Source organism: Larimichthys crocea, chromosome VIII, assembly GCF_000972845.2.
Source record: "Larimichthys crocea isolate SSNF chromosome VIII, L_crocea_2.0, whole genome shotgun sequence".
NCBI classification, from domain to species: domain Eukaryota; kingdom Metazoa; phylum Chordata; class Actinopteri; family Sciaenidae; genus Larimichthys; species Larimichthys crocea.
In genome coordinates, this window is record NC_040018.1 from 668735 (window position 1) to 774303 (window position 105569).

General features: G+C 39.4%; 5 protein-coding genes across 8 annotated transcripts in view; 1 reads left to right on the forward strand and 4 right to left on the reverse strand.

Annotated features, from left to right (window-relative positions):
• ly75 (lymphocyte antigen 75) overlaps positions 1 to 16215 on the reverse strand; it is a 23341-nt gene extending 7126 nt beyond the window's left edge. The window contains exons 1-21 of the mRNA XM_010729936.3: positions 16113 to 16215; positions 14245 to 14616; positions 12527 to 12700; positions 12091 to 12252; positions 10442 to 10561; positions 9653 to 9796; positions 8632 to 8826; positions 8289 to 8449; positions 7955 to 8062; positions 7524 to 7612; positions 7168 to 7337; positions 5971 to 6170; positions 5064 to 5206; positions 4577 to 4655; positions 4291 to 4362; positions 3812 to 3935; positions 3529 to 3564; positions 3250 to 3419; positions 2010 to 2077; positions 1829 to 1905; positions 607 to 743 (exon numbers count right to left, since the gene is read on the reverse strand). Coding sequence (XP_010728238.2) covers positions 607 to 743; positions 1829 to 1905; positions 2010 to 2077; positions 3250 to 3419; positions 3529 to 3564; positions 3812 to 3935; positions 4291 to 4362; positions 4577 to 4655; positions 5064 to 5206; positions 5971 to 6170; positions 7168 to 7337; positions 7524 to 7612; positions 7955 to 8062; positions 8289 to 8449; positions 8632 to 8826; positions 9653 to 9796; positions 10442 to 10561; positions 12091 to 12252; positions 12527 to 12700; positions 14245 to 14616; positions 16113 to 16215 — 2904 coding nt within the window. The remainder of the gene's footprint in view (positions 1 to 606; positions 744 to 1828; positions 1906 to 2009; positions 2078 to 3249; positions 3420 to 3528; positions 3565 to 3811; positions 3936 to 4290; positions 4363 to 4576; positions 4656 to 5063; positions 5207 to 5970; positions 6171 to 7167; positions 7338 to 7523; positions 7613 to 7954; positions 8063 to 8288; positions 8450 to 8631; positions 8827 to 9652; positions 9797 to 10441; positions 10562 to 12090; positions 12253 to 12526; positions 12701 to 14244; positions 14617 to 16112) is intronic.
• Positions 16216 to 19298: 3083 nt separating this feature from the next.
• pla2r1 (phospholipase A2 receptor 1) lies at positions 19299 to 42691 on the reverse strand. Its single transcript, XM_019262328.2, has 30 exons — positions 42294 to 42691; positions 40591 to 40974; positions 40295 to 40468; positions 39953 to 40117; positions 39660 to 39773; positions 38720 to 38869; positions 38214 to 38408; positions 37954 to 38117; positions 37574 to 37678; positions 35132 to 35244; positions 34841 to 35010; positions 34492 to 34700; positions 33778 to 33923; positions 32353 to 32437; positions 32133 to 32268; positions 31992 to 32027; positions 31151 to 31311; positions 29823 to 29887; positions 28053 to 28153; positions 27824 to 27960; positions 27080 to 27197; positions 26814 to 26953; positions 25861 to 26002; positions 24134 to 24366; positions 22401 to 22581; positions 22166 to 22300; positions 20948 to 21070; positions 20682 to 20858; positions 20093 to 20128; positions 19299 to 19953 (listed from the first exon to the last, which is right to left on the reverse strand). The coding sequence occupies exons 1-30, from the start codon at positions 42436 to 42438 to the stop codon at positions 19736 to 19738; spliced, it is 4458 nt and encodes a 1485-aa protein (XP_019117873.2). The 5' UTR covers positions 42439 to 42691; the 3' UTR covers positions 19299 to 19735.
• Positions 42692 to 44839: 2148 nt separating this feature from the next.
• On the reverse strand, positions 44840 to 57107 carry itgb6 (integrin, beta 6). Of its 3 annotated transcripts, none has more exons than XM_019262309.2 (16): positions 56909 to 57107; positions 54442 to 54511; positions 54010 to 54089; positions 53659 to 53857; positions 53310 to 53556; positions 53047 to 53212; positions 52768 to 52929; positions 52536 to 52631; positions 52157 to 52246; positions 50789 to 50923; positions 49233 to 49650; positions 48928 to 49150; positions 48344 to 48438; positions 46614 to 46730; positions 46359 to 46525; positions 44840 to 45751 (listed from the first exon to the last, which is right to left on the reverse strand). In XM_019262309.2, exons 2-16 carry the CDS (start codon positions 54494 to 54496, stop codon positions 45659 to 45661), a joined length of 2343 nt encoding a protein of 780 aa, XP_019117854.1. In that variant the 5' UTR covers positions 54497 to 54511; positions 56909 to 57107; the 3' UTR covers positions 44840 to 45658. The 3 variants fall into 3 exon arrangements, with proteins under 3 accessions (XP_019117854.1, XP_010728237.1, XP_019117855.1); XM_010729935.3 differs by lacking the exon at positions 56909 to 57107 and adding an exon at positions 55807 to 55825; XM_019262310.2 differs by lacking the exon at positions 56909 to 57107 and adding an exon at positions 54645 to 54662.
• Positions 57108 to 61250: 4143 nt separating this feature from the next.
• rbms1a (RNA binding motif, single stranded interacting protein 1a) lies at positions 61251 to 76565 on the reverse strand. 2 transcript variants are annotated; one of them, XM_010729932.3, is made up of 14 exons: positions 76010 to 76565; positions 73809 to 73969; positions 72047 to 72105; positions 70967 to 71058; positions 69690 to 69847; positions 68971 to 69050; positions 68754 to 68854; positions 68465 to 68514; positions 68287 to 68377; positions 66673 to 66723; positions 65694 to 65795; positions 64671 to 64739; positions 64365 to 64439; positions 61251 to 63378 (listed from the first exon to the last, which is right to left on the reverse strand). In XM_010729932.3, the coding sequence occupies exons 1-13, from the start codon at positions 76058 to 76060 to the stop codon at positions 64371 to 64373; spliced, it is 1134 nt and encodes a 377-aa protein (XP_010728234.1). In that variant the 5' UTR covers positions 76061 to 76565; the 3' UTR covers positions 61251 to 63378; positions 64365 to 64370. The 2 variants fall into 2 exon arrangements, with proteins under 2 accessions (XP_010728234.1, XP_010728236.1); XM_010729934.3 differs by having other exon boundaries at positions 73809 to 73951; positions 76010 to 76561.
• A 4458-nt stretch (positions 76566 to 81023) lies between these two features.
• On the forward strand, positions 81024 to 85610 carry psmd14 (proteasome 26S subunit, non-ATPase 14). Its single transcript, XM_010729931.3, has 11 exons — positions 81024 to 81151; positions 81899 to 81954; positions 83272 to 83343; positions 83451 to 83570; positions 83707 to 83777; positions 83867 to 84017; positions 84162 to 84269; positions 84472 to 84546; positions 84638 to 84763; positions 85149 to 85211; positions 85431 to 85610. The coding sequence occupies exons 2-11, from the start codon at positions 81907 to 81909 to the stop codon at positions 85527 to 85529; spliced, it is 933 nt and encodes a 310-aa protein (XP_010728233.1). The 5' UTR covers positions 81024 to 81151; positions 81899 to 81906; the 3' UTR covers positions 85530 to 85610.
• Positions 85611 to 105569: the final 19959 nt, after the last annotated feature.

Consider the following 105569-nt stretch of genomic DNA (forward strand, 5'->3'; position numbering starts at 1 on the left):
GAAAGTTTTCATGTGAATTAACGGGAATAAACTGAGAATTTACTAAACTAAACTTAAATATAGTTGGGGAAAATATATTTTTTAGCATAATCTTGACTAACACAACCAGATATCATGCAAGTACACTTGAATATCTGCTATTCCTCAATCACGTGCACATAGCACACTGCTTACTGCAGGCCACGCCTACATACACAGACCCTGGACCAGACTTTGGAGCCCAGAGCACGAGACTATTGTAGCCACACATTTGAGCCTGTGGACTACATAGAACGAAGCAGGTTTTAAGTATGATATTTTATGATATTATGGGTCAAATATATTTGATGTATGGTATTAATGTTTAACTTGCAAAAAGCACATGAACAATTATTCATACAGTAGATAGCTGGCTGATAAGTTAGATGTTAAACAAGCTGTAGCTAGAATCATTTCATTGACATGATTATCATGATTCTCAGATTTGGAATAATTCCAAAAATGCTCCTGCTTAACTTCCCATAGAACGGTTCTGGAAGTTTACCAGAATTTTGATTTGCAACCCTAAACAGAAGTGAAACTATTTCAAAGCGTCATGCAGTGTTTAAAAGTGTTGAGGGATCAGACCTTATTTCTGAAGGACAGAGACCCATTGCCACACGGCAGTCCTCCAGGCTGAGGCTCCAGAGGGTTTATCTCCACTGATGTGACGTTGTGTTTCTGACACACAAAGGGCAATCGTTCCAAGCAACTGCGCTCATGCTCTGTGTAAATATGACAGTGATGTGTGTATTAGTAAAACAGGCTGTCTATTATGAATCAAATCAAGTGACGTGCATCAGAGCTTCTTTTTTTATGTTGCTATGTTGTTTTATGTTTATGTTTATGTTTTATGTATGCTTTAGAAAAAGGATGCAAAGCATTCAAATATTACATTTTCTAATATTATATTAAATAATAAGTTAAACTAAATTTTAAAAAGACAGTTGTACATGTAGTTTTTAAGCTCCTGAAAACTTGGTTGAATATCTTAAATCTTTTTCTAGAAGATTAAATATTTTTACAAAAATCAGAACAATCAGAGTCAAAAGGTTGGAAATATCATCCTCAGCTATCGCTCTACAAATTCATCCTAAATCTGTCATCAGATTTGAATAAAAGTGTAAATGTCTTTTTTTTCCAGACACATCCACTTCAAACCAGTAGAGTGTGAGGAAAGACCCAAATACACAGAAGTCAGAACTGCTCTAACTGGCAGAACATTTAGTTTTCATGTCTCTCATAGCAGAAAGCTCATTATTCGGAGCAGTTATTTTCATTTTATGTATTAGACCTTCTGGAAGCTATTTGTCTGCTTTGTACGTTGGCTGAACCAAGAGTTCATCTTGGTCGAAAAAAATAAGAAATAAAACATTTGACTGCTCATACAAAGTATATCCCAGATTTCCAAAACTGCACAATACTGATATTTCACTATTAAATTAAGTATCAGTATATAATTTAAAACGTATTCATAATGATCCCCTTCTTATTCTCATTTACTGATTAAGTTTGACTGAGTTAGAAGTTATAAAGATTTTATTTTTTTGGCCTTTTCAAGCTTTATTGAACAGAGACAGCTGAAGGGTGACAGGAATGTGGGGAGAGAGAGAGAGAGATGGGGCTGCAGGTCAGATTTGAACCCTGGGCTGTTGTGGCAAGCCTGAGCCTTCGTGCATGGGGCTCTACGAACTGAGCTAACCGACGCCCCGACTGAGTCAGAAGTTGTTTTCTGTCCAACAATATGGTGAATTAAAAAAATATCCGTAATCATACTCAGCTGTGTAGAAACATTATGATGTTTACTCACCTGGAAAGAAGTTTTCAGGACTGATGGAGGTGCATCTGCCCAGGAAAAGTGAATGATAAAAGTAGATCTGGGTGTACCTAGAACATACATTATTTAAGTCAACCTCAACGTACATACAGATCATAAACATCTGTTTGATGTACAACATGAACAGTGTATTTTTGTGACTGTATTGGCTTACGTCATGGGGAATATCTGGCTGGGGTTTCTCAAATCGATCCACCAGTTTTGCTTTGGAGAACTTGATATCTGTACAAAAAACATGCAAGCTTTAGTATCACGTAATAAGAGGAATGTGTAATCAGCTTAATTACCTCTTCCCTTAAACAGACAGTATGAAATACAGTAATCATAAGGACAGCTATTTTTTCCAGGCAAAGAACAACACACACAAGAGAGAAAAACACTGAGATTAGGGAGCTAAATACAAGGTTAAATACCCAAAATAACATCATGTATGTTAAATGTTTGCCTGTACTAGATGTATGTGTAAGGGCTCTCCTGTGATTTAGTACTGCACTTGCATACATTTGGAGGACTCCAAAGAACACAGTGGCCGAAAGTGATGCAGCCAAGGAGGAGATGTACTTCTCATTTTTAGATAAATGAATTTGGTGGCGACTTTCAGTAAACTGTGAAGTAAGCGCCACTAAAGCTTTTACGTAAATGATGTTTTTTGTTTTGTTAAGCGATTGGCTTGGAGGCAAATATTTCTTCTGCTTTAGCTTGACTGCTTCCAGCTGTATTCTCAAGCAAAAAACTGTCAGCTTCCCATGACCAGAGGATTGAGGAAAGAACTGTGAAAGTCATTCGGCTTTACAAATCATCTGCGGATGCCAATGAGGAGAAAAACAAAAGAAAACAAGATGCCAAAGAGAGAAAAAGACAGGGGGTGATTTCCAGTTCACTCCAGTTTGAGGCATTTGACCTTTGAGTTAACCGACTATTTGTTAAACCCCACCCTCAAACAGCGATCATCCGATAATTGCTTAGCAATCGAGCTAGGCATGGCAGGCCTGCTATCTAGAGTAATTGGGGAATGAGAGGAATCAAAAAACAAGCGCAAAAGTGTAAGGAGTGGAATAAGCAGTGAAGCCACAGAAGTGCATATATTTACCTGGTACTGCTTTAAAACGAATTGGCTAGAAACATTAAAAAAGTCATCTGGAGACAGTTTTTACCCAGCTCAAGGAGTAGCATTAGTTTGATAGGTACATGGTGCTGATAACATTTTCAGTCGTGATTTTAGCTGACAAAATCAACAAATGAGAAACCTCCTTTTGGCTACCTTTGTCTGAAATCAAGGACTCACTGTTTTAGAATTCCTGAGAGTGCCACCGTTATCACTGTGACTCCTACAAGCAGGTGCAGCAACAAAAAGTACCAGAGCACAAAAATGTGATCAACTCTTTGTCACGTACATTTTTTAAGTACTGGTGAACCTGTCCAGCAGCGGTTAAGCTAAGCGGTGAAGCCAGTTTGCTGCCATTCGATTTGCAATAGTCCTTGGCCTCCTCAAAAGAAAGCTTAGGCTCATCAACGAACCAAAACTCTGCCCCATCTACAAAGATCGATGTCTCATGGTGCCCAACTGAAATACACAACAAGAATTTTATACAGTGTCAGCAGGCATATTACATCAAGACAAGACATGTGCAAAGATGAAATTATTCTTTTTGTAGGTGCCGATGGGTCATTACCGGGATTATACCAGTCTGGGTTCTTCGGTGTCTTTCCTGTTGAAGCATAAACAAAGAATGATTTAAAAACACACAAAGAACAAAGAACATGTTCCAGTAGATGTATGTATAAGCCCCATAAAGTAGTGAAGTACATGAAGTACTGTGTGTGACATTACAAATCTTTTTAATTAAGCAGTCGAGCGATGAGAGATGTTTGCACTTCACAAACAAAACCCAACATTTGCTTTGTGCGCACGCACACACACACACTACACAGTAATATTTATATATGTAGACTTACCGCGGGGTATTTGGCAGGCCCACTCTAGCCTGGCGTCACAGTGAAATGGCGTGGAGAAGAAAGGAGTGGGGGGTAAGTCGTGGAGCAGAAACACAAACAGGTGTTTCAAGGTGCTCTTCATTGTCTAGTGAGGGCACAGATTGTTTGCACAAATATCACAGAAATGTACATGAAAAAGTGGTTTCATACCTGTGACACTGTTTCTCTTTTAATCAGTAACTGAGGCAGACTAAATGAGAGCAAAGGTCAGAGTCTGAAGCAGTAGTAAGAGTGAATCATCTGGCAGTGGCACACCCTTTTGTGTGGAATACAGGAGTCAAACAAACAAAACGAAATCATCATCACAGCCAGTTTGATGTATGATAAGTGACCTCCTAATGTCAAAAAAAGAGGAACCACTGTACTGACCAGCAAAGAAAGACACTTTATTCACTTCTGCCTTAACGGTCTATTTATTGGTAGAAATCCACTATGCCCACCTTGAATGCAGCACAATCCCGACTGTATTCATCATCCTCATGGAAATCATGGTGTAAAACATCCACAGATACCTGTCGTGAAAACATTTAATAAACAGACTTCAGCCCTCAGATGTAAATGCAGTACAAGTGTCTAAAAGGGGCAGTTTAAGATGCAGGCTTATATGCTTTGGTTAATCCTGCACAGAATTTTGAAACAAAATCAAAAAGATATCTCACGATAGATACCATATGTCTTCTTAAAACGTGTTTGGGAGGGGTTTAGAGTTCAGAGGTTTATACTCACAGGCTGCCCATTGCTCCACTGCCAGGAGCGATCGGCCGGGTTTCTCCTATTCAGGCCGACCCAGAAGTACCGATTATCACTGCAGCAAGAACACAGGCACAAACCAACATCATTCATGGCACTTAACTAATCTTCTTTCAACTAGAAAAGGTGATAACATTTATTCTAAGCATCTTTAAAAAGGATGTGGATATCTTATTCTTAGAACAGTTTAAACTCAAGTCAGGAGATGGTACGTGTTTATTTTAAGGTTTGAGTGAAGTGCTGAATCTTTATGTGAACGATACAAGGAGGTTAAATTTTGAGTTATGCGTCTGTGAAGACAAACCGGCATGTGTCTTGATTAAGCCAGTCTAATGTGAGGTGATTGTCACACATAATAACCCCACACTCTGCTGCATGAAGTACGTTTAAAGGTGATGTGTTCGTGTGAGAATGTTACAAAAAAGACAAATACAGTAATGCTTCAAGGGAAGAAAATGTATACCTGATGGTTTCTCTCATGATGGTGTGCAGGGCTCTCATCTCAACAATATTTGTGAAGCTGGGCAGGCTGGCTCCCAGAGCCCGACAGAACCTCTCAGCCTCCTCCCACGAGCGCTTCCTGCTCACCCTTTCGCTGTGAAACACCTGACGCGGTGAAAGGACAGTTTACAACAGCTAATAAAACAGTAAAGTAACAGACTGGACTACTGGAGTGTAAATAAAGCCAGTTTAGCTGCCGTCAGAGACAAAGTGACAACCTGCACAATAAAAAGCTTTGCCGCAACCTGGTGACTAGTTGGAGAATTTTATTCAATCAATGGTCAGTTCAGTCAGTGGTGAGAAGGTGTCCAGGAGTCTAAGATGTCTTATGTTGAGAGGTTTATAGAAGCTTGGTCAAGGAAAATATGCTCATCATGACATGAAGCCTCAATTTTGAAGAGGCCATCCTCTCTCTGGCTCGTCTATATGCCCTCAGGATAGTGCCACGTCTACTCTAGGTCCATAAAGTTACGTATTTGTCAATTGGTCATTAGTCAAACAAGCAAATATGTTAACCTTTAGTGGTCTGACTTCGACTCTGTGGAGGTTTCTATGTTGTGTACCTATCTGTCATATCGAAGTTGAGACTGACCTATCCTCTGACCTCGGTTACCATAGTAATGATCAAAATGGCTCCTGTTTTCCTAAACACAAACATACAGCTGTCCCTCCGTATGTGGCATGCTAGGATAGAAAAATCTCTCATTACCTACCACTTCTTTCTAACTCTACTAACGTTTAAGTCTTCAGCTTCAACTGACACAAAGTGTAAAATAGAAGCAGTTCCCCTTTAACTCCTATTATAACCATTATCACCCACAAGTGTTTACATGACCGCATTGTTAAAAGACACAATCTCTCAAACAGACCTTGTAGCAGTATTTGATGTTTGGCTTGGACGTCCATCCAATAGGACAGGTTGCGTTGGGGTTCGGCTCTGGTTCTGGTTCTGGAGGTGGACCGAGGTCTTTTCTACAAATGGTGCCGGCCTTAAAAGTGGTACAGTTCTTCACTTCCCACTTGCCTATGGGTTTTGCAGTGGAAATAACTGCACAAGCTCCATCCAGATCTGAAATACACGTGTAGATGAAACACAAAAGGAGTCAAATTTATTGTGTGAACCATGTTTTATTAAAATGTTTGACTTCGAGATGAACAATCTGCAGTATTATTTATTTTTCCGCTCATTAAATGTAGGCCTGTTGTCCTGGTAAACAGAATGCTTTGAACACAGACATTAGATAACATTCAGGGTCAGTTTACTGAGTGAGTTTACTCAGCATTGCACATCAACAATCTACATCTATACTTTTTTAGTTCCATTTATACTATGGCCTCCATAAACTCATCATGCCTGATTTGTGTTTGTTAAACATGTAACTGTGGCTGTAACACATGTATCAGTAAAGTATGTTATCCATCTATCCATTACTAGTGTATGTGAAACAGTAAATGGTTAAAAGTAACTAGAACCTGGACCTTGTTTTCCCACGTTTTTGTGTCAAAGTGACTAATGGGGACAACAAGTTTTAAGTGAGAGCATAGCAGCCTGCAGCCAGGACAAGGACAATGTAATCTTTATAAGAAAATTGCACACCGTCCATTAAAAGTGTGTGTTTTTGCCACAAACCAGCTCAGATTGTGTGAAGAGGAAGTGTCTGACAACAACAACCCTTGATAGAGATTATATGTTTTCAGTTCCTTTAACTTGATCTGTTGTGTGTCTTTCCAGGTCTCACTCAAAGAGAGGACTCATTCTGAAATCTCTACAGAGGTAAGGCGACTTGTTGGAGTAAGTCAATGGTGGGAACCAGGTTCAAAAATACAGAAGTTACCCATTATGACTTTTTATGCATTATTAAGTTAGTAAATCTGAATCTCCACACTAGGAGAAAGCACCATACTCTGACAAGAGAGGTTAAGAATTTAAATTCAACACATTATAATACTATACTACACTATAAGTTAAACACAAGTCGCTTGTGCCATGGCTAGTTCTCCCATCTCACGCTATTCCTGCATTAAATACTAAGGGAAGCAGCAGAAGCAGCATGGTTTTTACTTACTTGGTTCAAACCAGCCCCAGTTGGTGTATGTAACCACACCTGAGGACCCATCTTGGCTCAGCCACTGGTACTCCCTTGTGTTCTTAATGTCCTGCAGCCCTATCCAAAAATACTGAGGCTCCTTGCTGATATGCTCTCTGAGCAGACGACTGATAAAGGCCTGCTCGAATCTGAAAAGAACAGTCAAAATATAAGAGACTTTTTCCTGCACAAATGTGGAAAGGACAGTTAAAATTAGTAGTAGTACACACGTGATGAATGATGAGTTATAAATGTGCCTTAGAAACAGAGGACCTAAATATGTGGGATGCAACCGATAAGCAAGCAACAGGGTCAGCAGCTGAACAGACTCCTACCTGTTTCGTATAGTGACGTTACAGCGATCTTTGAAGGATACTTGTTTGGTGTTCACTTGAAAGCAGGAGTTACCGTGTCTCCTCCAACCCTGCGGGATTGACAGCAATAAGACTTAAGCTACATTCAAGCAACTGCATGATAGCAAGTAATCTAAACAAAATAAACACATTTCATGATTATTGCATGAAGGTCATGCTCAAGATGTCCAAATGTGGAAGGACAGATATCGCTTGCAAACATGGACATTAACACATGAACAAAAAAAAAACAAATAACAGTGCAATCCTGTGCATGTAGTCTTTGAGTCTAGATCTAAATGACATGATATGATGAGCAGATACTCAGTCAGTTATCAACAATCTTCTAAAAAGATCATGCAAAGTACAGCAGGCTTCCTTAAAAAAAATCTAGTTGTTTAGGAAATACTTGCATCTTTATATGGACATCCGTCCTGTGTCACCGATTCCTGGACCTTTCCTTTCTTCTGACACATAAAAGGTAGCATGTGTGAGCAGTCCGAAAACCTCCAAGCATGAGACTGTGGAGAACGGACACAGGTTTGATTTTGCAAGCCGCATATAAACAAACTCAGTACAGTAGACCATAAGAAGACAAAGGCAGAGCCTGGGCAGTACACACACACACACACACACACACACACACACACACACACACACACACACACACACAGGCCTAACACAAAAGGACTGGATACAATGGGAGGGTTTGTACACACACACATCCACAATTACACACACACACACCTCTCCAGTGTAAGAGACACAGCTGATTTCCTGAGTGGGCCTGGATGGTTGGTTTATGCCCCAGTAGGTGAAGGTGACGGGCGCTTGGTCAATCCACTTGAGGACGGTGGTATTTATGCCGAAACCTTGCAGACCGATCCACACATCCAAAAACTTGTTATCTATTGGAGCGTGACACACAAAAGAACATCACTTTATGATTTATTTGAAATCCACAGAAAAATTCTTCAAAGAAACCAAATCACATTAAAACAATCGTGAACATTCACATCAAAGAAAAGTGACTTGTTTAGGACCGCCTCAATAAATAAATAAATATAAGAAATCTTAAAATGAGATTTACCGGCATGGAAATTAGTGCTGATCATCTCTTTGATGTCGATGGAGTGAAGGCTGGCCAGAGAGCCTCCCTCTGTGTTGTTACAGTGCTTTATGGCATCTGTAAAGGTTTGAGGTTTGTCCTTCACTAACTTGTAACACCAGCCGTTCCACGGGACCCAACCTTCCGCACACACCGTTTCTTTATATGCAAAAGGCTCTGTGGAGAAGGAGTAAGACAGAGAGAAGATGTGAGGTCAGGCCAATATTATTCTATATATCCCAAAATCAATTTTAGCTCAAAGGAGCTTCATAATCTGTCCAACAGGGAAAAGGAGAGCACCAGAGGAGAGAACAACAATAATATATATACATATAAAGGAAGCATCTAATGTACATGTGCATGTGTGTGTGTGAACTGCTTTTAGAAACCAGAAAGAGGAAGCTAAAGTACAGTATTCATGTCAATTCATCTGTCCAGGTGCTACGGGCTGATAGTGAAGCAGCCCTGTTAGGAGCCATGCAACAGCATAGCTGTACTGAAATATCTCAACACCTATTACATCTGTAAATCAGCATCATAGCCTTGTCACTGTGAGCTTGTAAGCATGTGGACCTTAGCATTATGCTCAAAGCACTTGTGTACTAAAAGGCTAGCGTGTCTTGTGATTATAAATCCTGTTTTCATTTGAACAGAGGAAGCCAAAGTTAAAAAAAAAAAAAAAATTAAATCTAATTGCGAGCAGCTGTACAATAAATGAATAAAAAAACAGTTACAGGCACATCTTGGATCTAAATCAGGATCTGTCAGATCACCAGGAAGAACAATAACAAGCAGCAAAGCTGACAGAGGGAAGACAAAGATAGTTAAAGACGAGGGCAGGGAAATAAATATCCGTAAATAAAAAAGATAAAAAGGTGACATCACTCAAAAGCAGGCCTATACAAAGGGCTAAAACGCTGTAAATAAATGTATTAGTCTTAAGTAAACTTCACTTCCCACTTGGAGTTATGAGAGCAGAAAGTGAAGGCAGCGGTTAACCTACCTGGTGCTGCTGCTGTGTGGGAGGCATTGACACTCTTCTTGCAGATGTACGGCAGTCGTTTGTTGCACGACTCAGATTCATAGTTGCGTTTAGAGTTCAGTACTCCACAGTCTGTCTCGATAATCATGGAGAAGGATGGCATTCCTGTCAAACACATTCCCACACACACAAACAATCAATCAATAAATAAATAAATAAATCACATAGTGGCTGTGACAGCAGAGCAGAGGAGAGGCATATAGCATCTTTCTATTTTCAGAAACAAAGAGGTGAAATTAAAGAAATGTTTAATGTTGCAGCAACACGTCAACACAGCGCTGCTTATAGCAACACTGACATGCTGCAAATTGTGGCAACAACAAAGAGCTCATATCAGTAGCAGGCCAGATGGCTGCAGTACCCTTAATGTTCAGACTGCAGTGTCAGAAGACCACCAAAAGAATAAAACAGCAAACATATTACAATAGCTAGAAGCTTTTATAAAGCCCTCCATTCAGCCATATTAATGGGTTATTCAGCAACACTAACAATCCCAATGCCACACTGTGTCCAAAAACCAGGCACAATGAGCTTCTTTTCAACACTGGCCTCATTGTTTCTCTGACTGACACCAAGTCTTAGTTTATAGAAAGGCAGCGACAGCAGATCACAAAAGGATGCAGGTTTTCTTGCACTATCAACAGCAGGTGTTATAAGCAACCGTGCAACAAGTGTACTGTGGTTGTGCAGAGTGGCTCAGAAGTGAGGCATAGATCACTAAGTAAGAAAAGAAAAAAAATAAATCATCACCCGTTTCCCAGCGCAGGACGGAGAGAGGGGATCCATCAGACCACTGCCAGCCCTGAGAAGTGTCTAATTGGTGGAGGCCGATCCACATCCTCTCAGGCATTCTGTCGAGGCCTTCCAAAACTGCACAGAGCGACAACAGAGCATTAAAAAAAAAGAAATGATGAGCCTAAGATGAGACAACAAGATCATTTCAAGACAATAAAACACAAACACAGGGATGCACAATAAAATACTAAGAAGGACAGAGAGGGGGAAGAGTAGGAGAACCATACTGACAGCGGTTGATTGAGTTAAAGGGAACTACTGCAGCTCGAGTCAGACTTGTGATGTGGTTTTTAACTTCCCAAATCTTAAAGTGTCTTTCACAAATGTAAAGCTGCTATTGCAGAGTCTGCACTCTCAAATAACATCAATAGGAGACATATTCTAGATGCTATCTATGTCACATTCTCAAGACACAACGGATGATACCACACACAGAGGATACCATGCAAAGTCCAGATTTTAAACACAAGGCAGAGCTGCTGTTGTGTTTTTAATATTTCTAGTCAATCAAGTGCATATGATCCACAGACCTCAGAGAAGGAATAAAATGCATGCTGAGCCAACAAGACTGTTTAGTTTACTTTGAAATATTTCCTGTGCTTCAAATCTATTTTAATTTTATTTGATGTCATTTTTAAAATCTTATTATAAGTCATTCCAATTTATTTGCATATATAAAACACTTTGACTTTGCCTCTGTTTGAAATGTGTTGTATAAATAAATCTGCAATGCCGCAAACTTGTCCTAATTGTTTTAAGTTTCCTCTTTATAATAATACATCAGAGACACGAAAGTTTTAAATTGACAGCACAGTGAGCGAGACTCTACAAAGAAAGAAAGAAAAACAAAAAGGAGAAGAAGAAGGAGAAGAAGAAGTAGTCATGTGGCACCTTGTGTGACAAATTTATGGTCATTACCAACAAAACCGAAACATATGAGTCAGGTTATTCTAAGTGACATAGAAGTATAAATGAGTCTATGTCTTCACTCGTACAAACAGATGGCTCTTTGTCATTCTAGCTTCACTTTTTTTCTTCTCTTTTACTTTCACACAAAGAACAAGTGGAAACAAATAAGTCTGAAGAAGTGAAACAATAAAGAAAGTCATTACATGGAACCATTTTGAACTTCTACTAGACATAAATGAGACAAAACATTTTTTAATGACTGTTCTTTGCGTGACTGATTAAATAAGGAAGATATTTACCAACGATAATCAGTTTGTTAAAGATAATTTGTAATATTCCTATCAATACATTTCTTAAATCACTACATTTTGTGCATTGTTTGGACATGAAAAAAAATCATAAATATTTTGACTTTGCTTTGCACTTAAAATATTTAAAATATGATTTTTAAATTTCCGCACGGGTCATTTTAAAATGCTCAGTTGTCAATAGTTTTGTAGCCTGCCAACTTTATTACCTGTGCAGTTTTTAAGTGGAAATGTGTGACGCATTCCTCTCATATCAAAGCATTTGATTGTGCTGAATCCGTCGTGTCCAACACGAATGACTTTGAATTTTGTTTTTGTTTTTGCCGTTTTCTGCTCAAAGGTGGAAAAGGAATTAAAAACAGATGATGAAGAAGAAATCGCTCTTACAGGTCATGGAGTGGAGATCGTCTGGCCCAGAAATACTCAGGAGATCAGCTCCCTGACTACGACATGAATCCAAAGCTTCCTGCCAGGACACTGCGGCACTGGAAACAAACTCATAGCAGAAATCCCCTTCCGGCCCGGCAAACAGAGTCTGGCATCCCTCCTCTGCAAAGTCAAAGAGACGAGTGTAAGTATCTATGTGCGTCACTCAGTTTTGTTAATGAAGTATGGAATTTAGTGATTAATTACAAAGAGAAACAAGCTTTGCACACATCAGCTTCTACATTTTATGTCATTAATATCATGATTGTGTCAACCATGCAACATAAATGGAGACAAAAGTAGATTATTTTACAGTAATGCTGTCTCCATAATTAATGTATTGCGGAGTAAAAGGGCCAAAACTCCTGAAACATGATCATATAAAAGCTCTACATGCCAGGAATTAGACAGTGTCCCATCTTTCTGTCTTGGTCATAGTCCGATGTGGTGCCACACCAGGACAGTCCAGGGAAATCTGCATCCGGGAGGCATCCATGATACCAGCTGCCATTGTACTTGAAAGGGAACTCACAGGGAGCGCCGGCAGAGTTCCCACTGGTGGAGTGAACGACTGCAAAGAAAGGAGAGGAGAGTCTCTGGTAATTGTGTCAACCAGAAAATATGTCAGGACAGTGATTTCTGTATGTCTCGCTGCGTACAACAAACCACTTCTTCTTCTTCTTCTCAAGACACACAAACACATGCCTAGAAGATAAGTTCACTAAGATTAACCAAGGTCAGACGGAAATCATATCTTTGGAAACATTGTTGGACAAAAATGTGTTTATTTCTGGACAACAAAACCACAGAGACAGAAGACAATTTGGGCATAGTAAGTCGATTTATTATCTATTTACCTAGTTCCTGTTTTTTCTGTCCTTAGACCTTCGAGTTTAAATGACGAAACACTACATTTAACGCTGAACGTAGGTGTCTACATACTGTGGGCACCTTACCCAAAACTTGCATCATCATGCTACCTGTACGCATGTCATTGCGAACAAGAAGAAATAAGATTCTGTAATGAAGAAGTAACAAGTGAGTGAAACCGCCTTGGTGCTGAAAATCTGATAACAGAAGATGTGACGATGTGAGTTTGTTGTTTCAAAGACAGAAAGAGAAATTAAATATCGTGTAACCGTTTCAGTTCAGACAGACGTGAACCTTGAATCTAAGATCGCTACAAAAAACAAGAGGCATTCACACGCGAGTGCCTCTTCATGTCAGCCTAGATCCTCTCCATTTTAAGTTTTGATTATGTATGTTGTGAAGACTGATATTAAACCACTCACACACTTATTTTCTGGGTCATCAAAATAAGCGGTGAGTTAAAAACGGTGACACCTGCAAGTTCAACAGTCTCAGACGTAAGTTTCATATCTTGGCAACAATTCCTCATGAAATAACAAATTATTTGTGTCAGAAAGATTTGTTTTTTTGAATGAGAGTCACTCAAATAATGCTACTGTATGTCTTACAAACGACAATAAACAAGAAGCCAACAAGTCTCACCACAGTTATTAGAAAAAAATTGGTCAGTCACACTTTCTCTGCCTACTTTCATGGATAGTTCAGAGTGCGATACACCAAAAACAAATTAATTCCTGACAGGTGGGGGTGTTTTCATTTGATTTTAAAGTGTGTGTACGTGCAGTCAACAATGCCTATGAAACAAAACTGAAAGCAAGCTTTTGCACTGCACCGTGCAAACCCACTTCACTTGAAGAATCATAAAGCACTCTCCAAGGAATTCCCCAAAAAGAGAAGAGGTACTTTCTGGATCCGAGATGCCTTTTTAAATATTAAAGTCTTGATCTTGTCTTAACCGTGTTGTAACCTAGCATAAAGGAGTAATAATTGATAGGAATGAAGATAATCAAGTAGCCGGTTTATGTTTTAAATGTACCAGAACCTGTTTGCCCAGAGGAGGTAACATATCATGAGGCTGTAAAGTACATTCATTTCAGGAAGTTAACTTTCTGCTACAGTTTATGTATTACACTTAACACTTTCATTTCCTGACTGATAATTCCCCCAGAGCTCCGTAGCAGACAGCTTGAAGTACACCATGTAAGCATTTTCTCCATCATATAAGATAAAGGCAGCCACACTCACCATGATATGACCTCTGGCAGATGTTGTCCTGGGATCCTTCTCGTAGCCAGTTATCAAGAGTGTCGCGTTTGGCTACAACTTTGCCATCGCTGACCACCAGGCCCATCTCGTAAACGGTGTAAACAGCTCCTTCCAGGCAACGCCACCATAGCAGAATGTTGGAGCCACAGTCGACCAGGGCCAAGGACTTGCTGCGCACGTCCAACGCCAAGCAGAGGGACGTGGCCACGTGGAAGAGCCGGTGACCCGAACCCCACTTCCACAGATTGGACCTGTTGTCCGCGCCGCATGAGGTGAGACTCAAGTCTGATGAAGTCCCCGTGCCCAGGCACTCCCCCGTACTCACGTGCTTGATGGTGAAAGCATCCTTGTCTGTGGTGATGGGACAGACACAGAAAGAAAACTTTTTTTTAAGGCCATATATGCAAAATCCTTGACCAAACAAAGCAGCTCCAAGCACTTGAAACTCACAGTAACAATTCAGCACACTTGAGATAATTTCCTCTGCTCTGTGGGAGGTTTTAACAACCATGCGGGGAGTCTACATTCTTACTACAAGAAAACACAACCCTGAGGGACAAAACCAACGCTGGTAAAAGACTGTTTTCAGATTTCCTGGACTTGCCTTTGAATTCTTTTATATCAGCAAGAGATAATAGAAGCGGGCCACTCGTTGTCACATCACGCCTGTGCAAAACCCCTGATTAATATCTCTTTAAAACATTAACAAGAAAGAAAGCCATTTAACAGGAAATGGCTGCAGGTCCAACAAAAGACTAACCACTAACTACATTTGTAAATCACCATAACTGTGTGGAGAAACCAGCGGTAAAACAGTGGGGAAAGTATTACAAAGTACAATATAAATAAGATAAAATAAGATTAAGACTTCACATGAGGGAAATCCACTTGTGACAGCAGCTTACAATACACAAGGTGGATACAGAAATACTCATACTATATTATATATATATATAAGACATATAGAAAAATGAAGATATACTTGCAACAGAAAAAAATTAAAAGAAAACAGCAAATAGTAATACAATGAAATAAAAAGGTCAGAGACATTTGACATTTGATTTGTATAATGCACATATATATCTACATATAGCAGTAAATATGATTAACATGGGGAATTAAGTTGAAACTTTATTAGAGAAATTAATTTTTTTTTAAAACCCTCACACCTAAAGGTTGTTTTATTGGGCTGATTCCAACATTTTCTTTAGACTTATTTTTTGAAATTTGACATTTTTTTTAGGCCAACAACATAAAAATATAAATAAAGTGTGGAGAAGTCTTTGAAACGACATTAACATGGGTAATACATGTAAGTTACCCAGCTTCTCTGGAGGAAAATATGAAGCAAACAGATAAAAATCAGCTGGCATGCATACAGCGCCTACGCACATAGGCTTACTAAAATAGAAAACAATATCATGTTTCAGCTGCACCGTATAGCACTGCAGCCGCTCAGGCTCGTTTCATAAACAATAGCTCTGCATAATACGAGTGCAGATGTAAAACATGACAGACGTGAAGGGGAGGGAGGGATGAGTATGCAATTTGTTTGACCTGTCAGAATATGGTGTGGCATCACACTGGCTGGCTGGCTGGGGGATGGGGACGATGCCAAACTAACTAAGTTAGTAAAAGCTGGTTTAGTATCTGCCTCCACTTGTTGTAGTCTAACAGGTTTGTAGCTATTGTCCTCGCATTCATGTCGCGCTTTTGTTGACGGAGAAGTTATTACAACCAAAACGAGTCGAGTGTGAATTCTTTTTGAAATAAATAAATAAGTAAAATAAATAAATAAAATAAGTCAAAGAGAAAGTGCGGTTAGCTTTTATGAGGTTGGTACTTACCAAAATTTGTAACTTCAACCGGTGAGCAAGTCCCCAAGAAAACAGTTGACCGCAACACAGTCAACAAACAAAGGCAAAGTGTCGCTCCGGATATTTTCAGCATGGTCACGGCAGAGTCTCTTTGTCGGATTCATAAAGAATCTGCCGTCCGTGGGGTGTTGAGCTGTGAATATAGGCCGCTCAATAAGTCAACTCTGAAGCGAAAGCGAGCAGATAACTGAAGCTAAACTCAGCTCCAACTGTCACTGACGTTTCCACGCAGTCCCGCGCCCACCAACCGACAAGCTGGCGCGAGGCACGACGACGGTCAGCACATCCGGTTTGACCTAACAAAAAAGTCCATCATTAAGCGACATTACTGTTCAATAAAACAAGTTAATAAATAAATCATTTTAAAAATTACTGTACATGGAAACGATAAAATAAGTTAATAAAATAATTTGAAAAATTACTTGATAAAAATACAAAATATTACCATACATGAAAAGGATAAAATAAAATAATAACAAAAAGAAATACATGATAAAAACACAAAATATTATTGTACACGAAAAGGATAAAATAAGTACATTAATATATATATATATAATATATATAGATATATATATAGAGAAATACTGTATATGTATTACTGTAAAATAAAATAATAATAATAAAAAAATACATGATAAAAATACTAAATATTACTATCTCAAAAAAACACAGAATACAATTCAGAGTCCAAATCATGATCTACAAAGTAAAAAGAAAAAAAAGAAAAAAGGCAGATATTAAGTAAAAATTCAAAATTCAAAAACTAAAACATACTTACAGCTAACTAACAAAATTATAACAAACCAGGTCAAACAAATTATGGTGCACTAAGTCCAAACAATTACATATTCATGTGACATGATTATGACATACTACATCAAATTTAAGACATACTTGAAGTGGTGAAGTAAATTACGAGACACAATTTGAAAGCTTCAGACAAAGAAACTTTGACTCTTCTTGTTATTTTCCTGTTTATCACTGTTTTTCAACTTGAACTTCTTCCTCTATGAGTAATTTATTGTAGCTTGTCACTTTCTGTAATGTATGTAGACTGAGAGGTATGCAATATTTTGGGTGCTTTATTCTATCATTCCAATTTTTTAGGACTTTGTATCAATTTGTTCTCATTGTTTTCAGCTTGCGTTTTTATTAGTGCTTATTTTAATACACCAATGCATTAGGCTCCAGTCAAAAACACCCAATTCCATCATTGCAGTTTTCATAGATGGAACTATTTACTGAGTTTCTTAGACACTACTGGTGTGATGGGGCAGTTTTCCCATGCGCTCTGTCTCTTTCCATTTAAGACAATATGCACACTAAATATAATTTTCCTCACAATAATAACTGATAAAGATATTGTGTCCTTTAACTAGGCGAAAGAGCTAGTGAGCCCCATTTTCCTTTCCTATTTCAGTGAGCGTTTCTTGAGAAACAGGAATGTTTGGGTGATTGTGAAATAGTCAGTACAGAGGATAGAGACAGATTGAAAACAGTGGAGGAAAACTGTAACTGGCAGGGCCTGTTGATGAGGCCAGAAAGGCATGCTGCTCTCACCTTTTTGATAAGTTAATTCATCATAATTAGTAGCTCCTTCATCATATAAAGGTAGTGAACATGGAGGGTTTGTTTTTTCTTTTCCATCTACCCTCATCCCTCTTATAATCTCTCCTATGGCAATGGATGACATCATTATATCCCCAGGGACAGTTTGGCCACTGGGACTAGTTTAGTCTTATTTGGCACCACAGTATCAAGGACTACTATAGGGCACAATTCATTAAACCAAAACCTGGCTGCAGATCAAACATGTGAGAATTCACAGTATGAGTTCAGCCCAAACACAAGATCCAAGGGTGTGCCCACGGTTAGGTGTGTGCTGCACAAGGTTAAATGGTTTTGCAGTGTTGGGAAATTCAGTGACTGATGATGATGATCTGTCTAATTCAGTGGAATTAGACAGATCATCTAAATGAGCGTTAAAATCTCCAACAACAAATGATGTGTCACATATGAGTATGACAGATAAAAGCAGGTTGGATATCTCTGTTTCTACAACACCCCTTTATGTTGTTATGTTGGTAGGATGCTGACGCCTCCCTCTTTAAATCCAGAATGTGTGCCTGGGTATATTTCATAACCATATATTAAAAACCACAACCTTTCTATAATACCCTACATGAGGCAATAAAAAAGAATTAGGTCTGTCTGAACAGCACATTTTTCATGTGATGCTTTAATTCTGAAGGCGTAATCACTCGTCTTCCGGTTGTGCCCTTGTATTTTCTTCCTCTTTACAATGGTTCCCTCCCTTCACATTCCCAAACGGCCCGGAAATTTTCTCCAAATTAACCTCCACACGCCCACTCGGTTGTTTCCGTCAGACCAGAGCGCACGCTTGTTGTGGTTTTCATGCACCAACTTCCTGATTTGTTCAAAAGGAGGAGTAGATCCAAATTGTTATGCAAGGGACCAAAACTGCAAACAACTGACCTTTAAGTGGATATAGATAGTGCTCAGTTAAAAAGTATTGTGATATGAATTCTTTGATCTCAGTTATTTTATGAGGATGTTCCAGGAGGAAAGGGCACATTATAGTCATAATCAGCAGAGGGAGTGTACAAAAAGTGGAAGTAATCGATGGACTGAAAAGGGGAACAGGGGATTTTCTTCGATTCCTCTGTTATTCACACAGCAAGACTCAGTTATGAAACTGCAATTGTTAGGCCTGACTTGAATTTATTAAAAACACAAAGAAAATTGTGCAAAATACATCTAATAATTAGCCTTTCCACCAGCAGACAAAAGTGAACAAATCCAATTATCAGTTATAGCCTTACACATTTTCTGTTAGTTGTGAACATACAAAAAAACCTCTGGTATTAATATACAGCATGTATACTTAAAAAAATAAACTAAAAATACAAAAGTAATACTGACAAAATTGCTGTACCACATGTGCAGCTCTGACAGCTCCTGAATTCTGAATGAAATATACAAAATTACATCACAAATATCATAGGTAACTGACAGGTAGACCAAGATTTTCCTTCACCTGTTCCAGTCTTATTGAGTAAAAATCTTTATTATCCAAATTTTTTCCCATATATATATTATATATATATATATATATATATATATATATATATATTTTTTTTTTACCAATTGAATAAATCGTAATACTGAATGATTGCAAGTGTTCAGTACCTCTTTTAACAAGTTCAAAGCTCTCTAGCATCCCTTCAGTTCTTCAACATTCTCATTCATGTGGACTTTGTTAGTCTAGAAATTCAAATGAGGGCTCTTCAGTGTCGACACAAGAAACATCATCACAAATATTTGTCTCGTTGAAAGGATTTCAACACATGAAAACTGTAGAGAGCAACAGGGAATCCTTCAAATACATTCTCAAATCGAAGAAAGACATTTTTTGCCGTCATCATCTCACCACTGTCCTGAGGAGTCAGCGTCACAGCTTTACAGTGTCATGTGGCATTCATACGTGATGGTGAAATGGTGAGAGACAGACACAGAACTGGGAGGAACAACAGAGAACTTAAAACAACAAGAAAAGGAGTCACTGAGTGCTATTCTCCTGAGTGAGCCTCCAAGTCTGTGATCAGCACGTTTCCATCCGACTCCGTAGCCTGTGAGCTGGTTTGTCTGTAATAAGCACTACCAAGAGTGGGAAGCCTCTGAAAACGCGAAGCGTTCCTCTTGTACATGAACCACATTGCTCCTGCCAGCAGGGCAAAGACAAGTACAGCCACCAGCACTGCAGCTGCGATGACACCATGATATACACCTGAAAGACACAACATGATTCGCTTCTGTGTATCATGCATCATATCATCAGGTAGCCTAGAGCAACATGCTCATGCTTTGGGCACACATAAAGATACATGCAATCAAGTGTAAATCACTGCAATTAAAGTGCACTTTACCGTTTATTGGAGCCACTTCCACTTCAGTCCCTACATCTGCAAAACAAGACACAGTGAAGTTTAATGTTTAGTCTCTGCTGCACATGTACAAATGTAGCTGTGCTGTTGAAGAATCTGCCAGGCAGTAAAATGTTTTTTAAACCTGCAATAACTTTTTTTTGTCCCATTTGTGGCAGCGGAAACAAGTTGTGAACACCACACTGACCCATAAACACCCTTTAGTTTGTTATTTCTAACTAAAGGGTGTTTACTTACATTTTGAATTAATTGCAGTTGTATTTCTCAACACTTGGCCTCAGTCCATTTTTCACTTTTGGTCTCCATTAAGGGAAATATCTGGCTCTTCTACGTTCATCAGCTAGTTGCTAACTGTGTCTGCTGTCCTCTTCTGGTTAAGTAGCATGCAGCTTGTGCAGAACTGCTTCTTTGTTAACTTATATTTCTGATTTCAACACCAGTGGCATTGTTATCTGGTTAAAAAGGTACAGATTTTGTGGACTCAGAGCTGGAGAAAGCTAACAGATATTCCAGTATTGTTGTATGTGTTTAACCAATCACTGGCAAACCATGGCCCCCCGATTCAACTTACTTGTGATAGTTTTGCAGATGAAGCCGAGCCGCTCGGTGCACTGTGACAGGTACCACAAACCATCCACCACCCTGGTATTAACACAGGTATCTGCAGTCAGCAGCTTGGTGTCCGGGGCTTTGCTGGGCCAGTTGGTGTATTCCATAGCTGAGCCATCCACCCAAGCCAGAGAATCAGCTAAAACCAGAGAGAGAGAGAGCATCTATTTAATGAAATTGGATCACAGGGGATCATCTGATGGATACGGGAGAGTGATAGATTCTTACTGTCAAAGTTGAAGTACATCCCCAACCACACTGTATGGTGATGGAACCCTGACGACCACAGCTGCTCCAGAACAAAACGATTCTCGGTCTCGCTCTCAATGGTCAGGACATCCGAGGTGTTGACTAGAAAGTGACAAGAGCACAACAAAACTCATAACCACTGTGCGGTTTTTAAATGAATAGCCATTTTAGGCCAAAACAAATGTATTCACTTCCTTATTTCTTTATTTATTTTAGCATGTTTTTACAGTAAACAGAGACTGGAAAGAGGGCAAAGAGGTAGCCTGGCTCTGCTGTCACCGTGAGATTCCAGGAAGTGAATCTCTCAGTCAAAGACAGTCAGGCACATAACTACAACTATACTTTACATCTCAATGTTTGTACAAATTATACAAATATTATTTTTTTTAGAGTTTTAGAGGGTTTTCTCCAGGTACTTCCTCCCACAGGCCAAAGACGTGCACTTAACAAGTTAACTGGTGACTCTAAATTGCGTGCGAATGTGTGAATGTGAGTGTGAATGGTTGTTTGTCTCTATGTGCTCTGCGATAAGTCCAGGGTGTACCGTGCCTCTCACCCAGAGTCAGCTGGGATAGGCTCCAGCCCCACCGTGACCCTGATGGGGATAAGCTGAATGGATGGATGGTTGTTAAATGGACTGTACTTTTTTAGTACCTTTCTAGTCTTCTGACTACTGGAGGCACTTTTACACTACATATCTCATTCACACGCACATTCATACACTGATGGTGCCAGCTGCTTATCAGTTTGGGAGCTAGTCATTCACACAATGATGGCACAGCCTTCAGAAGCAATTTGGGGTTCGGTATCTTGCCCAAGGACACTTCGTCATGCAGACTGGAGGAGCCGGGGATCGAACTACATGCTCTCCCTTCTGAGCCACAGACTCTACAGACATGAGAGTAGTACTGTTCCTTTCATCTAACTAACTCTTTACAAGAGAGTGAATCAGCTTATGTTTTACTTTTCCAAATATATATTTAGATTAAGCTGAGGTTTACTGTTTGTATCTTTTTCAAAAGTGTCACTTCTAACTATGAGCTCACTCTGTGCTTTTCAGAGCAGCTCCTCCATTTAACCTGTAGGGGGAGCAGGTAATCCATCCTGCTGTGAAGATTAAGTTTCAATTTTCACAGCACTGAAATTACACAGATAATGACTCTACAGCAGGTAATAAATAACTAAAATAACACCCACCTTTCTGCCTGCAGTGCTCTCTGGACTCTTCAAATGTGAGTTTCTCCACCACAGGTTCAAAGTTGTAACAGCCTTGTCCAAATTTCACCCACGTGGATGGACACACCAGCTCGTATGATATAAATGGTTTAATGCCTGTGAGAAAGAGCAAGAGAAAGGCAGAAAATGTTGTGTATTTTCACGCATTACGAGCAACAGAAACAGCTTTTTCAGGTTTTACTGAAGTAGCACTGACCCGCTGGGGAAACATGGCACAGGGCTCCTGGGAGCGGAGTTTCGCAGTCTGCTCTTCGCCAGCCTCCGTTCACATCCATGTACACACACTCTCCATTCACAATGTCTTCATCGTCATCGGCTGCGTCCCAGTGTGTGTACACTGTGTCACTGCCGTCTGACCACTGGTAATTGATGCCACTCTGTAAGGAAGCACAGAGCGTCTGTCAAAAATGTGGTGGCACTCTGTCAGAAACATTGAACAGGACTTATTTAACATGCAAGCTATCGTATATCACCTTCTTGTATAATACCTGGAGGTTGGTTCTATCTAATCACTGGTACTGGGTGTCAGCCATACGTTGGACTATGTATTTGGTTGTTTTTACTGTGTAAAGTATGTTTCATTTGCCATAATTAAGTTTAAGATAAAGAAAATCTTCTTGCCAACTCACTCAAATTTACAAGTTCCTGTATTATGCCTACTCCACTACTTTATCCTAGGTCTGACCTCTTAACTATGAAACAAAATGCCTAATAGAGATGCATATTTTGGAAGGAAATTCCAGCTACTGATCACCAAAACACACACACAGTGATGTAATGATCAAGAAAGCAGTCATAACAGTTATTAAACCATGACAAAACATCCATATTTGTTAGTACTGAACTATGGTGGTTGCTATATTCATGAGTACAGTCAAAATAACAGATTTACTTTGGGTGGTTCATGAGAACATGATCAGGCAAGAGAGGCAGAGAGAGAACCAGTTCATTCACTTCCTATGTGCACTTCCCTCCATGACTAAGACATTCCATGGGAACTCAGTGATACTTGAGTCCAAATGTCTCTGACTATCTGCTGGGAAAGCACATGTCTGTAGATAGAATACCTCTATTTGGGCAAAGAGCCAGGAGAAACACACTAGAGGCATGTGAGACAACTGTATCTAGCCATCAGCGGGCATTTATGTAAAACAAATTAAACAAAACACGTTAGGTATTCATTTTAAAGAATCTTTAAGGACCTTTTTTTGTAATATTTTATGCTTTAGACATGTCGGTAACTAATTTTTCCTTATTAGGGTTTAGTTTCAGGGTGTTTTGCTCTAACTATAAGCTTTCAAAAATTTGAAATCTTGTCACAGTCTTGCATCATGGTACAGCAAAGCAACATGGGAGATAATCTGAGATACTCAATTAGTGTTTTTTTCTTTGGAGCCCTCCCCAATCTGTTCTGTTCTTCAATAAAACCAAAATTAAAGTGAGATATTGGTGTAGTTTCTTCTTTTTCTTGTTACTGCTGAGTCACCAGCACTTTCATGTTTCATTCATAAAATAGTGACGCTGCTAGAAATCTGCTCGCTGACCCGATAAAACTGGAACGGGGGGAGTGTGTGTATATTGGGGAATGATGGTCACACTTGCCAGTTTTGTGATGCTGATGACATGCCGGCATGCGCAAGCTATGATTTTGGTAAAGAAAAAAAAAATTTGAACTAAAAATGCATCTTATGCATGCAGCAGTGTATTGTCTGCAACTCATGCTCATTTACCAGGATTACTTTTGGAAAAAGGTGCTTATTTGCTTTCTTGCCAAGAGTTAGATGAGAATATCACTTTTAAAATATGAAGCTACAGACAGTAAATGGTTAGATTTCCCAAAAAAGCAGACAAACACACACCTTTTAGACACAGACATATAGTAGACATACACAGTGCAGAGTTATACATATTGCATGGGAGGATACATACATCTTGACTATACAGTCCAATCCAGTGGGGAACTGCCAATCTATTGACAAGGACAGTAAGGAAAGCCTGGTGGTAGGCATCTGTAACGCTCACTAGGTCAGAATCATTCTCTGTGCACATATGCATCGCGTCGTACCAGCTCATGTTGCCAGACACAACCTTGTAGGTGTGGCTCCTGTACTCAATATTATCAGGGAGGTGGCGACAGGAGTGAGCGGGTGGTTTGGATACATCTGAAAACAAGAAAACAGGGTGTGGGAGGAAGGTAAGATAATGGTACAATGGAATGATTACTTCAGGGACATATGCAATTAATAGATGTTTAGCTGTCACGCACATCAATTAAAGGAACAGTTCAACATTTTGTGTTTGTTCCCTTTCTCGTGAAGAGTTGGAAAATTGATACCACTATCATGAGTAGAGACTTCTGTTAATTTTTGTTGTTGTTGTACCTGACAGGCTAGCTGCTTGCTCCTGTTTCCAGTCTTTATGCACAGTTAAACCTTTTCCTTGCTCTAGCTTCATTTTTACCAATAGATATAAAAGTGGAGTCAATCTTCTCACCTAACTCTTGGAAAGAAATCGAGTAAGTGCAAAGTTTGTCTCTGCGTCTGGGTGAAAGCAAACAAAGAAAGTAGCCACCTGGAATAGCCATTATGACTAACATGCATGGGAATCCACTGTACATGTGGGCCAATACAATATGGAGTCACAATGCACCTCAAGCACTCGGCCACCAGGGTGCCCCTAAAGTTTGCTTTGTAGCACCTGCAGCCACACAGTTTAATCAGTGATGCTAAAGGTGACCCCACAGCACTCAACCCAAATCAATGCAGCACAGTTAGAATGTTAAACTTCTGTAAAGACAAGATTTTCAAAGGGGTGTGAATTACTCTTTCATGTGTTATGGTGTTTTCTATTTTGTTATTTATAATGTTTAATTATATGTTTAATATTTTGAGTTTTGTTCATCTTTAATATTTATTTGGTCCAGTATCACAATATGTGACTGTCAGTGACTGCTTTTTAATTTTTAAATTCATTTTGAGTCACCAGTTTATACTACAAAACATATACCATTATCATTATTTCCTCAGCCTTCAAAATTTAAGAACTTTTTTGGGAGTTTGCACACTAAAGCAATGAAAAGTATGTCAGAGGGAGACTTCAGAGAAGAAAAAAAAGAATGGAGATTTGCTAGAATAAAACAAAAAAGAATATCAGAGAAATCTGGCTGCAAAGACCTTACATATTTAATGCACTTGGTCCAGAATTTAATTAACATATTTTTTCTGAAGATGAAGAGAAATAGTAATCCTTATCATATAAATTCATAAATGTCATATACTATATCTATCTACTTTCCTTGCCTCAAAGTCAAATTTTCCTAAAAAATAATGGGGAAAATTGCAGATCAGTGTTGTTGAGTGTGCATTTTAGTGCTCTCTGGAACTCAGCCCAGAAAAAGGTCTTTTCATCGGACACTCTCACAATATTTGCCAGTGACTGGATTCCTGAAACACTTATTGTCTGCAACATTTGGCATCCCCTCTAGCAAAATGTGCTTTCTGCTTCAGTGTAAAGGGGGGCTAGATTATAAGTGTATGAGAGACGTCTGACAGCAACACAAAGAAAGACAAGACGTGCTGAAAATGACTCAGAGGGGTAATGAAAGACAGGTGGTGACAGGATAAAACCAAAAGATAGAGAAACTGAGGGAATCTTACCTTGAGGTTTTTGACAAACAAAGCCATACGCACTCTCGCTACACCTCTCAAAATACCACTTCCCTGTCAGGTGGAAGTTGTGGTTGTTGGACAGAACCATGCACAACTGCTCATTAGCAAATCTACTGACCCACTCGTCGTCCTGGGGGGGGATCATAAAATAAATATCAATGCACACAAACCCATTCACAATAACACATTTATGAATGTGTTCACACATCCCGAGACTGAATTGCACTTGGTGTGTTTTCACAACTTTGTTTGCACTATACCAATCACCAGCAACTGGTCAACAATTCTTTATCATTCTTGTTATTGTTGGGTGTTCAGGGGTCCACAAGTCTACCAGACTACAGTATTCAGACAAGAAAAACAAAACAACCTGATCTAATGCAATTAAAAGCTTAAACTTCTGTTGTGTATACAGCAAACAGTGAGATGAAGCTAAAGACTAAGCTAGAAAGTAAAAACCTGATCAGAAGAAATTCAGTTTTGTGAAATGGCACAATTTTGGATGCATCCGTGAGTCATGATGCAGTGTTTTGTTTCTGGTTGCGATGGAAAAGCCACAGCACTGATGATTACTTCTCTGCCTGGATTTCCATAGTTTCCATAGTTCCATAGAAAATGAAGTAATTCATACAATTGTATGTGTGTGTAGTGTTAAAAACACACTTTGAACCAATGTTCACTATCACAGACTCTCAAACTCCTCCATCTGGCATAGACGCCACTGAATATAGAGATCTGGAACTTGTCTTGGCTCGCCCAAGTCATTAAAAAAAACCCAAAAAAACTGTAATTTTCTGCTTTTGTATGTGATAATATGACTTCCCTGTGGACTTGTGTGAGACACATATTCATACAGACAAGCAGATATAATCAAAAAAGACAACAAAGTCATGTTTCTGACAGCAGTGTAGGTCAACCTGAATCATCTCACAGGAGCTTACATTGAGAAAGCTCCTCGGTGAAACTGGAGACCAGTTGGTGTAGCTGACTTTTTTCCCACTGGTCCATGTATCAGGGTCTTCATCCCAGAGACCAATCCACACTCCAACAGAACTTCCCTGGAGCAACATGGTGATGTATGCTGCAGAAGAAAATACAGTTTAAAGAATGTGTTTCTTTCTAACATGCCAAAACAAAAAGTCTTCTTGCCTGACGGAGTTTGTACAGAAAATGTACAATAGCATAGTGTGGTTCACTTTGCCTCTACCTTGTTCAATTTCGTCTTCTATTGCGATGAGTGAGCCTTCGAATGAGGAGCAGATGGACTGGGCATCATTCCAACTCTTTCCATCCTTTGGACTGTTAGGGAGGTGAAGCAGAAGACACTGCCAACACACACACACATAAACCCACACAAAACATGAATATCACACTGTTAAATGCAAATTATTATTCCCCAATCACCACCAGGACTCTTGTTTGTAGAGGACAGGATTCAAAGCCTGAGCACATAGTCGTCTTTGATAAACACAGAAGGACGCAATTTCATGTTATTGGTTATTCAAGAAAAATGGAAATGTTTGGCAGGTGATTTTATGCATTGCCAAAGCTCTGGGATTAAATCAGGAGGAAAATTAGGTAACATTACACAAGGCATTAACTTCTTCACTGTTCATATCCTATGAAGTTTAGCTTAAAAGGTACTTAGTAAAAGGTACACTAGTTTAAGACATCAACCGTAATCTACAGTACAAAGTTTGAGTATGGCCCATCTCTCTCTTGTCATGATGTTTCAGCTCATAGACCTCAAATGATTATTGAATCGCTGTTAGTGGCTGACAGTTGGGGGATGTGATAGGTGTTGCTGCCCACAAACTCATTTTGTTATTTAGGTGACTAAGCTGACTTTGAATATTAGTTATTGAATTTTTTCCACAATATATTAAGGTCTCGTTTCACCAAGAGTGTGCGAGTATGTATGTGTGTGCATGTTCAAAGCGTGTGTCTGAACCTTGTGTCCAAAGTACAGCCATTTCTCCGGACATCCTCCGATGTAGCAAGGCTCCCTGGGAGTCTCCACCACCGACACAGTCTTCCTCTTGCAAACGTAGCCGTGGAGATCACTACACTTGTTTGTCGACCACTTCCCTGCAGAATAACAGGAAAACATCAACACATGCATTCTAGCATGTGCAATCATACATGCATTAGTGTGTGTTTTTACATGTGCATGTGTTTACCTGACGAGGAGGACATGGTGACACACAACCTTTTTCTTGGGCCAATTATCGCAGTCCCCTCTGCCCAATTCTGAAACTCTACCTCCGTCTTGTCGCTCCAGCTGCAAATAAACACACAAACACATTTAACAAACGTCCCTAGCTGATGTCCTCTTCTTAATAAACCTGTCAGGAGGTTTTCATGAACCCAATTAATGCTGGTATGATCCCCTCCAGCTTCAAACACACCTCCAGTTTCAGGACCTGGTCTTCCCTTCAACACTTTCTGCTTAAATACAAGCTTTACAGTAGCTCAGGTAATCAGTGGTATAATTAGCTTATTCAGTTCAGCTACAAACTGACTTGTAACATCCAGTCACTTTATTTATTTTAATAAACTGTCTCACTATTACTCGACTTCACCTCCAATACTTCTCTGACTGTGACTAAGCTTTTGTATCAGTCAAATTACGCTCCGAAAAGTCTAACAGAATTTCCTGAAAATTGGCAAAAGAAAACATATATTTTCATCCACTACTGTCAGGCAAAATTAGCAGCTGGCTGCAGGAGAAGAGGGTGCAGCAAGCGAGCAGCAGTTAAACCTTAAACATGCTGCAAACATGGCATGAATTATGGTGTTTGCTTCATGTCATCAATTTGAGATACATTAGTCTCCTCTTCGCTTCTCACAGATCTGATATTTTCATCGACACTTTTCCATTCTCTACGGTAACAGAACGATGAGAGGATGTTTAAGTTACATGCTTCATTTACATCATGATTCATTTGCAACGTTTTCATTCCTCTTTGTCACATTTTACTTTATTAACTGATAAAACATCCTTTTTCACCTCAGCCAAGCATAAAGAAACTTTTTTGAGATCTTAAATTTTCTATTGTTTCCCCTATTTCTTATGCACAAATAGAACATTTGCATAAAAAGTGGAGGTGGATGCAAACACTTATTGTTGTCCTGTTAAGCTCTGGTGCTTATATACAGTATTTTTGTTTCACTTCTGCACCCACATAAATTAGAGGAATTAATTCTCCCAGCAGAATCCTCGTTACTGCTCAGAGCGCTCCCACAAAGAGCAGAGCATTTCTCACTAAATCTCCATAATCATTTGTAATAAAAAAGTTTCTTGTCAAATGTCTCAAACTCATAATCTGTGGATCTCAGACACTTGTTGTAAACAACTCTGAGACTAGACTGGAATAAGTGCAACTTCTTTTTACATAACAGCTGTTTGCAGTAACACATACTGTATGTAGGTGTTCTATCTGTCTCACAACATTAGCCTCTATTTGATTTTAGCAGGTACTGTAAGTGTAAGAGCAACTCAGTCAGTTGAGGTTTGATTTAAATTGTTTGTTTGCTTAGACAGGTTGGTATTTTTTTATATTTCTTTCTTCATTTGGCAACACCTGCAGTTTATCCTTTGTAGCTGGGCTCTATTTTTTATTATACTGTATCTATACAGTTTGTTGCAACAATTTGCTTCAGCAACATGCAAGCTATGATTTGTAACATGAGATTATTTCTCTTGCTTATTTTGATGTTCCACAGGTGAAAACACAGTACCTGTAAACCCCGTATGAGCCCCCAAAAAGCCCTGTACTGACTCACTCAAATTTGTCTTCACTTTGCGGGTGGTTGCCACCGTTTGCAATCTGCAGCCAGGCAGTTCTTTTGTGAAACGGACCCCTTGGGTTGCAACAACATCAACATGTGTCGACTAACAGAATCAGTGGCAGGAACAGGAAATGTTTAACAAACTTCAAAACACACACCTGACATCCTCTCCAGGCTGCCCAATGGACAGGCCGATCCACCAGTCGGTCGGGCCAAGGGAGAGCTGAGGAGGCACAGTGAGAGCAACAGAGATGAAAATGAGCTTCACTTCTACCGTCCTCCCCATCCCTATCCAGTCCAATCCAATCATGAGCTTCTCTTTCTTACAGGAGCAGCCATTCTGGGGCTTGGCCTCCTTGGCCCACGTGTTTGGGCTCCTCCATCGCCTTGTTTTGTTACCCTCTATCCCCTCACAAGCTTTAAACTCCACAAGAGCCTCATTTAGTGCGGTAAAAAAACAGCCTTTTTCTTGCTCCCTGTGTGCAGGAGCAGTTGAACAGTTGTTGTCAGGGCTGGCCGCTGGCATAAGTGAGCTATGCAGATGCTTTAGGTCCCCAACTGCTAGGGAGGGGTCCATACATTAACTCAGACTCGCTCTTCACTTTGTACAGTGCTAAGTTTACTGATTCATGCATTGACCGTGAGAGCCACGCAATTTGCCCTTTTCATATGCTCTCACAGCACACGACCATTAACCTATAGATTAATTTGTCGTTTTCCTCCTGATAGTCTGAAGAATTCACTGCTGCACGATGTTGCTCGTCTGTCTGTGTGTGTCCTGTCAGCAGTGTTGAGCTGCGACATTATCGATTAGAAATTCGATTCTGCTTGCATCACAGACCTGTGTTGTCATTTTGAGACTCGGTTTGAAACGTTTTGTCAACATGTGAGAACATGTATGACACGGATAATCTCCTGTTGTGTGCTACATGTGTGAAATAATGAGTCAGTCGCTGTAAGTTACTATGGTAACGGAGACACCCTAAAACTTTATGATGATTCTCAATAAAATCCTCAATGTAGCCTGATTGTTCCTCAATGATATAATCCCAAAAAAAAAGGTTAAGCCCTAAAGCTCCACCTTCATGAAAATATGGAATTATGTATGTTAAATTGTCCTGTGTGCAAATCATCATTATAGTTATCCTCACTCTCATTTATTAGACAGGACCTCTGGCTAATACTCATTTGGCTGCAAAAGTGTCAGGCGATTAAGCGTCTTTGTAGCCTTCACTAAATATTCAGTTAACACGTGACCACAGCACTCTGTTCTCTCTCTTCTATTACTAGGCTGATTTTCTAGTTTAATAACATCTAGTTTGTTTTCTGGACAAAATGATCCTGCAGGATCTACAGTGTGTGAACAACTGTATTAATGTGTAGCAAGCTGTCATAACCTCAAAGTGATCATAAAAAACATATAAGCTATATGGCCACCTGACAATACACAGTACATGACAGTACATGAGCAATGGCAGTAACAAACCCGTCGCAATCGCTCCTTGATGAAGTGCATCTCCTCTTTGGAGTGAATGGACAGCAGGTAGGCTCCCATCATCTGACAGGCCAGAGAGACAGCGTCCCAGTCAAAGGGCTGTTTCGCCAGCAGGTACTCAGCTCCGCGGTAAAACACCCAGGGCTCACTCTCTGTGGGGGGGCAAGGAGGACAATTATACAGAGGGCCGCATACATTTTCAAGAAATACCAATTTAAATATATTGATGGGTACATACATTGAATGAAGACACTGATTGCTGACTGACTTAAGCTGTTACACGTCTAATAATCTGGCTAACCTACAGTAGAAACATAGAAATATGGAAACATGGAAGAGTTTTTTTCACTGTTACATTAGATTATTCTGAGAACACTGAATGTGATGTAATAAATGTAATTGTTTTACCTGGGTAACCACTTTTTGCAAAATGACAGGAGGCCAGTTAATAAACAAACATTAATATAATTTATCAGATAAAATATTAAACATTAGGTTTATTGATGTGGCAGAATAAGACAACTCGTAACAAGACAAGTTTGTAATACTACTAATTAGTAATTGCCACTATGCAGGAACACTGCGCTCAAGCTTGCAAGTTTTGACTCATGATAATACCTGATACTAGCAACCTCCAATAAAGCAATTTGGCAAATTAAACATACTGGTTTAGGGAAAGGGAAATGTATCTGGTTTTTTTTCATTAAATTGGTTATTTTCATTGTTTCAATGTTTTGCTGTCCTCGCCAGGAGGCAAGTCCAGCTTCTGTGCACTGATCTACAGTATCAGTGCATGCCAGAAGCAATGAAGTAAATACAAAATTTGACTTACGCTCAGTGTACCAATATGGTTTTTTCAGTTCATCACCTGCAATATAAAGAGAAATAAAGAAAGAGTTTAGTAAGTAATGCAGTACTGATGTGTGTATGTGCAGTATATCCAGGGGGAGAGTAATGGTGCGAGGGTGCTCGCCTCTGTACAGTTTGCAGATCCACTCGTGTTTGGTGTCACAGGGCTGCGGCATGATAGTGTCAGTCAGATCACTGTACACAGCACAGTCCCTCCTGTCATCCTCCTCGTTCTTATCATCTATGAAGGACGACAACACCTGCGCAAAAGCAGACACCATCCTCTAATTATTACCTTGTTAGAACAAAGCATGTGGACACGGTGAACATCTTCAATTACTCACAGGAGTACCATCAGACCACTCCCAGCCACCAGGATTATCAGGGTCTCTCTTATTTAAACCAATCCAGAACCAGCGACCCTCTGTTCTACAAGAGAGGAGCAGAACAAAAGTCTTTTTAACATTTGAACTGAAAGTATTTAATCACACTGATGCAAAAAACAAAAACAAACATGTGGAGCACCCCAGGGTTCAATTCTAAGACCTCTTACCTTCCTCGTACTGTACCCTCGGTTATGTCATATACAGACATGATGTAGCATTTCATACATATTACGTATACGTATTGTCGTCATTGTGTTAAGATGTAATTTTTTATTCTTGAAAGTTGTCCTTGGAACTGCGTATAACACTGACAGCAACAAAAAACAGAGAGAGATTCCTTGTATGTGTACACATACTTGGCCTCTAATTCAGATTCTGATAAAAGCCTATCATCAATCATAATCGTTATGATCTGTCCTGTCTGAGTAGATGCCAAGCAGATGTGAAAGACTGGATGCAAAAATGTGATTCACTAGCAGTGAGTAACAGGCTACGTGTACAGTTCAAGCCATGTCTTATGCTAAAAATGTTATGTATTTTGTTGAGTTGTGTACTTGCATTATTCCTAATGTTTCTCACCATGTTCAAACTCAGAGGAATAAGTAATTTTGTTTTTATTTGGTGGCCTGTCGACTTCACATCATATCCTCTTTACCACCTCTAGTTGCTAAAACCTCTGGGGAAACAGGTGATATGCCCCGAGAGTGGGAAAGGAATTTAGCGACTGTGACAAAACATAACATGAATTAAAGTGTAATAAATTATCTCACCCACGAACATGATTTCTGCATGTCACATAGATTTACATCAGCAATGGTGGTTATGCAACAGTGTATCTTCCATGTTCCCACGCTAGTTCACAACATCATCAAACTACTTTTAATGTTTTTGTTTTGGTGTAAAGAAAATTACACACTATACGTTAAGGCCTGTTCATTGTCAGACACTAGATTATATTTCATAGCTGCTTTCATAAAACCAACCTGTGTGCTGCCTGAGGTCTTCAGACAAGAACCGACTGGCTGGTCCTGTCTCTAGATTTAAGACTAGATTGGTTCATGGCTTTGCTATCAGGGCACCTAAGCTCTAGGGTGATTAGCCTGAAGAGCTATTTTATTTTAAATCACTTCTTGAAACTTATTTTATACTTGACTTATGCTTTATTCACCGCACAATTTAGATTTTTAAGTTATGTTTGTTTTTTTGTAATCACCTATAGGCGGATTATGAAACAATCCCAAACCACATATTATCTTCATAATCCAAAAAATAAATTCTCACTGCTCTATGAACATAAAACACCAAAACATAACACCACAACTGATGCATTTACCAGTTCTCATAACATTCCTGCACTGACAAGGCCCAGAGGGCTGTACCAACCCTTCAAATATGGTACTGAGGAGCTGCTTAACAAACACCTGCTCCTCATAGTGGTGGAAACTGGCCAGCTGAGCCCCGAGGGCCTGGCAGAAGAAGTCTGCTTCCACCCACGAGCGCTTCATCAAGACTTTCTCATCGTGGAACACCTAGAAGAGCAAAACTTGCTGTCAGCTGAGGGTTACAGGTTAAATGGAGAACAAACATGCATCACATCTATAGAAACAGTTTCTTTCTGTATATTTTTAGATATATTCTGTGCATTTATTAATCATTTCACAATCACAATAAATCAACAGTTCAATTATAAATCCTTATATATACAGAGAGAAGAACACTAAAATGCCATGCAGTAAATGCATTTTTAATGAACCTTACAATGTAAATTAAACTATTTTCTCAATTAAAAATGATTTTTTTTTTAGCTTTTTCTGTGCCAGTAGTTTTTGCGGCTTTAGTACTATCACCCCACTGACTATAGAGCTGAAATAATAATACTTGATTAATTACTAGTCGATAGACAGATAATTAATCAGCTACATTAATCTTTATGTAAAAGTAAATTGACTATCTAGGTTTGATTGGACAAAACATCTGGGCTCTGGGAACTTGTGAGGGTCATTTTAGAGACCAAACCAATCTATACTGTCCAGTGCATGCTGGCATGCTGGGGTAGGTTAAAAATAATTGTTTTCTTTTGCTTTATGTTTGACATACCTTAAAACAGTACATCAGCCCAGAGTGTGATTCCCACCCCGGAGGACAGGGGGCATAGGCATCAATGTGGTGCTCTGGCAACTGGACCTCGTGATAACTGCTGATGCTCTGCTTACACACTGACAAGGCCTTGTGGGACTTGCAGTCTTTCACCTCCCAGCGACCCAAAGCATGGCCACCTGACATAGCAACACAGCTACCGGCAGTGACTAATGAGAGGAATAGCAAAGGAATAGATGAAGGAGATGGAAGGAAAAAAAGATTCATGTAAAACCAAATACCCAGATGAACATAATCATAGTATGTTATTCGTAATTAAAAAAACAAAACATATACAACATCTGGCTACCTGGCTGATGTTTGTTCCAGTTACTGAAGGTGAGAGGGACAGAGAAGCCATTTTTATGAGACCAGCTGTACACTCCCATCTCGCCCTCATCCACGAGATCAATCCAGTAATACATGCTACTGTTGGCTCCACTCTCACTCAGCAAACTGTTGACGAAGGCCTGCTCAAACCTGCCAGCATGAGAAGAGGAGAGGCGAGGCGAGGAGAGAGGCTACAATGTTACCACAAATATTTAAAGGTATAGCTTTTCATAATAAGTCAACACAACAAATCATTTGCTCAATAAAACACCTGTTTTCCAATTGAAGAAGATGGGCCTTGCAGTAATATCCTTGCGTTGCATCATAAAAGTTGTGTTCGTGGCTAGTCACTGTGTAGCAGGAGTGACCGTGTCGCTTCCAGCCCTGCAACATCAACAACAACAAATCCACCAATCAAACTCAATTTAGGTTCTATTCAAACCTGCAGCTTTTTTCTACATTGCACAAGACTAAAGAATTATAAAATATAGTACTTTAGCAGAAGACCTGAAACATCTAAACGCACACATAATAAGAAAAATTAGTTACAGGAGTAACATTCAGCAGAGAGACAGAGTTTGTGATACAGAGGGTGAGATGTGGAGTAGGACTGGGTATCAAACATCAATACTTTTTTTAGACTTTTTTGGTACTGATCAAAATGTGTCTGTGTCTGTTTATATTTCTTGAGCTAACGTTTCCTTTTGGAATCAGCGTTGAAAGAAAAGTACTCAAACCTGCCCAGTCCAAATCTGAGTGAAGGTTGTTCTATTTGTGAGTGTATGTGTGTCCGATTATAAGGACGTTTGTGTGTTAGGTTGTGTGGTTTGGTGTTTTGACAAGTGGTGTCAATTTGCCCCCTCCCCCTTTTCAACCCTATATCCACGTCTACCCCCTCATCCTCCCTATACTTGGTGACCAGAGGCCTACACTAAAACTTACGTGAAGATAAAACTAATAAAATGTTCTCATTTTCTCAACAAGATTACACTTACAGGAAACTTTTCACATTGTTGCATGCATTACTTGATTGTACAAGACCGAAAATAAAGAGACTAAAGTTAAAAATATAGTTTTGTTTGCTTAGATCTTGGCAGGAATCATCAGGGACTGCTCGAGTGTGTCCACTGATATTGTGCCTGCAGGGCCATTTCTGGCCTCACGATCCTGGGTACGAAGTAGCCCGATGACTCAGGAGTCTGATATTCTTGTAAACAGAGTCAGGGAGCAACATGAATGCCAGACAATACGTCAGCAGTGGAGTGAATCAGCTCATTGTGCTTCTGAAGGGAAAACTTGCTCAGAAGTTGAACTGCAGCAGGCGTGTGGCTCCGCCTGGTGCACGTCCTGATCTGTATGGGGCTATTGTAATACTGGACAGCACATAATCTGCCTCACAAAGTTAAAAATAAGTCACTTCAATTTCAGTCGGAAATAGAAAAAGAATCTATTCTTCCTAAGCAGAGTGTGGTCAAAGCATTACAAGGTCATTTAACCAAGTCAACAAATCAGACTTTCTTGCAAATGATTCGGTTACGTGAGAAATGACGAGGGCATTTATCACCGAACTTTTAAGACACAACTGACAGCAGCACTATTCTTTTACAGGCAGTCTTTTACAAATAAACAAAAGTTCCAAGTTTTATTGATTTTTGCTAACTTTCTCTTTTATTTGATGGTATCAATCTCTCAAGGCCAAACACAAAAGTGTACTACTAAGGTGGTTAATGTCTGCAAAATAACTGGCACTGTATGGGATGTTTACAACACTGTATATGTTATATAACATTACAATGTTATATAAGAAGGCAGAATCCATCCAGGCTTATTGTTTCCATCTTTCCATCAATATTTTGCATTTCTGCCAACTTGTTCCCTCCTCATACTTCCACTAGCTCAACTACTAGATTCAAACTCTCCATTATACCCTCTGACATCTTTTCTTATTTTCACTGTATATTTTTCGTGCGTCCTGTTGTATTCATGTGCTCTGTGTTTTATGCATGCTAAATGTTATCTTTGCTTTCCTATGAACACCAAAATCTGTTTCTAACAGGGCGCTCAGGGTTCCAACTCTTTCCTAAAGTTAATTTTCCAGGACTTTTCCAGGACTTTGATGAGATTGTGATTGATGAGATCACACCATAAACTAATATTTTCCTCTCCGTCTCATCTCTGGCTGTCAGATTTAAACATATAATTCCCGACTTTCTGTTACTCACTCCTGTAATTTGTTAAATGCTTTGTTTTAGTATTATTATATGTATTTTTAAAATATTATAGCATTATATTTATTTTGTTTCATTTGGAAAGCCCTTAATGGTCTGTGCTTGCAGTACTATGCAAATCAATTTCATCAGTATCATATTATAAATTAACACCCATAATTGAATAACCTGAACACCAATAACATAAATAGTAACCTACAATGTTTTTAAAGAGACTAATCACAGCCACTACTGAGTCATTACTTCAAAGGTTTTGCAGAGCTCTGTTAGTCAGCGTAGCAGTTCATTCTTAGCATAAATAAGAGAATGTTGAATTAATCTTCCAGGACATTTAACTTTTTCTCTCATTTTCCATGTTTCCATGTTTTCCGGGACATGTGGTAACCCCGCCGCTGCATGACAGTGTTTCCTTGTCTCGCTCCAAGACACTTCAGCCACTAAGTACATGTTGACCTGGATGTATGTGTGTTCATTCATGTTCCTACCTCGGGACAACCCTCGTCCCAGGTTCCGAGGTGACGATTCTGGCTTTCTTTTCTACACACAGCAGGCAGTCGCTCATCACATGACACTAAAAGCCAGTTACCTTCCTGTGAAAGAGGTAAACATTTTAGTCTCACAAGGGAAGCACCAGATAGCACGGTTAAACGTTTTAGAGATGACATTCAAAAATTGAAAATCTTTGGGTTTTGAACTGTTTGTTGGAACAATATGAGACATTTGAAGAAAACCTTAGGATCTAGAAAACCAAACGGTTAATCAAGAAAATAACAGACGGGTGACTTAATGATGAACAAATTTGAATTTGCTCACTTAAAACGCTAGAGATTCATGCAAAAGGAAGCATCAACAATGGGTATCCCACCTTCTTGTCTACTTTCACACAGAGTTTTTCATCTGTCAGGTTGTTGGGGGGGTGATACTGGTGCCAGAGGGTGAGAGTTACTGGTGAGCCTTCGGACCACTCTACAGTCGGTGACGATGCCTGTTTCCAAAGACCGATCCACACCTCCATACTCTCCCCAGAAACTGCACACACCATTGCATTAGTACAAAAAAAACAGTATTTAGTATCCCCATGGTATGTCCACAGAGCATGCATCTGTGTTGCACGATACTCCTTACAGTTAGCTAGTAGGTTGAGTAGATTTTCCACCTCAGACAGAGAGTGGATGCTGGTGAGGTTTGCTCCCTGAGATTCGCAGGCCTGAGAAGACTCCTCCCAGCTTCCTGCTTCAGTTTCTGACATCAGCCTGTAGCAGAAACCATTATGAGGCCACCAGCCATTAGCACACTCTGTATGGATATATTGCCAGTTCTCTGTAAGTGGAAGAAGAATCGTGAGAGGAGAGGAGGAGAAATGAGAACATGACAGACCAGAATAACAAACAGATTCACAGCAGACATTGTTTTGGTCTAGCCTCCAACAGTGCAATAGAGAGGAAGGTCAAAAGTTCACTCTCCAGGTGCAGTTCAGCTGTGGAGGCCAAGAGCTACATGAGCTTTAAAAAAAAAAAAACTCATACATTTTGTACTGACTCATAATTCATCCCTCCCACAGATTAGGACACTTCTGAGGATGTAGGGAAATATGTCAGGTGTTCATCTGAAGTGTGTGCACACGTTCTCACCTAGTGGCTCGGCTCTCCGGGTGTTGTTAGGCATCTTCTTACAGATGTAAGGCAGAGCAGACTCGCAGGAGAGACTCTGCCAGTGACCCTCGTAGGCTGAGTTGTACACACCACACTGTCTGTTGTCTTGTAGCGGGCTGGCAGGCAGAGCTGATGAGAACACAGTGATGGGAGAACTTTAGTCTGAAGGCCACCTTTACTTCCCGCTTGTATACGATCCCACAAGCACCAAACAAGTTATTATGATTTGTTTCAAATCGATATTGAGCATTATTATGTGTATATTTTTCTCATCTGATGTTCTTAAACCTCAGTGCTAACCGTTCCCTTAATACCCTTAAATACAGCATATATATAAATATATTTTACAGTCTAAGATTGTAAATTTTTGTATAATAATAACTTTATTTATATAGCACCTTTACATAGACCCAACAAATTGACAGTATCAAAGAAAATAAAATAAGCTAAGTCAACTTAAATAATCTTTTATACTTTAATTTCATAAAAAAAGATTTACATCAAAAAATAATTTACTTCTGTTACTTCAATTCCCTATGAACCTGTAATAAGGATAATGATGATGATGTATAATAAGCAATCTTAGGTTGAATGATGCAAAATATTGGCATGTTAAACTGATTAAATGTTTTCTTGGCTGTCTATAATTTTGGCAATATTTTAAATTTACCAAAGCAACTTGATTCATTTGGATCCGTGAAGTCGTAGGATTCCTATTCTGGGCAGAATACGCTTAACAATACAAATGCCAGCACATACATTGAAAAAATAGTATGGTGAGGTGATTGAGGTGATTGAGATCTAATTTCTTCTTGTGTTAAAAAAGCTATATCAAATATGCAATCGTTGTGCTCTGTATTACTAAAGGAGCTATTGTCAAGCATACTCAGAGCTCATGGAGTAAACAAATAATCAGTACCTGTGGTGAAATTGACCAATGTCAAAGGTGCTCCATCGGACCACTGCCACCCCCGCCCATCCTTCAGGTGGTTCAGCCCAATCCAGACCATCGCTCCAACACTTGCAAGTCGATCTGCACAACATATAAAACTATGAGTCTGTACAGGACAGCAAATAGTGAGAAATAAATACAGAGTGATAAAGAGGAAGACAAACACATCAGATGTTGTATATAGTCTGGTTACAGGACATGGTGGATGTTTCATTCAGCAGCTTTATGATCCCTCTTTGTGTTTTCTACCAGATGCGTACCTCTGATGTACCTGTGCTCTGCCAGGCTGGTAATGCTGAGCAGATTTCCACCTTGAGCTTGGCAGGTTGACATCGCTTGACTCCAGGTTAGTATGGTGTACAGGTTGAACTGGTAACACGCCTGCAGCTCCTGGTTTGACTCCCAGAAAGGTTCACAACTGGAATCTGTGAATAAAGGCACACATTTAAAAAAGCAGTAGGAAACTTAGAAGGAAGTGAGGTGTAATGAGTCGGTACGCACGTGGCTCCAGGTGCGGGCAGTGTGTAGAGTGTTTTATGACAGACCTCGCTTTGTGCAGGGGGAAACAGGAGGTGTCCACATGTCTGTGTGTCCATTTTTACCTTGCACCGGACAGAAGCCCCATCTTTCGGCCTCATCATAACGAGTGCTGGTGGCACACCACAGAAGATGGTCCTCACGCCCCTCTGTCGTGCATTCATAGTACCATTTGTTGTTGTATCTAAAGGGAAAAGCACAGGGCATGCCATGCGCATTCCCCAACAAAGTATGGATATCTGCAAATAAAACACACAGATCAGGTTAGAGAGTAACTAAGATGACTGCTAACGTGTCAAATCTCACCAAAGTGCTGTTAGATTATAAATAAGAAGACATGTAAGATATTTTAGGTATTTACCTTCATATGGATATGAGCAGGGCGTCTCTTTAAGGGTGTTGAACCTTCTCCATTCAGTATAAGAGTTTCGCTTTACCACCACCAAACGTCCGGTCACAGCCACCTTCCACTGGGACGCCCCGTATAGCATGTATCCTTTGCAGCGCCACCACAGCACAGGGACGGACATGTCACACTCGAACATGCCGAGGGGCTGCGTAGTGTCCGAGATGTTGAGGCCCAGACACTTGCTGGTGCCAACATTAAAGAGGCGATGTCGGGAGACCCACTTCCACAGCATGCGACGCGTAGGCCGCTCGCAGTCGTCCAGCACCGGGTTGGAGCGGTCCACTGTGATGCAGCGATTCAGTGGCTCACTCTGCTGCAGGATGAACAGACCCTTATCTGGAAAGAGATGGATGGGAGAACAAGGAGGAAGAAGAGAAGTGAAGAGGTGAGACACATGAGGAAGTAAGTAATTTCCCATGTGAGAAATCTCGTGTGAGTGTTTCTCCACCAAAATGGAGCAAGCTAGATCCCGAGGGAACATTCTGTCATCCAAAACAAATAACTGTCTTTATGCAACTTGATACTGATGAAAACAACTGGAGGAATCATCTTGTCCTCCTTGTCACTATTGCATACCGGAGACATTAAAAAGTGTGTGTATTACTTGATCTAAATTCAATGTTCACATTGTCTTTGTTGAATTTACAAAGTTGCAAAGATTGTTTTAAAGAGGCGTTAGTGTTGCACATTCAGCCTGAACTGGGCTTGAAGGTTTATGTGAAGAAAACTGTATATGTGGGTGTATTTCCACTGTCTGCCTTCCTGCCATCCTTCCTCTGTGTTTACACAAGCATGGACTACACTAATATACTCATTGTGGTAGGAAAAGACAGTGTTTAAATCTAATCTCTTTGTATGAAAGTTTGTCTCAGCTCTGTGATGAACTGGCAAATGTAGGGTGTACCCTGCCTTTCGTCTAATGTATGGATTAAATAATCTTTATTTGATTAATATAAAGTCATTGTTTTAGTGTATATATAAAAAAAAATTGTTGACGTTTTCAGCATCAGGTACCATTTTTCTGCAAACAGATCATTTACAATCATGTTGAACAGCTGGAAATGAGCCATTTTCTATTGAAAATCAGCAAATTCTCACTTATAAGAAGCTAGAAGCAGTTCATGTTTGACATTATCCCTCCATAAACTAATTGATTTTTTTAAAAATATCCCATGTTGAACAGACTGATCTGCTGTTTTTCCTCATGCAGTTTAACTTAGCATAATGTTTCTTTTCAATAAAGAATTCATGTAGGGGGATGCAAACCATGTGTCATGTTTCTCTCTGTTAAAATGAAGTTGCACAGAGTGGAAAAGTTTTCATTCAGCTTTTGGACAGATAATAATAATATTTTTTTTTTTTAAAAAGTGGTAATGTGAGCTGGAGCAGTGGGGCTCAAACTGTGGTCCAGAGGCCACTGAGGGGAGGGGGACTTGAAAATAGTTTAGGTGGGTGCAAAGGAAACTGGGGAATAATTTAACTTAAGTCACCATCTCAATCAACACAATGAGAACATGTTGTAATGATTACTCAGCTCTCCCAACACACACACACACACACACTGCGCAGTACAGTTAATATAATTATCCACCATGTTAAAGACTAAATCCTACCAAAGAAACAACTCATTTTGCTGCACGACCACATGAACTTACTGTAATAGTCCATGAGCTGGTTTTTCTCCAGGACCTCATCGTCCTCTTCGGTGACACACAAGCAGCTTTTCGCCAACAACACTGTTGCACAAATAGTCGCCACGACAGCCACAGAGTCGATGAAACGCAACAACTGTATTAACATTTCGACGGCGGGATGCAATGTTGAAGCGCCAATGTCCGCACATACCGAGGCTCCTGGTCACAGAGAGTATTTTGGGCTCGTTGTTTTTTTTCCCCTCATAGAAAACTTTGACCGACTGAAGTTTTTCAGCGGGGGACCAGCGACGTCACGTCTGACGGAGGAGCTGCTGCTGCTCTCCGGGGCTGGAGGCTGCATTCCTGCCGCTCTGCTCCGGGCTGTTTTCACTGGGTCACAGCCACGAAAGCCTGATTCAGACTGCACAAAAGGCCTTCAGTAAACAAACAACACGACACACACATATGAATAATGTACTCACACTACACGTTTTTACTGTTTACTTCACTACCTTTGACAAACCGTGTACTACAGGCTACTTTACAAATGAACAGTGGTGGAAGTACTCAGAAATACCACAGTGTGTACAAGTATTCTAATAGTCATGCATTGCAAATTTAAAGACTAAATCTTAAACTAAATCTACTTATTCACGTACTTAAGTACCACAACTACTCACCACGCATTATAAACTTTGTATACTAATCCATTTTTCCATCTTGTTTAAATCTATTACATTTTATTTGTTGATAATATTTTAATATAAAAATGGACGCTAGATGAGTAAAAAGTACAATACTTAGCTCTGAACTGTAGGGCAGTGCAGTACTTGAGTAAATGTACTCAGTTACTTTCCATCACTACAAATCAATACATGATGATGATATAAAATATGATGCACAAACTGCTCAGCAGTATATAAAATAATTACAGTTAACTCCACTTCGACCAGCTATAGGCTACTTTACAAATTAACAGTGGTGGAAGAAGTACTCAGAAGTAGAAATACCACAGTGTGTACAAGTAATAGTAATGCATACAAGTAAAATACAAAGAAAATCTACTTAAAGTAGAAAAGGTATGCATTACCTAGAAATGCCTATTTCAAAATAATATATAATATTTGATTATATTATTAGAATTATTAATCCATTGCAGGGTGGGGATAATTTAACACCTCTCTGTCTTGTTTAAATCTAATACATTTTATTTATTGATAACAAATGCTATCAGATGAATGTAGTTGAGCAAAAAGTACAGTACTTGAATAAATGTATTTAGTTACTTACCATCACTGCAAATCAATATATGATGATGATATAAAATATGATGTACAAACTGCTCAGCAGTATATAAAATAATTACAATTAGTTCCACCTTGACGAATAAAAGAACGAAATAATAAACTTATACGTTAAAAAACAAAACAGTTCCGTAATATATTAGAGACAGTGTTGGAAGAAGTATTCAGATATTTTACTTGAGTAAAAAGTAAAAATACTGTGGTCTATAAATACTCCCATGTTCATATCATTATAACATATTATTTAATTCAGTTTTATCACAACTAAATTCACATAGGAGCACGTAAGTACTGTAGTTCATCAACGTAGGGCCGATTTGAGATATTTTACTTCTTGGGGTTGACTACTGCATCCTATATAAAATCTTAATCGGTGACTAGTATCTACACCTGTCTGATAAATGGAGCAAAAACTATTGTCTAATTTCCTCTAAATAAATGTAAAGTTGCATAAAATGGAAAAGTAAAGTACCTGTTGTTGCATTCCACCACCGATTACAGCATAACAGGGTCAATACAGGACTTTTACTTGTAATGGAGTATTTTTAGAATCAGAATTGGCCAGGTATGTGTACACATACAAGGAATTTGACTCTGGTTTCACATAGCTCTCAGTGTACATACACAGATACAGATATAAATACAGCTAACAACAAGAACAACAATGTGGTGTTTCTACTTTTAAAGTATTACGGCAGCATTTTAGTGTTGCACTTGCATAAAGTCGGGTAATACACAAGAGACAGGTTAAAACACTTTTAGCTGCCTAAGCTGATCGAGCTCCAAAAACACTGGATCCTACAATTTTCCATCATGCAACTAAATATCATCTTTCATTGCACACCACTGCCCCATAAATAAACTCATCTTTTAAACTCTACAGCCAAATCTGTGAAAATCCTCATGATGTCAGGGATTCTTCAGATTTAGGAGGCACAGAAGACATTAAACAACTGTTTTGTACTTTTGGTGGTGTGCCCCTCCACCACTGTTAGATGGAACTGGACTACAATCATATTTTTCCTCATATGATAATTTGATGCATCACAACTTTATTTAGTGCATGAGAGCACAACAATGATGGTGTTAGAACTAGATCTCTTCTACAAGATGTTATAATGCAGGTCCAAGCTGATCTTGTGCTTTAGTGGTGCAAATTTCCAGTCAGATTGATGACACACGGTGAATCTGTCTGGTTGGTAATCTAGCCTTGAGTGGAGTAAGAGAACGTGTAAACACTGCACAAATAAAAATGCAAGAATCTCAAAATAGTATGCACTTTACTTTTCCACCACTGGCCTGGAAAGAGGGAATAAAAGGATCACTGTCTTGGACAGAATCTACCGTCCCACTGTAAACCAAATGAACATTAAATTGAATTTATTGCGACAAATCTAATCAATATCTGTCAGGGGATTTGAAAACTATGTTGCAACACAGCGTTCACCTTGCATGCTTAAAGTACCATTTCACAATATGTCACAATTCAACTTTATTTATGTGCCATGCCACTAAAAAAAAACCTCATTTATCAACAACAAAGGCTCAGCCTTGCTTGACAATAAAACAACAAACAAATACAATATTTAAAAAACAAACATAATAATCATCCACCTGCATATTTACACTCATTAGAATAAAACAAAACAAAAAATCTTTTCAGTAGTAGATCACTCTTAGACTCTTAGTGTAGACTCCTCCTTCCCAAGCTGCATGTTACAGTAGACAAAAATGTGTTTAAGTTTGTAGAGTCATGCAACAGGAAAGTGCAGTGTTTAACAGTACTTTGGCAGTGCACTTTTACAGCAGCAAATTCATCACGTAGTGTTCGTCCGTTCACAGTGTCGTCTACTGTGTTACAACATCTCTGGATCAACGCAGAGATTCGTACAAAAACAATTTATAGTACATTTTCTTTCTCCATCTTCTCTTACTCTCTGTCTCTCTCTCTCGCTCTCACACACACACACACACAAACACACACACACACACACACACACACACACACACACACACACAGTCGCACACACACACACATTTAAGTACACTCAGATGTTGCTTTGCATTTTCTCCAGTTCATCATCAGTAGTGGTCCAGTGTAATAACCTTCTCTGTGTTCTTATAAGTTACATTTTTGAATGTAGATGTTGAGCTTTTGAATAGAGGGTTGGTCCCCTGAAGAAAGACAAAGAAGAAACACATGAAGCGATCACAATCACTTTGGATTAACAAGATGGACTAACACATCCTGTAAATATTATTAACAGTGCATTACGGCTGGGATGTTATATATTCTTGTTTCAAAGACCATGAAAAGAACAAAACCAACAATGTGGCTGTCTGTGGCTTGTAGTCCTAAGCCCATTCATTCCACACTGTACATCTTTAGGATCACAAATATGAGATCTACATGGTATTATATAAGTGTGAGATGTGCCTGGAGAGTTGACACTGCCTGAGGTGAAAAGCCTGATTGTCACAGTTTGTGCCAAATTTACACTTCTGACGTGTGATTTACACGTCATCAGTATCTCTGATGTCATCATGAATAAACGTCCAGAACCTGTCTGAAAATCACCACATTTTAAAAGTTTTTTTAAGTAACCTGTTGATATTTGTCAGTACATGCATGGGTAAATTGCAAACAAGAACTGCTAATCAACAGTACTTTTATTGTCAATTTCAAAGTTGTATCCCACAACTAATGGCAACATCATACTTCCTGTTTACATCTCCTCAAGGCATGATGGGAAATGCATTTCCAAAACAGACAGTGACTTACCGACTGCCATTTTGCTTTTGACCTCTCAGCCTCAAACTTGGCCACCTCTTTACGGTCGTGGACTGACACCAGGACCTTCCACACGCCCAGCAGGATCAGGCCGATACACACAACAGAAAGAGAGACCCCCAGAATAATCATGGGGATGTTAGGAGGCTCTGGGCATCCTGGGACAGGACATGAGAGATGAGATGAGACTCACACTTCAAAACTTCCTTTTGTTTTATCAGTTTTTGGCGTTGTTGTAAGAATTACCGTATATCTGGAGATCGTAGGCAGTGGTCCCCATCTCACTTCCTACCACATTAAATGAGATCCAGCACTCATTCTCCGTCATCAGCTTGCATTGCATAGACAGGCTGTTGTCATAATCTAAGAATAAATGAGAACATGTATATCCATAAAGAAGGCATCGTATATCATCTTTCCTTTCGACATTGTGCTGAGGATGTAAAAGGATATACTCGCCTCTGTTGTGCTGTCAGTGTGATTTCCATATCAAAGGCTACAATCTGGTGTGTATGCATGTGTGTGTGAGGACCATGCCATTGTATTTCACATTCGAAGCCTGAAAATCCTCTGTGATAATCAGATATACCTCTCAGCTTGCACAAGCATAGCAGGTTTAAAATAATCTCTTCTATAAAGGAAGACGAGGTCCTTTGGCTATTCACATGCACTACAATAGCTCTGCCTGTACGACAAGGTAAATAATATGTTCCCCATTGTCCAGTGCTGCCTGAATGGACATGGATGGTGTTGTATTAGAGACGAGGGGGTGCAGGCTTCAGAGAGTCGATACAGGTCAGCATTCCTCTAAGTCTCTGACCCATGGGCAAACTTGGCCCTATGTTGATACCTCTATCAAAAACAGTGAACAAACTCCAGCAACAACAAGCACTTACAGCACGGGAAAGGTCATCGTGTGCAGGCCGGTGCACATGGAGTTATGATCCATTGTATAGTGTAATTTTGTAGAGAAGCTCATTTAAATTCATGCCACTGACCGTTTTTTCAAATCATATTAGAAATTGTATCCTTCAACATATCCACTTATTTTATTTAATGCTCATGCAATATGAATACCAACCTGCAAAGACTTGAAACCTCCCAGAGATCCTGTTTCCTTCGAAAGGAAGATTTTGTGACTTTTTTTCGCTGTCAGTGTTTTATCATGTCAAGGACTGTTTTGAAAATTCTTCCTTGTTAATCTTTTCCAAGAAACCCTGACATCCACATATTTAGCTGCCAAAAAGCCATGCATTCCTCAGCTACTGTATGTTATCGAAACAACAAATCAGGATAAGAAGCAATAAGCAAACGTGGACATCTTTTCTTTGGTTACAGATTCTGAAGGTTCCCATCAGAATTTTCAAAACAGTTCCCGCCCCAAAACCGCATTAGAAGTTACATGAAGGGAACAAAATATTCCCTGTGATACATGGGCCATCTGAAGCAAGTTTCAAGTATCAGCCCGTTGATTTTCACCCTGTACCAACATGAGCTGTAATATGTGGCTGCTTTGCAAGGAATAAATAGATTAGAGTAATATAAAGTGCGTTCTTTTTGCATAATCACCTGTTGTTGTTGTTTTTCATGCACAACTTAATGATGAGAATATTTTATTAATTATTTCAAAATCAACCACATAAAGTCTAATTAACTAATTACTAACTATTAACTAATTAAGTACTATTGTTAATAGTATAGTAACAATAGTATACATATATATATATATTACACCACACACACCCACACACACACACAATATATATATATTTATATATATTTATATATATTATATCTATATATATATATTATATATATATATAACATATATCTATATTATATATATTATATATATCTATCTATTATATATATCTATATATATATATAAATAAATGTTGCGTATTTAATACTTTTTGAGGAAGATCATCATATTATTTAAATCAGTGCTAGAACAGGTAGACAGGAGAGTCCTTTACCTGCTGTTGTGTTGATGGAAATTTTAGGGACACTGCACTTTTGATCACACAGCTCGGCATCGTCCTTATCTTCCAGATGGCACTCTACACAGGTTCTGGTGGTGAAACAAGTGCAAAAACAAAAGGTCCGGTTTTCTTTAGAGGTGATACATTACCTCTTGGGAAGCTAAAGTTTAATGAGCCTTCAATCACTGAAACAGTGAGCACAAAGAAATCACAGTGTTGGTCACTTATCACAGTTTTCCCAAGGCTTCACTCACTCTCTATCACCCGTCTCCCCTATAACAGTGGTATCAAATGGCACTAGCCCTGACAGCTGCTTTACAATGGAGAAAGGAAATCTCTTAGTGCTATGTTGGGGACATTAGTTGTCTTTTGATGTCACATGGAAGGTGTAGACACATGTGAACAAGGGGACCAGAACCTGATATGCCTGTACTCAAAAGAACAGACAGATCATGTGGCGTAAGTAGACAACATCTTATATCTTTCAGGTAAAGACACAACAATTACAGGGGCAAAGCCGACAAAAACCTCTACATTACATCCGTATTCAACGACTGATGCCATGAATGCGCTCTCACCTTGCAGAACTACAGGCGTCACCACATGTTGGGCACTTCTCACACTTGTCCCCAGATGCTCCAGGTACAGAGCAGACACACTGGCCACACTCACATCTCCCCCGGCCGCTGCACAGTGCGTCATCCTCTGACATGCAAGTTTCGGTGCTGGTGCTGCAGTTACAATACTCCCCCGTCCAGCCACTTTCACATTGACACTCCCCGCAGTCGCACACTCCGTGGCCTACAAACACAAAGTCAGTAAAGCAACAGGCTCAACACAAAAACACGTGAATAATTCATGACATTCATATGTGATCACTCACCTCCGCAGAGCTCCCCACGGAATCGAACACAGGAGTAATTGTCACATTCGCAGTAACGTCCATAGATGCGTCCAAAGCTCGATTCATGACATGCACATTGTCCACAGTAGCACTGCCCCTGACCACTGCATATCTCAGACTCATTGTTTGCAAGACAATTAGCCAACAAAGCGCTTTCCTCATTGCACTCACACCCTGCTCCCAGGAACCCTGGCTGACACACACATACACCACACTGGAAAGCCCCTTGGCCTTCAATACACTGGCTGCTGTTTGCTTCAGGAGGCTGCCGGCAGTCACACGAGCAAAGAGACTCCAGTTCCACCTCCAAACTGTCCTGTAAGCCCACCGGTTTTAGGGAAAAGCGCCGGACTCCTGGTAGGCATCCTGGGAGAGCCACAGTCACGTTGAACACTACCTGAGGAGCAAAAAAGACGTCCCATGAGAAGACTAAAACTGATACTGCTTATTCCTCACATTGTCAGTGAGGCACACTATTGCACTGGGTGTGATGTTATTATTCATTTTTCATTCATCAATCCCACATACACAACCCTGCTGCCATAAATAAATCACTGAAAAACTAAATGTGTATTAAGCTGTTAGTTCCCAACACAAGCTCTACTTACTTCTCTTTAAGTATCATTTGCTAAAAACTTAAACGCCTGGCTGCTTTAGGAAATTATTTTAAAATGTATTTTGTCTATAATGTATCAGAAAATCTGAATTTCCAACAGCCTGGCATGATGTCATTGCCTCTTGTTGAGATGTTCAGTTTATTATCACATACGACAAAAAAAGTAGCAAATAATCAAATTTGAGGAGTTGGAGATACAGAATATTTGACATTTCATACATGACAAATAACTAAATTGATAAATGTATTATTAAAATAGCACATACAGTTTAATGTGTCTCATTTCAATGAGAATAAAACTGAACTATTAATTTCAGGTGCAAAGGCTCAGAGGGAGAAAACAAATTTGTATTCACTATTTATGCCTAGCCAACACTTAAAACTGAACATGAAGGCTTACAACATGTGGAGATTTTCATTAAATTAGCTTTTTCATATCATCTAAAAAAACATCAGTCAAGTGCAACCATTTCTCTCTCTGAGATACAGTGAATACTGTAATGCAGTCCTATCTGGTCGACCCAAACAAGCCAGGCAGAACAGATTCAGTACTCTGCTCGACTAAGACCAGACGAAGATCACACATCTTTTATCAGTTGCCTGTAAGTCTTTGTGTTAAGTTGTTGTACATGGTCTTGTTTATGTATAAACCATGAAGGCGTCTGTCATAAAACTTTTTGTTCATCTTAAGTGCGCGACGAAAACCTTTTGAGCAGCTGATTTCTCTGAGGAAGTGTTGATATCTTTAGATATAACCTGAAAGCTTGACTATAAACCTGGTCTTTATTTAGACTTCTTTAATTGTTTTACTGTTTTATTTTTATTTTTTGGGTGTCCAATTATTTAAACTTTCCCTACCTTTACACTTTCGCTATACAAATCAGGAGAAATAGCTATTTAGAGAAAAAAAACAACTGACCGTCTCTCCAGGTTTAATGTTGGAGCAGCGTTTTAGATCAGGGAGGACAGTCCCATTTGGGCAAATGGCTGTAAAAGACATCTGCAGCTCTTCTGTGTCTCCAAGGACCTCCAGTTCGATCTCTGAACGCAGTTCCTGGAAAACAGTACACAAATATATCAGCACTTATGGAAATGCAATTGGCAGCACAGATCCTAGTACTGAACAAAAAATAACAAAAATCACCAAGACTCAACTATCAAATCAACACACTGACTTCTATTATCAAGACATGGGATTTCCAGGGATTTAAGTGGAGCTACACTTTCACCCTGCGCCGACCTGTAGCGTGCTGAAACTCTTTGAAACCTCCAATCTAGTTCTCTCTTTTTTGGGTGAGTCATCATCCCAGGTGTGCTGGGCTGTACAAAAGCACCTGAGGAAAGAGTGGCAGCTAACCTCAGCTGGAGGAAAGACTATGTTTGACTGACTAATGAACTCTGACGGACTGTCTGGGTGCTAACAGAGAGTTAACTGTGTGTTTCCTGTAGACCTGTAATTGTACTGTGCCTTCAGCGTTGCTAAGGAGGAGAAAACAGGGGGGTGTTTATGGTATACACCCAATTTGAAGATGGATTAAAGTAAAGTAGGTAAAGCACACTCAAAAGACTTAAAATGGGTTAACAATAAACATTAATCCAAAATTGGAAGTAAGTATAAATACTAATCATCTGTCTTTTTTCACTAAATATGTTTTTTATCTCCCTTAAGAACCACAACTATATATAATCAGGGTGATAACAAGGCCTCCTCTCTGCAGTGTGATTAACGTGGCAGAGACTAAAAGTTGCTGTCAGCGACGTAACCGATGAAGTAATTAAAGGAACTCGCCACCGCTCACCGCTGCCAGGGGGGATTTAAAAAAGGACACGGAGTGCAACACGGTAGACAGGCAGAGAAAGATAAAGACAGAGAGAGAGAGAGAGTGGAGAAGAAAGAGCAAGTCAGAGTCAGATGGGCGAGGAGATCAAACAGCTGGGGCAAGCAGAGACTTGCTGTCAAACACGCTGCTGCAAAGCACCGGGCGGTAGAGGAAAAAACTCAATAGAAAGAATGAACCAAGAAGAGCAGAGAAGGCAGAGGTACTGCCTATTGATTGTGCAAAGGGTTAATCCGTGAATGCTTTATGTCAACAGGTGCTTTTATTGAAACTCTGACTCAAGCTTAAAGCATTTGATTTGATTAAATCAAATCGAACACAGTGTTACTGCTTGTATAATAGCAGGTGTTCTCTGTCTTTATTCCTTATTACCAGTGCCTGCACACACACACACACACACACAGAGAGAGCCTACCCGCACATCCAGATCACCAAGACTGTTTATTTACTTTGTATGCTGTTACAATCAGTTCCAGGATGTTCCGCGAATCTGTCGCCAAGACTCCAACCGTGGCGCCAGGTATGAGATCTGCATATTTCTGTGAGGAGAAGAGAAAAAAAAAAGAAGCACGGATAGATAGAAAGCAAAGTCACTGTTACAATGTGGGCAGATTTGGCTCATAGTCCTGGAAGCAAAGAAAAGTACGCAAAAAGAATGGGGAAGAGAAGAGGGCTAGTTCTAACAGGTTCAATGAGAATGCAGCTCTATGAATAAATATGCAAACCTCAGTAAACATTGTGCTCACACAAATACTTGCATTTTTCAGCTCTATAGTTTGGTGCGGTACTGACAAGGAAATAAATGCGTTCATAGAGAGAAGCTGCTACCTCATAGTTGCGCCTCTGTTGTTCTGTCACAGCAAATATCAACAAGATATTGTTCTCCACCACTTTATCAATCAGCTGACCAAGAGTTGGATACTCCTGAAAAACAAATGGTGGAATATGAATAGTGAATGTGCTATAAGTCATCAGTGATACACTATGGATGACCCTAAAATGACTCATGAAATAAAACTCATCATGCTGAGGTCATAGAGGGAGGAAAATAAGAACGTACCAGCACCGTGGACATCGAATATTCATTATTGATGTCCAGATGACACTTCCCATCGTTGGGTATCACAATTCCAGCCATCTTACTGTCCATCCCAAAGTGTGAGTCAGCATCACTGACAAACACCAGCAAACGCATCGAGTCATTCCTCCAGCCAATCTTATCCTATCAGGAGACACATTACAATGCGTGACAGAGGATAAATCAACTGACTAATCAAACAATGAAGTTAACAAGAACCACATCTAACTAACATTTTAAATTTTAAAAACTAAGTCTCACCTCACAAACAGCTGCCTGCATGATGGCGTCAAAGCCACACTCCGGTATATCGATATTTGCAGATACACGCTGCATTGCGATTATCTCGTTAAATTTGTCAGTGTTGCTCGTCAGAGACAAGACGTGTTTATATCCAAAAGTTGGCAGGCAGGTTGAGCCTACCTCGCTGCAACACAGCAGAAGTGAAAAACAAAGATTTAGAAAAACAAGATTCCCTGAGACACCACATGACAAATAGTCATGTTTTCATGTGTATTGCTTACCTGCAAGGGTTGGCAAGCTCTTCTTCTGTAATCTTGATAAATGGCAGGATGGGTTTTTCCACAAAAGAGCCAAAGCCCATTCGGAATTTACTGGTTAGGTTGGCCATCTCTTTAGACAGAGTGGAGCCTAGATCTTTGATCTTCACCAGATCGTCGGTCATGGATGCTGACAGGTCCATCAGGTAGTAGATGTCCACAGGATAGTCCTCTGTGTGTTGAATCTTGACCTGAAAAGTCACCTGACTACCTGTGCAAAAATAAAATAAAATAAAGAAATCAACACATCTGAAAATGATCGAACCACCTCTGGTGGCAAATCATCAAATCAAAATGTGTGCACGCTGTTTACCAGGTCTCAGCTTGAGTGCCATTTTCTGTGGGGAGATCTGAGTGCTGTTAACGTTGCCCGTCTTCTTCCCGAGTGGGTGATCCTGCAGGATTTGGCCTTTGGAAACAGGGAACTCCAAATGACCCCTGGCACATCCTTTTTCTAGTAAGATATCCAGTGTGTCACATCTTTCGCTGACTGAAAACCAATCTGTGAAATTCTGAGAGATGAAGAAATAAGACACATGTTGTGCTCTTTGCAGATGCAAGATTGAGATTGTTTTATAGTACGCCATAAAATGATATTGTTGAATGCACTGTGGTCATCTGCTTACATGCTGTGGTGTCATACATGCAAACCCTGGCTGCTTACCTCCTGTGTGCACCAGGCACAGTGAGAACTGAGCTGCAGACACTTGTCACAAGTCAGAGCGCTGCCAGCTGAACATGATCCTGCAGTACACATGAGCACAGTGCACAGTTAGAGTCAGCATCGACCTACAAAAATTAAAGGTCTCTCTCCAGGGGAGAGATCTGAATTTCAAAGAGCGTGTTCAATTTTTTGACCTGATAAAATAAAAAATAAATATTTAATTTAGGATTTGATCCATTTATTAGCATGTTTTAACTGTTATGATGAAGTGTACTTCAAAATAATACAATAGGATTTCACAATAAAACACATTAACCAGTCATAAAATACAAACATAACATTTATGGTCTGCTCTTGAGTAACTGTTGCTCTTTGTTTGCACTTTATAAACGTGTTGCCCTTGATTTTTTAAAGCCGAACAGTCCTGCTTACCCTCCACGGTGTTGATCCAGTACCGAAGAATCAGGCTCAGCAGTAGAAGCCCCATTAGTCCGTGAGGTTACTGGTTATGAGGAAACAGAAGAAGAATATTTCAAGTTGTCTCATATTTACAGGAATTAATCATATCCCGCTTCATGCCTCCTGTCCTCAACCGGAGAAGACGAGAGAGGAGAGTGTTGCCTGTGCCGCACTACCTGGATAGAGGAGGAGAAGGAGGGGGAGGAGGAGGAGGAAGAGGTGAAGGGCTGCCTTTACCTGCGCTGCCTTTTATGTTCACTTCCGTCCAGGTGAGAAAGTGAGGCGGGCGGGCGCGCAGACAAACCAAACCCAACACATGACATGCTGACAACACTAGCTTTTAGGGACCATCTCTATTTTATGCCAATTCTTCTCCACAACATTTCAGGGAGGTAATATTGCACTTTTTTTTTTTAAAGGTCCCATATTTCCATTGTTACAATGTTTAATTTGAAGTTGCAATATCCATAAAAAAGCATATATTTAAGTAAAAACCCATCTCAGTGTACTTTTACACCTCTTACCTCTGGAGTTATAACAAGTACAAAGCATGTTGTGTTTCCTTTTGTCTCATTAATATTAACGAGCCTCTCTTCTGATTGGCTTTCTGACTGAGGCATGGCTAGAACAGCAACAAAGGACTGTAGCCATGGCTGAGGATGGTGACAATATACACATGTCACTGTGTGAGTAATCCATTGTCTCTTCAGTTTTTTTGTTTGTTGTTCCCACTTTGTGATTCCTGCTCAGTCATTTGCCAAAAAAAAAAGCCCAAAAATGTAATAAAAGTTCAAAGTTTTGACTTATGGTCTTTTCATTGTATAGATATCGCAATCATTATCATTTGGCCAATATAATCATGTAGTGTAAATCTGATATCATTACAGCCCCACATCACAACCTTACAGAAGTCCTGAAGGCTTGTTAAGAGGCAGCTTCTGAATACAAGCAGTGTGTATTTATCTGTGGATTTGGCATTTTGATACCATAACAGCATTCATATAGTACCTAGACACACTTATTAATCAAAAAAGACCCAATATAGGACATTTAAACAGCTGTAGTAAGTTTATGGATTAAGATTTTACATTGAAAACAAATATTGTTTCATTCATTCTTCCCCTCCGTCCAGAGATCACAAAATAAACAGGCCTGATAAACAAGAAACTAAATTAAAGTGGAGACCACGGTCAAGTAGACACAACATATTCAATATAAATCCCTCATTTGTATAACTTCATAACTACATTCTTTTAATAGTGTTGTATTCTCTGTAAAGCACCTTGTGACTGTGGATTCAAGATGTGCTAAAGATATAAAGTATATTTGCTTACTTACAAGATTGTTGCGGTGCCCACATTGCTTGTTTGTACCCTCACGTTGATCTAATCGGAATTGAATCACACCGAAGCTAGACTCTTATAACCGTTGAACTATGATCGAAGAGGAATAATAAAGTACAGACAAGCCACACCATGAGCAAATACAGCCTGTATACCTTTATTACCCAGACACTGTAGCTGAACAAATGTTAATCTTTAACGGCACAAGAACATGAATCATTGTCTTTGGTCCCACAAGAATTTTATGTCTTTAAAATTGACTCAGACAAAAACCTACCATGCAAGCCTATCACAAGATATGAAATATGAGCATGAGTGTGTGCATGTGTGTCTATGATATGAGGGGGAGGGAGGGTGGGGCTGTGTAGGTGTTGAACCATTGACAGCTGCAGTGCAAATATCCTTGCTTGTCCCAACTCACAGGAATCTCACAATTCGTCACCACACCCCTCTGGATCTGGGTGAGTCCCATCTGTCACCCCAACCTCCACTCCTCCTCTCTCTTCTTCTCCCTCTTCCTTGCCTTATGAACACCCCCCCTGTCTCTCCTCAGCTCTCTGTGTTTTGATCCACCTTATCCAGTAGCCTTCTTGAAGTGTCGCCCTGTGAAATTGCCATTACATTTATACCTCCTTTGGCTCTCATCTTCTGTCCGCCAGTCTACCTGTGATTTGCCTCTCTTTCATCTGCTCCTTCACACACTTTGTCTCTCCACATCCTTATCTTTACATTTCTCCGGAAATATCTCAGTATGATGCAATCAAACAGCCTTTTTTTGAAATGTCTTCTCACATCTTGTATGCGAGTATGATCAAGTGTATTAGCTATTTAAGGTGTAACAGTTGCATCATAATGTTATTTATATTTCAGCCTAAATCTAAAATCTGTCACCTTTCAGTTCAGGTTCAGGGAAATTCTCACAACGAATATGACAGCAGAGTTTGAGGCATATCATGACATGATTTTTAAAGACTATCAGACTCATCAAAATTCATAAATTCATAAATTATTCCCCCACCTATCTCTCTCTCAGCACTACATTATTTACTATGCATAGAAATGGAGGTATACATTAACCCTGCAATAAACCAACTCACCTTCAGGGGCGTCCTCTGATAACATGCTGTCCTGTCTCAGTCTGTCTTCCTTGTCATCAAGTGAAAAATGGAAAGGAAGGGAAAAGCATCAGTCCAGCACATTCAGTCTTATTGTATCCAGGCAGTCATCAGAGTAACAGTAAACCTATTGTAACGGCGCCCTTTATGAAGCATGGCGCTCGGGTGACCCTGCTGCCCATGCTCCTTGGCTCATGTGTGCTTTTGTGTGTGTGTGTGTGTGTGTGTGTGTGTGTGTCTGAAAGTGGGTGAGTGTGTGTGCATTCATACTGGGGTCATGTGTGGGTGTTTGTACAGGCTCCAGCTTGCCCATGTGTGTGTGCGTGTGTGTGTGTGCAGGGGGAGGCTGTGACGATACTGAGTGACAGTAACAACTGCTGGCTGTGAGACCTCCACAGGAGCCAGCTTCTTTATTAAGAGATGACCTGACTGATGTGCTAGTGTTGCACTCTAGAGGCTAAAGCTGGTGCAAACTGCAGCAAAACACTCAAAGCAATGGTCTTTGTGATTAGTTTGGTCTGTGTGTGTGTGGGCACATGTTTGCTCAAATTCAATTACTTCCTGCAATGAGCCAAGAGGAGTGCCAGTGTAATACAGCCTCCTTCTTACAGTGGTATGGCTGGAATGCAGGTACACAGGCATGTGTGAGGGAAACAAAATAATAGAGCATAGACCTATGCTATAAGAGAATTGAAGATCCACAGACATAGCCCCAAAATCCAAAATCTTAAATCTCAGAGGGCTTTACAAGTTGTACAACATGCAACACTCTGCACTTAGACCCCGACTAAGTCATGCTAGTGGCTCTAGCATCAGCATGCTAAACTACCCATGATGATATTTAATAGTTTTCATGTGGTTTGGAGTGTTAAACTAAACTTTCACAGGTATTTGATCATAAACCACAAAAAGCCAGGAGACTGAAGTTATTATAATTCATCCTCTGGGGACTATGACTGTATATATCAAAAATATAACAACAATTCACCCAGTTGTGATATTTAAAAAAAAACCTACAAAGTTAACCTCATGGTGGTGCTACAGGTGAATCAAAGGATCAACCAAAATCAGTTGAAAATATCCTCTGGGAGGCTTGAATATCTGTTCCAAATTTCATAAGAAACCATCAAATATTTTTTGAGCTATTTCACTAAAAGCCAAAAAACATCAACTGTAAGATGAAACATCAGGGGTTCACAGAGATTTAAAATTCCTCCTTGGGGAACATGAACGTCTGTATAATATTTCATAGTTGTTAAGATATTGGACTGACTGACAGGCTGATGTTGCCATCCCTAATAAACACTCTTTAATTAAATAAACACAAAACTTCAGGAAGAGAGGGAGTTTCCATTTTTATGCAGCATGTAACAGTGTTGCAGAAACTGTACAGTACGTACAGGGAAACATTCACTGGAAAAAGTTGCCATCTTTTGAGAACCATGAGTCAGCTTTGCAGAAGCTGGGAAAGAAAAACAGCTTTGTGACATTTTCCAGACAATCTAATTTATATAATTTACCAAGTAGGAGAATCTTCTCAACCCAAGAAAAAACATGCAATCCTTTATATTAAAAAAATGGACAATTACGACATCTGGAGAAACTTATTGCGAACTCTGAATATACAGGAAGAATATAAGTACACATAATGAAAAGATAAACATGTTAGAAGCAGCTTACCTGTAGTTTGAATCGTGACTGTGCATGGACTTCTAGATAGACAGTATTTTTAAGTGATTGAACATGAGGAACAGTGTATATTACAATGGTAGAATAACAGGAACAACAAATACTTTTGTTCTGCAAATGTGGTTGTTTAATGTTTTGTTAAATATCAGCGGCTGCTGTGTTTGTGATGTAGTGTTGTATTTAATTACATCTGAAAAGGCAATAATTAGTATAATCTGTAAATATAAGATAATTTGTAAAGGCCTTATTGAGGAGAGTATAGTATATATATTACAAATATGAAAGTATATTCATTTTTTAAATGGTTATAACCAGAATAATATTTAAAGAGTTAAAGAGTTTGTAACTTCAGCTGCAGTTGGACTTTAAAATAGTGTTATTCTAACACAAATTACTTCCACTTGAGTGATTTTTCAGTCACGTAACAGCATTTCTACTTGACATGCTAAGACTCAGATTACAGCAATACTATACACTGGTTAACCACATGGCTCTTGCAGTGACAAGCTGAATGTTCAGACGTATCCTGGCATGAGCTGATGCTAATTTTTGCACATAAAAAAGGTTATCATAACAAAGCAGTGCCTTGAAGTTAAAAGATAAGGTTGCACCTCAAAGTTTTCTTCTAAACTTTAATAAACATCAAAAACAAACATTTTGATTCATAGTGATTCTTCATCGGGCTCAGTTCAGATCAGAAATTGTATTGTTTAGGTCAGAAGTTGTATTTAGCAGTGGTGGGGGAAGCATTCAAATCATTTACTTATATTAATACCACACTGTAAGAAGATAAAAACTGCAGCATTTTACCATTGAGGCTGGTTGAGGTGGAGCTCTGTTGTGTGTGGGACTGCAACACAGATGGTCATTTTCATTATGGATGCTGTTAATCTGCTGATTATTTTCTCACAATGATTGTCAGAATACGAGCCAAAGTGACACTTTTACAATGCTTGTTTTGTCCAAACCACAACATTCTGTTGTTATTATTTCTTATTCAAATAATACCTTCATACTCTGTAGTTTGATTTATAAGAAAACATGTTTGCATTTATAAAGTAACTAGTAACTAAAGCTATCAGATAATTGTAGTTAAGTAAAAAAGAAAAACAAATTTCTCTTTGAGATCTTGTGCAGTAGAAGTAGAAAGTAACATAAAATGAAAACTAAAAGTAAAATAGGGAACAAGTACCTCATATGTGTACATACTGTGAGTGCAGTATTTGCAGTAAATGTATGTAGGAGATAACAAAACATGGTGGAAGCACAAGATGGTTCATCGATTAATGAGTCGACAGAAATGTAATCAGCAGCTTAGATTATGAAACTATAAACTGAATATCTTTAGGTTTTGGACAAGACATCTGAAGATGCTATAATACACACCACACAAAGAATCAAGAAGATTATCCACAGTTCGAATAAATTATGAAAGAAATCCAAGTTTGCAGACCTACGCTGCATATGAAATTGCAGTATTTTGTCGATTTGAACATCCTTTTTATATTCTTTAACGTACCTAAAAACAAGTGGAAATTATAGTGTTTAAATCAACGAGCACTAACAGTCTGAATCTTTAGGAAGCATCACCATGTGTTGAATTGCTGACGTGTATCACACTAAATGAATGATACTGGATACTGAAGCAGGCCTCCCCTCTTAATGTCAGTGCCCCGAGTCTGACCTTGGGCTTCCTCAAGGGATCAGTGCCATGTGTCCCCTCAGCTGTGGAGAATTAAAAGAGAGACATGAAGCGGATGAGAGGAAAGAGGGAGAGACTCTACTTGGCATGTATCTTATGTTCAAAGCCTTGATGCCCTTACAATAGGCACTTGATTGACACGTGTGTGTGCATGGGTTATATGGGATATGTATGTATATTCCTGGAGTTGGGCTTGGATGGGCGATGTGTTGTGGGGGGTGATAGAGGGTGTGATGACTAATCTTGCATCCCGGTGGTTTTGATCCCGTTGACTGGCAAGAGATGGGGGAATGGTGCCTTTATGTCTCTGGGATCAGCTGCTTTAAGTCTGAGCTTAAGAAGGGAGATCCGGTATAAGAGTGAAAATATAAAGGCTGTGTGCCTGAAATAGTGCAAGAAAGGGCTGGGGAATGAGCACACACACGTGTTACTCATTTGATCTGCCATAAGCTGCATACATAAGATCAAACATAGTCATACAAAAAGCTTAAAAACTTAGTTTTGGTTACAAATATGACAGGGCAATTTTGACTCACAGCACCCTCTGCTGCTAGATAATCAGTACAGCCCAATTATGACAGTTTAAAAGGTATTTTTTGTAAACTCATTTGGAGGATTTGAGGGTGTTGGTCCTGCTATTAATATTTGATTTATATCTTTTTGTTTGGGCTTAAAGAAAATTTGTATTTTGGAAATTGTATTATCTGTCACTTTTGGAGCTTGACCCAAAGAAAACCTGTGCTGCATTGAATCTGTCTCTTGGAGTAACCACTCTTACTTCACCTGTGGTGGTAATGAATTGGTGTGGGGCTCCGACACAGTGGGGAAGTATTGGTTTGATGCATTATTGTTATTTTTATGGGATAATATAGTAAAAAAATATTAGCAGGAAAACATAGAAGTAAAAAGATAATTAAAGAAACAGGAGTCGAGTCTGAGAAAAGAGCCTTTTATTCAGCATTGTTTTTATTCCAATGTTTTCAAAGGAGAGAGCAAGAAGAAGATTGATTGAGAATCAGTTGAAGGTGACAGGGGAAAGCAATGAGGATAACATGTACAAGATTTTTTTTTGTTTGTTTGTTTTTGTTTTGTTTTGTTCATTTTTTTATTTTTTTTTACATTTTTTTCCCCAGCGACAAATGTTCAGAATTAGAAAATACACTCCGTAAAAGCCTGGTTATATTTTCCAACGGTGAACATTTACTGCTACAGTACTTATTGATCAGGCAAAAGAACCACGATCATACAGCTTTGACCATTTTTCTCGTAGTAGTGTAGAGTCCTTACACTAGAAATCAGTTTAAAGATAAAAAAAAGAAAAAAAGAAAAAAGCAAAGCAAACAATAAAACTCACTTATTCTTCACTTTTGGCCCTGAATGTATATAATTTACACATCTTATTCTGAACAAACCAACCTTTGAAACACAAAGTCAGTCATGTGACTTCAACTCTTATGAAACACTGCTGTTTTCAAAGTATTTCATACATGATTGTTGCATTTTTTTTTCTTTTTTTTCTCCACTCATCCAAATCTTTTGGCATGTACACTATTACGCTGCTGTAGAACCATTATGACTAAAATTTTGGATAAATCCTAGCGTTATTTTTGGAGCGCTTTAAAGTAGCAGTGTAAACCCAAGAGAGTGACTTTAAGTCTTTTTTAACATAAAAGAGGAAAGGTAAGGGAAAGTGGTGAGTCATCTACGTTCTGTCTAGAAGGGCAAAGGCATAAAAATGCACCAAGTAAATGCATGAAGCTTGCATTCATTTGTTTCAAACACATTGTAAACCAACTTTTTTTTTTCTTTTTTTTTTTTGGAGAAGCTAGTAGTAGTTGAATCTCTAAAATGGAGCCTCACAACTAGACAACACTCATCATGTTGAGGAAAAAGAAACAGAGGCAATGACAAATAAAGATGAAGCAAAGCACAATGTTTCTTTGCAGATCAGGAAGAGAAACGGTGCGTGTGGGAGACAAACGGAAGAAGAAGTCCTATTTAGCCAGCTCCTGAGCGTGGCTTTTTTTTTCTGCTTTGTCCACTCTGGTGAAAAAGGGGGCTTTACCTGCAAACCCCAGCACAACACCAGCAGACTCCAGCAGAACCATGAGGTAGATCACAGGTCAAACTGACCACAAGAGAAAAAAAAACCCTCCTAAAAGATGTCCATTGGGTGTAAAACTTGTAATTTCATAAAAGTACGTCTCTTTTTCATGTCATGTCTTGAAGTATTTTTCTTTAAAAAAAAAAAAAAAGGAAAGAGGGAAAATAAGGATTTACCTTGCTCTGAGTTTGTCACCGTTCTTTTTTTCTCTAGTATTGCCGTGGGACTCTCATTGTCTTTATTGCTACCAGAAGACTAGATAGCGAAATCTCATGATTTCACACACACAATTGATCAATCAGAATCAGAAATATGACACCTGATCAAGTTTGATGAAAACATGTTGGACAGTGTTTGATGTGACGTAAGGAAGGCACCTTTTTCCAATAATAAATTTATTAATTTCCTAATGAAATGGTCACCTGTATCAGCTGTCAAGTGCAGTTGAACATTAATTGATTTTGTTAAGCTATTCTGTGGCAACTCTGAAAACCAAAATGAAAGTATTCTGAAACTTTATATTCAGTGCAAACAAGATTTTGCAAGTTTTTTTTTCCATATATCACAAATAAAAGAACTATAAAATCATATAAACCTTGAAGGGGGGGCGGGGGGTATCACATGCATTTTATCGTCATATCACATCTTACGGGGGGGTGGGGTGGGGGGATGGGCGGTCCTCTGGCATTTTGTTTGAGAATCCTTGAAAAAAGAGAAAAAAGAAGAGCATGTGGTTTCTTATCAAAATAAATCTTGTTTTTTTTTTTGTTTGTTTTTTTCTGTGATTAGCCAACTGCTTGAGTCCATTTACACTGTCCTCATTTTCCACCACAAACATCGGGGCTGTGCAAAAAAGTTCATGTGTCTGGTCCAATCAGAGAAGGTGGTGACTGTTATCACTGCGATGTCGTCAGCAATCTCCCACCGGCCCTCTGGCTCACAGAGCGGTAATCTAGCCTAAAAATAAAGACACAGAAAGCAGAAGCACTGAACAACAATATTAGGATTTAAGTGAGGGTTATGGAGCCTTAATAACCTTTAAAATGATTGATATTAAGTTTTTATTGTGCTTATTTAAAGCCCCCTCCATTCAGTTTTATTATTTTACTTCACTTGAGCCCAGCTATGCAGAACAATGTGCAGAGTTTGACACTAGAAGGCTGTTTAGAAGTTCATTTGCCGAAGGAGTAAAAGTGTCTTCTCATCTTAAATCTGAAATGTGGGAGGAAATATAATTTAAACAGTGAAAAACAACAATATCGCCATCTGGGATAAAAATTTAACTGGAGGTATATTATATTATTATTTCTGTACACCTTCCAAAAAGAAGTCTTATTCAAATTAGACTGACCTCTAGAGATCTTGTGGTGACCAAATACAAATCATTTTCATATATTTATATATGATATTGTCCCTATGTCCCCATTTTTGGACTAAAATTCACAGCATCCTGGAAACCAAAATATATTTTTCCTCCCTTTTCTCCTGATTCAAATTTGTTGAGAATAATGTAAAAAAAACTCTAATTAAAAATTTGCAGAAAAAATAAATATGAACGAATACAATATTTACATAAGGAGGAGAATTTATTTAAATTTTAGCAATCAGAAGGACACATTTGTTAAAAATAAAAACAAAATGTCAAGGCCTTTTTGTAAATGTGTGTCAGAAAGACATGCCAGCATCATCATTGTCTATCTATGGTGTGTATGTTTGTATGTATGCATTTATTTCATTTTTTACATGGTGTTCAAAAATCTATAAAAGCCTCAGTAATGATTCATTAACCAATAATAGAGAAATTATATAAATAAGAAATTATTTAAACGTGTAAAACCTTGGTATCTTAGAAAGTGAGACTATGACTTCTTTTAAGTGGCAGTGAAATAAACAACTTGCTGGCATTCACGTCAGACGGTTTACATTCAGAAACTGAAGCGTACCTGTGATTACTTGCTGAGCTGACTGTAAGGAGACGAGTTGTTGGAAGAATCCACTTGCTGTGGCGTGCCATTTTCCTGAAAAGCAAAACAGCATCTCTCATTTTAGAACGTGATAATAACTATCTTTAGTGTGTTTGCACTGAGATAATTGATAGTTTTAGAGGACGGACACTTCAAAAACAACGCAAAGCTGTACGAACCAGCTTTAGTTATTGGTAGAAGATATATCACAGTTAAATGGACACCAGGTAGTCGAAATTTCTTGAATGAAGAGTTGAATGAGACAATAAGATACAATAAACTTACAGGTGCTGCCTGCAGAGGAGGATACTGAGGCATGTAAGCTCCCTGGACACCAGGGTTGCCTGAAATATACTGTAATATAAAAAAAAAGAAATTCATTAAATCCAAATTATTCAATGGTATATTACATTTTAATCAGACCTGAAAGACTACCATGCTACATATGCATCTTCAATCAAAGCAACACAGTTGATCCAAAATGCTTTACTGCACAGAAGAGAGAGAAATAAACAAAAGAAAGGAGTAAACATAAAAAAATAGAGGACACAAAGAATCAGACATTTACATCATGCACATAGAGATTACAAAGAAGCTTCAGGAGCTTTATGAGCAGATTAGGTTAGTCCACAATCAGAAGCTAATGAGAATAGAGTGTATCTTAAGTTGACCCTGTCACCGTAGCATTTAGTCCTGGTTCTCGGGTCTCTGGTAGTCTGGTATGGGAACATTAAGACATGGCTGTATTTATTTATCATGCCATGCACTGCACATATAAGTGCCCAAGCCCATATTAACTTAAAAGACACCAAAAACTCTCCAAACAAGAAACTTGTCTGTCCCCTGTGCCATTCACTAAACACTAAAATCGCTAAAAATATCTTTTATAATTGTCCATTCAGAAGAGCTTCTGACAAAGACATGTTTACTAAAAGCTGTAGACCTATCATTATAATAACATGACGAACAAAGCATTTTCTCTTCAGGGAGATCAGTAAAGCTGCCTGTTTTCTACAGCTTATACTAATACCTTTGACTTTTGGTTAATTTCTACTTCACATAAAGCTCTGTACTGTTTTTTAGACAACGTGTTTCTAAAATAGGTTTGTACAATATATCAACAGACGATTAGGAACAACTTGTGCCTAGCAAAATAAAGATTTCACCTCACTATGTCAGTACAAAATGTCCCGATTAAAGATGTTTCTAGTCTCATATTTATGTCTGTGCATAATTATCTGCATGAACTGAAACATTTTATCATATCGGTGCTGTTTGTGACGCATCATATCCCAGAATTCCACTCACCGCTCCACCGTTTCCCAGTGACAGCTGACCCATCTGCTGAGTAATCATGGCTGAGGGGTGCAGTGACATGGAGGGATCCACAGAGGGAGACATCACAGCAGCCTGCAATACAAGGCGGCTGTTTTATTACCACATCACATGATTCTACAGACTAAATCAACTCATTCTGATGAAAAAATAAAATAAATATAAGCTGCAACAACACTGGCAGACAGTGTTGAGTGTAAACATAACATGAGTCACTGTTTCAAACCCATGTATGTAGAGCAGACTTGAAACATAAGCTGAAAATATGTATTTTGTGGTTTTGAGGTTGCAACAATAACTCTGTGATCATCAGAGAGGTAAACATTAAGTATTCTGTGTTCCTGGAGAGCTGAAAATAAGTAAAAGTTATGACTCTGCCAGCTCTAGTCTGTTTTCAGTCGGGGTGTATTCCTTTAAACATGACGCCTTTAGGGAATAGACCATTTCCTAGTAAAAAGTGGGGGAGGGGGCAGATCAGCAGAGACACTTGTTCCACTGGAAACCATCTGTTGGAAGAGTCAAAGAGTCACAAGACTGTCTCTGCTTCAGGCATTTCCTGCTGGATCCAGAGAGCGGGAGGGGGGTGGGGGGGTTGGCGGGGGCAGTGGCTGAATGTCTTTTTAGTTGTTCCATTTCTCTTTCACACACACACACACACACACACACACACACACACACACACACACACACACACACACACACAATATGTAAATACACAGCGACCATTTCCCAGAATACCGTCTCAGCTATGTGCTTCTACATTTAGGGAAGTTCAGGACATTGTTGGTTTGATTACGTCAGCAGAACAGGATGATTAAAGTAACACTGAGCTCAGAGCTTTAGCTGTGGTGGCGACACACACCCCATTTCCTGTACGCAGAATAGAAGTGGGTGTGCGAGTGTATGAATTACAAAAAAAAAAAAAAAGAAAGTAAATGCTATCGTTTCTTACCGGGTGTTGCATGATATATGGCTGATGTGCCACCCAAGAGTGACTCTGTACCTAAAGGAAGGTCAGACAGGAAGGGAGAGGCAGAATGAGAGACAGATGGAAGGAAAAGAGTTATTGATGTGTCGTGAATGAAACTTTATGGTACAAACTAACTTTACAATTACAATAAGCATTGTTTTGGTTTTTAAGTAGAAATACAAGGACTGCAACGGCATATACCGTTTCCATAAGGAGCTTTTAAAATACCCCAATGACCTCAGCCAGATGAGATGGCCTCTAAACTTTATGAATCTCATAGTTCTGCTTGTTCTGATGGTACATCTGTCCGACCAGGTCAACAATTTGCCGCTCTAGTGCCAACCTTGGTGTGTGGTCCCCCTTCTGAGGTGCTAAATGGTTCTCCAGACCATCTTTGAACCTGATAGAAAATTATCCTGGTAGCCTTTTATAAGCATGTCCCATACTCTGTTTTTTTTTTTTTTTTGCATTTGTAACTGTAATAAGAGCAACATTTTGGGGGCCATCACCTGTCCTCATCAAGCTTTAAAATCCTCTGTTTTAGCTCTACATCTTCCTTCAGTAGTGTCCACCTCCACAACCATCAAGGCAAAAAAAGAGGTAGGTATCAGGTGCAGGAAGGAGTTGCACTATAAACTTAAGAGATAGAAGGTCGCTTGGGTGTGATTGCTAGATGACAGATCTGGGTGTGTATGCTTAAATTATGAGCAAATTGAGTCTTTCAGCTACTCCATATTCATACATGGAGACTTCAGTGTTTATACAGGCAACAAATAGGACATGGAGGAAAACACCTGACACTGTTTGTGAGAGATCAATACTGGTTATGGATCGGTACGAAAAACTCCTTGTTCAAACACAAGAAAGCTCATACAGTGCTCACAACACCAGAGCCCTAAAGGTGACGGGTCAATGTTTGACTTTACAGTTGCTTCATCAAATGTCAGCTCTCCACATGACAAGAACATATACCAGAAAGTCCTGAAAGAACATCTGGCAGAGTGCTACATTCAAAACCTCTACTGTGTGTTGCAACCCTGTTACACAAGACCCCTCCGATTCATCCCTCATTGCAGTGCAAATTAATTTCAAACAACAGATCTCGTCAGTGGTGGTTCAGTTCTGTTCCACCAGAAGTAATGAATTTTAAAAAATCACGAGTGAACTATAACTAAACAGTGAGCAAGCACCCAATTCAGAAAAAGCATGACTCAGAGGACTGAACTTGCTGAAAGGAGGGTTTTCTTTTCTTTTCTTTTTCTTACTACTTCATTCCTATCAACCACTAAACTCATGTGACTCATGTAACTCATATGACATGATTTCTGCTTGACCAAGATCTTCAAACACTAAAAAAATTCACATGTTAATCCACTGCCACATGGACCTGCCAAAGTGTGCGGTGAACCAGTGTAGCTTTAGTGCCTAGACTTCCATCTAAAGCACCTGTACAACCCACACACATGCAAAAAATACACCCTAACCCATATGTACATAAAATCAAACCAGAAGGAAACAGAGATGCGTTGACGGAGAGATGATTTAAATTCATCATAGGCTGTTGGACATGTTTATATTCGGGATCTTCTGCAGTACCTGGTAAGCAGAGACTGGAGACATGTAGGGAGACATCGCTGGCTGCACAGTCATTATCCTGTTGGTCACTGGATACGGAGAAGGGTAGTACCTAGGAAACACACCGGATTTCAAAATAAAGCTCAAGAATTATGGCCATAATTAAAAGTTAAACAGCGCCATGACCAGTGTAACTCACCCATTCTGTAGAGCTGCTGAGGAGGGGTCATAGGTAAGAGTCATTGCACCCTAAGGTGAGGAAATAGACAATAATGTGGAATTACATATTTTTATCTTACTATTGTATCATAACAGCTGAACACAGGTTTAAATAACCTTCAATACAGATGAAAATCAGCTAGAATCATCAGTATCAATGGGTTTATATTGGAATAATTCCAGCATTTTAAATATTACTTCTTCTTTTCTCATATTCTAGTGTACAGATGATGTTATAATATGTGTTAAGATGACAGGCGGATACATACTAGTCTGAGATCCCCTGTCTGTCCATTGGGAACAAATCCACTATGAGCATGTTTCTTCCTTTGACTGTCTGCAAACTTACACAGCAACGGCTGAGACGGAGCTGGAAGAAAAGCAGAAAAAAAACAGCTTATTAACAGTCACTCAACAATCAGTCATCACCACATCCACAGTTTTTACTGGAAGGAAAGTGTAGAGAAAGGTATAATTCTTTCCTACCCAGAGCTCCAGAAGCTATCTTGATAAACTTCCCATTGAAGTGGGAGATGACGGCATTACACTGCTCTGTTGTGTCCATCCTGACAGGAAGGGAGAAGGTAAAATAACAGTTACTCATGATTAAAATCACACAGAGGCATTCTACAGGAAAAACATTTCTTTCACATAAAAGTGGTACTGCGAGGCGTAGCGCAAATTTGCACTAAGTTTTGGCTCGCTTTACACAAAAGTTGGACATGATTGTGCCTCTATATACAGTTTTAAACAGCGTCCAAAGAAGACTTCTACAAACACCCTTGGCTGTGTGCATAAGAACGGGAATGGGAGCTAATAAATGGTGTGTCTTGTCAACACAAACACAGCTTCCATGTTTTCTTGCGTGTGGAGATTAGATTTGCACTGTTTGCTTTGCAAACATATTGACAGCCGTGTTAATCTTGTACAGACACCAGGACATGACTGACTCCAGGTAATAAAGTTAACTGTCAAGCTCAAAGATGGAATTATGAACGAGGTCTTGGCTGCTCTAAATTGCAATAAAACACAAACCCCTGCAATTTATTGCATTATATAATGTCACTGCTAAGCACAAGATAAAGTTACTTTAGTGGTTAGTTCATTATTTCTTATCACAGGTTTGTGATTAAAATTGTGGGTTTACTACATCTACTTTAAAGGCAATTCAGCAGAGGAAAAATTAATGTCCTCCTGTGACCGACCTGGCGAAGCCCACGCCTCGGCTGTTGCCGCTGTAATCTCGGAGGATCCGCGTGGAGACGACCTGGCCGAAGGGCTGCAGCATATTCTCCAGCTCTTTCTCGTCCACAGAGAGAGGCAAGTTGGAAATGTACAGATTTGTGGGGTCCTGCTCCTGTTGCTGCTCATACAAAAGACAGATAGAGGAAGAAGTATATTGAATGTGTTTGAATGTAGAAAGTTTTGCATGTGACATCTTCCCTGAGAGATAGCTACGTGCTAAAATCCAAGAATAATTTCCCAAAAATTTGAGTCATAGATAAGGCCGTGCTACGCTATGTCTTCACTGACAAATGAAAGGCTGACAAAATATATTTGCCTCTGCTATAAAACTTGTCTGTCTGGATCAGGATTTGAGACTAAGTAGGTTTAAGGGTCAGGGAACGATATTTGGTTAAACAAACATTAATAAGCTCTCCTTCTCACACACACACACACACACACACACACACACACACACACACACCACTTCATCTGTACTATGCAGCAGCTCAGCTCCTCTACAGTCTTCCCTAGAAACAGCAGGAGAGCGGCGTAGCCTAGCTACCAAGACACACAAACTGCTGTAGCTGCTGTGTTTGGAACAAACACTGCAGCTACATGCCAGTCTCGAGAGAGCAACCTTTCATCAATGAACTCTCACCCATGAATTTAAGCACAGCAACACAGGCTGGACTGAGAAAGAGAAAGGTACTGAAAGAAATGTAGTGATCTGGGCAATTCCTGCTGCCCACCATGGATGTGATGCAGAAATACCCTGTTTAACATCTAAAAATAATTTCAGAAAAATGCTTTTCTTTAAATTAGTCACAGAGGATGAAGAATGGCTCAGAGCAGTAGTACTGTTCATATAGTGCTTTGCCGCAGATATGCCTACATCAGTATGCGTGAATGATAATCAGTGGCATAGTAATAATACTGGTAAAAATCTGTACTACACAGTATAGCCTCTCCCAGTATGGTGTGTTAGTGTGTGGGCCGGTGGTCCTGTGTGTCACACTGACAGGTTATTTGGCAGAGAGAGGCGTGACATCTGGTTTCTACGGTGAAAGTAAATGGGGTCACGGGAAGAACAGCTTGTCAGCTGAGGTCACGTGACCAGTCTAATGTCATTCTCCAACACACGCCGCACACATGCATGCATTAACCAAGGCAGCAGCCCAAAGAGATGTTCACAAGCAAGACAAATATGCACACACACACACTCACACACTCACACGCATGCCTGCACCAAACTCACCTTGGCCATCTGGGCCTGTATGCCGCTGGTTTTCAGAGCATGTACTGCCTTTAAAGCAGCCGCCGGGCTGTCAAAGTCCACAAAGCCGTAACCTGTAGTTGGTAGAAGAGTATTTACATGAGAAGTCATTAATAATAATAAAGAGAGACCTTTTGTACATTTTGTACTTTGCACTATTACTGAGCAGATGGGTCATATATATTGATACTTCCTGTTCATTACTGTAAACAAACACATAATCAATCAAATAGTAAGCAATTTTTTTGCCTAAATTAACACTACAAAACAATTTGATACCACTGACTGAAGCCAGCACTCTGTTAGGTTAGCTTAGCATAAAGACTGGCTACAGTATAAATTAAAGTTGTGGTTTCAAGGGGGACTACTACTCAGCAGTCCTGAACTCAAAATGTCGAACTATTCCTTTAAAGACCAAACCAGCCTCAATGTCTGACCAAATTTATGGCAAAATACTTTGAGCACGCCTTTAAACCATTTTCCAATACATACCATTGTGTTTCTAAATCTCTGAGTGTGTGTTCCCATCACCCAGTCACGCATTGGTTTCTATTCATTTCCATCTGTTTACAGAGACTCTCCTCTGCCAAATACATGCTATCATTGCATGGTAATGCACATATTGCACACATTGCCAGTCAATCTGCACATTCATAACAAGTCACATCACATAACAAGTTTGACAAAAATAAAAAGCAGACACCTTCGCTGTTCATGTTCACGATGATGGATTACCCAACGCAAGCAAATTGCCGCAAATTGATTTTCATACACTTTGGAAATGAATAAAAACCAAGAAATGTCTGGAAAGTGTGGACAATAACAAATCTATAACAACCTGCTTTTCATATGTCACAAATATGCAGTCATATAAGTATTGATAAAATGTAGCACGACAGGCAAAAACACTAGTGTGATAGAAAAACAGCAGTCACTTTGATGCCCAAACTAAACAATTTAACACATTTCAGCATTGTAAGGGCGTTTAAGTTATACTGTTGGATATATTCTCATCAAGCAGCCCTCATAAATGATGTCTGGTAAGTTAATAACATTACTGACCTTTACATTTGTTGGTTGTCTTGTCCAGGATTGCCTTTGCTGACTGAATCTTTCCATACCTGGGCACACATCAACATGTATATTACTGTAAAATAATTTTCTTTGAGGGAAATTATCAAAATGTCTCGTTGTTGTCCTTCTTATATTAGTCAAAGCATTCCCAGAGGAACGTGTATACAGAGTAGTTTCACTCATCATGATCAATCTAGTGGGATAAATAAATTAAATACACATGCAGAAAAACAACAATTCATGAAATTAATTTAATAAAAATGTATTATTTGAGATAGCTGGTGATATCAGAGGCATATGACAAACATAGATACGCTCTCCTACATTTTTCCAAACACTATTAATCCAATGTCAACGTTTCAGGCTTTGCTTTATCTCTGACTTTATACTCAAGTTGAACTGTGGCCCAAAACTGCAAGCTGCTATCTGAGCACACACACACACACACACACACACACACACACACACACCATACAGACTGAATGCTTAGCTTACATCACCATTCAGACCTTGTTGCTATGAAAAGCGCTTTCATTTCTGCTTTGTGCTGGCAAACACCATAGGGAACATGAACAAAACACAAGCAAACAGGACACAAACAGCTGCTGCTGCTGCTGGTTACATGGGTGAATGCCTCTCTCCATATGCTTGTGATTCAGAGGGAAAGAGGGGAGACAAAACTCCACTAATTATGGCATCCACCGCAATAACCACTCGGACTGAAGCCTATAGTATCAAGTATCGAACATGTTCCCTCGGCTGACATGACTCTGCTTTTTTTCGGTTTTAGAAAACAATCATTTTTACAATCTGCTTCACATAGCTCACAGTTGAGCAATGACTTTCCATGTCAGTGTCTGTTTATAGAGGTATGATGGTTGGAGCATGTTATGCGTCAGAGTACGCTATGGTCAAACCAGTGTGTGTTTGTTTTTGCACCAAAATTGCAGACAATCAGGATTTCTCTGTCAGATTTCAATACAATTTTTGTCTCTATAGCAACGTAAATGCAAAACATTTCCTTTTATTTAGTACACTTTCCCAAAAGTCTGTTTTTATCAAAGAGGAACCTTTGTGTTACTAAAACCGGGTTGAACCTCAATACTTTTTCTGTGTTAGAAGCTCGTAAACGAATAACGAATAAGGCATTTGGGGAATTCTGTTGTTTGTTTCCGTTCTATGAGTCAGATGAGACCGTTGATATATCTATATATCTATCTATCTATCTATCTATCTATCTATCTATCTATCTATCTATCTATCTATCTATCTATCTATCTATCTATATATATATATATATATATATATATGATAAGTGTGAAATCTATTGCTCGCTGGTGGTTAGCTTAGCTTAGCATAAACACTAGAAACAGGGGGAAACAGCTAGCATGACTCTCTCCAAAGATAAGCAAAACATGGCAAACGTTACCAGCCTGTAATTAACATTTAAATAAGCGCAAAATGTTAAAATATTCCTTACAAATTAAGAATAATTTCACAAAATACATTACTTAACTGTTGACTTAAATGTGCCTTTAACAGACAGAGTTTTACAGACTATATTTTAGGACTTTTGTACAGTAGGTGCCTGTGGTGAGTGGTCAAAGAGAGACCTTCATCAAATCTATGTGATATTTTGAGTCCACTACTGGCCCCTTTCTTTTCAGCAAACAAGCATATTAGTGACAAAACACTAGTGTGCAGACATATGGGCACACTGGTGTTCATGTTGTAAACACTGTATACTCACTGGTGACAGAGTTTGACCAGGTCCAGGTCTGTAGTAGCAGGAGGCAGCCCGCGGATGTACAGGTTGGTTTTGCTGAGCTGCTCCAGGCCTGTGCTGCTGCTGTTGCTGCTGCTGCTGGGACTGGACGGCGTCATGGGGTAGGACTGCACACAGGAAACCCACTGTTAGAAAGTGTACGGGTGCTAGATAATCAGATTTAAACCCAGTTCAACAGAGATCACAAGAACATCTCATCTGTGTGAAACGAAACTACAGAAAACACACAGACAGAGAGTGCACAATGCGAATGTATCATTTCATGTACATTAAGTTACTCCTGTGCTCTTCTCTGGATGGTAACCATCAATGATCAACACAGCTTGGCTTTTTCTATATTGTCACATGCCTGAGACAACCTCAAGGTCCAACAGTGGAAGTAAATTTACTGAATTTTGGCACTTTAGTAAAATGTTGAGGTGCTTGTAGGTGCTTAAGTATTTTCATTTTATGTTGCTTTATGGTGCTACTTCACTACATTTAAAAAGGAAACACAAGATTTTATGTAACATATGCTGAATTGCTTGACTAATAAACTACCCTGTAGTGTATTTAGTGCCTAAAATGGGCTCCAGATTACAACATTGCGTAATTATATCCAAACAATTGTATTTTAACTAAAGGATTTGCTTCCACCACTGTCAGAGGTAGTAGGCTTGACCTTTTTGTGGTACCACTGTACCACAGGGTACATTAAAACATGTCTAGTTTCGTGTGTGGGTCTTTATGAATCACAAAGTGATTTGATCTGTGTTAAGGTCTAACATCCTGCTGCTGTGTTTATTAGAAATCTAGTTTTTTTTTTTCATACGTGAGAGCCAAACCACATAGTGCTGCCCTGCAAAGCATTTCCTTCCCCTTACTCATTCATTAAAATAGCTCCCAGCCAGCCCAAACCTCTCCAGATCAGATCAAAGACAAAGCATGGCAGAATCACACCATCTGTCCATAACCAAAGGACAATCCACCCCAAGAGCCAAAACCATGGATACAACTATAGCCATGCCAACGAGAATCACTGAGATATTCTTCCACGGTCATGTGATGGTTGAATGTTCATAGCAGCTTTTTTACAGATGAAGAATTGATAACTGTGACAGGAACATCTGTTAGGTCTGTTACATCTTCAAGCAGGGGCCTTACATTTTTGTTGGTGTGCAATTACTGCGCTAACTTTATTAGAGACCATCAAGGGTTCACAGTCCTCCGAGACTATACGCCTACTCCATTAGAAGGGCGGCTATGGTGGTACATTTCACAGGAGCATCATCCCACCTTATAGCAGACTAAACCTGCGTTACACCCACACTGAAAAACTCATTCACTGCTTCCCTGCAGGGATTCATTTGTGGCTGCTTTCAGATCCCTGCCCTCAGCACCTTCTGATGAATAAATATTACAGTTTAAACCTGAAAAGGTGGTTACATGGGGGTCTTATAGGCTGCAGGCTCCAAACCTGAACCCCACAATCCACTTCATCTGCTCACATTCCCATCATCAGAGGTTATTATAACAGCTGTCGCTCACCTCTGTGCCCGCTTTCTATTCCCATCTTCCATCTAAATCAAAAGGTGTGATGGGAAAGCAAAGGGGGCAAGGCCTTCAATTACCTTTTTGTTCACCTGAGAGGTCCAAATGAAGGGATGCAGGCAGCACAGTTCACCCCAGCACACTGACATACATTACATTACTCTCTCTCTTTCTTTCTCTCTCTGTGTGTGTGTGTGTGTGTGTGTGTCGGTGGATTCACCCAGAATGCATTAATCTATAAAATGGACTACAATAACCGCCATGAATATTGACCAGAGTGGGCGAGTGACTGGGCAAACAAGGTTATATGGACATAATAATTAAAGTCTCGGTAGTAGAGCTATAGATCGAGTCTATGTAGCCTATCAGAGGATCAGCTTCCCGTTTGATAAGTGAGAGCGGATCTTCTTTTTTTTTTTACACAATTGAATTCATTTGCTACTAAAATAATGAGATACAAACGCATCTATTGCATATGAGAGCCAGAAAGGGCTTCCCAATGTCATCTGTGGCTGCTATTATCCAGCCTGTTTATTCCAAATGCTGCCTCAAGTGTGAGGAGGGGGGGAAAGTAGGCAGAAATAACAAGAATTAAAAAATAAAAACACATCAATGTGTGTGTGGTTTTGGCCTACCTGCTTACGATTGGCTGTCTTCAGCGGGTTGCCTGTGTTCGCAAAGATCATCCTGGAGGTTACAGATTATATTTTTTTTTATTTCCCACAAAACAAAAATCGCAACGATGAGCCACTACAGAGACGGAATCCAAGCGGGGTGAGGAGCCTATGAGATAACCAGTCGGTTCAAAACATCCGCATACTGACGGGCCGGTTAACAGTAATAAAGCCTCGGTCCTGCATAGGTATACTGACACATCTATACAGTCAGATGCACACCAAGCGATGGACCAACCCTCCGGTCCGGTTCATTGATCTACGACGTCCTGCTGCAGACCGCTCGGCAGTCCCACCTACTACAGACCAAACCATCTCCGCCTCTGCAGGGTGTTTGACATCAAATAAACTGCGTGGTCTCCTCATAAAAACTCACACTAGCGGTTTGTTTTTTGTGACAAAGGCACGTCGAGACGTCTGGTGTCTGCGGCGCAATTTATAATCGGACACAAAGCGCTTTTGGGTTTGATTTGTAGGCGCACAATCAGTTGGACTGAACACACGTCGCCTTTCATGTTGTTGTCGTCCGCACATACCAAGCATTCTTCACCCCCACCTCCACCAACCACACACACACACACACACACACACACACACCCTCTTCCTCTTCCTACCCTTCCCCCCATCCAACACACTACATGTCAGAGAATCAGGATGCAATGAAATATAAGCAGGGAGCTGGCCTGGGCTGGAGGTCACAGTCTCCATGTATACATATAGGAGAGAGTGCATTCAAAAACAAGAATAGAGAATGGATATATGTAATTGACATACGTTAAAACCTTTATTTATATCTTTAACATGCTGTTTTCTGAGTGTCCATGCTCCATATGGTAGGGTGCCGTATGTAGATCATGTGACATATAGGTTTAATCATGAAGTAGAGGCAGAATATTGACTTATAAATCAGGAAAACCATTAATATTTTCACTTTGAGTGCATGCACAAGATTGATTTGCTTACATGCAAGCCTGTAAAAGTGCAAACAAAGCGTTTTTTCTTATATGGCACACAAAATAACTCACACCACCGAGTTACAGAAAAAAGAGGAACTATGGCTTTTCAGCTTCTGGTCAAAGGCGCCCAGTGGTGTTGATGCTTTCATAATATGGCCTCTTCCTCCTACATTTCTGATTATCCTGTGTTTGACCTCCAAGGACCTTTAGGTTCATCAGGCACGGGCTTAAATAAAGCTTTTAGTTGTTGCACCCAGATTGAGGAACAGCCTCCCTCATTACACCAGGGTCACCCCCACTCAGAGTCAAAAGGCATGTCAAACCAGCTCTATTCTTTATCTGTCTGCATGCATGTTTGTTGTTTTACACCCTTTTGCTTGGTAATTCTTATCATATGTAGAGGCGTAGCAATCCTTGAGGACACTGAGGTCATGTCTTCTGAATTCTTTTCTGGCAACTGGGGGGTCTTAGACACCAGGGGGGAGTTTACGTTCAACACTTAAAAACCTAAGTATGCTGACTATATACAACATATATATTAAAGACCGATTTCAAGTTTAGACATAATAATACATACTTCCATTTGAATATATAATAATAATGACGTTGTTTCGCCAACACAGAATAAATTAATCAAGAATATGGGTGCCTGGATGGTAATATAACAATGTTTTGACCTGTTTCACAAATTGTATATCAGTGTTATGTCAACAGCTTTCCCAAATAAAACATAAACATAACATAATTTAAACCAAGAAACATTTGATGAACATATAATTAAACAAGATGAAGAATCTAATCAAAAATGTTTATACAACTTTCAATATATTACAGTTCTATAATACTTTTTAAACTGATCAACCTCATGCCTGTTTTTGTGTCTTTACTACATGTAACTGTAGTGCAAACATGCCATTTAAAAAAAAGATATGTTGGGTAAATCAACTTTAATTTGCATGGTAGGTTACTATACAGAAACACAACAATGTCAATAAATTTACAGTACATAACCCACTGTGAGCAACTCTGCAAGCTCTGCAGCCAAACTTTGTTCAAACAATCTTTATTTTAGATTCTTGCCTAAAATTTGTGGAGATGTGTAAAATGATGCACAGGTCATGTCACATAATATATATCAATGTAGAACTGGAATAAGGTGAAACAGAATGAGTATGTAATCCTATCAGACAGTGTGTAATAAGTTACTATAAGGATTTCATAACAGTACACGTGTCCTTTTTTTTACTTTTGTGCCTAAAGTATTAGTAGTAGTAGTAGTACCTCACATGCCATTATTCATGTAAAATATATAGGGAAACAGACATAAAACCACAGCGTGGCGTGATACAGTCCTTTTGTTTTAATTTCTTCGTCAGGAGGTTGGTTTTTAAGTATTTCTTGTGGACAGTACAGAAATGACAGGAAATGAGCTGAGCGAAGGGCAATAATGTATGACAAATGTACTTCCCACACAGAACGAAACCACAGACTTTGCATCACAGTCTATTGTATCTAACCACTTTTTATGCTGACAGCTTAAGTAGGCAGATTGGTAGAAATCCAGCAGATAAACTTAAATCTTGAACTATGAAGGTACACTCTGTGTAGCCCCAGTGGTGTTGGACTTAACTGTCTGGGTATACATTTGCCTTTCACTTTTATCTAATTACGTTTATTTTATATATTCACATATAAACAATATAGAGCCCAAAGCAGTGTTTGCCACTTGCAGCCATTCCTGCTGCAGGCCCTGCTGGAGATTTATAAAGCGAAGCTAAATCCAAATCCCATCAGGGCGCAGGGAAGCTCTTAAAGCATCAAATTTCTCTCCCTTATTTCCTCTGCTGGTAGGATTAAGGTTTCATGCTGGTGTCGTGTTACAAGCTACTTCTGATGTTCCTTGAAAAGTCCAATCATTCCTATCTGAATATTAAGTTTCAATAGCCTTTGTGTAGATGATTTCCTGTGGTTGTTATCAGCCAGTTTGGTAGTTAGGATGTAAATAAACCATATTTCACAAACTGCTAAATCTATTTGCATTGTATTTTTAGCCCACACTGCTTTAAATGTATCGAATATCCAATATGTCAATTGTTCCGTTGCCTTCGTCTCATTTATCCATGTATCCATTGTTTGTCCGGACAATTTATCAGAAAGCTTTGGAGATGACGCCTCTCTCTCTGTCTTTTGAGAAAAAAATAATAGTTTTCCCGAGAAAGGAGATAACGCAGTCAGCAGTAATGATTCAGCAAACAATGAACTCGGTCACTTTAATGGAAAAATACAGCAGTTTGTTTCCTGTATTGTCTTGACTCTCAAGCCTTTGCTTACATCAGATCATTCAAAGTGTCAGTAACCCAAAAGATATTAGATAATCACTAAAACTCTTAAATTTAGGGACAACATCTACACGTTATGTAGGTTAACTCTCAAAAACAGTAGTTAGCACATCATAAGGATGCACATCCTGGTTTAGATTGCTAAGCCTATTAAATCTCGTCGAGGTAGCAAGAGGTCCTGTGGGTGTGGAGAGGGAGGGACTGAGGAATGTGGATGATTATCTGCTCCTTACTGATCTACTGAGGAATTGGAGAATTTGAAATTCCTGTCGAGGTTCTCAGCATGCATGTTGACCTGTTTGGCTGGCAGCGTGGCCTCTAACACAGCAAGGGCGAGACTGTGTGAGTTGTTTCGCTGGATTGGCAACTGTAAGAATACATGAAAGCAAACAGAGAAGCCTTTTTCACAAGCCCAGTGATGGTGTGGTTTGGCTCTGAGTTTGTGGCTCCTTAGGGAATAATGAAATGCTTGCATGTTGAAATATGAGAACGCTCAAATATCACAGCCGCCTTCATTGGTTTTAGTATTAAAAGAGAAATGCTGTGCATGATTTCAGTGATGTGTTTTTATCAGGATGACACTGATAAGTGCTTGAAGGCAATTCAATTCAGTTTGAAAATGTATTGACTTATTCTGCAAAGCCCTTACATTTTTCACACTGGACCTTTAATTGAGTGGTTATTCTTAAAGGCGCAGTGTGAAGAATTTAGTTGCATCTAGTGGTCTAATAGCTGCATTGCAATATCCTCGCATCACCCTCATCTTTGTAGTGTAGAGGAGAAACAACACTTAAAAGGACTGTTTAAAGTCACTATTTAGTTTGTCTGTTCTGGGCTACTGTAGAAATAATATAAATATAAAAGGCTCATTAAATATAAAAGGCTCATTTTAAAGTAACAAAAACAACAACAAAAAAATATTTTACAGTGAGTATACATGCATGAAAACATAGTTAGGAATATAATATTACATGTCTGCCCTATTCTGAAAATAAAGGCCCTAAATCTTACACACTGCACCTTTAAAACTTTAAAATAGACTTTATTATTTAACTGTAGATAAGTCATGGCACATGTCATAAAAGGCTGTATGCATGTGACAGTTCCAGCTGCATCTGTACTAATAATAATTGCATTATATTAGGTGAACAAGTCCATATTTATTATTATTATTATTATTATTATTATTATTATTATCACACTTTCAATCCTGTTTGTATACGCACATTTATAGCATCTATGAATATAGTGTGAACTCCTCTATTACAGTCATATATATCTATATATTATATTTATTTGTATTTGTATATATTTTATTTATATGTTTTATCGTAAACATGTTTTTTTTAATCTCATATATTATTATTTATTTATTTATTTATTTTGTAACTTAATGTTATTCTTCGCCAAGTCAAATTCCTTGTAAGTGCAAACCTACTAATAAACTTGATTCTGACTGTAAGCATGTATATGCATGTGACAGTTCTAGCTGCATCTGTACTGATATAATTGCATCATATTAGCTGTATAAATCCATATTTATCATTATTAATATCCTTGTTATTGTTAATAACAGAAGTACTAGTCTCTAAAAGCAGCAGCAGGCTCAGTCGCATTAGGTGAATGGCTGCAGCGCCCCCTGCTGTCTGGGCTGCGCTGTTGCCAGTCGGGGCCAAAGAAAACACGCAGTCTGTGAACCGGAAGTAGTAGTTTTCCGATTCTGGCTGATTCATTGTAGCTTTGTCGGTTTGACACGACTGAAGACAGAAACAGACTTTTTCTGAAGGTTGGAAACGTTTGACCAGCAGGTAAACACACTCACAGCTTCAACACAGCCTGTGTCTTTCATAAAAAGCGGTGATATTTATTCCGAGTTGATCATTTGTGGCTGTTTTTGTTTTTTATTGTCTGACGGAGGCTTAGCATGAGTGAGCTAACGGCACGCTAACGGTAACGGCTAGTTTAATTAAACATTTGATGCCGTTTAATGTCAGTAAATGTGAAGCTTTGATGTCGATCTGTGACTAAAAACACAGCGAGCTGTTATTTAAATTAAATCATCCTGTCCTTAACGCCGTGTTTACGTGACTATAGGTAAAAAAAAATAGCCAGCTACCTGAAGCTAACTCAGCTTTGGGTCATTAACTTCAGTTTCATTCATGATTTCTCCTCCAGTCTTTTTTTTTTTTAATAATGTTACACACGTAATTCCACTTTATTGAACACAACAGCATCTTTTTTTAAAAGACACGAAGTTATTTAACACAATACTAGTTCAGCCTAGGTCAGCAGAAAATGTGAAAGTTGTAATAAACCTTATTTATCTGCCCAAAGCTGACACAGCGTTCATGTGTTATGGGATTATTTATAATATTTACCTGTGTATACCTGTGTAAGTTTCAGCTTAGAGAGAGAGACAAAGAAAAGAGCCACACTGTTTGTGTATTTTGAAATCTTTTCGATTGATTTACATCTGATCTTAAATCTTAAATATCCAGTTTGCTGGTCAGGTTTGTGTGTGTACGTGTCTTACCTGTTTAATGTCAACTCAACAGATCCCAATATGGACCGGCTGCTGAGGCTCGGAGGTGGGATGCCAGGGCTTGGCCAGGTAACACAAAGTCTGACTTGTCCATAGATAACAACATAAATAAACATAAATGACATGTAAAATACATGCAACCTATACTTTTAACATCTTATCTGGTAAATTTGAGCCTAACTGAAAGCTTCTGCCCGTAACAATGTTGGGATTTACAACAATAACACTGGGGAACACAATTTTTGTTGAGTTAGGTCTGACAGCTGTTTTTAACAAAAAAAAATTTTCAGGTTTTCTCTATCATGTTAAGTTTTTGAACTATAGGATCCGCATTTTCTTAAAACAATACTGTACTTAACAGATATGTGCTTGTTTTCACTAAACAAAGGTATCTTTTCGCTCTCGCCAAATGCCCACTTTTCACATGTTCCTTTGATCCACATCCGTAAACTCTCGACACACTGCTTAAACACTTTGTGAAGGGCCCATGGCTTGTCTTGATCACCAAGGTTTACTTTAAAATATGACAAATGCACTGATGTTTGCTCTCTGACTTGGAATGATGAAACTACCACAAATATAGCAGAAGGAGTCAGGGTTGTTTAGGCATTTACGACGAGAAGTAGCAGGAGCAGACATGGAACAAAGGAAATATATACCTATGGAAATAACACACTAAGATGGAATAGTTACAAGCTTTAAAAACTACAAAAACAGCATCAAACCAAACAGAACTTACAACGGTATGCCCATGGTTAAAGGTGAAGAGAACAGCCAGAAAACTGACTGCAATTTTTGAATTGGCACGCCAATTTTAGTTTAAATCAGCATAAAAATCTCACTAATTGTCCCCAGTGTAATGTGTCCAGTTGCCCGAGCGGCTCGGTGGCAAATTGAGTGTGGTGTCAGATGTCGCGGCCTGACAACACGGAGGTGAATTGGATGAGAGTTGGAGATTATTGTTGGGTTAGAGGATTAGAGTTTGGATTGTGAATATTATCGGTAAAGTGTTTAGATATTTTTGGATGTGTTGGCCATCACTTGGAACACGATTTGGCCGATTTGGGCAACTGACAGCAGTATCTCATACTTAAGACAAGAGATAAGCTATATTTAAATGACTCCACACTGGGGGGATTTACTTGTTGTAGCAGCTTATATGAATAAATAACTTTTTTCATCAATTTCATCTTTAAATCTCAGGCTTGAATCTTAAGGCTGTCTCATTTTGACACACAAATCTCATTCAGAGCCCGTTGTTACAGCGTACCACAGGATCAGAGGATACAAAGTCATAATCCATTATACATTGCATGAGTTAAAACTCTAAATGATGATTATCTTTCAGGCCTAAACTGATGCATAAACTCTGCTTTAACTCCTCAGGGCCCCCCGACAGATGCACCTGCTGTGGACACAGCTGAGCAGGTTTACATCTCCTCTCTGGCCCTGCTCAAGGTAATCACACATCATCCTCATTATCAGCATTATCATCATCTGCATAAACCATGAATTTAAAATAACACTAACAATAACTTCACTGTCATTTGTTTCCCCCTTATTAGATGTTGAAGCACGGTCGTGCCGGTGTACCGATGGAGGTCATGGGATTGATGCTGGGAGAGTTTGTTGATGACTACACAGTGCGAGTGATTGATGTGTTTGCGATGCCCCAGTCAGGAACAGTATGTATTTTTATTTTGGAAACTGTCTAAAACATAATTAATAGAGCTGACTTATTGTGATTAGGTATCAAAGTTGTACGAATGCTGATTGCTGCATCGGTTAGTCATCACTGATTTATACTTTTCTCCCTCAAAGGGTGTGAGTGTTGAAGCTGTGGATCCCGTGTTCCAGGCCAAGATGTTGGACATGTTGAAGCAGACTGGCAGGTAGAACTTTAACACGTATCTGCAGTAGCAATATTTAGAAAAAACTAAATCAGTTCTTGGACCTAAACCCATAAAATATTCCTCATCAGGCCAGAGATGGTGGTGGGATGGTACCACAGTCACCCTGGTTTCGGCTGTTGGTTGTCTGGCGTGGACATCAACACACAGCAGAGCTTCGAGGCGCTGTCAGAGCGCGCTGTCGCAGTGGTGGTTGATCCCATTCAGAGCGTCAAAGGAAAGGTAAAGACGTGTCGCTGCTTCAGAAGAACCTTGTAACTCAGTAGCTCTTATGTTAGGCGCATTCAAGACCAGTTGTGTAAAAATCTGTTAGAAATAACGCACTGTTATGTAAGTGGTTTAATGTGCCGCCTCTGTCTTCTACAGGTTGTTATCGATGCCTTCAGACTGATCAACGCCAACATGATGGTGTTGGGTCATGAACCAAGACAAACCACGTCTAACCTGGGTCATCTGAACAAGCCCTCAATCCAGGTAACACGCTATATGAGAAATGATCTTGTTACAATGACAGAAAACGCACTTGGCTTAACCTGAAACCACTTTTAATGCGACTGAATTCCCCGTTACTGTCAAAGATCTGAGCTGTGCTGAATGAGAAAAACTAAATCTGATGTTTTGGACTTTTCTCGCAGCGTGTTATTACTTCATATGCCGAACTTTCTCTTGTTTTCAGGCTCTGATTCATGGACTCAACAGGCACTACTACTCCATCACCATCAATTACAGGAAAAACGAGCTGGAGCAAAAGGTTTGAGAGTACATCCATCACAGAATGGTTTTATTTAGATGTTTTTAACAGAACAAACAAAACCATGACTTTTGATTTTCACGTTCGTCAGATGCTGCTGAACCTGCATAAGAAGAGCTGGATGGAGGGCCTGACCCTGCAGGACTACAGTGAGCACTGCAAGCTCAACGAGACCATTGTCAAGGAAATGCTGGAGCTGGCCAAGAACTACAACAAGGTAAAATCTTTTGGATGGAAAGCACATTTATCGGCTGACATCGCCTACACAAAGAGAAAAAAAGCTTTTAGTGTGTGTTATTTCCTGATCGCAAAAGCTTCAACTAAAGGCTCTGTTAATTCAGAGACAGTGTCACTGATCTGTCATTTAATTCAACTGTTGACTCCAGCACGGCAGTCAGAGGATCAGTGGTCTGCTTTGTGTCCCATCGTAGTGATAATGGTGCTTAACTGGTGCACACAGACGAGTGCTGCAGGATTTTTATGGTCTTGCAAAGTCTAAAAATGACACAGTATTTCCGTGCTGCAAAAGGCGTTGCATGTACACGAATATGCATGCAGAGCATGCTCCCAAACATTAAGACACTGTCGTGTTTACACCTCAGGCTGTTGAAGAAGAGGACAAAATGACCCCAGAGCAGCTTGCAATCAAGAATGTTGGAAAACAGGTAAGGATTTAAGCTTCAGATAAGATTTATATATATTTTTTTTGTTTTTGTTTTGGCAGTATGACACACAGGTTAGAGTGTGTGCTTTGGATTAGAGACAGATTGTGCAGACATGTTAGTACAAAGCAGAGAGAGTCAAGTTTCCTGAAATCAAAATACAACATCACATAATCACGTCTCATTTTTTGTCCTTTCTCTAATTTTCCGTCCTTCTTCCAGGATCCCAAGAGACACTTGGAGGAGCACGTAGACGTTTTAATGACATCCAACATTGTTCAGTGCCTAGCTGCCATGTTGGATACCGTGGTTTTCCAGTGATGGCGCCGTGTGTATAACTGTTAATATTGCAACCCATTGTTTTCTTTTATATAAAAATAAATGTATGTATGAAATGATGAAGACGTGCGTCTGGTTTGAGTTGGACAACATGGACAGTTTCTTTTTTTATCCACTTTATTACACAAACTTATCTGGATAATGTGGCACAATTATCAATAGAATCAAAAATATTATATATACTTATGGGACACAAAGCTGCTTCAGAGTTCCTCTGTTTATTGGTGTAATACCCACCCTAACCACTTGATGGTGTTACATACATGGAGAAACAAGAAGTTAAACATCAGATTGTACTGTTCCAGATTTCCTGAGATTATTTAGCCCTGTTGACACACTGAATGCCTGTTCATCCACTGTGTCTGAATATCCAAATTAGGATTTCTTCCCCTTTTTTTTGTCACAGATGTCAGCATATCATCAGTCATTGGGAAACAGATGAGTGAAAAAAAAAAACTGCTCGTCAGCAATGAACTTTGTCTGGTTTTCTGTGTATTAAGGTGCATGTCTGTATCTGTATTGTACATTACACAAATGTAGAAGTGAGTAATGGTCTGCAGTTGTGACATTACAGATGTTTTCCACTGAACAAACTGCACAGATTTTTTTTGCTTCCAGAGAGGAAGAACAAGTAACCTGACATAACCAGGGCTTACAGATCACCTAGGTTGAGAAGACGCCACTCATTAGACACCAGCATTCAAAGTATTTTGCAGAGGAGCAACAATAGTTTATCCGACTTGAATGTTTTTTTGTGAGAGTAGAGTCATGTTGTCATCGTGGGAGCTCGGCCTAACAGCCCACATCCCTCTCAATAATGGGTTCACAGGATCTCAGCCAGAGATGCAGCCTGTATTGCAGTTACTCCAATCAAACTGAGCATGTGTTCTTTCTCCACCATGTCCAGTGTATACTAACCAGACAGAGAGATTTGACAGATGTGGCCCCTTTTTCCATTAAGTCTACCTTAGGGGTGTTTAGGTTACATCACTTTGGTGCCTGACTGAAATCTTTGTTTGAGCACACAATGTGAAAATGTAGGGCTGTGAAATGAAACACCTTTCTTAGTTATTCATTTGGGAATGACACAGTGGGCCTCACCATGTTCCATAAGGTAAATTCATAACTTAAAGATTATAAAGAAGAAATTCAGAAAGTTATATCCGATTTTTAAGGTACAGCGCACCAGGTTTTAAAGATGTGTCAACGTTGCATTGATTTGAACATAAATCAAAACTGTTGCAGACTTCCAAAAGCTTGTGATAGATAGACAACAACTTCTCTGCTTCACATAAATGTATTTATTATAGTATGTGACAATACAGCACAAAACATACAAGTGCAATATTTTAATGTTGTATTTATTTGGAGAGGAGCTCATTTAAACTGCGTTCTGTTAAATAGTTTTATAATGCATATTTTGAATGTAATCTGCATATGAACTAGCTGTGTAGTGAAGTAGAAAAATGCGATTTCCCTCTGGAGTGTATTGGAGTAGAAGTATAAAGAATAATCAGTGTTTTTAAGATCCCCTCTAGCCGTGGTTTAAGACACAAAATAGCTGTATTGGAAACAGCAGTTTGTGTCTAATAAAGTTTTTCCACCAGGATTACCCAGTTAAAAAGAAATCTTCAGATTACACCCACTCCTCTTCTCTCATTGAAAAAACCCACCCAGAGTTTGTGAATATGCAACTATTTTATACAACAACTGGACGCAAGATGTCTCCTCCACAGAAGAGGAGGATGGAAACAGAGAAACTTTTCCTCTTCTGTTGGTGAAAAACAGCCTTCTAGTGTCCAACTCTGCAGAAACATGTTTCTGCACAAAGAGGCTCAAACTTCCAAGTAAAGTAAGGATAAGAAACACAATTTTAAATAGAGAGGGGTGCAATAAGTAACCACACTTTTTACTTGCTATCTAAGGAAACTACCTTTTATTGTGCAGCTAATATATGACACTAAAATGCATGTGATGCATGCATGCTCCTTGTACAATGGAGGAGTCATGTAAAGTTTGTCTGTATTTTCATTTGTGTCACATCCACTGTGTGCTTAAAAGGCTGAGTCATCGTACAGTATTTTCATTCTAGCCAGCAGAAACCATGGAGAGATTTTTCAGATGTGAGTTATCCTGTTTAAAATGTCAGGAGATGTCTCACTGAGATTACAGACTTGAATTAAATCAGCTCGCCTTCTGCATAAAAAAATCATATGAGACGGCAACAATAACACAATGTTATCTTTCTGGTGCCGTGACAAGAGACTTCCCCTTAGAAAACTTCAGGGTAGCACACAAGTCCAATGCAGCATTTTGTGCTCAGACTCCAAAGCAAGATAAGCCTCGACTTCTGCTTTCTCCTCTGCAGATGAGTCAAGAAGCCACTCGTGTGAGGGCATTTATGGCCAGTTGATCTTTTGGGCTTTGACTGAAGACTCACTAATGCTTAACCTTGCCAGACGTCTTCGTCTACATCTTTTCTCCTCCTTATTGCACTGAGGCCCAAAACAATCAACTTTAACATCTGATGCGTCTTCGTAGCACTCATTTTCAAGTGTTTTGCTCCTTTGCTTTCCTCTCGTGGCAAACCACTTCGAGAGCAGATGAGTTAAAGGGGGAGGCTGTAAACAAGACAGGGGCTTTAATAAACGTTTGGTGCTGTTTTGTGTGGTTTTATGAGGACTGATCACTCCCATGAGGTCACAGCCAAGTACACAACACTCTGCCCCGCCTCAGTGGACGGGGGCCAGAAGATGACAGAGTTTTTTAAGTGCGTGCTCTCACAGAAGAACAGTTAAGAGAGTTGTAAAATGTGAAGAATAACAGCGTGAAAGATGCACATTGGCAGATACAATTTTTTGTTTTTGTGAAGTTCTGCAAATTCTTTCTTGCTGAGTAAGCATGCAGTGAGGCCAGGATGCACAGTGTGATTTCAAGTCCAAAATGATCTGTCTAAGAATCTCTCTTTGAGTTTCAGACTGTTTTTAGCTGGTGAAGCTCATGTTTTTAGCCATGCTGGAGGCGCGGCTCTTTGGGTGTTGGCCCGTCTGTTCACCACCACCAAAATATCTAACTATTATATGGTTGCCATAATTTTTTTTCACAGACTTTCGTGGTCTCAAGGGGATTAATCCTAATGAGTAGTGACTGCCCTCTTGCGCCACCATGAGATTGTGGTTTTCAGTGATTTGTCTAAACAACTGTTGATGGATTGCTATCGAATTATGCACAAACAAATATCCCCACTCAGGATAAACTACTTTGGTGACCCTCAGACTTTTTCACTGGGTCCATACTTTATGAGCAAATGCTAAAAACGTTCCTATCAACCCCAGCTGTACTTTGTGTTCCGTGCTTATTAGCAGATGGTGAACCTGGTTGACATCAACATGTTAGCATTTTTATTGTCTGACTAAATTAAATTAGTTTCAGGATTTAGTTCAAGAAAACACACAGAGACATCTTCTTCTGTGTAACTTGAATACTTTAATGTTCGTCTTGCCCGTAGGACAACTCAACACTGGTCAGTCTTAACCGTCACATATACTACAGGCAAGGTGTGCTATAAAATATAGTTCCTGTTCTAAATTATATAATAAAATACAAATAGTTATCATTAATTAAACTGTGCTAATTCCCTCACTGAACCTGAGGAAAATCATGCAATCTATAAAATAAATCTAGCTCTGCAATACAGCTTCACAGAGCCACTAGCACAACCAAAGACTCTTAATCTTGTTATTCCAGGATGGATGTGAGGTACTTAAAATGTTCAGAAAACCAAAAAAAAACATGGGAATGTTTCCATGACAAATGTCAAACACTATCTGGTTAATTCATCTTTCAAACCATCTTTCTTCTGCACACTAATTTGGGTGTGCATACTGGACTTCATATAGAAAGTATGACTTTTTCTGCCTGTTCATCATAAATGAGTGTTTGAGTTAACGGTGTTCCTACACATCTGGAGGAGTATCTCTTTGGGGTGATAAATGTTCAAACCAGATCTGTTTTTACAGTCTCCATGGAGCACTTACTGCATTTCAACTGTATTCTACCTTTCCTCACTGCCCATTAAATGTCACCATGCAAAGTTAATGGGGGCCATTTGGGCATTTTAGTGTAATGCAATCTGCCAGACAGCTGTGTTGTATCAGCTTAGAGTCTGACTCCCTTCTTGTGTACCCTGCCCCATCAGCCAGAGTGCCTTTAACCTGCAAATATCTTCACTCTCTCAACCCATCTGTCCAGCCAAGAAATAAACAGATCTGTACTCTCTGCTCAGTTCAGCTCAAGGCTGGAGGGCAGCTTGTACCTGTAGTGTTTTCTGGCAAACACTAATGTATACAATATGTGAAAAATGGTGCCTGCTACTGTAAGAGGGGGCTTGACATCTGGGATATGTGGAATGTGGCACTGAATCAAACTCAGAACCAGACAGAACACTTAGATCATAGTTTGAACAATCAGTAATCGTCTGTAGAGCTAGCCAGCCGGATATAACAAAACCCAAATGATAGAATAAATGAATGAAGGGAATAGATGGCAAAGTAGTCATGCTGCCGCTAGCATGCCTGTTCAACCGCATTTCACCTACTTGTGCCATGACTGTGTTTTGCTCCTTAAAAGGTATGAATGAAGTCAAGATAAGTGGATTTACTGGAGCTCTGTTACCAGGCAAACTATTTTTTCTGAATCTAAATAAGGAACGAAATAAGAAGGAACTAGAGAGTGTGCTTGTATGAAAAGATCCAAAACACATCACCAAGAAAACCTCAAATAATGTGGGAAGTTTGCACCTACGCATAAAAGTTACAGTAGCCTCTGATCTGCAGTATAACAATAGTCCATTTTCCTGATCAGACGGTTTAAAAGTCAAAGAGAGTGAGAGTGTGTTGTTGGTCGTATTGTGACCTGCTCTGACCTCCACCCGAACAACTGATTCATATATGTAATCTGCTCTTTGGACTCAAAGTTTACTACGTCACAACCAGTAAATCGGGGCCTGCATGTTTAATGATCAACATGATTGGTGTCCTCAATTTGGTTTCTCTGCAGTTACATTTAATTTGAGATTTTTCATTTTCCGTTGGAAATTGTTTAAAGACCCAAGCCACACTTTGTCAGTGATATAACTTTCAGGCATAACTGAAGAGTTCAACTTCAAAACTTAGTTTGTCCCAACTCATAGTCTACTTACTCACTTGTTCTGAAGCTATTTACCTGATCTGTCCCCATGGTCTTCACATCTTTAGTTGAGTCAGCTGTTGTTTCCAACGTCAAGAATGAATGAATCATTTCTGTTGTGAATCCATGTAATGAAGGGCATCTTAATCAATACTAGGACGGAAACAGGTCCTGATGTAGGTACTTGTCTTGTGGTATAACTTTTAGCGGTGGTGCCATCCTTTTCTTTACGTTAGAATCATGGTTGTGTCTTTGAGGTTTGGGTATGTTTGGGGTTAGACATGAACTCTAAATGTCATGGTTAAGGTTGACGGCAAGCGTTTCACTAGTGTTACATGTACATTAACGTCAATGAGGCACCCTTAAAACGCCTTAAAACAATTTGTTGATGGACGAGATTTAGCGAGAGCACAGATGCCATGGTGAGAAACGCTTTGCGGCCTCTCTATACGGGTTGACAGTTTATGCTTTCATTGGACGTATTTGAGTCTTTTCATTGGTTTTATAGTTTACAGTCAAGAGCCAAACAGGAACCAACTGGAAGCCATTTCAGCACATACAAACAAAATGTTTTCCCTAAAAGCCACTTGAAATGCAGGTTCTCCTTGAATCTTTGGTACTGATGCATTCAGGAGGACTATTTATGTAAGAGCAAAGACAAAGTGATTCAGATTCAAGAACTCATTAAACTCAATTGAACTCAGTCTCATTATTTTTATGTTGCTATTGTTTAAAACATGTTTTAGATCTCTTGTTTTCTTTGCAGACTGGCTTACCTTGAAGTATTAATGAAGTGATCTGAACTAAATTGTGCTCTACAGATGTTGGTTTAATGCAGCAGTGTTGATGGGGAATTATTTGTCCTCTGGGCAGTGTCAAACTGTGGCAAACTGCTGATTCCTGGGAAAAGGAAACACTGACTAAGACTCCATTTGTTTTCAGGCATGTGTAAAGAAACTCGGGTTCTGCAAGAGAAGGCCAGTGGCACAAAATTCAAAGCTTTAGCCACACAGGGAGTCTACCAACATACTATTTCTTATAATTATGTGAAGTTGTTTCTATCCGTGTTTGCCTTCTTTGTCTATGTTATGCAATGAAGCCATATGCGTCCAGAAAGTCAAGAAACAAGTGCAAGAGTTTACCACAACCTCTTATCCTCCAAAGCATAGATAAACATATCACAAATGATGGAATAGGGAGATATTGGATAGATAAATGATATGAGAGAAGGTTATGACAGCGAACAAGTACACAAAAAACATTCAGAGATGTCCAGAATGTAATTTGAGATTCATTATTAATGTTTTTATGATAAATAAAAGACTTGAAAGGTCACTTTGTCTCCCCAGAGAGATGTTTTTGCTCATTTGTACTACTGTGGGTTTCCTCGATTGTTGTGCCCCAGGGCCCTTTGCGGTAAAGTAATGACAATATCACTGCGGCGTGGTGTTGTGATGTTACTCGTTGCCGGGGACTACATTTCCACTCTCCTCTGTAATGTTACTCAGTGGTCTCGAAATGATGATGTCACTGTCCACAGAGTTTCCACCACAGCAGAGGGCCTGCAGAGATGAAGTGTGTGTGTGTGGGTGTGCGCCTGTGTGGGTGTGTGTGTGGGTGGGTTTGTGACGTGCAGTCGGACCAGCTGCATTTGCACAGGGAAGAGGTTCCTGTTGGACAGAACCACACAAAAAAGAGGTGCTGTTTTCATTAGTCTAGTCTTCAGGGACTCACCGTCTGGGTCAGTGTTATTTAAGTCAATAATGAGCTCTAACATAATCCTGCACACACACACAACTGTACGCCTCCATTTAATAGTATATTTTCTCTTCCTCCTGTTACATAAGACATTTGTCCTCTCAGAATGGAAGTACGAGATATGAAAACTTGATTGAACACGGAAAAAAAGTTTTTAAAATTATGTACCGTGTGCATTTTAGGTGCTTTAAATTATTATATTATTCCATAATACAGCTGGAATTATTCACCAATTAAGTTAACTTTGAGGAAGCCTAAAAGTTTTTGACAAATATTGGTGGGAAGTGGAGTCAAACGTCCATTCTGGTTTGTCTCCACCTCTTTCCTGTAATGCAGACAGTTGGAAAGCAGCACCACCGGAATCTAAAATGTCAGAACAGGAGATTTTGTGAGCTTAATATATCTGCCAAATAATGATGTGGAGTCTGAGTCACAAAATGAATACCTCTGTGCTATTTGATTAGGAAAGGAAAATTCTCAACTGAGAGTGACAAAACGTAGTGGGTTAGAAAAAGTGAAACAATTGAAATAAACAATAATTAGACACATTCCTATTGATGTGCATCACAGACAGACAGATGCCCTGAAACAGACTCATACCTGATGTCAGAATTTGTTCATTGTGAAACAAAAAAACGAAGTTATTTACAAGCTCCTAAATTTTTCCAAGATACCATTAATGGTAAGTCTCTGCATTGGCTGCCTGCACGCTTCAGAATCGATTTTAAGATTCATTTACTGGTTCATAAATCTCTTAATGGTCTTAGTCCAGCCTATTTATGTGATTTACTTTTACCCTCTGAACCCTCGAGGACCCTTAGGTCTTCTGGGAGTGGCCCCACAGTGAGGCGTCATTTTCTCACGGTGGTCCTCGTCTGTGAAACAGCCTGAAGACCTGAGGGCATCGGAGACTGTTCATATTTTTAAAAGCAAACTAAAGACTTATCTTTTTAATTTGGCTTTTACTTGAACTATTTTTGAATATTTTTCTGCTAATGCATTTTAATGTTACAACATTTTCTCTTTTATTTATTTATTTATTTATTTGCTGTTATTTATGTGTCGTTGCTTCTTCTTCGTTCTTTTTTTAAATTGAGATAGTTATTATTATTTTATTTATTTCTATCTAATTCATTTCTAACCTGCCTCCAGTGTTTCCTCGCTGCTCAATGATGAGATGGCGCTTCCTCAGTTTGTGCTTTGTTTATAATGGGATGGGTAGGATGAAGGGTCAGGGGTGGAGAATTGGTGTTCGGCTGTGGGTGTTTGGGTGGAGGGTGTTTGCTTGTTTTTATGTTTTATGTTTTACGTGAAGCACTTTGTGTTACTTTTATTGTATGAAAAGTGCTTTACAAATAAAGTCTGATTGATTGATTGGAGTAATATGCTTTGGAAGAATGAGTACCAGAAGATTTTAGAGCAAAATAAACATGATGCTTGTCCTTCAAACAATCAATGTCACTTTAATACACCACTGAGCTGCAGTTATCGACCCCAAAGAGTGTCTGGTGATACAATCATCTGTTGCTTTATAATGAACTCTGAAAGATATGCTATCAAATGTTTTATTTATTTTCTTAAAGATATTTTTTGGGTCGTTTTTTTTTTTTTTTAGTTTTTTTTGACAGAGACAGCTTCGAAGAGTTGAAGGATATGCGGGGAGAGAGAAATGGGGAATGACATACGGGAAAGAGCCACAGGTCGGATTTGAACCCTGGGCTGCCACGGCAAGTACTGAGCCTTTTTACTGTTTTTAGTTTTATTCTTGTTGACTTTGAGATGAATAACATTAATATACTTCCTACAGTGACTTATATTTGTCCTTCATCGATGATACTTTCTTCCTGTGTAGCATGAGGGGTAATGTAACTCACTGACAGTCAGGCTACACTTTTGGGAATCTGTTTTTTTTGTTTTGTTACTGATCTAAAATGAAAATGTGTCCTGTTAGTGGTGCAAGATAAAAAAAAATGTTTGTACCAAACGTCATATCACAGCAGTCCATCCAGTAATTAGTATATGTTAATTATAAGATATTTCAATAAAAATTCAAACTTGCTGGTGGCACTAGAGAACAAGTCAGAAGTCAGTAGGATTAGTTCATGAATGTTGGTACAAAATTTTATGGCAATCCATCAAATAGTTGGACAAAAATGGGGAAGTGACTGACAGAAAGACAATGTCATCCTCAGAAAAAAAATATATAGTACAATAATTAGTCAATGTTAACAAGTAAACTAAGACGGTGAACATGGTAAACATTATATCTGCTAAACATCAACTTACTATCATCATGATGTTAGCACGCTGATGTTAGCAATAAGCTCAAAGCACCACTGTGACTAAGTACAGTAGAGCCTCAGATAGCCACTAGCAGGCTGTAGATATTTTGGTCTAACCCTTGTTTATAATATGTCATATTTCTCTGATTTGTAACCACTATTGTTCTCATTGTCCAATACTAATTTTGGCTTTATGATTGCTTCCTGTAAAAAGTGGGGGGAAAAGGCCAATTCCTTCTTTAACCTTTATTGGAAGCGTGTTTAGCTCGCTGCATAGCTGCACAGCTACATTCATAACAAGGGAAGGAGGTTGTCTAATATTAGTGAAAGTACCCAGCTGCAGCATAACAAGCAATGGATTTAATGAGCACATTTGGAAAACCCCGTAAGACATGACATTGTGCATGAAAATGTAAAATCAGATCTATAAAATGAGGAAACTCAATTTATTTCCTATTTTCTGACGTGACCTAATGTCTGAAACCCACAGACTTCTTCTTTGGGTTTGGGACACTCACCACTTAACCGGACATCTCCACAACAAACACAAACTTTCACAATGCCTCTCTATGTCATTGTCAGGTTTCCAAGAGCAGAAGTTATATATAGATTGCACTGTATATGATTCAGATATGTCTGTCTCAAGAGGTCTTTTTAATCCAGCAATGTTTAGTTCAACCATAGTTCATACTGATAAACAGTATCTACATAAGTAGTAGGAGAGATGTTTGTTTTCCTTAGGTAGGTATTGAAAGGTGGTTAATGAGTGATATGACTTCCTGTACCTGTACCTGCATGTCACACCTCCTGTTGTGTCGCAGTCTCCAGTGAGTCAGATGAACAGGAGGTCACATAATGTGTGAACATGTAGAGATGTTCCAACTTTTCACTTTTGAATAAGTGACTGGCTTCTGGTCTGTCTGATGTCATCTGCTGGATGCCTTCAGGAGAGGATGAGCTGTATAATTATAGGAGGTTAGACATCAAACACATAAACACACACATGTGCATGCACATACACACTGTGATGATATCATACTTGTTTTTATGGGAAATTCTATCATCATCCTATTTAACAATCTTCAAAGCTGCAGGATGAGACAGGTTGACCCTTTGTGTTTTGTCTGCAAGTTACTAAAATATATTTTTTTTATTATAAATAAAGTCAGCCATGGTAGATGTGAGGCAGGGGTTGACACTTTTAGTTTTGGTCCTTGGGTCCTTAGTGATTTTTTGCAGCTTCATTGTCCTCTTGCTTGTTACTTGTTCTCATAAGAACGGCAGAGATCAGATATTTCAGTTACTGGCACAACTGAGTAATGAAGGACCAAGTCATACAGCAAACTTTTCTGGCTTTGTTACAAGATAAGTTTCCAAGAGTTTGAGGGTGTTTTTAATGGGCTTGTAACTCTGCTTGCTGTGGCCTACTTTGCGAGTTGACCAGAAACACTTAATGAAACTCCTTTTAGTTAATTCCTAATGTTTTCTCCATACATAAACAGTACTCTGCTGGGAAATAATGTAATACGGTCTGTCAGTGTGCCTGTCTACACACTATGAGTAATTCTCTCACAGTTTAGTTTTTGTGCTGCATTGAGTCTGAGAGGTCAAAGATGCACTTCACACATTCAAGTGGCAAACATACTGTAACCTTGAAGTGTTGTGGTTATAATGTTTGGCCCTCTGTGGCACATTCAGTTAAACATTCTGGCATTTCCTTCAGAAAAAAAAGTACTGTGGCAAATGGTCTGATGAAGGTTGCAGTCAGTCTCACATGAAGCCAAATGGAGACATGAATTCAGACTGAGACCAAAAAAGGCAGTGGAGAGGAAAGAGGAGTGCGGGGGATGGTGACATGGGAAAAAAAGAAAGAAAGAATAATATAAGACAAGGTGGAATGATATCCTCACTCATGTGAAATTATTCTTTGATGCTGCTGCTGTGACGTAATTGTCTTCACTGCCCCTTTTCCTGTTGGATTATTATATCTTAGCTTGGAAGACCATTCTACTGGTTTTGTTTGTTTAAGACGATTAACTACAAATCACAATTATTTTATCTTACTGTCTTTCTTGCGTATATATATATATATAGATATAATAATAGTATAGATATATATATATATATGAAGATTCTCAGTCAGCTGTTAGGATAATGTGACATCAAGGTGTGAAAAACCCATAAAAGTTTATGTCTGTGGGAACTGTGATTCTTGTGAATACAGTAAAACCATTTTTCTTTGATTTATTATCTCCAGATATAATATGAAAATCAACTTGCATAGACTTGTAACATGCCTGAGATAGCCCTTTCATCTCACTAGGCATTAAGTCAACATTATTTTATATCACGGTTACATGGTTATGCAGTAGTGTGGAGTAGTGTTTTGAAATAGAATTTGTTGGTGCATTCAAGTTAAGTAAAACATTTTAGATTTAGAGTTTAGAGTTTGTTTTGCATTATGTGGCTTGATGAAAGCAAATGTTAAATAAAAGGGGTCCAAGGATTAAGCCTTGGGGAATGCCGCACATTGTGTCACCAATTGGGACCATAATTGAGCAAATAAGACAAATAGTGTCTGTTTTAGTATTTAGTATCCTATACCTAATATTATATTGATCTGAAACATTTTTCCAGATTCAGTTTTTCCTTTATTGATGGCTACCTGGACAAACTATAAACAAGATATTCTTATGGTATGCTTTGTCTTTCTCTTTATATCCCTAGAAATTACATTCATATTGGACAATTCTATACCTCACAATTTGTGTTTAATGCCAATGTTCAGCCTTTGCAGTGAGACTCTTAAAGTAGCCAGGCAGAAAGCCCAGCAGAAAGTAAAAGGGCGTAAGCAGGGGTGGTGGATGGGCGTGTGGCACGGGACACTAAGTTTGTGTCCTGTCAAAAACTTGCAATAAACTGTTGCTTCTTAATTAACTGTAACCACTTTCCTTGTTAATCGTACTGGAGTCAATGTAAACATAAACAAAACTGTAAAAGAAATCCAGGGTTTTTAAGAACCATGTATTATTAATGTTCTTGTCTGGCAAAAGGTTCATAAAATCAGTACTTGTCTGCTTTTGCAGAGATCACACTTTACAGTCCCAACATTGTCACCACCATACCAACGCTGGGAAATGCTATTATATCCCTCCTGTTAGCCACCGGTAAAATCATTGTCCGGGTGTGAACTGTGACCCAAGCCTCACTCAGCAACTGCAGTAACTTGCTCATCCACAGCTGCTCTGCCCTTTCTTCACCATCGCCCCCTCTTAATCGAGCCTCTCCAGCCCTGCTGTGCTCATGTTGGCACGGCTCCTATGAGAGCCTGTGTATCATTTCTAGTAGTGGTGTCAAAACAGAATCCTAACACAGGTGTGTCTGCTAAATCGAAGACAGGGAGCAGAGATTTATCTGTGGTAAAGGGTTACACTGAAGTACTTCTTCAATTCTTGTTTCATTTACAAGATCCTTAGGTGACCACATGCAACACAAATGTGGTGAAGGCTGAGAACAAACAGCATATTTTGCAGACTGTGTTTGCTGAGGTGTCTGTGTATTTCTGTGCATGTGCATATTTGTAGAGTTGTCTGACTGTGTGTGTGTGTGTGTGTTGAGGGGACTGTGGTGGTCTGTACATGAGTGCTTTCGTTACACCTCTGCACAAGCTCCTGTCAGTACAGCTTCTTTTCTTCAAGCTAAGCAAACCAGTTCAAGAACATGTTTTTTTTTGTTGATCACGCACTCCTGCCAAACCCTACCTTATAACGTTAAAAGCATCAGCTGGGCTTCACATGCAACGTGTTTCCCAATACAGGCTGACCTCACCTGGAATGAGGCAGGTGGGCCTACTCCATACGGACCCAGGTGAGCTGGCATGTCCATGTCGTCTAGACGGGAATGAGTGAGTAATGGTGACGCTTACAACAGGGTACACAGTTAATGACATTTCCGCTCACTGGTTTGGAAAGTGTGTCTGCATCATCAGGGCTCGGTTGTAGAGAATATTTAGGGGTGATTTGTGTATGTGTCTGTTTGTGGTGTACAAATCGGGTGAGTTTTGACAAAGGAGCGCCGCTTTGGCAGAGAAATAATTTTGTCTTCAGGCCTTGAAAGTACACATTGGCAGGGAGAGAGGGAAAGTGCTGACATTGAGAAAAACTTGCAGCAAAGAGAGGGTGAGACTGTGAATCAATTTTTTTTTTAACTTGCTAGGGTCTCGTAAACTTTCACTCTGCGTCTCTCGGCACAGAAAGTCTGCTTTACGTCTGTGATATCATCAGGAAGGCAGTCAGGAGAGGTGGAATATACCCCGCTCTGACGTGCTGTGCATGTCAGCTGCTGTAATCTAGAGACAACAATCTATTGTCTAAGAAAACATGTAGTGAAATAGAGCATAATGAACCTAATGCCTGCTGAATGTTTTAAAAGGCGTGGAATAAATACCACAAGTAAAACGGTGAGGGCAAGCATCCAAATTGGCTCAGCATTTCGGGCACAAACAGCTTTTTACTGCAGAACAGAATTCATGTTTTTACTCATCAACAACAACGCCATCTTTGTGTTTTCCCGTATATGTTTTGTCTGACTGTTGGCTGGCTTATTTGAATCTACATTGGTCTGTTTCACCTCTCCCGAAGGCCAGCAAAAGTTCTGCCCACTCAAAGCCCCTCTTTGTCTCCTTCCTCTAGGAGTTTTTGAGGACAACCTCCTCAGTCAGTGATGACGAGGCAGGCAGGTTGTTGTGAAGGGGGCCGAGCACAAACGCACGTCGCAGACACACACCAACAGTGTGAGTAACACAACTGACCAAGGTCAGGGCAGAATGATTCTCTACTTCGCCGCCTTTGGAGCTTACTGTAAGTCCTTTGGAAATGTGCCCTGTCTGTGTGAATATCATCACCTTTCCACTGGCGGTCTAATCAGGAATTCATTAATGTGATGAATTGTGGGCTCTGTCTTCTGCCTCTGACAATCAGTCTTAGTCGGTGTGACAACAGGAAAAGGGACAGACGTTTTCACATGGGTCCCACATTCTGTGCATGTCTGCAAAGCTCATTTTGCAACACTAACAAAGTGGCTAGTTTTTCGTTTCGGCGGGTAAACAAGATGCAGACTTGTTTCCTCTGTTTTTCTCATTGGCCTTATTAAAACCACAAGGACAGTCTGGGAAATTTACCCCACAGAAAAACCTCCTCCTTTTCACATTGAATAAATTCACAATGACCAAACTGCAGAGGGCACAGGTCAAACACAAGTAGTGCACACTGTACCTTTCCTCTATCACACAAACGCACCACAAAAATGGAAGCACACGTGTCACCCTGTTCATGGCATGCTTATTTACACCTGGTGTCATGGTGTGAAAACACAGATGAGGTTTGAGATGTCGCTGTTTGAAGGAGCCGTCATGGAAATGTCAGGTTTGATGGAGGTATAAACTATGAATAAACTGACGACACACAGCTGTCAGCAGTATGCGCTGGTCAGCATTCACAAAGCTTTGCAGTGGGAGTGCTGTTCTTGGATCAGAATGGACTGGAAAAAAGATAGAGAGGTGGGAGGCGTCCTGATATTCCACCAGTGAACAAAGTGTCTTTTAAAGACTGCAAAGACTCAACACAATTACTTGTGTCTGAAAATTGTAACTTGAAGTGATAAACCCACAAAGAGGTTGTCACATACAAGGAATTTAAATCAAGAAGCACAAACAGAAAGTGCAATAGTTATTTAAATGAAAGAGCTGTACAGTTCAGGTGTAAACGTCAGCTTATTTTAGCACCTTCATTGTTTTGTTGTGCTGCCGGCATCATTGCTTTGATTTTATGCAACTTTGCTCTTCTAGTTCACTCTAATCAGTGTTGTTTTTGGCCAAACCACTCGAAAGCTCGAACAACTACCTGCCATGCAAAACAGACAAAGTGAAGAATTTAGCATGTAAAGAGACAGTGTTCCCCTTTATGAGTTGGAGGCGACCAAAACAGAGGAAAAAGAAGAGTGAATATTAGACTACTGCGTCATTTCTATTGGGTGTGTTTCCTAACAAGTGTGCAACTTCATCAGGTGATAATGTTAGAACTGGGTTCATGGCTTGTTTATGCTGCCTGCAAGAAGACAAAAAAATCTGTTATTGCAGAAAGTCTTGAAATTTGCGACTTTGTGTGTTCATAGTAACAGTCACATACACACAGACAGTCAGGCTCTACGCAACTGCTTAGCTATGCTAGGAACAATAATAGCACGGCTTTGGAAGTGCAACTTGACTTGTGACTTGTTTTGATGAGACTTGACTGGGACTTTCCTCGGAAGTCCTATAAAGAGCTCTGCAAATCACTGTAGATTAAAAGGGTTCCAAGAAATGAACGATAAAATTCGTCTGGTCCCTTTACGCCTCTTCTGGACTCCTGACACCGAGTTTACCTCATCTCAAGGGTGTGTGAGTGTCTCGTGTGACTCAACGTATAATTGAGTTGATGAAGCACTGCCATCGGTACCCTTCACTTGTCAAGTCAAACCCTCGCTGTCACTCTCCAAGCGGTCCCACCCAATCTGGTTTCCACGGTAACGGTTTATTGTAGCACTGTGTTGTGGAATCTTGGGAAATGCTTCGTCAGAGTGTTTGTCTCCGCACGGGCCACTTGCTCCCAGCGACCTCTGGCATTTGTCGTCAGCAGACCAGCAGATGCTCTTCACATCCTGTGCAGAAAATTCACTGATTCAGACTTGAGCAATGACGAGGAGCAGTGAGAATGCTGACAAGCTGAAATTTTGTTGCTCAACTGGAGTATGAACTTCTGCATAACTGTATGTTTCCTGCGTCATGTTCTCAGGCCCCTCGAATGCACGCTGCATTCTTCTGCTCAGATTTTAACTGAAGATCTACGAATTCACAAATAAATTGGCTGCAGGCAGAGAGCTGGAGGCAAACAGCAGGAGAACAGCCAGACATGGGTGTGACAGACAGACAGTCATGGTCCCGTTGGTGCTCATCCTGCCCTCCACCCTTCCAGTACATAAATCAACCACCCTTCAACTTTCTCTCACCCCCCCTCAAATCCTCAGCTCCTTCCCCCAATTATTCCATCCAGCTGTGGCCATCTTGCCTTCACTCTGCCCATCCACTGTTTGGTCAATCTGTGGTGGAGAACCACTGAAAACAAGCACTCCCAAAGCTCTACATGTGTTAAAGCTTGGCACACATTATAAAACTTTTTTTAGATTTGTAAATTGTTGGAGACAAAACAACTCTTTTTACCAGTTTTATCTCTGTTAGTCACTGAAACACAAACACAACTCACTGACTAAATACTGGCAGCACACAAACTGCGCAGACTTTACCGAAATTTAAATTGACAAAGAACCAGTTGTTGTTAACATTTTCCCCTATTTACTTATAGGAATGATTCAACAATTTGGCCAAAGGCTTATTTGCTTTTGCAGAGAGTCAGAAGAGGAAGCTTACCCGATCTCTGTATGAGGCGCCGTTTGGCTCTCTGCTTTTTTACTACCAAAATTTCTCACCAAACCAAGCCCCCAGCACAAGCCGTGGACTTGGACCAAAGTGTTCAATGACCGCAATAGTGTCCGTTATGTGATGCAGAAGTTGTTGTAAGACAGCGTATAAATTCTTATTGAGCATCACAAACCTCATGAAATGACTCGTTTGAGTATCAGAATTTGATCCATTTCGTCCAAGAACAATTGGAAAGTCAAGAAGTGCCCGAGCTTAAATCATTTTACCCCCATTCAAGTTAGCAGAGGGCTAAACTGGAAACAGCTCAGTCGGTCGATGTCTCTAGTGTGCCCGCTCTATGGTCCCCATGTGGAAGCATATATGGAAGATTGAGCGATGTTATACCCAGAAATCAAACTTCTTTTTGGCTTCAAGTGTCTCTGAGCAGCTTACATAACAATGAGTGGAGCCCTGCCTCCAACACTGTACTCAGTTAACTTTATATATCCACACAATGTCAGTGTGAGTTCAAATGTTTTAATTAGCTGAGCTTTAGAAGTGGTGGAAGGTAAAGTTTGTTACCTTTTGAAGGGAGAAAAGCTAGCTGTTTACCTATGTTACAGTTCTTATGCAATGCTAAGACATGATAGTGGTAAGGAAGTGCATTTCTGAACAAACATTGTCTTAAAGTTTTTGCTGTAAAGTGTGAAAATCAACTTGCAGAAACTGTTTAGGTAATCTGAGCCAGTGAAAATAATATTTTGCTTTTGTTTGTGTCAAAGATACATCAGTGTTGCTTGCAAGCACCACAGACCCTTCAAATCAATCAGGCTTACAACTTAATTCCCATGTTAATGTTACTTTGACAGCAATAAATACAACTGTCATGTTAATTACAATTCAACTCAAGCAATCTTCAGTGTTGTTTTGAAATTTGTGGAAATTGAAAAGTAGGAAAAAACTCATCTAAAGTCCGACTGCAGAACACTCTGCAGCAGTTCCAGCTCTGAAGAATGATCAGATCTTCACTAAGCTCACAAATACAAATCACTCGCACTGAGGGTAAACACAAAATCACAGTGAAAGCAACCAGACTGCAGATAAATCCTTGTTGAAATATAGACGATATGTATGGAAAGCAGAGACAGAGAGAGAAGAAGAGATGAGGTTGTTCACTATGATATAAACCAGGCAGCCTTCCAGAGGCTTCGACAGAGACAGCTCATAAATCTGATAGAGAGCCCAGGAAATTAAGTCATGCCCCAAATACACCATTCTAGTAGGAACTGAGTGTTCACAAATGTTTAGACATTCTTTAACACCAGCGTCTCCCTCCAAAACTGCAAAAGTGCACATTTGAGGAGAAATCTAACATCAGTGAATATTAAAGTTACACTTTCTAAAGTAACGTTTAAGATCCTGCAGCAGCTTGAAACCATCCTCTGATTTGATCCTCCACAGTTTGGCGCTGTTTCACAAGTGGAAAGTATGTGGAGGCCTTTTCCACACGGGAAAGAGATTTGTGACTTTGTGAGTAACACTTACCTAAAAAAAAAAAGGACAGTGTTTTTTGCTGTTATCTTACTCTGTTTCCCCAAAACCATCTGCTTCATTCGTCTGCCCTATGACAGAAATGATTACATCACAGTCTCGCACAGACAGTAGCTGCTCTCCAGACCAGAAACATGAGTTACTGGAACCAGCAGCTCCTGTACCATGATATGACCAAAGCAGCATCCTGCGGTCGCTTTTATATTTTTTCCCCCGTTTTGCACTTTGTTTTTGAAAACATTTCATTTCCTGGAAGAGAAGTTAACTTCCCACAAATGAGGTCTACAGACCCTTAGTGGGTACATAACAACACCATATATGAACATACATTGTTTTTGCCTGTAAAATCCCCAAAATACAATGTGTTAGGCTTAATTACAGGATAAAGTGTATAAACTACAAGATGTCTGGAATAATTAATTAAATGCAAACATGCAGTAACATCTCATTTTAAGGGTTATGAAGCTTCAACTCTGAAGCCCAGGAACAAATTCACCTTTATTCAACATGAGGTCACTTAAGCAGAGATTTATATTGTTGAATAGACCATATTTCATTGCAAAACAATGAACACTATTGATTAAAGGCTACTAATTATGTAAAACTCTTCAAAAGGCTATTGATAGATCTAAAGCAAATATATTATCCTTCATAATATAACTCATAACCAGCTTTACTTTACTTAGTTGATTTATGAGCGGAAGTTTTTTTTTCTTCTGAATATCTGGCTTTAAAATTGGACTTTGCACTGTCCAACATATAAGCAGTAAATTGTGATTTTAGAAGCAGACCAGATGTGAATTATGGACATGAGAGAAAGCACTTTTTACTTTTTAAACACACACACACACACACACACTGAAGAAAGCAAAAACACTGTGATTGATGTATAACAGGTGGAGGGTAAAGACTGAGTGAGTTTGATATGTGGTGAGGAGGTGAGGTAATACTGATTACATTAGGCACCTATTCAATGAACATATATTTGCACCTTAAAGTAGACATAGATGTGTTTATCCAAAAAGAAAATGGACTAACAGAGTTAAAAAAAAAAAAAAGCCATTCAGCAGCATGACTCAACACGCAGTCTGAAACACAAAAAGCAAAAATCATGATTGAGTTTGATTTCTCAACATGGACAAAAATACATAACACTGACCACTTGTCTGGCCAGCAACAGGACAGACAGTCTGGAGTTTCCTCATTCATCAACAAGCTGCTGTGATCAGCCCCTGGAAGTTGTTACTCATTTAGGGTGCAGCAAAGTACACGCATTGTGACACACTGCAGCAAACCACTGAGGGGTCATCAGCCACCATGGGTCCCAAAATTATTTTAGAAAATAGAAAATGTATAAATGTACTGCACAATATTGTTATAGTTCCCAATAGCGGCACAAATACCACATTTGGGGGAAGTTTGGACACTATATCACATACATTTTGTTGGTGCTGTGCCATATTTTTGGGAATTGAGAGTGCTGTAACAAATCATTTCTGCCCATTACATGACACTGTATTAGAGTTAGGAGTTATGTTCAAAGTCTAAAGTGCATTTAAGTGTTGCACATTTGTACATTGCAAAGTTAATTAACTTGAAAATGAATCACAGGTTCTCAGACGTTGTTTGGCTCTGATAACAGTCAAAGATCTATGATGTGTCTCGTATTTAATTAGAGTTTCTAGCAATCTGTAATGTACTTTGTGGTGGCTTAATAATATGGTTGTTTGTCATTATGATATTTTTTTTTTCTCTGACCCTCTTCACCTTTTCATCACAGCAGGTATCAAG

Coding starts and splice junctions, on each gene's coding strand:
- itgb6 (XM_019262309.2), bottom strand. CDS start 54,496: ATGGGGCTTCTACTGCTGAGCCTGATTCTTCGGTACTGGATCAACACC. Junction 53,557..53,658: donor GGCACTCAAGCTGAGACCTG/GTAAACAGCGTG, acceptor ATTTTTGCACAG/GTAGTCAGGTGACTTTTCAG. Junction 53,213..53,309: donor GAGCTTGCCAACCCTTGCAG/GTAAGCAATACA, acceptor GCTGTGTTGCAG/CGAGGTAGGCTCAACCTGCC.
- pla2r1 (XM_019262328.2), bottom strand. CDS start 42,438: ATGTTAATACAGTTGTTGCGTTTCATCGACTCTGTGGCTGTCGTGGCG. Junction 40,469..40,590: donor CTGCTCATATCCATATGAAG/GTAAATACCTAA, acceptor TTTTATTTGCAG/ATATCCATACTTTGTTGGGG. Junction 22,301..22,400: donor GTGCCATGTTTCCCCAGCGG/GTCAGTGCTACT, acceptor TCTTTCTCACAG/GCATTAAACCATTTATATCA.
- psmd14 (XM_010729931.3), top strand. CDS start 81,907: ATGGACCGGCTGCTGAGGCTCGGAGGTGGGATGCCAGGGCTTGGCCAG. Junction 83,344..83,450: donor CCTCTCTGGCCCTGCTCAAG/GTAATCACACAT, acceptor CCCCCTTATTAG/ATGTTGAAGCACGGTCGTGC. Junction 84,018..84,161: donor TTCAGAGCGTCAAAGGAAAG/GTAAAGACGTGT, acceptor TGTCTTCTACAG/GTTGTTATCGATGCCTTCAG.
- rbms1a (XM_010729932.3), bottom strand. CDS start 76,060: ATGATCTTTGCGAACACAGGCAACCCGCTGAAGACAGCCAATCGTAAG. Junction 71,059..72,046: donor GACAACCAACAAATGTAAAG/GTCAGTAATGTT, acceptor TACCAACTACAG/GTTACGGCTTTGTGGACTTT. Junction 66,724..68,286: donor CTCCAGTCTCTGCTTACCAG/GTACTGCAGAAG, acceptor ACCTTCCTTTAG/GTACAGAGTCACTCTTGGGT.